General features: G+C 40.7%; 2 protein-coding genes across 5 annotated transcripts; both read right to left on the bottom strand.

Annotated features, from left to right (window-relative positions):
- Nucleotides 1-63,006: 63,006 nt before the first annotated feature.
- On the bottom strand, nt 63,007-102,360 carry vasna (vasorin a). Of its 3 annotated transcripts, XM_080881636.1 has the most exons (3): nt 101,892-102,360; nt 98,703-98,779; nt 63,007-65,838 (listed from the first exon to the last, which is right to left on the bottom strand). In XM_080881636.1, the coding sequence occupies exon 3, from the start codon at nt 65,815-65,817 to the stop codon at nt 63,727-63,729; it is 2,091 nt and encodes a 696-aa protein (XP_080737762.1). In that variant the 5' UTR covers nt 65,818-65,838; nt 98,703-98,779; nt 101,892-102,360; the 3' UTR covers nt 63,007-63,726. The 3 variants fall into 3 exon arrangements, with proteins under 3 accessions (XP_080737762.1, XP_080737761.1, XP_080737760.1); XM_080881635.1 differs by lacking the exon at nt 98,703-98,779 and having other exon boundaries at nt 101,892-102,359; XM_080881634.1 differs by lacking the exons at nt 98,703-98,779; nt 101,892-102,360 and adding an exon at nt 95,796-95,979.
- Nucleotides 102,361-119,999: 17,639 nt separating this feature from the next.
- On the bottom strand, nt 120,000-128,048 carry LOC308396241 (beta-1,3-galactosyltransferase 2-like). 2 transcript variants are annotated; one of them, XM_080881404.1, is made up of 2 exons: nt 127,835-128,048; nt 120,000-121,879 (listed from the first exon to the last, which is right to left on the bottom strand). In XM_080881404.1, the coding sequence occupies exon 2, from the start codon at nt 121,872-121,874 to the stop codon at nt 120,891-120,893; it is 984 nt and encodes a 327-aa protein (XP_080737530.1). In that variant the 5' UTR covers nt 121,875-121,879; nt 127,835-128,048; the 3' UTR covers nt 120,000-120,890. The 2 variants fall into 2 exon arrangements, with proteins under 2 accessions (XP_080737530.1, XP_080737529.1); XM_080881403.1 differs by having other exon boundaries at nt 120,002-121,879; nt 127,607-128,048.
- Nucleotides 128,049-136,454: the final 8,406 nt, after the last annotated feature.

The raw sequence follows: 136,454 nt of genomic DNA, 5'->3' as shown, positions 1-136,454 counted from the left end.
GGATATGTGACAGAGAGACAGTTTCTCATTCAGAGAAGCACTTTCACCTCTTTTTTCAAACAAGACTCATGAAGACAAGATAAAGATTGGAACCTTACAGGAATGACCACAGCCTGAGGAGAAAGAACAAAGACAATGAGAATAAGCAGCAGTGGTACATAAATGGTCCTCAACAATATGACACTGGGCCTCAAGAGGCGATAGGTTTTCACCAGAACTCTGACTTTCTGTTTCTAATTTCACCATCTCACTGTTTCATTTACAAGTGCTGCTATTGCGAAATGAGAATAGCAGACATTACCACACTTTCCTCAAACAAAAGAGACTGGTGAGCACTGACACTGCTTTATGGCATAAAAGTTATGATAGCGATCTCGGTCCAACAGTGCTTCCTCAAGAAGAGAAAAAAAGGGTTATTTTTGTCCTGTTTATGCTGTACATAAACTTTTATGTGTTTTTATTTGTATTGTTAACACATAAAATTATCACAGATGACCCTACACATGCATGCATGAAAGATCTGCTTAGCTGCAGTGTGAGAGTGTGCGTGTGTTCAAGCTATGCAGAGTCTGCTTGAAACACTCCTCATAGCTTTGATGCTTTGCTGGCAGGAGGGATAGAGCCTGTTCTTGGACAACAGAGGACGAGGGGAGGCAGGCGGCCAGAGAAAAAGTTCTGGAAATAGCCTGATGTTTCAAAATTTCCCCACCGCCTCTGCTGCTCTGCTTTAGGGATTGTTAAGTGAAAGAGGAGAACGTGGAGTAGGTGGGTAAGATAAGAAAAATGTGACAGCTCCTGAGTGACTGGCTGAGTAGGAGTGTGAGATTTGTGAAGAAAGAAAGAAAGAAAGAAAGAAAGAAAGAAAGAAAGAAAGAAAGAAAGAAAGAAAGAAAGAAAGAAAGAAAGAAAGAAAGAAAGAAAGAAAGAAAGGATAGTACTGTGTGGACAAAGGAAAGTGTGTTTCAACAGTCTTCATCGCCTTTATAGAACTTAAGAGTTCATACATGTTTACAGATTCTAGTATACCTGTTCTTTAGGCAAACTCGTGTAATTTGCAAAACCACTCAACTTACTTATAAATAATCAGACACGTAGGTTTGCGCTTGATTCTGAGATTGCACTAGGTTCCCAGATCACAGTCCACAAACAGAATCAATATGCTGTAATTTTAAACCATGATACAATGATACAACAATGATAATTTCAAATGTAAACATAATTGGACATTACCCAATAAGCAGCACCCAATAAACTCTTGCATCTGATTTTTGTACAGTCCATTTCCTTTTCTCTTTCTCTGTGGATTTGTGCTTGTTGTTACCAGAGTGTTCACTTCAAGTATCTGAGTATCAACCTAATTTAATTCCGCTTACTCCTCTTCTCTAAGGGCACAGGGGTAGTATGTTCTTTACATCTCTTCTGCTTTTCCATGCTGTCAAACATAATTCTGTTATCATCACTCTTCCACAGTAATTTTCTTTCCTGAGCAAATCATCCTGTACTTCTGTACTTCTGTACTTCATACTGTATTCCATGCGCTTTCAATCTTAGGGTTACTCTATCATTCTGCTTTTCATCCCACCTCCATCCTATCTCCACCTTATCTTTATCAGTTAGAGGGGGAGTCCCCTCCTACTTTATGAAACTCTGCTTTGTTATGCACTTTCATAAATAATTAATTTTTTATTGTCTGCATTTATTGTCTGTATGGATTTATACTGTACTGACTTAGAAGTCACTTAGCTTAATTAGCACAAATAAAGAAATGGAGAAGAAAAAACAAACTAGCTTTGTACAAAGGTAGCAACGCCTTTTTGGATAAGTTTGTAGAGCTCAGTAATTGTTACATTGTGTTCCATTTAGTCAATCAATTCAAAATCAGAACCATGAAAGATACACATTGTGCAGAATTATGTGCCAAACTATTTCTTGGCTGACTAAGCTAAACAAATTAGTTATACAGACCCAGAATGTTCTCTGTGCACTTTAATTGCTCAGTTCACTAATTAAAATTGAATTACTTGCATTTTAGATTTGACAGCAGTGGTAGGAGAATCATGGACAAGAAAAGTAATGATGATTGCGAATGTTGGAAAATGCATCATCCTCTGTACAAGCTTTTATCTGTGCAAATTTGAAAATATACAATATATATATATATACACCTCACACACATATACATATATGTGTGTGAGGTACACAAAAAGAAAACAGCTATTCTAAATGTGCATAGAGATGTGGAAAAGACAGACAAATAGCAAATGAGAGAGGAGAAAAAATGTGCTGCATAGTAGAAACAGAGGGAGGTTTATTTCCCTTGTGTTGTTACAGCTGTGGTCAAGCAGAAAGCGAGTCATCACCACATATTAACATCTTGCTGCACCGGGCCTCTATATGCTAGAGGTTCTGATGAGCATGACAGCTCATGAGGAAAGAAACACACTGTTTACAGTTTGTTTATGCAGTGCACATTCCACTGTCCCTGCAGTGGAAGGCTTTGGCTTTGTAAATTGAGTGTGCAGAGGATACATGTTAATTACTCACTGTGATGACAGAAAGCAAGACGGAAAGCAAGCGATAATAACAGTAATAAGGGAAAGACAGAAGGAAGGAAAGTTTTAAGTCGGTATGAACCCCACCACCCCCACGACCTGTAAACCTGATGAAAAGCTGTTCTGTCCATTTACACTCAAATCAGTCTCAGCTCACACTGCAAGGACTGTTGCCAAATGCTGCTTTGGACTTGGATAAAGGTTTTGTGGTAATCAAGAGATGTGAATGTGAGATTTGTTTGGACGTTTGTCTCAGGTCAACTCTTTGGACATGTAGTACCTTTCCACTTTTGGAAAGCAACTGGAGATTTGGCACATGTTGCTATTTTTCTCAGATTTTTTTCCTTAGCATGCACAATGCTGACTCTTGTGTATTTTGTTTCTCGAAAAGGCCTGCTGCTTCACGCATCATTATACTTACAAGACTCAGTTGATCTTGTTTAAGAAACAGTTGTGCGTGATAAAGATTTCCAGATGAAATAGTAATCTTTTTTTTTCTTAAAGTGGAACTGCTAGACAGATTTCCACCGTATTTTCATTCTTGACTCTACATGAGTCCTTTTTTGAGGCTCAACATATTAGTATACTGAGCCTTGATGAAACCCCTCGGTTTATTCACTACCTAATAAAGACTATTTTAGTACTGTTTCTTTAAGGCCCCTTCTCTTAACTTTCATTCTGATTGGCCCTTGGCTTTGCAAACGTAACAATGGTTATGCTGGTGGCAACAATGGTTCAAATTCATTCATATATGTTTAAGTCCGCAGCATAGTGGCATGGTGGTTGGCGCTGTTGCCTCAAAGCAGGAAAGACCTGAGTTCAGTTCCACCATCAGGCTGGGGACTTTCCGTGTGGAGTTTGCATGTTCTCCCCGTGTTTGCGTGGGCTCGCTTTGGGTACTCTGACTTTCTCCCACAGTCCAAAGACATGCAGTTAATTAGGTTAGTTAATTGGAAACTCTAAATTGCCCGTAGGTGTGATTGGTTGTCTCTGCCTGTGACAGACTGATGACCTGTCCAGTGTGTGCCCTTCCTCTCACCCTAAGACAGCTGGGATAGGCTCAAGCCCCTCTGCAACCCTCAAAGAGGATAAGTGGAAGCGAATGAATGATGACAGTAAGTAAAGGAAAAGCTTAAGGGATTCATTTTAACTATAGAAGATCATATAGAAAGATAGATAGGGTGAAACCTGTTTTTTCACAATTAATGAATATACAGTCTTCACAGAGATAGCTTAGCACACTGCCTGTTTCTGTAGTGACCAAACCAAACAGATTTACTGCCCACCTTTTTCTCCTGTTTGTGGGATAAATATTCCTCCTTCCTCTTTCCAGTAATCTGTAAACAGTGAGTGAAAACAGTTCTCACAGCTTTAAACCAGAGCCCAGTACGCTGAAGAGTTTATGACACCTCTCTTCTGTTTACCAAGCTATCCTCCTGTTTGCTGAAACCACTTAATCCAGGTTTCATTTGATGCCAGACCACACACAGGTGGGATTCATTTTATGATTCACTTCTTAGGATTTGCAGGTGTTTGCTCTGTGCACAATTTGGCATGCAGGTAAACAGGAGGAAGCTGGCTGGTTCATCAACATGTGGGACTGTCAAAGTTGGAAAGAGGAACTACTAAAAAGTGCTTTGTGTTTGAAATGAGCCTACAATAATACATTGTCCAACAATCACACAACCCCTTATGAACAACTACTTGGCAACATTGGGAAAAAAAATCCCAATTTTTTTAGGAACAAGCCTCTCCACTTGGCAGGGAGCACTGACAGAGCCGTACAAAACGACCTCCAGTGATGGTGGCGTGAAGGCCCGTCCTCCTTTAGTGGGAAGTGTGCTCACAGTTGACTGATATTTGCCAGAGAACACCTGACAACTGGCAGCACCAAAACTGGTGCTCTGTTCTCTTCACAGTTGAAAGGAGGCTCTCACAAAGCACATGTGACAGACATGAAACAGTCTGGAGGGGCAAACGTTATGCTTCCTGCAGCATCGTGCAGCATGACCCCTTTGGCACTGGGTCACTGATGGTCTGCGGAGGAGTATATTTGGAGGGTCACACAGACCTCCACGTGTTAGCCTAGGGAAGATAAAAAATTGACCCACTCTCAGATTTTATGGCCTTGTAGACAAAGGCATTGATTCTAGTGACTTGCCTTTACGTTCCCCACATCTGAATCCAACTGAAACCCTCTGGGCCATAAACATTACTCAGCCTCATTGTGACACAAGTTGGATCAGACTTTTAACTCGATTTTTAACTTCACTGGATTTTAACAAAGTCATTAACCATCAAAGGGATGGTGATTTTGTGATTCATGGATCATCTCAGCAAATTTCACAATGTATAATTTAACTAGAAAACCAGAAGGGATCAGAATGTGTCCTATGCCCTAAAACTATAAATACATTTCTTTAATATATGGCTTTTATTTCATTTTTTGTTCATGTGCATGTGTGTGAGTGTGTGCCTTCATGCCTTCCCACTCCAAAATGTGTGTAGACCTTAAAAAAGACCAAGCATTTCTCATAAGTTTCAACTAATTTAGAGGTTGGTTTCAGTATTTCCTGGAATATATATAAAAAGACATGACCTCGCTCTGCCTGTGAACTCCTGGTGAACTGCGATATCCTCTGGGACTGGCTATGAGCATACTGGACCACGTGGTGAATGACTTGTAATGACAACATTTCATTATTCATTATAATGGAGTGCAGATTAAACATTGAATATACGTTTTTTTCCCCTCAGTTAGTTAAATTTCCTGAAAATTAGAGGGAACAGAGACATTTGTTGTAATAAACGCACTTATGTGCATGTATGTGAAAGACCTTCTGTCGGCCCATTGGTTTTACTCTTAGAAACTAACTCCTGCCAGATGTGACCGTTGGCCTTCAGCACTGTTCATTTCGCTCTTTCTTTCGTTCTACCCATCTGTCTTCCCTTCTTTGACAAACCCTCTTTGACTTTCACTCTCTCATCACTTTCCCCCCCATATTAACCTTTCTTGCCAAGTTCAATCATCCTCAAAAGTTTCATGACAGACAGAAAGTGTGACATACAATATAGGGGCCAATACATACATTTACCCCATATAATAGTCTGTATGTCATAGCTCAGTCATAGATAGTGACAGAAATGTGTGTGTAAATCAGCTGTGTGTGTTTGTTTTTGTGTGCGGTGTTGGGGTGTTTACACTTGGCATTCTCATGGTAACATACATGTTGACTCACTCTCTATCAACTGGCAGGAACAGACACGCTGCTACTCACTTACAAGCAGTGTATTTGTACAAATCTATGTGTAAATCATGTATATGCACACTTGCCATAGGAACTAACTTGCCAGTTAGTTAAAAATAAGCATTAAATTTATATATTTTGGTTTTTTTCAACAATTTCAGAGCAAAATAAAAAGAGGATTCTTCTATTGTTAGGCATTGCTGGAATGCCAAAACACTATTGAAGCAACAGGCTGCACCCATGTGTGCATCAAGGCTTCATTTAGTATATGAACTGTAAAAATTACCACTCAATTAATGTTCAGTTTCTGTGACTGAGTTGCCAGATTCTCAACTTTGTGGCCAGGAAGTACCCACCACTTTTGGCCTCGAGATGCACAACCAAATGGGGAACTTCACGGGATGACTCCAATTCAGGCCAGCCAAGACTTACTTTAGTGCCTCTAACGATGAGTAGTTGAATATCAAATGACAAACTCAAATATTTATTAGGAAAAAAAGTCTTTCATTTTGTTCATTTAAGTTCTTTAAATCTTTAAAGCCTCTAATATATATAATAATATATATTTTTTTCTAAAGTAAATAACACACTTTAAAATGTACATTGTGCTTGTTGCTTCTGGAAAATCCAGATGAGAAGCTGGTTTTGGATAACTGATCAGACAGGATGCAGGCATGCAGATCAGTTTCCTGCTGCTTTGAGAAGCGGACTGCACGGCTTAAAATTCTTATGTTTTCATTTTCTTGCCAAGTTGTCTAGCTTCACCACTTTTTTGACTTCACCTGGAGGAACATGTGTTTCCAGAATGTTCTCGGGCAAATATTAGTAAATGAGGGCCTTTATATGTCTGTTTACACATTTGTTCTGTTTGTGTGTAAGGTTTATCAGAACACAGAATCTAAACACATCCATGTCATGAGAACTGCGTGGAGCTGCTGATGCAAAATGTTCAGTATTTGGTGAAGTGATGGTTTGTTTTGATTTTATTTGAAATGGGATTTTCAATGGATTACATTATTCTTTCAGGGCAAATAACAAAATAAAAGTGTTTCTAAACAATAGGAAATGCTCATTCAAATATGACAAAAGCCAGTCAAAGAAGGAAACCTCAGTTTATATACATCCAATATTCACTTTGTATATACAAAGTTTTGCAGCTGTTTGTGAGATTAAGAAGTTTCTGCATGAGTCAGGTTTTCTTTTGAAATACTAATCAGCTTCCAGCTACTCCATCCTTTGTGGAAGTTTTGCAGACTAACATTTTGCATATGATCCATCTTTCTTTGTTACGTGTGTGTGTGTGTGTGTGTGTGTGTGTGTGTGTGTGTGTGTGTGTGTGTGTGTGTGTGTGTGTGTGTGCATAATGGTTGACTGTGAATTTATTTTCTGAGAAACACCTTATGTTACTGTATGTGGGGAAAAAAAGCTTTCCAACAATTATTAAACCAAATGCTCCTCTACCTTCAATTATGTGCCTTTAACTGAACATATTGAGAGTGAAAGCAAAGTTATGTCCATTCACTTTGATCATAATTTGCGGGTGAAAATAAGAAAACTTGTTAACATACAGTGGGGTAAAAAAGTATTTAGTCAGCTACAAGTTGTGTAAGTTCTCCCACTTAAAAAGATGAGAGACTCTTCCATAGAGAGAGGTGTTTGGAGTGTTGGAGTGTGACTGTTTGAGTTTGTGAACAGGTATCTTTTATACTAATAACAAGTTCAAACAGGTGCCATTAACACAGGTAACGAGTGGAGGAGAGAGGAGCCACACAGGTTTGTGTGAGCCAGAAATATAGCTTTTCCATAATTTAGAAATAAATTCTTTAAAATCAGACAGTGTGATTTTCTGGATTTTTTTTTCTCATTTTGTATCTTATAGTTGAGGTATAACTATGAGAAACACTACAGGCCTCTCTCATCTTTTTAAGGAGAACTTGCACACTTGGTGGCTGACTAAATACTTTTTTGCCCCACTGTAGAAACAAAACCTTGCTGTTACAGCAGCCATGAAATAGACAAACTGGTGCTTAGCTTTGATTAGCTTCCTTCTCGCTATGTTAGCTCTGTTGCTAGATACTGCTACTATCAAGTGGCAAAGCAAACACCGAAAAATCTAGGAGTGAAGAAAATGAATTGGTTGGTGTACTGGTTGATTGTCATCAATATCTGATCTAGTTGGATCAGCCGTGGACCAATGTCCGATCCAAACATTGGATCAGTGCATCCTGATTTGCAATAACAATAGCACCAAATCACAACAACAGATGTTTTTAAGGACTGGGCAAATAGTCCTGTAAAACAGGAATAGGGTTTCGGATGAGTCACATCAAAGTCTAGCTCATGCCTGTACAGTTGAAGCAGTGACTCTGTGTAACCTTATTTGACAGAAATTCCTGCATTGTGGTGTTATTTCTGACCTTGTTTGATGAACAAAAAAGTGTATTATACACTTATTATACAAAGCCCAAGGTTTGTTTGGGGAAAGATATGTTATATAGGTTATTGTGTAGCTGTGGTTTCTGTGCTGTAGAGTTCCCGAGAATGTAATTGTATAACTAAACAGATGAAGAAATGCACTGGCTATTTTCCTGGGAAAGTCTGTATCTCCTCTAAAAATACACACCATCTGCTTCAAGAATTAAGACAAAATCAGCCGAGCTAGCATGACATCACACCAATACCAACAGATCAGCAAGTTTTTTGGTACCATAGTTATGTAATATACTGTAGGCCAAAGTCCCCAGTGTCAGTCAGTAGTCTCCTTTGCAAAGAGCTGAAAGACCTCTAATGACTTTAATTCATTTAATTTCCATTTGGATCTTGTTGAGGTTTTGTTTGCTGGAATCAAACGTGAGAACGCCCTTTCTTTCTCTTCAACTTCTATTATTTGACTCTCTTCTTTGCTTTTCCTCCTCCCTGCCTTTAGTGGGTTTCCTCTTAATTTTAAATAGTTTGCTTGGCTATTGTTTTTCTCATGGTGCTTGGGAAGTAGAAAATGTAATGAAGTGTAACATTTTTAATTACCAAGGAGCTCAAAATTATAAATTTGTATGTCTGGCATAATCACTGCCCTACTTCTTAATTTACACTGAAAGTCAAGTTCATAAGCTTGAAAAAATAAGCACAGTATGTTTGTGTTATTCGAGTTGTCATTTTGTTTCTTTTTTTTTTTTTTTGGTTGTGGCTTTTGTGCATGAGTCCTGGATCAACCTCTGCCTGGGGCTTTCATTGCCCTCATTTGAAAACCTCCAACTGTTGAAAGCTCTGAATTGCAGAAACCAGTTGTTGCCCTACGAGACAGGGTTTGAACTTAACACAGACCCCCAAGTCTTGGCCTTCTTCACATTTGGATAACCTTGTGTTCCCTACCACCTCTGTGTAGTGATGCATTTAAACTGAAATGTGCACTGGAACCTGTGTAATTCAGTTCAGTTGATTTTATTTATATAGCAAAAACAGAAAAATCCAAAACAATCAGATGCCCCCCCCACCACCACCACCACCACCACCCCTATGAGCAAGCACTTTGGCAACAGTGGGAAGGAAAAACTCATTTAACAGGAAGAGCTCCTTGTATGTGACAAGAAGGATTTTAAAACAATGAAGAGAAGCCAGTAGAAACATGCTCTCTCTTTTAACTCTCCTTTAAGTATTTTTCCTGAAGCATTTTGGATTAGCTGTAGGCTATCCATCTTACTACGCTTATCCATGGTAACCACTTAGAACCTTAGCAGGGTTCAAGAACTTCTTTCCAACTACGCAGCTCTCACCCCAACTGCAAAAGGGTGAGGATTTTATTCATAGTCATTATAGGTACTGTATGGGTGGAAGTGGAAATTCTTGGCCTAACATTCTCTGCCATTTATGGTTTTAGCAAGTTTTTGTCCAGCCTTTTGGAACTCTCTGATCGTGTATAATACATGGGCAGAAGGTTTGAGGTCACCCCAGTCACACAACCTAGAGACCAGTCAGCGACCCCCTGGCAACCACAAGTCACTAGGAAAAAAATGTATTTCCCAACTGGTTTGCGAGTGGTTGCTTGAGGTTGATGGCTGTTGCTAGGTGAAACTGGCTGCAAAGAAGATACTGCTCAGAGAGTAATTGGCAAGTGTTTGCAGTTATTCATTGTATTGTGACCAAAGCAATTACAGAGAGGTTTTGTTACAACACCGTATACTTCTTTGAAGCCAATTTCCCAGCAACTGCCATCAGGTTGAGGAATAGACCTGAATTCGTCTGGTCAGTGGTTGCCATGGGGTTGCCAGTGAGTATAAGTAAGGCTTTAAGGGTATCTTCAAACTGCTGTAAGTAGATAAAATTGCTTGTGAATTTTATTTTAATGATTGCCACTGGGGATTTTAAGAGCTATAAAACAAAATGCTTCTTAAAAAATTGGCATCCTTAGCTCTAAGATGTAAAATGAATGAATCTCTTCCAAGGTCTTCATCATTAATAACTTGCATTTATTCTATATTTGTAAAACATTCCTGATGTTCAGATGTTCTTGTTGATATTGCTGCTCACTTCCATGCCACAATACAGGTAATCTATAACTTACTCATCTTTGTGATGACCAGATAGCTTATCTTCTACTTTAAGACCAGCTTTGTTTCTCCCACCACTTTCTCCGTAAACATCAGCAATTAAATTTAAGACATCTAGCAGTACTACAGTGATTTAGCAGTTTGAGACCAGTGGTCTATTTGGGGCTCTGTGCCAACAGCTGAAAGACAACACTGGTGAGAAAGCAGCTCTGGCACAGCCACTGTATCAGCAGAGGAGACCACCGGGCTCAGCCAGACCGCCCACTCTCATACGAACAGGTATTTTTAGCAGCTTAGGGAGAAGTACAGCTTACCTCAGCATGCTTGATTGCTCAGTGTTGTTCCCTGGCCGTCCCCGATCTCTTTATGCACACACTGAATCCAAGCACTAACTTTGAACCTGTGTAACTTGCCTATCTTGATTTATTAATCAAAAACACATTTGTAAGATTCCAGCAACATTAAACTGAAGCGTCTTGCTGGTGGTAAAATTCATGATCGATATTTGTATTGGCTACTAGTATATCAGAGATTCATTGGAGACATAGATTTTGAATTCTTCCAAAACCACATTTTTCTTCTTCTGACACAACAGATTACGCTTAATTAGATAAAGGAAAGGCCAGATGTTACTAGGGATACATGTCCTGTTTTTGCTAGGTGCAAATACAGTTCAAATATACCACAAAAATCTCCCTGAATGTTTTTATAGCTTTACATCTACTGTAAAGTCCCAAGACTGGTATCAATCTTCTCGTCAAAAGGTGGTTTCTATTTAATGAAATGCCAAACACTCTGTGATGCCACATTGCCAGTATTTAGTTTTCAGTTGTACTTGTACCAACAGATGTCTGGGGAAAGTAGATCCATGAGACATAATGTTATTCATATGCATCACCACACACATATAAACTCTGCAACTCATTTTCCTCCCAATCTTTTCCAATGAAAACAAGGCCAGGCTTTGGCTCACTCCTTCCTGCCTGCTCCTCTCTCACTTCATCTCCACCTTATGGGACTTTCCCTCATCCTCTTCTTTACTCCTGAATGTTGTCCAGGTTTATGATAAATCTCCTCTCTGGATTTGGGAGCCCCTTCCACCCACCCACGCAATCCTCAATCCACGCAATCCACCCAGTTTTCCCATACTTTCCGCTGTTTTTCCCTCACTGATCTATGAACAATGCCAACAGATGAATTACTCAGTGTGACACAAGTTTATTTAAAAGTGATGCGAGTGTTACCAAGTTTTGGTTGTAGTATATCACACAGATTTTATTTTTTAATGGCGAGAGTTTGTGTATTTAACTCTGGCTAACATTCAGCTCACTAATGGTAACAAGTCTTTGCATGTGGCCCAGCCCAATATGTGTTTGAAAGGTTTTAATTCGCATTTTGAAAAAAGAATGAAGGCACAAATAAATAAAATGCCACTGACTGACTTCTTAAGAGATCAACAGCTTGATTCTGATTTGAACTGCACAACAGTCAGCTCACTTCTTTTCCTGCTGCTCAGCTGGCAACATGGGTTTCATGTTCCAAAAGCAATAAAGGTTTTGGAGAAATTTAGGCACTTTCCAGTGGTTTGCGTCTTGGCCCTTTAGACGATCCCACTTTTAGCTACTGGACTGAGAGAAGCACTTAACCTGTCTGGCTCAGTAAATATCCAAGTGTTTCCTCCATGGACCGTGTCATATCAATAGGAAGCCGAAGGTCACCCTGAGGTCTCCTGCAAGACAAATAAACTGTGTTTAGACTTTATTATTCAGAAAAATTGCTTGGTACCTCAAAGATGCCTAACATGTTACTGTATTAGTCATTTGAACTACTGTACTCCATGTTGGCATGAAATTAGGCAGTGTATGTAAACACAATGAGAAGATCTTTTTTAAAAAAATATGTATATAATTTTTAGGGGGTTGGGCAATAAGGAAAGAAATCTGATCAAGCTTGCACACAACAATCACCTAATGGGTCTTAACCTGAAGTGTCTTTAATTGTCATTTGTATCATCACTGATGCTGTGGCTAACGAATGAAAATACTAGATAAAGACTAATGTCCTCTTGGCCTGACCTTTTTTTTTTTTTTGAGGGATCATTACTCTTTCTTACTAGTGTCACACAGCTGAAGTCTTATCAGTCATAATGTGAATGGGGTGATGAGTTGGAGCCAGTTGAAACTTGGCTCAGAGATGAATGTGGCTTACTGTCAGTATCATGGGGATTTACAAGTGTGCAAAGTGTGCGGTTGTATTAGCCATGGGGACCTAAATCTGTTTATACAGTCAAATTGTAAGAACACTGAAAGTCCTGATTATGTAGATAACTAAAGTTTAGAGTGGATATGTGGTTTAAGGTTAGAGTAGGGTTGGGCTTAGGATAAATATCCAGGAAGTGTTAAGTGACTAAGTCGATTTCATGTCCTAGTAACTGATGGGAATGTTGCTATCTGTCTGTGTGTGGTATTAGGGTTAAAGGGAGACAACGATTAGCGACACTTGTCCTCCTCTTGCCTCCCCTCTGGCTGCCGAGGATCTCCCTATTTCTGGCTCCATCCCAGCCAGATCGTGGGAAGATACCCCTGACTGAAAAGAAAGATAAACAGATAAATAAAACAAGATAAGATAGTAGAGTAAACCAATTCAAACACAGCAAAATGCAGCAAACCATCCAATCACAACCAACTCCACATTTAGATCCAGATAAAGAAGGGTCAGATGGAGGGGCCTTATAGTAGGAATACGAGGAAAAAGTCAATAGTGAGATTTATATCAACTGTCAAAGACTTTTTTGAAGGCCTTGCTTGTTTTCTTTTAAATGAATAGCAGTATGGATTCTTTAACAAGCATCCCGCTTCCCTTGCCCACACACACACGCACTATAGGGAATAATGCATTCAGCTGAGAGTCAAGAGGAAATGCAGGAAGAAGTTTCTCTAGTACTTGGTTTCCCAGCTTCCTCCAGGATGGTCATCAAAAGATCATCATCCAGCTCAGCGTGCAGCACTGTTCTCTGTAGTATTTTGGAGGTCAAGTACTGACTCCACAGAGGTTTAATGACTAAGTTCATTCCAAATGAGGCTTCTCTGGCGTCCATGACAGCAACACATCATCCTGCTGCAATGTCCTCAAGTAAGATGCTCGGCATTGCATTGCATCAGCCCAGAGGTTAAAGCTCCAGTGTGAGAAATGTGAGAGAGAAAGATTAATTTCTCTTTGTGAAGGACTTGTCAAAAAGTAAGTCACGATTCTTTGCTTCAAGGCTTTTTCAGCAGGAAACTTTTGTGGGGGTGTAGTTAAAAGTGAGAGAAAGAAAGATATGGAAATAATGAGGACAGAAATGAGGGGGCGGGGGGATGCGAGGAAGTGTGGAGTGCTGTTTCCAATTAAAAGGCCCTGAGAAGGAAATGAATGAGTGACGTCCACGTTGCGCATATAGATTTCTATCTGTATACAGTGCAGTTTCCAAGTAGCTGAACGGAATCCAAAACATGCTTCACTTTTCACTGGCAGAAAAATGCTGTTGGCCCTCTCCTGAATAATAAAATACCAGGTGTTTATTCATTTTGGATTGAAAATGTTTTAACTATTTAAAGCCATTGGTAAGAAAGTGGAAGGATATGCTACAGCTGTAAATTATTTTTCCAATAATGGAAGTATCTCTGACTGCCAGTGGGAAAAAATCGATAAAACTGTCCTGCAATTATTCAAAAAAAGCACTTCTTCTAATATTAGCTCTTGCTTTATCATCAGATTGCACTGCAAGCACACTTATTGGCTTGGAACAGTTTGCAAAATGCTGATGTAAATGGTTTTTTCAGAGGTTTTTTATCCAGTTAAAAAATGAGTTTTTCTTCACTACTGTCAGCAAGTACTTATTCGTGTTGAAATTATTCGAAGTGAAGACTTTATAAGAGTGGGAAACCCATGGCCTAATCAAAATGCAAGACTAATCCAAACCATGATCTTTCTCTAACTTTGATCAAGTAATTTTTGTGTCAAAACCTACCCTACCAGCCCGTTGAAAAGCCTCTCACACAAACTTTATGTTTGCTGATGTATTCTCAATGATGTCACAGTTACATTATAGTTTGTCTAGCCTTTAAATATGAAACTAGCGCTGAATATGAAATTGAAGAAAATCATAAAAATGAGGCAGTTGGAAGTAGATGTGCTGGGAGGTGCTGCAGCCATCCCTGTCACAAAAGCTGAATATCATAAAAATCCCTGCCAAATGCAAAATAAAAGAATTACACCAAATAACAACATTTTAATTATTATAGTATAAACATTTTTAATATTTTTAATCAGTTGAATACTGCCAGTGTATAAAAAGAGGACAGGAGGAGACCCGCACAATAAGGAGATTCATCCCACTTCATGACATGTTCCCCATGTTGGCCTCATCCAAGCAATCATTCTCCAACTTGTGATTAAAATTGTGGTTGAGCACAAAAAAGACTCACAGACATGTCCCTGATAAATGCTCTCAGAGACATTTTGAACTCTTTGCACAATACCCGTCATGAAAGTCCACCCTGATTCGTAAATCAGGGTGGAAAATAAGTATTTGGTCAATAACAAAAATACAACTCAATACTTTGTAACATAACCTTTGTTGGCAATAACAGAGGTCAAACGTTTACTATAGGTCTTTACCAGGTTTGCACACACAGTAGCTGGTATTTTGGCCCATTCCTCCATGCAGATCTTCTCGAGAGCAGTGATGTTTTGGGGCTGTCGCTGAGCAACACGGACTTTCAACTCCCGCCACAGATTTTCTATGGGGTTGAGGTCTGGAGACTGGCTAGGCCACTCCAGGACTTTCAAATGCTTCTTACGGAGCCACTCCTTTGTTGCCCGGGCGGTGTGTTTTGGATCATTGTCATGTTGGAAGACCCAGCCTCGTTTCATCTTCAAAGTTCTCACTGATGGAAGGAGGTTTTGGCTCAAAATCTCACGATACATGGCCCCATTCATTCTGTCCTTAACACGGATCAGTCGTCCTGTCCCCTTGGCAGAAAAACAGCCCCATAGCATGATGTTTCCACCCCCATGCTTCACAGTAGGTATGGTGTTCTTGGGATGCAACTCAGTATTCTTCTTCCTCCAAACACGACGAGTTGAGTTTATACCAAAAAGTTCTACTTTGGTTTCATCTGACCACATGACATTCTCCCAATCCTCTGCTGTATCATCCATGTGCTCTCTGGCAAACTTCAGACGGGCCTGGACATGCACTGGCTTCAGCAGCGGAACACGTCTGGCACTGCGGGATTTGATTCCCTGCCGTTGTAGTGTGTTATTGATGGTGACCTTTGTTACTTTGGTCCCAGCTCTCTGCAGGTCATTCACCAGGTCCCCCCGTGTGGTTCTGGGATCTTTGCTCACCGTTCTCATGATCATTTTGACCCCACGGGATGAGATCTTGCGTGGAGCCCCAGATCGAGGGAGATTATCAGTGGTCTTGTATGTCTTCCATTTTCTGATGATTGCTCCCACAGTTGATTTTTTCACACCAAGCTGCTTGCCTATTGTAGATTCACTCTTCCCAGTCTGGTGCAGGTCTACAATACTTTTCCTGGTGTCCTTCGAAAGCTCTTTGGTCTTGGCCATGGCGGAGTTTGGAGTCTGACTGTTTGAGGCTGTGGACAGGTGTCTTTTATACAGATGATGAGTTCAGACAGGTGCCATTCATACAGGTAACGAGTGGGGGACAGAAAAGCTTCTTACAGAAGACGTTACAGGTCTGTGAGAGCCAGAGAATTTCCTTGTTTGAGGTGACCAAATACTTATTTTCCACCCTAATTTACGAATAAATTCTTTACAAATCCTACCATGTGGATTCATGGATTTTTTTTCACATTCTGTCTCTCACAGTTGAAGTGTACCTCTGGTGCAAATTACTGACCTCTGTCATCATTTTAAGTGGGGGAACTTGCACAATCGGTGGCTGACTAAAAACTTTTTTGCCCCACTGTATATATTTGACTGTGCAATAATCACTGTGCAATATACTCACTCAAATGAGCAATCCTATTTATCCATATTGTATATTCTGTATCTATATATGTGTATATATGGTGTATTTATGCTTATATCCTTACTCTCATTCCCCTTAATGCATCTGTAACATGCAACTTCTTTCAGTGCTTTGCTACTGGAAACTGAATTTCCCGGAGGAACCCACCCGAGTGATTAATAAAGTTTCATACATCTATCTATCTATCTATCTATCTATCTATCTATCTATCTATATATATATATATATATATATATATATATATATATATATATATATATATATATATATATATATATATATATATATATATATATATATATATATATATATATATGACTGGGCGGAATGGACCCACACACACTAGCACCCCCAAACTTCATGGCCCTTTCCACAGCTTTGCTTAAAAAGAACTCTAACCTTAAAGTCTGTGACAGCATTTTGGACGGTTCGAGGAAGACGGAGTGCCCGCATAGAACCGATGCAGATATGGGGAGAACATGCAAACTCCACACAGAAAGGCCTTTTGAACCCAAGACATTCTTGTTGTGAGGCAACAGTGCTAACTACCATGGCACTGCGCTGAATAACAAAGGAGCAATAAGCAAGGGTTCACTGTAGCAGCTTGTAAATTTTCCCACTTTATTTAAGAATTTCACATTTTTCACACTGATGGCTTTTCAGACAAGGCTCGCCTCACAAAAGAACAACATTTTCCATTACCACCCACAGTGTTTGATTGACAAGCATTTGACTAATTAGAGAGATTGGCAAGAAAAATTGGGCATTAAATGGCAAAACTAGCCTATTGTGTATTACCACTTTAAAAGCTAATTTGAATTTGAAAGGCCACATCCTGTAGAACCTCTTAGTTTAGTTGTACTTTGTCACTGTTAACCACTTATCTGAGGCTCCGAATCACACAGAGAGAGGTGTTTGACTAAAAGCTGCAGAAAAGCCAAAAACGCAACACTAACTAGAAGCAAATGGTACTTGTTATGAGTATGTGTGAGAGCGTGTGTGGAGTTTCTTATGTGAACAAGCAGTGGGGAAAGTGTGGGCGTTGGAGCTCGAGGGGAGCAGGAAGGCTTTCCAGGGGAGTGCAGCAAAGTTTAGAAAACGAGGGCAAAAGTGTGAGAGAGAGATGGAGAGGGGGCATTAAAGCAGGAGGTAATAACAAAAAAGGAGGGGGAAAACTGGCTCTGTAGATCCAAGTGTAAATATTGAGCCAGTGCACGAACGTGTGCGGGGGCACCAGGGTGAATTCGACAATGATAAGAATTTAAGGGAAGGAAGGAAAAGGAAAGTTAGCAGTGTTTCTTTTATAAACAGGCCTTGTCCTTAGTTTCTCTGCCCACTCCCCTCTCTCGCTCTAGCTCACACACACACACACACACACACACAGACACACTGGTTTTCATATCTTAGTGAGGACAAAAACTGACATAATGCATTGCCTAGCTTATTACCTTAATCCTAGCCATCAGAAAAGAATGCCTAGCTCCAACCCTTACCCTGAACCTAACCATAACCTAACTGTAACCCTAATCTTTAAACCACATTTTGAGCCTAAAAAATGACTTCATTTTTGTGACGACATCATTTGGTCCCCACAGGTATAGTGGCATGCCAACTTTTGATCCTCACAAAGATGTATAAACAAGTACACACAGACACAGGAAGGCTAAAGAAGATAACAGTTTTGAAAGTTACCACAAACTGGCTTTCTGTTCTTTAGGTCCCTCTTTCTCTCCACTTAACACATGCCACACGCCTCCTCCAAGCAGGCCACACACAACCACATGCTGGGCCCACATGTGCTGCAAGAATCCAGGATTCAAACCATCCACCTACACACAAACATAACAGCACACGGACACACAAAACAGCACCTAAATACACACACCAGCAGCCAAACTCCACAGGCACAACCAGCCATTCTATCTCCGTCCCTTACACACACACACACACACACACACACACACACACACACACACACACACACACACACCACCCCACATAGTGAATGCTTATGTATGCACACTCTTCAAGGCTCTGGACTGAGGATGCGGGGATTTCCAGCCTGATGCTGCACAGCTGTGGGACAGCACCCAACTCACCGCCAACCTGACGCAGAGTGATGATCTCACCAAAGGGGAGTAACTGAAAAAACAAACTGCACATATTCAGATAAAGGACTTTTCCTCTATGCTATGAGGACCAAACACAAGATACATATTAAGGTTTTTCTTTCTGAAGTGCTGTGATGAAGAACAGAGAGTTTTTTAAATGTCTAGCCGTGACACTTAGAAGTTTTCATCTTTGCACATCTTAAGTTCCTAAATTCCTAAATTTTGTGGCATAAATGTCATGGTCTGTGTGGAGGGAGGCATGAAAGGACCCGAAAGACTCAAACGCAAAGGCCAAGCTGAAACTCAAAATGGTAGCTTTATTGCTGAATACTGGAGAAAATAAACTAAATTTGGCGATACAAAATAAACTTGGCAGGCTTGGCAAACAAAACACACAGACATATATGAGGGATGACACGACACTGAACACAGCAAGACTGAGGACTTAAATACACACGAGGTGATCAGGAGAAGTGGCAACACATGGGGGAAGTGTAAAACTAAAGTGTAAAACTAAACACAATGAAAACAGGAACACTGGACATCTTTCAAAATAAAACAGGAAACACAATGAATTGCAGACATGACAACATGAACTTAAAAGACATGCAGACATGAAACACATAAGGACAAGGGAGTCTTAACACAGGAAACACAAGAGGAAAGTAATAAACAAATGAACTTAGAAAACCCAATGAGCTAAAACATAAAACATGAACATCCATAAACTAAAACTCAAAACGCTGGGTCAAAAGACCCAGGATCGTGACAATAAATTTACTATGAAAAGATGGTAAAGCAGAAAGTATTTAGCTGATGAAACATTTATTACCTCAGGAGGTGCCAGGTGCTTATCATCTGCCTAAGTGATGCTGTGAGGATACTATACACACTTCTTTAAGCTTGGTGTTTTTGACATGAACCAGTTTAAAAAATGGGGGCAATCAGCTAATGCTAGTGCTTAATAGTGAGCTCAGTTAGCTTATTTCACTGTGACATTGTAAGGATGCTAACTGTGGCTATCAAAAAATATTGGTGTAAATCAAAATGTGCCTACCATTAAACCAATGGTACATTCATGCCACATTCATAGACACCAATGTTGTCTTTGAATGTGACCAAACACTGAAGAAGGATGATGACTCATGATGAAAAAAAAAAGTTATTTTGCCAAATCTGTGGCACATTAACATTGAGGTAAATTCATGTGTAGTTTCTCTGATAGTTTAATATACCCTGAAACCACTGCTGATTACATTACAATTAGTATCTTTTTCTGCTCAGTGGGTAAAAAGAGAAATACTGCAGTTACACAAGGGAAAACAGTGGTTAGAGACCGTGGCACAACTGAAAGAAACATAACCAGAACACAACCATCTGACTCAAGTCCCCAACTTAGACTGTCCCAAGTCAGCCCACTATTGTTTGAAGCAGTGAGGCCCACTACACGTTGCCTTGCGTCATGCAACATGTGCAGTTAAGCGTATTGATGGTGTTACAAGCTTAATGTGTGGGCATCTGATTGGTTGCTCCAAATTAGGTAAAATAACTGAGCAACCACCAGTCTGTCGGAGACACAAGGAGGTTGTTGTCCTGTTTACTCTAGTGTGACTGAGCCATGAAGTGCACAGTAGATGGATATTCATTGGACATATTTATGAGCCTGTGTCCAAGACTTTAGATCTCTCCCTCCTTTTGGACAGAACTGGATTCCAGCATACCTACCCTGAAAGCTTTCCCAGGTCAACAAAAAAATATATTGTGTTGTGAAATGGGAAGAACTATAAGTGAAATGGGATAGTGGGAATAACATTTTGCCTCCCCTGTTCACTTCAAGTATTGACTGCTGAGTTTTCTCATGGAGGTTGTGTTGATGATTTTTAGCATCCATGTCAACAGTAGAGTCCTCAACAGCCAGATAAACCACTAGCTGCATAATATTTCACCCTTATTCATGTGCAAGTCCTGTAACTAAATTTTAAATGGGACTTTCTTTGCAATTAATGGTGAATGGTGAACAAATGGCAGAAAATGCAGCGATTAATGAGTTTGAAGTCTATGGAGACAGATGCAGAGGTGGCGATGACTTACTTACTAAATATTAAAAATCAGAGAGTAGATAAGACAGCCTCTTTGAACTGGACTCAAGAGATGAACAAAAGGGAAAGGGTTTACCAGGAAAAGAACGATCACCCTGACCTCCCTGCTTTGCTGATCCCTGAAAACCTAGTTCAGATTTCAGCCAACTCAAGTGTAAATGCATTCAAAAGAGAACAAAGCTCATTGTTTGGTATGCACTTTGACCAATGAGTCATCTTTTGATTTCTCAACTTTTACAACACAGTGCTTCTTGGGCTTATTCAGCATGTTTTCATTTCTTCCATTCGCTCCACTGCTGTTATGTTTTCAGACGCCAAACTCAAAGAGCTGCCAGAAACAATTTAAGTACTCACACATGTCCAGTGCAGGCTCAATATATCCACCTCGTTAAGGTTTGCTTAACAGTTTCACAATGTGTGCAGTTCAAACTTGATCACCATCTGTCTATGTTACTTTTCTTTGACTAATTCAACAAGTAAATGCTCAAGGTTTCAGTTCAGATTAACTGCTAGAGATTGCCACTCACTAATACACTATAATTCAGGCAGGTCACTCAGTATTTGATTTCCTTGTCACCAAAACATTCTAGAAGTTAGAAATTATAAACATGGAAAACAAACTTAATTATATCTCATGTCATGTTATATATGAGTTAATTGTTGCAGTTACAGACCCATATATCAGAATTGCACACTTTTCCAGGCCTGATATTGCAGTAGTTAAAAGTTTTTCAACTTTTTAGACATGAAGCATAAAGCACTTTCACTTCACAGCATTGACTGGAGGAATCAACCATTTTTTGTTCTCTTTCTAGAAAACCAATCTGACAAAAGCACTCAGTAGTGAAGGTGAATTCTTCTCAGGTTTACCTCAGAATGAGATGCAAAAACAAGACATCTGGTCTGAATGCAACTCTTATTTCCTCTCCATAGGTAATCAACATCTAATTTCAATGAGTTTACATGTGTTCCAAAGTTTAATGGAAGAGAGAGAAAGCGGGGGACTGGAAAGTGGGTGCACCAAAAAAGGTCCTCTCTAAAATTTCCACAAGTAGCTGTTAAAATCAATGATATATGAGAATCCCCAGCAGTCAAATATTCCCTTTAACCTTCATTTTTTTCCCCCAATAAAGCCCATTCAGTGGACAAGACTGCGGATGCACAGGGGAGTTTTCAAGCGCAAAACATTCTAACCATCTGAGGCAGTATGGTCTGAATATTGCCAACAAAAATTCTACCACAAACGCTTTGGTCGTGTCCAAATTCATGGGCTGCATCCTCCTGAGGACCCGGCCCACGTAGACCGCGAAGGCCGGGTCCTCAGAAGGTCGGGTAGGCCAGAAGTAAATGGCTGGGGAAATTGGACGGTCTAGCCTTGTGATTAGCGTCACCGCTGTCTCGGTGGAGTTTAATAAACTCAGCCGTCTGCTCCTTGCTATCTAAAATATAACAGGACACTGGTGTAAATTCTCGACCGTCTCATACTTCTGTTTAATCAGTTTTCTGTTTGACGTTTATTCAGGTGTGTGAAAATCCCGGAGGAACCCACCAGGGGGATTAATAAAGTTTTATTTTATCTAATCTAATCTAATAACTTTAATCTCAGCCAAACCGATTGACTCACGAACAATTAAAACACTGAAAAAAGCCCAACAATAACATTTTTAGAGTGTATATATTATATTATATTACGTTTAACCTGAGTAGCGAAAGTCTGCAGAGATCTGAAAATCCTTCAAATTCGGGGAAAATGAGGACGCATTTGTCGGCTGCATTCGGAGGAGTCTACGAATTTGGACAGCCTTCGGCACGTCGCTGTAATGTAATCGGTCTACAAATGCGGCCTCAGGAGGATGCAGCCCATGAATTTGGACACGACCTTTGTGTTTCAAATGAACTCAAAATGTCGGCTTGATCCCAAACTTTCTCCACATCACACCATTTAGCAGTTATTAGCAACGGCCATGGTATTGATTAAAGTGGTTTTTGGGGAAACTTGAAGAACCCATTGTTGTCTTTGGCCAGCAGCTTCACAGAACATTGGAAATGATGCTCAGTCTGGAGAGGCCATTGCTACTCAACATCAATAACCTCAGGAGACAGAGTGCAAAAGAGCTGGGTAGAATAGCTGAGTCAGAAGAACATATCACGACTGTTCACAGTAGCTGCTTAAATAGACTGAGGAAATTAAATGGTAAATGGCCTGTATTTGTATAGCACTTTACTAGTCCCTAAGGACCTCAAAGCACTTTACACATTCAGTCATCCACCCATTCACACACACATTGGTGATGGCAAGCTACATTGTAGCCACAGCCACCCTGGGGTGCACTGACAGAGGCGAGGCTGCCGGAAACTGGAAGAAGTGAAAGAACAATCTGTAAAATACTTTTGCTTTTAACTAAAAGAACAGCTAAAGTTTTTGACAATATTTATTTCTAAATTTAGAACAATACCAGTTTCTAGATAAAATGAACAGAATTTTCCTTTGCTCTTAAAAAACACAAAGATTATGGTTAGCATGACTTAGCATAAAGGCTAAAAATAAGAAATGACTAGCAAGTCATGTTCAAATGTTATGAGCATAATTTGTTCTTTCTTCACTGTACCTTATACCCTGCAAGTTTCCTATTGCCAGTACTACAAAGCAGGATTCAAGCTTATCAAGGCAACTTAAGGTTAAACCTGGGTTTTAGTTTTAAGAATTTTTATATCAGAGTGGTAACCTATGTTGCAGATCTAATTTGTTGGGTACAAAATTGCCACCTACCGTCAAATCATTTCTCATGAAAATGTACTTTATCCCAATAGCTTGTGTTAGTGAAGCCAGATAATGAAAGATATCCTGGGTACATACAGTCATTTCTTTTTTTTTGGCACTTCATGTTTTATCCAGATGAAGAAAAATTTCTAAGCTTATATGCAGATTTTGTTACATGTTTGGGGACACAGTCTTACTCTTATTCAGTGCTTTGAGCCTTAAAATTTAATTTCGCTAATGGGCTTTTGTACAAGAAAGCTATTTCCCAACTGTTTTATGCACTTAGTCTTGGCTCCTATAGTACCTTTTGTTTGCACCTCTGGTTTTACAGTTATGACAGACCTTTCTGACGTGCAAGTATAGTTTATAATGTCTGTCATGTGTCTGCCTCATGTTGCTTAGTATGTGATAATATAAATAGTTGAGGCTGGCTTTACTGGGTGAATAGGCAGATTGTTTTTGGTTCTATATTCACAATTACTTTTCCCATGTTCGAGAAGACCCGTGTTGACTGAACAAAAAAAAAAAAAACAGGAAATGGGATTACCTGATTATTTTTAATTAGCATTGCTCTATATATGAATGCATGTATGCTTACGTGTTGCAGGAAACATTTTGTGAACCCTTTGGAATTTCTGCACAAGAATTTCTGTATTCACTACTCCATTCACTATTCACTACTTCCATCTAAATCAAAGTGAAAGACAGATGTCAGTCCATCAGTTTGTACAGCCATGTATTTCCTCATCTGCTTATCCAGTTCAGGCTTGCAGACTGTCTGGAGCTTCCACCAGCTAAAAATGGGAAAGAGGTAGGAAACAGCGCAGACAGACTGCCAGAGTATCACAGTGGTAACACACAGAAAGACAATTATTCATGTTCATATTCAATTTGAAATCACTAATTAATCTAAGGCATTTTTTTCTGGGACTTTGAAAGAAAATTAAAGCGCCCAAAGTGAGAGCTATGATAGCACAGGGAGAATAACAAAAACTGAACTAAACTTTTTTCTGAATAAAGTTAGTGAATAAAGAATCCTGATCTTAAACCCAACTTAGATGCCATTGGAAGACCTGAAAACAACGGTTCATTTAAGACATCCCAGAAACATTGATGAATTAAAACAGTTTTATAGCACATCTGGGTATAGAAATATATTATGGAGGCTACTGCTGCTAAAGGCAATTATACACAATTCTATAATCAAGAGTGTATTTACTTTCCAGAGTTATAATATACTGAATTCAATAAAGTTTTCGAAATTTGAACTGTTTGTGGGTAACAGTGTAACACCTACAAGGAGGCAACATGCAGAATAATAATTTAACCAGTATTCCAATGTTATTTTAGTCATTATTTAGTGAGAGCCAAACAGTCACAGTTTGATGTGTATTTATGATAACTGATGTGACTTTTCAGAGTCAATTTGTGGACTGTACAAATCACTGTTATTAAAAACAAAAACAAAACAAAATCTGCATGTCACCCGAACCATAGTTTTCTCTCAAAGACAGATGTAACAGAGAAAACATCTTTTCAATAAATTGGAATCTGTGGGATTTGCTTGTATTGTTCTGCTGAAGCTGTGCACTTTTGCAGCTTGTGAAACAAAACTGCGCAGAAATCCGCAGGATTTTTACTGGAAAAACAAACACGGATGGATCCATGTGCATGTTGTGGCCTATTTCACTGACAGGAATTCAAGTCAAACAACATTGGTGGTCTCTATGTGGTGTCGTATGTGGGGTAAAAGCATGCTTGTTTCATTCCAGTGATGAGATAAAAGAAACTTGACCTACTGTCATGCCCCAAGGCTGCAATTTATTTACATGTCTCTGTTTGTTAAGGAAAAAAAACTGCAGGAGATGGTGAAGCACGTTTCACCTGCGCTTCACAAAGGAAACTACTGCAGTACCAAGAGGGAAGCTGTTGTTAGATACTCTTACTCAGAAATCACCCTGTGATGGTAAAATTATTTATACAATCTTACTATTTTCTACCTGCTTTCAACCTTCCTCTCCCCTTCAGTAAGCCATGTCATTGTTATGAATGAGTCATGCCTCACTCATAACACTGTTAAATGTGACCTTACAGAGTAGCTTAATAATAGTCGTGGAGGAGACATGCAGAGGCCCACCAGCTTTTAGGTTTTGTTTCATGTTTGCTAGTTACTTCAGTTCTCCTAATGCATTTTGACAGTTCCCAAGGAATGGGAGAGAACTGAAGTCAGCTGTGGTTAATATCAATAATCTACTGTGGAAATAAGTTAGCACAGTGCCTTCTGTTAAGGTCAAGAATGAAGATATGAGAGAAAAAAACAAAGACAGTTATCTTTGTCTCTTTTCTGATCATTCCACACTGGATAATGTCTTAATTTTTAATTTAATGGCTTCATACCAGTTTCTTCTTGATCTCGTAGATGTAGAATTTGAAAAATTTTCATTTTTCCATTTGCTTCACATTTAGTATACATCACCTACACTTCAATTTATGGTCTCCAAAATCTGTTTCTATGGCAGACTTCGGGTCACCACTAAATAGCACAGCAGACCTGTGTCGTCAATACGAGGGCCAGGTGGCGCCAGTGTCCGGCAGCCTCGCCACTGTCAGTGCGCTCCAGGGTGGCTGTGGCTTCAATGTAGCTTGCCATCACCAGTGTGTGAATGTGTGTGTGAATGGGTGGATGACTGGTTGTGTAAAGCGCTTTGGGGTTCTTAGGGACTAGTAAAGCGCTATACAAATACAGGCCATATACCATTTACCAATACATCCAGATAGCTCATTTTAGTTCAACTTATCTTAACAGTGTATGATAAACAATATAAAACAATTAAAATCACATTTAGAGCTCTGAAGGACAGTATTTCTACAGAAATAATGGCCATGTTGGATGGCACAATGGTCAGCACTGTCTCCTCACAGACAGAATGACAGTTTCCATTAAACAAAAACCTGCACTGTATTATTTTGGTTAGCATACTACTCACAGCATCATCAGGTCCTCTTGTGCCTCGTCTGCTAATGTGCACTTCTTTTTAGTAATTATGTTTGACAATTATCAGTTGCAGCTAAATGCTAATTTGGCCAATGGGGTAAATCTAGAGTTCAGAAGCGAACCAGAGTGCCAGTATACTGGCACTCTGGTTCGCTTCTGCAGACCAAAGATGAGCATGTTAGGTTTGTCGACGATTCCTCATTGGACAAGAATGTGAGGTACACTTGCATTATTTTTTTTGCATCTATGGTAAAAATCTTACTTGTAGTCTGAAGTGTTTTGAGTGACACCTATTTCACCTATTTCCACTGTTTTTTATCACCAGAAAGTGCACACAGCACCAGTGACGTTAGCATGATGTTCATTCCAAATCTTATGTTTCTCCTAGTCAAGACTTATAAAGTCTTGCTCTTTGCTCTTAAAAACATGACTCTTTAAAATCCAAGCCATGTTTTTATCTCCAGTTTCCTGTGTGACATAAATAATCAGTCCAGTTGTTTCTACGTAATTACAGCCTCAACTATTTCTTCAGAGTTTTAGAGGCTTTGTTGTACCATAATGTTGCCAAGTTATGCCCCTCATTTTTTTCATATTGTTTTTAGCAACAGTGCAGCAGATGAGATCAGATGGAGGTTAGAGAGTATGACATGTTTGTCAGATTGATGAATGTATTCCCAGGAAAACCGCTCTGCCATCCGGAGTGTAATGCCTCTACTGTTTATTTTCCAAGATAAAAATAGAGGAATGTTGTTTCTTCCTGCTCATTCCAAGTGCTCAACTCGGTTTTTTTTTTTAGAACACACCATAAAAACTAGACAGTTCACCCAGCAGGTGGCATGGCCATGACCTCTTAGCTGTCAGCATCACTAGAAAATGTTTTTGGAGCTATGGTTTATTGGTTGATGTTCTACAAGATTTAGATCTTTAGTTGTACTGTAATACAGAGACCGAATACCTGGAAGCAGGCCATCAAACTGATGGCACCATCATAATTAACAACGAAGAGTTGAAGTAGACAGAAGAGTTCCACTACTTGGGCTCAGTCATCAGCTACGATGGAAATATCACCTCCGATGTCCGAGCATGAATAAATGCAGCCTGGTTAAAATGGCGACAGGTCACTGGTGTCCTTTGCGATACAAGAATGCCAGATCGACTCAAGGGAAAAATCTACAAAACAGTGGTCCGCCCAGTAGCCCTGTATGGCTCCGCATGTGAACACACATGAACAGGCCCTAAACACCATGGAGATGTGCATGCTCTGATGGAGCTTGGGAATTACAAGACGGGACCATGTTACGAACAAAGACATACGGAAGCGACTAGGCGTAGCTGCAATTAAGGAAAAGATGCTCGAGTCCCACCTGAGGTGGTACGGACATGTGATTCGAAGCGATGAGAACTCTGTAGCAAAAACGGCTATGATGATCGACCCAGAAGGATGCCGGCCTCGAGGCAGACCGAAGAAACTGTGGATGGACAAAATTAAGGAGGACATTAAGACCGTCAACGCATCACCTGAGGACGCCTTGGACAGAACCAAATGGAGAAACCTTTGCCGAAGAGCGGACCCTGCACCAGCGGGAACACCGCCAGGATGAAGAAGTTGTACTGTAATACAGACCCTGTTTACTTTGCAGTTTACAAATGAAACATAAACACATGTTTTTTTTAAATAAGAGGTTCTGCAATTTTATCATAGAATCTGGAACAAGTGATTTACATTTTTTTGGTTTGGAAGGCATGATAAAAAGAAATTTGCTTCTTTTAATTAACTTATGAAAATGATTTTAACATGTGGCTTCATGAACAGAAAAAGTATTTTGTTCAATATTCAAAGGTTATTTGAATGACATATATATTTACATAAAATCTTCGAGCTTCGAGCAGACGGCTCCCTGTTATAGTGTTTCCTCACTTGGCTCATGTGGACCCAGCCCAATTTTTACTCTTTAAGTGTGCGTGTGTGTGTGTGTGTGGGGGGGGGGGGGGGGGGGGGGGGGGGATGGATATGTGTGTATTCACATCATTTATGTTAATGAGAGTGTGGGGAGTGAGTTGGAGGGTGGGGTGGGCTGCTTTTAACTATGTGAAGCACTTTGTGCTACATTTTTTGTATGAAAAGTTCTTTATAAATAAAGACTGATTGGTTGATTGATTGATTGATTGATTGATTTTGGCTAAATTAGCATGTTGTTTAACCATATAAAGTATGAACTGTGAAATAATTCTAACATTTGTTTTTAATCAATTAAATATCAGTGTGCATATATGTATTTTCATTTTTATCATTTTGCAAAACCTGTCATCTCACATTTTGTTTTTTCTTAACAGAAACATGTAATAGGGTTTGAATTAAAAATAAAACCACACATTTAGCGTTGCACTGTTAGGAATCTTGGAGTTGTTTTTGACCAGGATATGTCCTTCAGTATGCATAATAAACAAATATGTCGGACTGCTTACCTGCATTTCTCAATATCTCTAAAAAAATATCTCTAAAATTAGAAACATCCTGTCTCAGACCCATATAGCAAAATTGGTATGGCCTGGATCTGGCCCACACAATGTGCTTACACATGGTTCACATACCGCAAAGCATGACGGCCCTTTGGTGGCCCAGATCTGGTTTGCCAGAGGTGGCCCACACATGGGCCAGCACAAGGCCAGTTGCAGACACACTGCTTGCCCAGAACAGTTTCAGCTCTGGCCCCAGATATCAGCCTAATGTGTGCCTTAATCAAACCATGTAATAACAACATGCGCTGGAACATAATAGTGCAAAAGTAACATGATGAAACTCTGTTCAGACAGTGAATGGACTGATTCTTAGGTGACCTTCTCTACCTCCTGAGCTACAGCCACCCAGTGATAAACATGAGTAGGTGACTAGGTTTAGGATAAAGTGTACACTCACAAACCTGCCAAACCTACATTTGAAACGTTGGCTACCATAGCAGTATAGTATTGCAACACGGCATTTGGGTCTACTAACTAAAATAGGAAAATAGGAACATAAGTAGTGCCATCATTGCCAGACCTGGCCCACATACAGGGAGTGCAGAATTATTAGGCAAGTTGTATTTTTAAAGGAATAATGTTATTATTGAACAACAACCATGTTCTCAATGAACCCAAAAAACTCATTAATGTCAGTGTTTTGATCTGTTCACCATCAACATTGCAGCAGCAACCACAGCCTCCCACACACTGTTCAGAGAGGTGTACTGTTTTCCCTCCTTGTAAATCTCACATTTGATGATGGACCACAGGTTCTCAATGGGGTTCAGATCAGGTGAACAAGGTGGCCATGTCATTAGTTTTTCTTCTTTTATACCCTTTCTTGCCAGCCACGCTGTGGAGTACTTGGACGCGTGTGATGGAGCATTGTCCTGCATGAAAATCATGTTTTCCTTGAAGGATGCAGACTTCTTCCTGTACCACTGCTTGAAGAAGGTGTCTTCCAGAAACTGGCAGTAGGACTGGGAGTTGAGCTTGACTCCATCCTCAACCCGAAAAGGCCCCACAAGCTCATCTTTGATGATACCAGCCCAAACCAGTACTCCACCTCCACCTTGCTGGCGTCTGAGTCGGACTGGAGCTCTCTGCCCTTTACCAATCCAGCCACGGGCCCATCCATCTGGCCCATCAAGACTCACTCTCATTTCATCAGTCCATAAAACCTTAGAAAAACCAGTCTTGAGATATTTCTTGGCCCAGTCTTGACGTTTCAGCTTGTGTGTCTTGTTCAGTGGTGGTCGTCTTTCAGCCTTTCTTACCTTGGCCATGTCTCTGAGTATTGCACACCTTGTGCTTTTGGGCACTCCAGTGATGTTGCAGCTCTGAAATATGGCCAAACTGGTGGCAAGTGGCATCTTGGCAGCTGCACGCTTGACTTTTCTCAGTTCATGGGCAGTTATTTTGTGCCTTGGTTTTTCCACACGCTTCTTGCGACCCTGTTGACTATTTTGAATGAAACGCTTGATTGTTCGATGATCACGCTTCAGAAGCTTTGCAATTTTGAGACTGCTGCATCCCTCTGCAAGATATCTCACTATTTTTTACTTTTCTGAGCCTGTCAAGTCCTTCTTTTGACCCATTTTGCCAAAGCAAAGGACATTGCCTAATAATTATGCACACCTGATATAGGGTGTTGATGTCATTAGACCACACCCCTTCTCATTACAGAGATGCACATCACCTAATATTGTTAATTGGTAGTAGGCTTTCGAGCCTATACAGCTTGGAGTAAGACAACATGCATGGAGAGGATGATGTGGACAAAATACTCATTTGCCTAATAATTCTGCACTCCCTGTATGGTTGACATACACTCTGCCATGACACCAGTCATTCAGAAGTGCCAGCTTGATGGCAGATCTGGGCCAGATCTGTTTTCTATGACCCTGGGCCACATAACCCAAACCACAATCGAGCCATATATGGCATGCCATTACATAGACAGTGCCATCTATGCCAGGCCTGGCCCATATCTGAATGACATATGCCTTATCATGCCAGAAGTCAACCAGCAGTGCCGGCTTGATACCAGATCCAGGCCAGACCTGCTTGCTATGTGGGGAGTGATGCTGAAAAACTAGTTTGTGCATTTATTGCATGGAATAATGTAATGAGTTATTATTAGGCTATCTTAAAGACTCTGAAAAGCCTTGAGCTGATCCAAAATGCTGCAGCAATAGTACTGACAGGGACTAGAAGGAGAGGATATTTCTTCCATACTTGCTTCTCTCAGTTGCTCCCTGTGAAAATCTGAATCCAATTTAAAATCTTGTTCCTCACATCCAAAGTCTTGAATAATCAGGCTCCATCTCATCTGAAAGCTGTCCTACTTACTGTATCACACCAGTAGAGCACTTTACTTTCAAAATGGGAAACAGAGCCTTCAGCTTTTGAGCCTGTTCCTGCAGAACCAGCTCCCAGTTTGGATTTGGGAGACAGACACCCTCTGTACTTTTAAGATTAGGATTTTTGACAAAACATGTAGTTATTGCTGGATCAGGTGACTATCCCTTAGTAATGCTGCAATAGGCTTGGACTGATGGGGGATTCCCATGATGCACTCAGTGTTATTCATCATATACCTCTTTTCACTCATTATGTGATTATATACTCTGCATTTAATCATGAGTTATTATTAATAGCTGGTTCTTTCCGCAGCATGCCTTTGGCCTGTGTCCCTCACACTCATCCCCAACCGGTCAAACGAGACAGCTTCCCCTCCCTGGACCCGTTAAAAGGAAGTTTTCACCTTCCCACTATCAGCATAGGATATCATCTGCAGTTACCTTTGCACCAATATCAATAACTTTGGTTGGCAAATTTCATACTGCCATTTTTTCAACAGAAGAAAAACAATTTTTTTAAGTCCCTTTTCAGGATAGCATATTAACTTTGCAAGCAATAAATACTGTTACCTTGCAAAAAGCATAACATTTTGTTAAAGGAGAGCCTGAGTTTTATTTTGAACACTAACAGTTTAATAAAAGCGTGCACGACCAAAGTGCATTAAAAAAAAAAAGAAGAAAAATGTTTGTTTTTCCATTGCTGCAGCACACAGTGTAGGAGACTGCACTACTTACTGTAGAAGTGATCTTGTTTTAGTTAAGATAAAAGAAAAATGAATAAGAGATGCCTGAAGAGATCTACAAAAAAAAAAAAGAAAGAATAATTTATTAGTTTTCATGGAACACATGAACTCACAAGAATTTCCTCTCCTCTATCAATCTCGTCCAATGAGTTTGCACAAACACACAAATGCACAGCAGTGTCAGACGTGAGTCAATACAAGAGAACTCTCAACATGGAGTTTCAGTTACAGCCGGGTGGAGCTGAACACTGGATGAAGTCAAACAAATATAATTACCTCATAAGATCACACAGTCGACTTGGTGATTGGCCAAATAGTGAACGGCATTTCACTCCTCATATGTCATTTACTCCTTAGATTTGCAATAATTTTAGTTCATACAGTTATTTTGTGCTCTGGCAGGTACAACTACATGCTAACAGGAAGTCTTGTTTTTTTGGTGGGGGGGGGGTCATGCCAAAACAGCTGTTACTCAGCACCACCGCATGTGACTCTCTGCCACTTTATGCTCTTTACCAAACTGAGAATTCAGTTAAAGGGTCACTGAAACACACTGGAGGATATCCAACACACATCTCAGACCCAGTGCAAGTGGTCAGGCTTCCAGGAAGCTATCTAAAAATAGCAGCTGCAGGGGAAATATCGTGTTAACCCAAGAAGCATGAGCTGATAATGTTGTGATAATGAAGTGGTGGATGTGATTTAGGCATATCTGGCATATCTGGATTTCACATGAGAAGAAATCAGATTCACAATAAACCAAATTTCTAGCCTCTTCTCGTGGACTCCTCCAACCTTAACACTATTCTTAGTCACATCAGTAACATCACTGTTTTTGACTATAAATGTTCAGTGTACATTTTCCAGTGCTAGCTATTCAGTATTTCTCAGGCATATGCAAACAGTAGGAAAGTGAAGTCAGTGAAGCGGCTACATTTTCATTTTCAGGAAACCCCATCCCTAATGACATGGGTTAGATCCATGCCATGTGATCTAAACATAAGTGAACTTGATCTTGTGACACCCATGAAAATTCAAATTCATGCTGTTAATTTGTTATTTAAGAAAGTATTGCAGACAACTTGAGGCTGAAATGCTGTGGTGAAATATCCTGCTGCCCATTAACTTGCATGATGTTGATAAGATAGATAGATAGATAGATAGATAGATAGATAGATAGATAGATAGATAGATAGATAGATAGATAGATAGATAGATAGATAGATAGATAGATAGATAGATAGATAGATAGATAGATAGATAGATAGATAGATAGATAGATAGATAGATAGATAGATAGATAGATAGATAGATAGATAGATAGATAGATAGATAGATAGATAGATCTAGACTTTGCTTTGTTTCTACCCCTTATTTCAAATTCCAAATCAATATGCAGAATTCAAAATTATATAATCCCACAGTATACATGTTCAACTATACACAAATCTACACTCATATACAATACACACTTAGAACAAAGCTCCCAGACCAAAACAACAAGCTACATTTTTTACATTAGCTAAATACCCAAGTCTCAGGGCCTCTCTAGCTTGAGGAGGAATTAATTTTACAAAAAAATGTGAGATAACTTGTTCAGTTTTCACTAGAATAACCGCTCTTATGTCTCATCTTTGAAAGCTGTTAATCAAATCACAGTGTGGTTTAGTTGTGTCTTCTTAGTCCTGCAAGTATGATTTCATTTCAACCAGCAGCACAGTTGAAAAGTGTCCGTTTTGAACTCTTGAACTTGTTGCAGAAGATGTTTTGTTGAAAGGTGTGGCTCTTTCTGCGTCAGTGTAACAAGATCGTTTGGCAGGACGCTGATATTTAAATAGTAAGTGCAATTAACCATGCAAGACACAAAAAAACATGAGTGATGAAACTGGTGATGTAAGTGGCTTTGGGTTGTGTTTAAGAGAGAGAAAGATCTATAACTTTCAGTGTGTGGGAAGGGGAGCGTGCGAGAGTCTCAGTGCAGTAAAAATAACATTCGGGGTTGCAGATGATGCGTGACAGGACTGACAGCAGTGGGAGTCTTTGTTATTAACAGCAACTAATAAAATATTAACTTATTTTCAACCCTACCCCTGCAGGCTTTGCACTCACATGTTCACATACCTATATATCATATACTCAATGACTGAGACCATTAGTCCATCAGTTGCTGTGCTGTGAGTGGATAAATATACCAAACACAGAAGCAGATGGGGTGACCGAAGGTCCTGACATGAGGAGGGATAGGTACTCCCTAGGTGCTATAGAAAGCTTTGCAGACCTACATCTATGTTTTATAGCGGTCTATGCTCACATAGGGGTATTGTCATGAATATATGGAATTACTGGTAATGTGGGCTGTTTATGCTCATGTGTGTGCTGTTGTTGGTCAAGACTTTTTTTCCCACTTTCTTCTCTGTAGGTGAAATTTTTACTTGTCAGCTAATAAATATTCAGCCTATGAGAAGCAAAAGCTGTTGGCTGTGTTTGTTGAATTTTCACAGCTCTTTGCAAATAGCACCATAAATCTCTAACAGTTTGATTAGTGTTAAAGTGAGGGCTTGGGTTGAGTCACCTAAGGTTTTTGGAGCCAAGTGTTGCTTTAAGCCCGGTGGCCCTGTGTGGAGGTCCTGGCAGAAACAGAATAGAGGTGAGAGCCGGCCCGTCTGTCAGGCTGCTTGTCTGATTAAAGTTGTCAGGGTCATGAATTGCCTTGACCTGACTGTTTACCTTGACAGGGTCTACTGGGGCTTGGTCCTTTCTCTCAGATTGAAATTGACCCATACTTTTGTAATGACTGTCTAGTAAACAAGCACAAATATCTCTACACACACACAGATAGACACAGTTAAATGTGTTATGGCCTTTTTGGCTTTCCATTTTAGAATTCAATTTAAAATCTTATTGTTTGCTTTTAAAATTTTACACAGCCTGGCAAATGGGAAACTTTATGGGATGTACACAAATTATCCCACAAAGATCTCTCAGATCAGGTGAACACCACTCCTCGTGGTGCCCATGTGGAGACTGAAACACCGAGGGAAGTGAATTTTGGCTTTTGTGGTCCACAAATTATGGAGTGAGTTGCCCCTTCATGTTAGGCTCTCCATCAGGTTTTTAAATCACATTTAAAAACACACATTTTCTCCATGGCATTTTAGGAGTAGTGAGTTAGCTGTCTCTAATCAGTTTTTGTCCATTTTTATCACTTTTAATAAAAAAAAATTATTATTAGTTTTATTTACTGTACATTTTATTGTCTATTTAATTTGTGGTTTTCTAGTTTTAAGCTTTGCTGTTATTTTATTTTTATTTTTACAGTTTTATTAATGTTAAGTTTAATAAATATTTCTTATATTTTATTGCAATATTATAACTAGAATGTATTTTGGTAAACTATGCTGTTATTTAAGGTATTCTTTATATAAAGTTTTCATTTTTCCATTCACAAAGTGATAATTTACAGAGAAAGTTAAATGAATGAGAAAGAGCACATGTGATAAGTCAGGCCTCAGTGCACTGATAGGGCACTCTAAAGTTTTTGTTTTCCAGTGGAGAGCATCACTAAAAAATATGCATTCTTAAAGTGCAAGGTCTTTCCCAACTTTTCCTTAATATCAGTCTATCTCCTGCCAATCCCTGTTTGTGACTGATCAGAGTCTATTGACACCACCCTTTTCATGTGAACACAACCAGCTTTGTGTGACTACTTAGCCTGATTGCCACTGTTAGGCTAACTAAAGTCAGACAGCAAAAAGCTGTCCTTAGTATTTCAAACTCCCTCCATAATACAAGCCCCGGGGTCACCAAGGCCAAACAACAAACAAAAAAGGTGCTATTTCTAAAAAGACGAAAGATGAAGTCCTTCCTCACACGGGGTTTGAGGTCTGATTGTTGGGGTTGAATCTCTATTATTGTTGACTGTTGCTGTGATTTGGTGCTACTGAAATAAAATTGAAGTGAACTGAACTGAATTACCTAAGCAACAGTTAAAGACTCTGTACTCCCTGGCTATCCAAAACACAGTGGGAAGGGTAATTCAAAATGACATATCAGAAACTCCCTAATGAGCATCCTTTATGTTGCAGGCAGATTTAAACAAATACAAAAGAAAAACAGGAGCACATGGATCGCAAGCAGCATTCATTTTGATTGATGTAAAAATTGTCAAATAAGTTTTTGAAAAGGTTTTTTTTTAAAAGTTTTGGTTTTTTTGCGCAATTATTGACAGTTTGTAAAGCTTTTACTTTACAGATATTGGAATACAATTAGTCATATACATCATATTTTCAGACTTTATGACCTTTCTCCAACTGTGAGACCTGAATGGACTCTTAATGTAGAATGCATTAAGATCCACTTGTTTTACCAAACTAAAGAGAAAAGAAAAGTGATGTTTTTGAATTAATTTAAATACTATACTAGTACTAATACTATACTAATTTAAAGACTATATAGTCACTGAATATAATTATAACTTAATTATAACTTCTTTGTACATGTGCTGAGATTTGACAAAGCATATTAACATGTAATTCTGACTCACCACCCCATAATCAGGCAACAGATTACATCATTTAATGCAAGAAATGAGAGTTTACGTATCAGTCTTAACTTGTACTAGTATATGTTTAGTTTTTCAGGAAACCAGAAATACATGTTTCACCGAGTGTTTGCGTGCAGAAAATATACTCATATACTACGATAAAACAACGGAAAGAAAAATGTTACAAGCCTTGAAAAGCTAAAAACTGTACAGCTGTACATTGTAGAAACTGTATATCATTTCAAACGATCCACACCAAAGAATCCAGTGTGTGTCCACGTGAGAATGATTGAATGGTAAACAAGACTGCAGCGAGGCAGATACTGTAGCTTTTACTGCTACTGTTGAGCAGTAAAAGTTATGTGATCACATGCAATAAATAATGAGCAATAATTCCATATTCCAAGTAACTTTGCCCACAGGATTGTGGAATTTTTGCAGCTGACCCATAAATAACCATGAAAAGGGGACAACTGTGTATTCAGTAATTTAGCCTTCTTGTTTTCTCTGCAGCTTTTTTTCTCCTCAGTTTTGTTCTTGTGACTTCCCTCCCTTCTCGCCCACTTTAAATTACAGACAGATGATGTCTCTCCCCTCGGGCTCTAACAGTGGTGAGCCTTGAAGAGAGCTGTTTATGTTTATTTATACAGCAAAACTGCAGAGACGCACATGCACACTCATATTCAGAGCTCATTTTAACCTCTTTCTTTAAGCTCTTTTAATATGCTTAACATGATTTACTGGAAGCTCTCTAGTCTTGAACGGCTGCAGAGGTTTAGGAGGGAAAAATTCAGAGGAAATTTCTACAGGGGGAAAACGCCCAACCCAGAGAAGGCATAAAAGACTTTTGGACTTGAAGAACATAGAAATGTGAGTTTTGGGTTATGGACTAAGAGGAACATGTGTCAGATCCAGGAATTGTTTCGTCATCTCTGTGCAAAATCTTCCTTGAGATGAAATAAATTTTGCCAAGAGCTGTGGATCACCGTGCTGGGCTACTGTAAATTACACCTTAGATTTACAGCAGGAACACTCAGTGGAAAACCATTTCATCGACAGCAATTTTCAGTGCACTCCTTCTTTCCAGATTATTAAGCCAAGTAAGGTTTTCCTTCATGCTTAAACAGCCTTTGTGCTTTCACTCTTGAGTCACCGTGGTGTTGCGCAGCAGCAGTTCTTTAAACACAGCTTATTTAAGAAAAAAATTGAATACACTAAATGCACAGATAAAACTCAACTATAATTTCCATATCTATCATTTCAAGTGGTTTAGTGTCAGTTGAAAGAAACATCGTTGTAATGGGAAAAAATTCGCGGCTGGTCAGTGATTGAATTTTTAGTTCACAGTTGCAGTGACCAGCTGGTCTTCCCGAGGTTGAACTTGCGACACCCTCAACATCTGGGTCAACTGGTGGGAGGCAAACTGTCTCCCAACTGTCATAGTCCAACTCACTAGGGTCACTCTCAGACATACAGAGCCATCTAATGTTTAAATGCATCAGTGAGTGGATCTCTAAACCAACTAGTTGCCAACTGTTACATTCTGGTTATACTCTTACATAAAAGCAAGGTTACTAAGCAGTCATACCTGCTTTAGTTAGCCCTCCTATCAACTGAGATCTGTGCAGGCCACAGAGGTATATGTTTTTGTCATATCTCAGAGTTTAACGCAGCTGTGAGACATGACAACATTCATCATAATCAATTATTTAGTTTACGGCTATGTCGGCCAGTTTGTTCCTAATGCTACAACATCATTGTGTCACGGTCTGCGGAGACAGGCCGTGCGGTGGTGTGTGTGATGGACCCAGGTGCGTACACAAGTGAGTAGACGGGAGTGAACTTAACAGAAAGCGAGCCTTTATTATGGCCGAAGACAAAGTGTACAAACAAAGCAGGGATAGCGTGACTAAACTAGACTATAACTAAGGTGGGAAGACTAATACTGTGACAAACTAAGAAGACTCAGAGACTATGATGATCACTGCAAAGACTGACCGTGAAAACATGGAGGTGAGAACACAGACGACGCGACACTGAACACAGCAAGACTGAGGACTAAATACACACATGAGGTGATCAGGGGAAGTGGAGACACATGAGGACACAGCTGACTAGAATGAAACATAATTACAGCCAGTGTTGGTCAAGTTACTTGAAAAAAGTAATCAGTAACTAATTACTGATTACTTCCCCATAAAAGTAATCCCGTTACTTTACTGATTACTTATTTTCAAAAGTAATTAATTACTTAGTTACTAAGTTACTTAGTTACTTTTTAAAAACACGATTTACAACCTGAAGAGGTGATAAAGCGATAGATCTTTCAGCCCAGTTCTACTTTTTCTGCATAATCCATCCTACAAAATGTAATCAAATGGAAAAGTCTCTTTTTTTTAAACTTGTTTTATCAGTTTTAATCTTTTAACTTTATGCATCAAGCAAAAATTTAATTATATGCAACATTCTCTGACTTGAATAAATTAGTTTAACATTTAAACCTATTTTCTACACATTCCAGCACATAAGATAAAATATTTTTTGTGTTTACACTCACTCTTTCAAATAGATGCAAGTAAAACACAGCAGAAAATAAATAAAGTCAAAGACTTAGCGGTCCTGTTGCTCTATTTTCACCTGTAAAGCAGGACTAGGGTAGGCGGAGGTTTACTCTGGTGCAGGTGTGCCGCGGTCAGTTGAAGAATCCGCGAGTTTCTCTGTGAGTTTCCCATTACGTCGTTGCGCACTCGGTGCTTGCTTGGAAGTTTAAGGGTTTTTTTCGCTGTAAAAAGAAGTTTTCTTCCCACGCACGATGGACGCTAATGTTTTTGTCACTTTTTATGGAATCAAACTCAAAGTAAGGTCAGTACTTCCACGCTTTAAACGCTGCATGCTCATACTCTCTCCCGCACTCGATATATGATCCATTGTTGATCTGCACACAGCTGTTGTCACTAACGGCGCACTCGCTTACGTCACTGTTGTGAGACATTTTCGCAAAAAATCACGGTTTTAGTAACGCAGTAACGCAGCGTTCCTAGTAACGGTAATCTAATTACCGTTTTTGCAATAGTAATCCCTTACTTTACTCGTTACTTGAAAAAAGTAATCAGATTACAGTAACGCGTTACTGCCCATCTCTGATTACAGCACAGGGGAGAGTAAACCTAAATGCAGTGAACAAAGAACACCAGACTCTTTCAAAATAAAACAGGAAACCCAGAGACATGAAGATAAATCATGACATGAACTTAACATAACCACACAGACATGAAACATGACAGGTAGACGCACGAATCAGGGAGACTGAGTACAGGGGGAGATGACAGAAACGACTAAGAAATAAAGGACTAAATAGCCACCTAGAAATTAACTAAAAAATGGATACAAAAATACACAAAACTCAAACACTGGGTCACACGACCCAGCCCATGACACATTGTTTTCTATTGCTGCTTTGATTAGTGCTTTATAAAAATACAAATGTTTTGGAGTCAAAAGCACCCGTCTGCCTCTGCAGTTTTAAAAAAGAATTGGTATTTCTACATTTAATGTTTGCCATAATGCACTAAGTTAAAGTAACACAAGGGGGGAAAGGGATATTCTGTCAGTCATCATAAAGAAGAAAGACTCAGATGCTATCACTGCCTTCATCATTTGGATGGGGAACTTCCCATTTTGGCAGTTATCGGAACATTAGAGACGCCTACCTGAGGCAGGTGGGGCATTCCCTGTATGCCACACATGAAGAGGAGAGCTGATACAGCTATATCTGAGCAATGAACCTCCTGGGAGTGAAAACTCCATCTGCTGACGTGACCGTCCGATACCCAACTGGAAGATCTACTTGAGAAAGTGCTACCTTTGCTTCTGAAACACAGACACACAGAAAAAAGCATCTGTTTGTTCCTCCTGTCACATACCAGAGTGCTCTGAGAATAACATTGGCTAGTTGTGTGCAATAACTGCATGCAGTATATTTCATTTTAGTTGATTTTAGTTGTTTTGTGTGTCTCTACAACCATAGACAGAGCTAGCTCTACATTACGTCAGAATGCTGGGTGCTGCTCAGTACCAGGGCTGCACTTTTTCACCTATTCTCTTTATATTGTTCACAGACAGAGGCCACAGCAGGGGGTTGGAGAGTGTCTGGTTTGTTGGTTTCAGAATCTCATCTCTGCTTTTTGTAAATGATGTGGTTTTCTTGACTTCATTAATTCCTGACCTCCAGCTCACACTGAAGCAGCTGGGAGAGAGGAGAGGAAATTGACATATGAATTTGTGCAGCATTTGCATTAAGAAGGACACTGTGGCAGTCTGGTGTGATGACGAGACTTGAGTGTGGAAGTGAAGCTGAAGGTTTACAGGTCCTACCCTTAGCCATGGTCACAAGCTGTGGGTAGTGAGAGAAAGAATAAGATTGCAGATACAAGCAGTGGGAATGAGCTTCTTCTTAAGAGTGTCTGAGTGATAAAGATCTCTGTCATTTGGGAGGAACTCAAAGTAGAGCTGCTTCTCCTTTGCATCAAATAGAGCCACTTAAGGTCATTCAGGATGGAGGTATTTTGGTCATGACCTACTGCGGCCCCGGGGCAGACAGGATGGGCTGGAGAGATTACATTTCTGGGCTGACTGGTTACATGTTTCTTTCAGTGGTTTTATATTAGGATTAAAATGACACAACCATTCTCTTAATGAAGCAACCATTTCAAAGGTTTATTGTATGTTTATTGTAGATGGTGACAAACATTTTGCTCATGCCAACAACTGTTTTCCCAAGCATGTCTGTAGCATAACGCTATATAAGAAATACTTGAGTCTCTGAGTCCGGTGTCTCTACGTATTCCTGCCTCCCTTATGTTCCCTTGTCTGGTCAGGTGAAATGGTTGGTTCTTTGTTTTGTCTTGTATGCCTTCGTGTTGCATTCGTTGTAATTCTTCGGTGTTTAATCCCCTTGTTATCCCTTTCTCTCTGTGTTCAGTGCTTTCAGTTTTTGGCCTTCTTAGTTTTACTTTTACTGAGGTTCTGTTGTCAGTTAAAGTTTGCTCTATTCTATCCACCATATTGTGCTTCCTCTGTGTTTGTCACGTTTTTGTCTGTGATGCCATGTTTAGTTACGTCCAGTTTTAATTTGTTAGCCCTTTGTCTTGCATGCTGTGTGTTTAGTTTTTTTCCCCCCTAATTAGTGTCCACCGTGTTCCCAACTGTTTCCATTCTCCTGGTTGACTTCTGAGTATTTATTGTCTGTGACACCCTCTGTTCATTGTCAAGTCCTCTGTCATTGCTGTGTGTTTCCTTGCTCCATGTGCTCCCTTGCTCTGTGGTTTTCCCTAGATTCCCCCAGATCCCTAGTGTTTGTATTCCTGGCTCCTACGCTTTCTTTATTTTGTATCTTGTGATTTTGAAAAGTCTTATACATCAAAGCAGTTTTTGTTTTCACGTCTTGGCTCTCGAGTCCCACATACTGGGTCTTCAAAACATGCCTGCTGCACAGTGTTACATGATAGATGCGTTACAATAGCCTAGCTTTCCTATCTTCTCAGAGAAATATTTAAAGCAATAAAACATCCAGTTCATAATCACTGACTTGCTGACTGCTGCTTGCTGTCTTCGGTCAGAGGTTTAGGCCATTAGTACCGTTTCTTAATCACAGGGTGGTTATAAACGATGGGCCACCGTGATGTCATCCATTGGTTTTTAGCAATGTTCTCTAAATCGTCAGCTAGTCTGGCAAGTCACATCTATAAACTGTGATTTTCTAACACAGAGACACACACATCTAATGAACAAAATACACAAGTTTCGCCCACCAGCTTTGGTGAGTGAAATTCACCAATTTTTGGTGGGTGGAAAGCCAAATCATTTGCAAGGCAAATCAGAGTAAAACCCAAAAATTAAGCCTAAAAAAACAGACAGGTGACATATTTAAAATATTCACCCTCATGTTTTGACTTTATTTCCTAACTGCCATGGAGACGAAAGAAGGAACTTCACGGGTCAGAGTTGAGTGTCTTTTTGGGTCTCACCATTCTGAACCATGTTTCGGTTACAGGGTGCTTTCTTACCTTTAGACTATTATTAGGTCACACAGAGTTTAAACTTAGGTTTGTTTTGTCCAGAATTCTTTTTTTTTTTTCATTTTCAGTTACATATATACTGTACTTTCATATGACCTGGAAACAATTAGGAACAGATAATCATGTGTCACCTAATAAGAATGCATCATCCATCTGGCTGAACAGTACCTGTTCCAACTTCCTTTGTTTTTTCTGGCAAAAAGCTGCATAGCTCCAGCTTTCTCCCGTGAAAGCCTGCATGCATTAATTAAGACCTGCAAAGGCTTCTGATGCCCACACAATGATTGCTGATCCCCTCCTGGATAGTGGGAACGCTGGACTGATTTGACAAGCTTAGAAGGAATACAGAGAAAGTGAAGGTAAGAGAGAAGGGGAACTATAATGTAATTTTCAAAAGGGAGTTTGATTTCATCCTGCAGGTATTTGGAAGGGACCAAGAGGCAGTCTCCAGGGATAAAGGCTCTCCTTTGTGCATACTTTCCGCTGTATGAAAAAAAGATTGACAAAGGGGGGGGAGAACTACTTTAATTTGTGTTTGAGAAGGAGTCGGGGCAAAGTCGGGGGCAAAAGCTGGGCATGGTTTTCATTAAATGTTATGAGGTATTGTAGGGAGAGCTGCCAGAGTGTTTGCACATTGGTAATTCTGGATGTCAGTCAGCACTCAGTCGAGTCGTACCTCAGAGAGGGAAAGACATTAAATGAGAAAAGCAGATTGGAGCTTTAGCTAAGGAAACATGATGCATGCAATGAATTCATTGGTGAATTTTAAGCAACACTGGTGGAACTGTTGAGCAACTGTTGAGCTTATATGTAACTTTTTAGATTATCCAATGCTAAAAAAAAACAAACAAAAAGAAAAACAAAGAAACACTCCAAAATGTGCTGGATACCTATACTGATATAGATTGGGTAACTGGAATGACAGGATGTTGCATTATTTGACTGAAGAGAGAGTTATCAACCCACAGAGGGCTGATAGATAGATGCTAAGTTATTATACTTCAAATGGACAAGATACAGAAATAATTCACACTGTATACATTAACTATATATAAAAGAAGAGGAATAAGCTATAAAGGCCTATTTTTTGTTTCTGTTATGAAGTTGGATGTTTTATAAAGGGTGTCTGCAGGGATTTATTCACTTTTGCAATCGGCCTCATTAAAGGAGCCACAGTTTTGCTGCTTCTGCATTGGCTGCATTTAAAAAAAAAAACCCTCATCATCATTAGATTTTTGTTTTCTTTCCTTAAAGTGGAGGACTAGTTTCCAAAGGATTTGATAAGATTTGTTGACATAGACCAGCAGTCTCTTCAGCTGTTTCCATCCAAAACACCACTTTGGTGACAGTCAGTGTGTTGACAATGAAAAATGGCAAGTTGAGGAACAATGGCCACTTTTTAATGTTTTTGGATAAAGAATAGTGATTCAACATTGCATGGAGGTGGACGAGAATGAGTCACCAAATTAAATCCGCTCCTGTTGAAGGGATTAGTTTAGAGATTATGGTTTGGAGCTTCACTCCTCTGAAGAAAGTAACAGTCAGTATACAGTATCCAAAATCTAAATTGACCCAGTGAGAGGCCGAGGAAGAAAGAAAGGAACTTTATTCAAGACTGAAAGCAGTGGTTTCTGTGGTTTATCATTTAAGTTTGAAATCTGTGATCACAAGTCTGAACGGGTTTCTGGATTCACAAAAAAGAAAATCATTCACAGAGTTTTAAAATCAGATTACAAAAAGCAGCAATTGCGTTACAACAAATCAAATAAGCCCCATGAGTCATTCCAATAACATCTCCCTGCACCAGTATTTTGAACACTGAATTCAACCAGAGACCCATTTGCAAAGAAAACACCAAAACGTAATTTTCATTTATATATTTTTGACAGTATCAAACCCAGATTTAAACATTTAAAGGAAAATAAACAGATCACACTGTGAAAAAAATGTTTTAGTATTTAATTTAGAGACTCTGTGGCACCAGGACGAGTAAGGAACTGCTTTACAGGAGCTGTCTTGGACTCAAAAAATCACAAACTCATGCATGCGCGTTGCATGCAGCTTCATGATTGTGCAGAAGTGGTCGGACAGGCTGACTTTCAAAGAAGAAGCGGGAGCTTTGTCAAAAGCCTGAAGATTAAGTTGTCATCGCAGGTCTAGTTTTAGCCTCTGCTGGAACTTACTTGTGTTTTTCCTGTTTGACTGCTGCAGCTTCTTCCACTGTCTGTCACAGCTAATGCACACATGTCTGACATTTTGAATGACAGGCTTATGAACAGTGGAAATTTTTCCTCAGAGACACTTAACTGTGTTTATATGAGTCTCAGCAAGTTGGGGCTTTAAAAGGGGTGCTCAAGATTAAACAAATACAAACCCCTGTATGAGGTTAAACTATAATTAGTAAATAGATTATTGAAAATGCAGACATTTAATCTACTGTCAGTTTTTAAGGAATGATGACAGCTAAATTATAAAGGAAGGATAATTACTCACATATTAAAAAAGACTTATAGACGTGTTTGTTTTGAACAAACATGTTCAGTAAATTCTGTCTGTGATGCACTCATAATGCAGTGTCTACTCTCTCAAACACCTCTGCTCCATGTCCTGTTTTTGTTGCTGGTCACCTCCAGGGATCCTATCAACACGCTGCGGTAATTTCTCAGTGTTTCCTTCTCTCATATCTCCTCTCAACGGGCTCCATATGACCTGCAGCTGAGTTTTAATATTCGATCTCCCGCCAGCAAGCTTTTCAGTGATCACACAGCTCACTGCTGGTCTCACACAATCATAATCTCCCTGTAAGATAGAACAAGGAGGACAACAGTGTGTGTGTCTGTGTGCGTGTGTGTTTGTATTATGTTTGGCACAGCAGTTGCAGTGCGGGGAGTTCCAACTGTTTTTATGAAGTTAAAATTAAAATAACAGAAGCGCTTTTAAGCGTGTGTGTGTGTGTGTGTGTGTGTGTGTGTGTGTGTGTGTGTGTGTGTGTGTGTGTGTGTGTGTGTGTGTGTGTGTCCTTTCTATGTGGAGCTTGCATGCTCTCTCTGTGTCTGCTTGGGTTTTCTCCAGGTATTCTGGTTTCCTCACACTGTGGTTCAGATAACTGGTGGTGGAAAGGTGTGAATGGACGCTCTCTGTGTTAGCCTGGTGACCCGTCCAAGGTATACCCTGCCTCTCACCTTATGGCAGCTGAGATAGCTGTTCTAAAGTGTTTGATGAAAAGTTTCTAAAACATTTTTGGCATGAGATTAATTATGTAAGGGTAGCACTATCAGTTCAACAGATTGCTGAAGTTCTAACACTGGATTTTAGCTAAACTCCCAAAAATGATTCGATAATTTGTAAATTCTATATAAGTGTGCTGCTCTTACAGAGAAACAACTTGTTACCCTGTGCGAGTAGACATTTGAATATGTGCAGCAAAATTCAGGAGACATGAAAAAATATTGTGATTCTTTGTCTCTAACATAAAAATAACATAACTTTCCAGTGAATGTGTTTCAGGCATTTACTGGTGTGTGAAATGTATGAAATGATGTATGATGAAATCACAAGGATAGCCCCTCAGATTTGAACCACAACTTGTAAAGCATAACCTACATTGATATACATAACCAAGGAGAAAAAGCAATTGTTATGGTTGGCACCTTATATTTTGTCGTAAAAATATTTCTATTTGCATTTAATTTCTAACATTTACCAGATGACCTCCTCTACCTCTAGAGCAATAGCCACACTGCTGTCTTCCAGGTTGCCTCTAAATGCCAACTTGAAGGCACGTAAACATACTATAGTCAGAAGATTTACTTTCCAAGTTTTAAAACAGATCCATCCATGAGGCATGAGTGCACAGAGGCTTACACAGTGTACTTGTTGGTTTTCATAAAGAAAATAATATAAGTTATTAATTTACCCTCCATGTTTTGTTTTTGCTTTTGTTTTTTACTTTTTGTCATTATTTCTGTCTGATTGATTACATTTTTCTTTTCTTTTTTTCTGTGACAAATTGAGCCTTGCTCTAAAATTGAGTTAATCCTCACAAACCAAATGAAAATCAATGAATATGCGTACAGCCTGGTACAAACAACAGTTAGGCATTTACAGCTAGTTTTACTCTGATTTTTCATCCAGCCCAACAGATGAAATAGTTTTAATGCTTAATTTTGTGTATTATTAGTGGTGTCCATCTTTTATCTACAGTTTATCACTTTTAACATTGCAACTGTATTTTCAGATGGAAGTTAGTAATTACTTTCCAGAATCACAATAAGCCTCATCCAGCCACTCGTCAGCTTGACCAACTTTGGATGTGTGGCATTAATCCTAACAAAGATCGCTTATTAACATCTGAATGGTTTGACGTGTTACATGATTTTATGAGCGTTGCTTGACAGCCTTTGGGAACATGCAGTCTAGCCTGTGTCCATGGGTTTCTCTCAGAATGGGCGCATAGCTGACCTTGTCTGTCTGGTCTCCGAGGTGAAGACATTGTGTCTTCTCTCTGCTGCACCTGCTGATCAAGTCCGTTCTACACGCAGAGTGTAACAAGATTAAAGATTTCATCACACTCACAGTTATTTGAGTCGAAGGAGACACAATAATGTCTTTTGTTGGTGGAGCAAAACCTCATATCTGAGAGTGGAGGTCAGTCTTTTGTTTAGAGACTCTTGGGGACTTATCTGTGTGAAAGGAAATGAACTGGTGTTTGTCAGTCAACAAGCTCCAGGCAGCCAAATATGAAATACAAAAGCTACAAAAAATGTATATAAAACTCAAAGAGTCTGTTATATCAACACTGTGGATAGCTTAGACACGCAGCATTTGGCTGCAGTTCATCTAACATGGAAGGATTCCTTATAGGAGAGAACAGATTTATCTCTGCTGACAACTGAAAAACTATTTCAAATCTAATGAAGAGAAGTAAAAGGGCTTAATATGCTTATAAAAGTGCAGAAACAATATGGGTTTTATGAAATATTGGAGACTTGAGACAGACTACACCCTATATGAAGCCTAATGTTTCCTGCTCTTGCTAACTGTAAAGTTGCAAACAGTCTGCTCACAGTTCATATTGCTGACCTATGATTCATACTCCACAGAATTTAGAAAAATGTCACTCATTTGGTTTCCTTTTTCTTCCTCACCTTCATAAACCGTCACTCACCAGAGTCACAAAAACAGGCTTAACCACTTTTGGTAGGAAACAGTGAATGTGAATGCAGAGAGGGCATGCTCAGAGGCGGGCTGCCAAAACCGCAATGGAAAAAAACCAACATAATTCTCCTTGAGTTAAAAACATATAAAGGTTATGATGACTGCCCATCTCAACAAGCGTTCATAAGCTCCTTTTTTCATTTATCTGCTGCTGTTGAAAGAACTTGAAAAAAAGGTCTACATATGTTTGCACTGAAATCCAAAAAGTGCCTCCAAATCGTACCAACACATTCATTATATCTTGATTATAATTTCTCGTATTTAACTGGTAAAATATGGAAAGCTGTGGTTTCACAGAGAACTTTGTGCTTGACTATTTGGCTGAGAGCAGAGACTTCCAGGAGTCTCTGTTGATTACCTGTAACTGTATCCGTCCAAGAAATAATCCACCTTAATAAATGTACCACATATTGTCATATTTCATGCTTCTGTTTTTGTGCAGATTAAATCAGAGCTACAACATGTACTTACCGGCCGCTTTTTTAGGTATTATATCTTGAACGGATTGTTAACACAGAGTTGTTCTGCTAGGATGTTCTCATACAACTATCTCTAAGGTTTATGGAGAATTGCTAGAAAAGGTGAAAATATCCATTCAGCAGCAGTTCTCTGGTTAAAATGCATTGTTGATGCCAGATGGCCAGCCTTCTTCCAAAAGAAACTTCAATAACCACTTATTACAATCGAGGTATGCAGAAGAGCACCTTTGCATGCACAACAGCTTGAACCTTGAAGCAGCAGAAGACCACACCAGGTGCCACTCCTGTCAGCTAAGACCAGGAAACCGAGGCTACACTTCACGCAGGCTCATGAAGATTAGACAATAGAAGATGAGAAAAACATTGAGTGGTGTGATGAGTCTCAGTTTCTGCTGCAAAATTTAAGATGATAATGTTGTTGCTAACCATGTCCATCCCTTTACAGCCATCTTCTGATGGCTCTTTCTACCATCATAGCGCTCCAGGTTACAAATCTACAAATACAAAATTAGGGAAAACGTGACTACTTTGTGTTCTTGTATCAATTAATGGCATTTTTAGTTTCAGTGTTAATGACTGGAAACAGTAAAAGAAGAAAAATGTTTCATATCTGGTCTTAACTGGCAGAGGGAGAAATGAGGGACCTACTGTATGAGCCTCTAACAGGGAAATATAAAAAATGCAAAGTTTCCGTGAATACTTAACTGGCTTGTATGTTTCTTTTTTTTCTTTCTCTTCTCTCCCATTTGTCCTCCAGAAAGTCTGATGGGAGTTGGAATTTGAGAGTTAAGGCCACTAACATGTAAAAAATGGCTTTATATGTATTTTCAACTACAAGGTTACAATTTTGTTAGAGCAGAGCTACAATTATCTGATTCTTGCTGCTGCATCCCACTTTCCAAAAACATCTAATCACCATGGTTCCATTGTGGAACTCTTACAAATGTACTGTATTTATTAAAACGAATAAATGCCATGTCACGAGGCATTAACATGTCCAAATTTGTCGGCATATATTCTCTTCTCCTACCTCCAGTTCACTGCTCTCTTTTCCCTCCAATTTCTCCCACCCCCTTCCTGTTCTCCTTCCTGCCAGGTCATGTTAAAACCTGCTTCACATCTGTCCTGACAAACACCAACCAAACAAGGCTCTTTGTTACCCGGGTGGCAGTTCAATAACTCAATTGGTATCAATTTGAGGAGAGGAGGAGAAAAGCCCAGAGGCTTGCAAGTAAATTCTTTAAAATGGGAAGGAACAAACAGAGGCAGGAAGAAGGATAAGATAATGACAGCTGACAGGTTAAAGCAAAGAGTTGCTAGAAAAGAGCTTGGATGTAACTTATGGGTCATGCTGTAGTTGAGAGCCTGGATGGCAAGAAGACAGAAAGGGAGGCAAAGAGGAAGGAGAACGATAATAAGCAAGTAATTAAAGTTGACAAGTAGATGAGACGTGTTACTGAAAATAGCCAAATACTCTAAACACACCCTTTCATATATGAGTGGCTTTAAAGAGCTTGGTTATGCCCTATTTTTGCCCAGGGTGAAAGGTCACCTGTTAAGAGGTGAAAGGTCAAGGGGAACAAGCCCTGCAGCAGTAAAGTGTTTATATAGGTGCTTTCTGCGGGAAAGCTGAGTGGCAGCAATGGTAGAGTAGATCTGAGTGTAGCAGCTGGAAACCAAATTATTAAGAATTGCACAAATAAACTCTTGGTTCAGTATCTTGCCTAAAAATACTTCCGCATGCAGACTGGATCAGCCAGGGATCAAACCACCAACCTTGTGGATTAGTAAATGACCTGCTCTACCTCCTGAACCACAGCCGCCCCAAAAAGAACGTTGCTTGCTTTCTCTACATACTTCAAGTTTCCCCCAAAGTCTAAAGACATGTTAGATTAACTTCCCTTAGGACTGAATAGCTGTTGGTCTCTCTGTGTTAGCCCTGCGACAAACTGGTGACCTTTCCAAGGTCTACCCTTTCTCTGACATCTGGGATAGACTCCAGTCCAACTTCAAACCCTTAATTAGATACATGGATGCATGGATGCATTGATAGATGGATGAATGGATGGATTTCAGTCAAGCTTTGTCAGCGCTGCATCTGCTCTCTGCATGAGCACATGTGAATAGGCCGTTCTCAGAGAGAAAACTAAAATTCAGTACAAGATCTCTCAGTAAGATTTCTTCTTTGTCCACTCTTTTTCTTCAAGACATCAAGCAATATATGAAAAAGTGATACTTCTTAAAAGTTCCTCTTAAAGCCATTCAGTCATGTCTGAATTATAAACAGATTTTCCTTGCAAACAACAAGGGTGCATGACAAAACTTTCTTTGGAGTTCCCATCCTCCTGTCTGATTTATGCCTCTTTCACAATGTATGCATGTTTGCAGCATGTATTTTACAGCCAGTTAGTGCACTATGGTGTGGAATATTAGCGTGCTATTAGTCTTGCTTGTTATGCTTCACCGTGAAGGCCTAAAAAGTGCAAGCCTCTTCTAATCTCTCCTCTGTGCAGTCATGTCATCTCCTATCACAACATGACCCTGCCTGGCCCAGAGGGCCTATTGTTGTGCCGAGAAGTAGCTGCACTGGAGCCCAATAAAACCTCAGCTGCTGCCCCAAGGCTCTGAAGTCCTCCCCTCATACTGTCTACCTGGAAGCTGCCTATGCTGAGTGCACGTTCTTCCCTTTTGCTTCTCTCTGTCCATGGTGGTTAACTTTTCTCTTTAATCTTCTATGGATCCAGCAACTGATGTACCAAATGAAAGAAAGAATTTCTGATTTCATTTGACAAGACAATAATTTATTGGCACACAAATTCAAATTCCTTTCCCTTTCTGCTCTCTTTTCTGCTTTCTTTGTCATCATCACTTCATTGCATTTATTAGTTACAGCAGAGATGGCAAGATCTCCAGTTTGCATACTTTTACAAAAATGTTTTTAGCTAGCAGATCCAGCTCTCTGTGCCATGTCGGGTGGTCCTGTGATATGCAGTGTTAAAGACTTAAATTTTAACTTCTGCCTCAAAGAACATGGAAATCATTAGGGGCCCTGGGTAAGAGGAGACCTTTGGGTTCTATGAGCAGATGAATGGCAATTAAAGCTAATTCAATTAAATGTTGCATTGCATTTCAGAGAGGGTAAGAGCTATTCACAGCTTTATCCACTTTGTTTTTCTCATGAGAAAAGGAACTTGAGCTCTTAACCAAGGCAGTGTGGGAAGCCATTTTGAAGGCAACTACAAAGTGAACCAGCATTGCATCTCTTTAAGTGATGCATTTTATCGAATAGCAGTGCTGTAAACACTGTTACCATCAGTCTGTTCCCCATGAAAAAGGTAAGTTTCCTTAGAAATAAGAAGAGACTGTTTTTAGTATAAGCAGTCAATTTTTATTTTTGCTGCTTCAAAAAAGTTTGTTACAAGTTCATTACAGATATTATGTTCCTCTGAGGAAGATATCTGTTACCTTCAGTGAACAGATTTGCATTCATGTATGCCAGCATGGATACTGTGTGCCTACATGCATGTCCGAGTGCCAAGAGTTAAATGTCAGGTATATGCAGGTATGCTGACATCTGAAACTATGGCAGGACAAATGGAAATCATTGTCAATTTAATGCTCAATTTAATGTAATATTAAATAAAATACATCCTTGATTAGCAAGTGATTAAACAACTTCAGGTGTGAAACAACTTCAGGTGTGAAACACAAATATTAGCTTGCTAATATTTGTTTTCTTAGAGCAAACACACCCAGGGCAGAGCACTGCATGGGTTTCACTAATTCTGAAAAGCTGGCCAATGCAAATTCATCAAGTTTCACCTGATCAAATGTATTTATTCAGTTCAGACCTGAAGCACAGTGGATTTTAGTTTGGAATTTATTTTTCTTGTTTTGTTTGATTTAGTTTTTTACATTTGCTTTACATTAAAGCCTACAAAATTCAGAGATTGTAATAATTATTTTTAATTTTTGGAGTGCATTGTATCAGTGGGACTAGGCATTTTAGCAACTTAGTCCCTAATGATGTGAAAAAACAATTAAAGCAAAACTAGGGTGTTCCTGAGAGGTTAAACACACTGAAACCTAGAAATAAAAAATAAAAGCTTTTTTAAAAAAAAAAACCCAAAAAACCCCAAAAAAACAAACAGTGGAAGTGACTTGGGGGACACAATGTGACAAAACAGTTTCTGAAGTGACCGATAGCAATTCCATTCTGAGTACTTTTGCAGCATTTTCGCAGTGCAGGTTACAGTGCATTTGCCCTGTCAGAGCCACTGTACATTTGCTTAACCAAAAGGATTGTTTGAGTCTATCCCCCAGAGCCAACCTGCCATTTCTAACATGATCACCTCCTACACTACAGTACATTCTCTTCTCCTCTTTCATCATGGCCATTTCTTTGTGAGTTATTTGTTCACATAGGACTGGCATCCTCCAAGTCCCCACACTATTCCCACTGGCACACCTGTATCTCCTTGGCAGTTACACCAGCTGTGATAAAACACCAGTCCTTCGTCACACTCATCACCACATTGTTTCACTAATTAAATGCTAGGCTTGCTTGGGCTTTTTAGCTGCTTGACTTCAATGTGCTTATACTTCATGTATTGGACTTAATCTTTCACTCTCCTCTGCAGAAACTCTGACTGTTGGATCACATTTTTACTTTTACCCCCATTGCACGGTTAAAGAAATAAACTTTTGAATTTACTGTATAAACCCAACAGAAAAAGGGAAAAGTAAGTAACAACTAAATACAACAAACATCATGAGGTCATGTAATGCCAACAAAGGTCAATAGAAGAAAAATGACCAAAAAAGTTTGCTTGAAGTGGTTTGCTTGTAAATATATTTAGCTGTAAGAGAATGGATTTGGGGTTGCAGAGCAGTCTGGTACATGTCTTGTTTCACATGTTGAAACTGGTGAGCTAATTTAAGTCCAAATTTCCAGTCTTAAACTCTACATCTCGTGCTTGAGGGCATCAAAGATTAGTTCCAGAATATTTTCCAATTTAAATGCCACAGCATTAATGTGGCTGCCTTAAATAACAGAATGGCAATTTAACAGTAATGTTATGAGTAATGACAGACAACAGCTGGGTCTTTTTATTTTTTTTGTTATCTGTCAAACTAGTCAATAACCAACCAATCACACAGTGGAGTTGGTAAGGCAGGTGAATTGGTAACCAAGACATTTGTTTAATAAACTGCAGCTCTGCCTAAGGGAACTCCAGTGTGGATAATCAGCAGTCTCTGGCCTGGCTACAAACCCTAAGACATAAAGTTGAAGTTGCAAATTTCCCTTCAAAGATTAGAAATGCATTCCAGAAAAAGACCACAGATCTCTGATAAGAATTCTTGCCAAAGTGTTTAGCGCATTCAAAACAGATTTTAAAACCTATGAAGCGTGTGAATCTTTTTGAACTGAGATATGTAAGCTTGTTTGTGCCAGAATTTTCTTTGTCCTAAACATATAAAGCAGTGTCCAAGCAGCAGTAGTAAACATCTCTCTATCTCTGTGTGGTACTTACTTATATATTACACAGGTATGTGAGTACTGATAGGAAGATATATTGCAGCACAAATGAGCTGCGTGTGGTATTCATGGTTGGAAGTTATGTGCAGTATCTACACATAAGTATGCATGCACATTGAAGCAGTGAGTTGAGGGATTTCTGGGGTCTGTTCAAAACATTATCAAGACCAGCGATCTGTCTGCAGTTGGATTTCACTTCATTCACTCTTCCCTCACCTCTCTTTTCACCGCTCACTCCATCTATCCACCCCCAGCAAGTCATGACTGCTTTCATTACAACCAGACTGTTCAAATAAATCAAGCCTCTCCCCCATTCCCCGCCTTCTTCGTTCTCTCTGAACACCAAGCACATTAAAAAACTAATGAGGGTGACAGACTCTGAGGTTAAGGTTTGTTTTAATCTAAGGACTTTTAGTAACCTTAGTTAATATTTTGTATGGACTGGCTGTTAACATTAACTGGTTTTACTGGTTCATTTTAGTAAAAAACATAGATACCAGATAGGGCTGGGTGATATGACCCAAAATTCATATCTCAATATTCTTTAGCTGGATAGTAATATACGATATATATCTTGATTTTTTTTTAAAAGCCATAAAGTAAGAACAAAAAGAGAGTTCTTAGTCAAAGCTGTGTCCCAGATCTCACACGGGCACTTTTATTAACAAACAGTGTAGATGTACAAAAATTACTCAGAAACGAATTATCGGCATTTATTAAATAATAATGCTCCATAAATAAAATAAAAAAATTTATTTTTGTGCATAACAAAAAGCTCACAATTGTGCGCTCAAAATGTAAACTAAAAGACGCTGAGCATAATAACAAAGACAGACTGATTTTGCAGCTGCTCTGTTCCCAAGTTCTACTGCGTGACTGACAGCCTGGAGTTTGAAATCCACTTCGTAAACATGTCTCTTAACAGGTGCCATTTGTGGTCCTTATATACACACAATACGGTAAATTACATTGAAGCAAAGTATGTATTACTCCACGAGGCTCCCGACTTTGGTAGCCGTCATGCTCCAACAATGCATCAAGTGGTGCACTTCAGAATCAGTGAGCTGTCGGCTTTCAGCCCCGACCGTGTCCGTGTCGTCGGGTGAGAAAGTCACATCTCACTGATTCTGATGCGTCGGCGGGTCCGTGCTTTGTGTTCACGTCTTTGTGCAGAATCCGTGTTCAGTTTTTTACTGTTTTAGCTGTTTGGTGGTTGTTGAAATTTTGTGAGGTTTAACCTGAGATTCTGGCATTTCGGTCAAAATAAATTTATATTGAAAAATCGATTCAGGATTTTAATGAATTGATATCGCGTTATCCAAATGAGAATCGATTTTAATCGATGTCTGTGAAGGTTCTCAGTCATCCAGGTCATCGTAGTCAAAGGAGCTTGCAAAGAAAAGCGTCTGGACTTCTTTAAGTAGCTTGAAGATTTTAATCGATAATCAAAACCCACCCCTAGTGTCAATGCTGTTGTAGTAAGGAAACCTCTGGCAGTTACTTGAAGGTTCTGTAACTGGCTCGTAGCCGGCAACCAGCTTACTATACAGGTCAACTCCGCTAGCAAAAAGATCGAAGGAGGCGTAGGAAACTGCTTTACCGAACTTTATTTCTTCTCCAAGGCACGAACACCGCGTACAGTGGGCTGAAACAGTTTATTCACAGCGAGCATCGCCGACACAACTCTGGCTGTCGAGGGAGTTATTATATTCCTTTTATTTATTCTGTTTCCGTCTCTTCTGTAGCTAACCGTTACTTTTCCCCTTCCCCGCTCTCTCTCTACACACACACACCAGGGCAGTCCCACTACACACATCCCGAATACATTTCCCATCAGGCTTCACCCTTAAAGGGCCATGCCTGTAACAATGCGTTAGCCCGGTTAGCTCGTTAACACGTTGACACCGTCCTGCCCCGTGGGGCAGGACGGCCCGTGCGTGGGGCAGTTTCAGAAAACTGAAGGCTCTCTCTCCCATCCTACTTTTAAATACTCTAGGAACAACAAGTAGGCCTGCAGAGCGAGAGCGAAGATTTAACAGGGAGCCAATGAAGGGAAGCCAATACAGGAGAAGTCTGCTCTCTCTTTCTAGTCCCTGTCAGGACTCTTGCTGCAGCATTTTGGATTAATTGAAGGCTTTTCAGGGAGTTTTTAGGACTTCCTGATAATAATGAATTACAGTAGTCCAGCCTGGAAGTAATAAGTGCATGAAGTAGTTTTTCAGCATCACTTATTTAAAACAACATATAAAAGCACAATCATAAATATCAATGTACAAATATGCTAAAAAAAAAAAAAAGGGTATTCAGAGCCGAGGCTTAGCAAAAAAAAACTCAAAAAAAGAGAAAAGAAAACACACTAATACACAAGTGCAGCACACTATCACACACTCACACTAATAAACAAAAAGAAGACAGGTGTGTAACACTCAAAAGTTCCCACCACCAAGGCGCCCCCAGTCTCCTCCACGTCAGCTCTCCGCATCTGAATAAAAGAAAAAAGAAAATTATAATATATTACAACAAAACTTACATGCAGTGCTGGGGGGGGTAACCCAACTGCAGGACCACACTGGTGATCTGCAGCTAGAAAAAGGGCCTCCCACCAGTGGTAACAAAAATCAAAACTACAAATCAAAACAACAGAAAACAACATACAATCTAAATAAAACTTTAAAATCTGGAGCAGACGGAATCGCCGTATTATTCCAACTTTCCGTCTGCCCGACTATAAGTTAATCATCCAGTCAATCAATGTGCACGCCAGCCGACTTCCGTAGCCAGCATGCATATGGCTGCTGTCCACGCCGATGTCCACTTTAAAAGGCTGGCAGCAGCAGGAAAAGAAACCTTGCAACAGGAACAGACGGTAAAAGCAAAGGCCCACACTTCCTGCAAAGTATAATAAGCATTTACTATAAAAGAACAATAAAAGGCAGAGATCGTAACAAACTGAATTACGTACCGAGTAAACAGCGTCACGAATCATGAGGACAGTGGCTCATTGGAGGCTTCCACAGCTACAACTTAAAAATAATATCTGTTTACCACCAAGTAAGGTAATGTACGCACTACACTGAGTAAACACCTACCAGCTGCGATGGAGGCTTCAGAAGAGTGACCCGCAGATGATCTCTGCAATACCAAGGGAAGTCAGGTGACCAAAAAGGAGATCACAGGTAAGCAATCATATCTCGTATAACAATATATCAATATATATTTAAAGACTCGATATATCGCCCAGTCCTAACACCAGACATAAAAAAGTAAGACTAGGTGTTTTCATGGTCCCTGTGCCTCGCTGGCAACATGTTTGTTTTGGTTTTCGCTCTCTCCCTCCTCCCTCTCCCCCTCTCGCTCTCTCTCTGTCGCTGCGGCGATGCTCATTGCGGGCTCCCGCTGCTGGCCCACACACCTGCTCTCATCACCACACCGGCCGCTGATCCCAACTGATTGCAGTACTACTGAAGATGGCGAATCTACGTTAGTCTTCGCTGGATCGTTGAGCTATCAGCGTCAGTCAACCTGTGCATCTGCAAATCTGAATCTGTAAGCTTTTGTAACTATCCCGCTAACCTGACCTTTTTGTGTGTAGATTGTTTCTGGAACCCGATTACGAGAGGAGTGGCAGAGGAGGAGGAGGACTTGGAGCTTTTGTACAGAGAGTGTACCTTTTCCCTGATCCCTGTTTCCCCACGGACCCTGGCTACCTGGACCCCCTTTCCCCTGCACATTGTATATAGCCACTTGGTGTTGTGTTCACTGTAAATAAACGCACTGTCTTTCGCATATAGGAAACAACTGGCCTGCGCCTGAGTCCCTGCTCGCTGCTGAAGTCAAAGTAAACTTTATTGTCATCTCCGCTACATACAGTCCAGTACATAGAGAGACGAGACGATGAGGCTCCAGTTACAGCAGTGCAAGTAAACAAACAATAAATATAAGAAGAGTAAGAAAATAAATATGCACTTTAGGACTCGGGGTAAAGGGATCAATAACAATTTAAAATTTATATTTTATATTTTGATGATTTAAAGTCTCACACACAACCCGTGGAAAGGGGAGGGAGAGGGGGGCACCAGAGGGAGTCTTCGCCCAGGGTGCCAAACAGGCTAGGACCGCCACTGCATCAAGACATCACATATTTGCAAAAGTGCTCTAACGTTTTCGGAGATGCCTGTTGCCCACAAGATGACCGCACAACATTTTTATTCTTGTTTGTTTTAACGGTATAAACAGTGAAAGGTGGTGGATTAGCCACTTGGTCATGATCAACTCTGGGCTGGACCAATTACAATACAGCCATATTGAGGTGAAAAGGAACACGATTCGTCTCGTACTTCAGCTAGAATGAAAAAAAGACACAAAGCTGACGTTATTCTGTGTTTTTGCTGCACAACTGGCTGTTCTTCTCTCATTCTCTCTCCCTCCCTCTCCTGTTGCTACTTCAATCATGAAACTGATCAATGATCAGCTGATCGGCTTTCCTCTCTTGTTTGTTTATCGCCCACTTTGCGCCAGATATATAACAGTGTACACAAAGAGTTGAACGCACGGGCAGAAATGTTGAGAGCGCAAGCAACACATTGCGAGCAAGCACAAGTGCAAAAACTGAGCGAGAGGGGCTGCTATTGTGTGTGTTTATGGATAATAGCAAACACTGAAATACATTTTTTGCACACAGCAATGAATTTTGTTCACTCAAATTTAGCTTTTCTTCACTCAAAATAAATTTCTTCTCAAAATGCAACACTTGCACCTGCAAATGTTTTTTTTTACGTGCGCTCAGAATAGTGGCACAAAAATAACACCATATTTGTCAGGCTAAAACAAACTGAGAATAAAGGTGTTTGTTGTTTCTTAGCTTCCACTGACTCTCCTCTGTCAGAGTCTGTTAGAAAATGCCCTCGAAAATTTGCCTTCTTTGTAAGTTCATCGCTGAATTTTACAGGTTTTACTGTTGATCAGACATACTTCTGACCCAACCCAGATCTCGACTGAAGTCCTGGGGTGACCGTGCGTTTGCTCTGGCTGCCCCGGTACTGTGGAATACCCTTCCTCTCGACCTCCGCGCATCTGATTCCATTGCACTGTTCAAATCACGATTAAAAACCCACTTATTCAATCTTGCCTTTCCCTCTAGTTAATATTTCTTTTATGATTTTATATCATGCACTTTTATGCTCATTTAAATTCTTGTTTGCTCTGTACCTGTTGCTTTCCTATGTATTAGTGACAGTTATCTGCTTGCATATTTAGTACTTGCTTTGGTCCTATTTCTATTATCCTCCTCCTATACTCTATTTTACTTGTTAAGCACCTTGGCATACCCTTGGTTTTAAGTGTGCTTTATAAATAAAGTTTATTATTATTATTATTATTCCCAAACTCCCTTCCCACAGCTTATTTTGGTCTTCCAGCTCATGTTGCTCTTTTTATTAGGTTAATTGAGTGACTTCTAAAAAAGCAACCCATCTTTTCTTACCACAGCTATAGAATGCCATAGAAGGGTTCACCCATCAAAAGTAGTTGCAGCAAACACACTAAACACCCAAACAAAAAAGTTTACCCTCCTAGTAATTTTCTGTGGAATTTAGAATGATAATCTATAAAAGCCTGCTCCCCAAGCCACAGTGGCTTCTGTCAGTTCTCCAGCTCTTTCAAAGAAATCTCCTTAATGTTAATCTCTTCCATGTTTTAGATTCCAAAAGGCTATAATCTTTTCCATGAATATATAATTAGGTATTTGCATTTTTATAGAGACTCCCTGCCTTTATGTTCAGCGGGTCAACCCTTCATGCAAAACTTTCACGCAGTGAAAGTGTATTTAGTTTCAGTCTTGCTTTTAGTTCTTCTCTTTTAAACTGTATCCAAACAGAGCAGTTTGTAAATGTGTAACTTATCCCACAAAAATTGGATAAGCAGAGTAGGAAAGATCCAGTCAGTGATATCACAAAGCTAAAAATAGCAGAATAAGTCTAATTAATAGCATTTCGGCATTTTGTTCCAAGACCATGGCATTTTTGCATGAGACATCTGAAAGATAACTCATGTTTCATGAAGAACATACCTGAAGAGTGAGGTCAAGATTGTTGCTGTTTGCTTGGATCAGCAGGCTTTTTGTTTACCTGACCTAATAATCTAAACTTCCACATGGTTATTATTAATACCTTGGCTACCTGGATTTTCGTCAATTGCTTGGACAACCGGGATACTAAATTGTCCATGAATAGCAAGTCCTCAAAGGTGCAGTTTTTTTTAATTGTACATATAAACATACATTGTTTCGTTTTTAACTGTCTTCCAACAAATTACTGCATTTTTGTAAATGTAATTAATCCATTAAAAATACATAGGAATGGGACGCCGGATTGCACACGCTGCCATGTTGCCTCTCCATCAATACTTTGGCCGAGATGAACAATGCCCTCTTGCCCAATTGCAGTTTATGTATATGGATAGAAACAGTCCACAGTACATAGTACAACAAAGTGGAAAAAAAATGTGAAGAAAAGCAATAATGTGACCCTCATCTGGATAAAATCTCTTCCTCCTCTTCTCCTGAACTGAAGTCGGGGCTCTTACACATGAAAATGGGCATTAACATGCCTCCTACAGAGTTAAGAGCCATGGACGTTCCTTGAGCTGCCATACACTCCTATTTTAAAATATTCAACTCTGCAGCTGAAAGAAAACACATTTCCAGCTGTCTGAGAGAAGTGAACAGGGGTGATATTTTCATAACTTAAAGCCAGTGTGAGTGTTTGAGAGATGCTGACAAGACAAGGTCAGTCAATGGCACTTTGTCGTCATGTTTGTCATTTTGTGCTTTCTGTAGCATGTTCGAATGCTCGAGATTTGGTGAACAAAATGGTCATTTACTTGTGTGGGACCGCAAATTAGCCTCTGTGGAGTCTGTGTGAGACACCCATACATAGTATAGCTGAGGTTTGCTAACAAAGCCTGCTAGTGTTAGCTGATAAACTTGAATGTCTGCTCCAATATCTATGAAGTAGCAGAGTCACTTAACATCTGATTCTAAACCTGTTTGTTAGTGTGTAAAATTTTCCACTGGCATCTGTTCTTCGCTATTAGGGGAAAAATACTTAAAAAGACCTCCATCCACAAACCAACACAACGTCACAAAGTAATCATGTTGTGGTTTAGGTTAGCTTAAGCGTGTGCATGTGTGTAATGAGGTAATAAGGAGTTACAGGCTGCGTGTAATCAGCTCCTGTTGTTAATGGAAACCCTTTTCCCAGTTGTTTACCATATTTCTATGACGACACTCGCGTTCATTTAAAACTAACATAAAGCCTCAAAATGAGCTCGAATTCTTCTAAACCACACTGGCAGGATACACTGCAGTGAAAGATCTTATAAAAGTATCTTCAGGCCTCAGCCAACACCTCTTGATCAAACACAAAACCACAGTCGTGTTATCATCAGAGCATTTTAATACTGTTCGTTTTCTCAGCATTGCTTTTATGGCAAAAAAAAAATGTACACAGAAATGCTATTGACAGACAGAAGAAAAACATACAACAATGACAAAAATACAAGTTTCCCTAAATAAACAGGGAAAGTAGTGTAACAAGCATGTTGAAAATATTTCAAACATTTCCTTCTCCTACGACTGTCCAAAGCAACACAGCGAGTGTTTCAGCTGATATGTTGGGATAAGGGGAAAACATGAACATCTGTGGCTTTGTTTGGACTGGAGAATTGACAAAATAAAACAGTGAAAACTGAAAATGGGTGCTTGATTTTGGACACTTTGGGAGTATTATATAAGGACAATATGGGGTTGGAAGCATAAAAAAGGGGACACAAAAACAGCCGTGAAAACACACACACATACACATCTGAACAATCAAACTCATGTAAGTTACTGCTGTTAGATAACTAAGAATCAAATAAGGCCTTTTTTTTGTCAAAATCCTCACAAAAATTGATTGCATGGTGCTTCATTTTTAGTTTGTAATTTGATGCAATGCCATATGTTGTGAGACAAAATAAAGGCTCTATTGTTCTCGAAATCCACATCAGCATGTAATATGACACTAAAAGATGTCGGTAAGGCTCGGGAGCAATGTTGCTTAGGCATTTCTCTGTAAACCTATTATACTCAGTGATAGAGTATGAATCCTTTTTTTTAAGGAAGAAGATATAAAAAACTGCAAAAAATTATTTAATCTCTACCCCAGACAGGAGAAAAAAAATAAAACACATACATTTCATTGCTTTTAGCATTTACATTTCACAGTCTGGTTGGCAGTAAACAAGCAAAACTACACAAACCAATAATAGTCACTGACCAAAAACACACAATGATGATGATTAAAGTCAAGTGGCAGACAAGTAAGAGGGTAATAGCAAACAAAAAGCTAAAGGGGCCACTGTCTAGACGATATCACTGGAACGATACAGTCAGCAGCCCCAGGAGAAAACTAGTGCCTAAAACTCTAAATCTTTGAACTTCCTTTCTTGGCACGTGTGTGCTGCTTTATAGGAGTGAGCTCTGAGGCTGAAGGCCTTTGAACAGTTTAGGGATCTTTACTGTTCAAAAACAGTCTGAGCCTTGTTTAACTATGTCTTTGTGGAGTGGAGGCAGACCTGGCAGAGAGACTAAAGTATCTGACACTGAACTTTTACATTCAGTTTAAATTTTGGAAAAAACAAAAAGCAGTCTGTATTTTATGTAAGAATGGCTGAGTTTTAATTAAAGTAGTTTTATGAATCAGCTTTTAGTAGATATTTAATTACTCCTCGCTGCTTTTGGATCTCATCTTTGGAGAACTTTAGCTTTGATTTACTTCTCCATTTACTTCTCCACTCAGGACAGTCAAAAATCCACCATTTATGCATGGGTTTATAGGCAGGGACAATTACTGTTTAAACTCATGTTAGCAATACTGCAAAAAAAAACAAAAAAAACAAAAGACATGCTAAAAATACAAAAATACATGACAAAAATGGAATACCATAATATCAACTAAACACTAATAATCTGCCTCTGATGGCACAGAACAATGCAGGCAAAGTCCGTTCCCATTTACCTTTCACAGCAAATATATTTCCCACAAAAAACAAATGATGTGGCAGAATTATGGTTGATGGGTCAGAAGAATCCAAATCTGCACAAGACACTTGCATGTTTTTGTTTCAGATACTGTCCACAACATAATATAGAGTTCACACAGCTCATATGGTCTTCAGCTTAATGCTGATTTTCAAAATATTTTTATTAATTCCACTTCCTTTTGAGCATTAACCTTGTGACAGTCTATAAGTGGAACATTTGAAAGGAAAATCCAAATGTTTTTTTCAGTGCAAGATCTTTTTATAATCCTTATGGTGCGGTCAGAGTTGGTTGAAACTCCAGTTTGTATTGGGACGTGTGGTCCAGGTGTTTTCATATACACCAGTGACGTGATCCAGTTCTGTAGCTCAAACACTCAGGCACTTTCCCCATACCATATCTACTAAATCCAGCAACAGGATTACAACTCAGTCACATTGTTTCTGTTTTATAAACAAAAACATTTTAAAAAAGAACTGTCAGTTACAGCTGCGTCAATGCAAAAGGCACTTCCGTTTTCAGTTCGCTAAGACCTTTCTAGTAAATTGCACTCAGTTAGGTTTCACCACCATCTAATCCTGCTTGATGACTTTTAAACCACTTCCCATTCATTTTGCAAATTTCCAATATGATGTCATCGTAATTTTACCATTCACTGACTCTGAAATAAATCATCCACTTTGTTGTGCCACCTTTTGACCTTGAAAGGATAGTAAGTGCCACTTTTTGAATTTTGGATGTTTGGACTGAAAATTCGATTTCAATCACTAAGTGAGCGATATCAGGATCAGAAACTATGGAAGGGGAGTCTTTACAAAATCTTCCCAACAGTTAGAAATAAGATGGTTTTAGTGACGTAACATTGTTATTTGAAGGGCAGTGGCCTTGCACTAAGAGTGCTACATAGTCCAACCCCCCGTTTTGTTGCATGTATGGAAGTGGCTGAGGAGTAAAACAATGATCGATCTCCGGCTGTTTGAGGGGTGTTGTACCGTTTCCTCCATTCTCCAGACAAGGTTTCCCCTCCAGTTCCATGGGATCAGGATCAGTGGGGCCCAGTTCAGGCTCCAATCCAGAATTGGCCTGCTTCCTTTTCCTTAGACAGATGATTGTCCCAGCCACCACAGCAAATCCCAGCACCAGTGCAAGAGCAGCTAAAGCAGGTATGAGAGTATATGTCATAGATGGCTGTGTCTCCACCCAGGGCTCTGAGGATGTCACTGGAATCCCTTCGGTACGAGCCTCTGTACATGACCCCATTTCAGCAGAGTTGTTGGCCCGAGAGCTGATTTTCTCTCCCAAAGGACTAGCACAGACTGAATAGGTACAGTTTGGTCTCAGACCACGTAAAGTGTATTCAGGATAGTTGGGTGGAACATTCAGTGTAATGGATCGGCGATCAGGCCCTGAGAGGTTACGGTAGGTCAACTTGATGCCACGAATATGCGGCTGTGACTTGATAAACCGATGCAAGTCAAGAAGGATTGATGTGGAGGTCACCTGACGTGAACTGATGGCATCAAGTTTATCAGGTATCTCGGTGGTAACTATAGAATCTTCAGTTGCTGGTGGTTGAGGAACATCATCCATATTTTCACAGTAGAGGCCAAATGTCCCTGACAGACACAAACAGCCGAGTTCTCCCACTGGGTCAAAATAACAAGTGCCACCATTAAGGCAGATGTTTGGTGGACAAAAGTGCTCATATTGCCCACTGGTGGAGCTTGGGAAGACTGGAGGTTCTGTTTTTGGAGAGATAGTTTCTTCACTAGGTGGTGGAGGAGGAGGAATAGCATTGGTATGGGTTGTTCTTGGAGATGTGTATGGCAACTGTGGAACAGAAGTACTTCCAATGGGAGAGCCCATTTGCAATGTTGTGGTTGATGGACATCCAAAATCTTTGTGATCCAGTTCTGAAAGCATCTTCCCAGCATTAACTAGAGGAAAGTGGCATCTGGTCTCTTCATGTCTCTCAAGAATCACTTTCTTCTCTTTTAGCCAGACAGGGAACCAGGCTAATGGGCACAAACAGTCAAATGGATTCTTAGCTGCTGTCAGGGTTCTCAACTTGGGGAAAGTGTGAAAAAAATGTGGTGGGAATCCCTGGAGATTTAGACTACTGAGATCCAGTTCTTGAAGCCCAGATAATTTATCAAAGTCCTCCACCCTCAGATCCCCCAATGGGTTGCCAGCCAAGCTCAGCTTGGTCAGCCCTTTTAGGAAATCATGTTTTAGGGCCCTGGGCACCTCAGCTAACTGGTTTGATGAAATGTCTAGCTCATGAAGATTCTTCAGGGAGGCTACGAGATCCTCATGTAAAGTAGTAAGCTTTAGAGAGGCCACCTTAAGTGTCTCCAGGTGGGGAGTCTGTAGGTCTGAGGGACTCAAAGTTGGAATATTGTTGTTGCTGAGGTCTAAAAGGAGAAGACTGGGGAACTGAAGTGATGGGAGCGAGGTTAGCTGATTCCCTTGCAGTTTTAGTTCTAGCAACTTTTCTAAACCTTCAAAAGCTTCCAAATGAATGCTCTGTATGCGATTTGAATGAAGATACAGCCTCTCCAGCTGTACCAAGCCAGAAAAACTGCCTTTGGATATATGGGTAATCTGGTTAGTGGACAAGTCTAAGTTCTTCAGTTTTGACAACATCTCAAATACACCATCTGGAATCTCTGTAAGCTCATTCTGGCTCAGATCTAAAAGCTCCAACTCCATTAGACCTTTGAAGTCTTCTTGAGCCAAAGTAATGATGGCATTTTGGAAGATGTAGAGATTTTGTGTCGTTGTTGGGACACGAGGCACAATGGGGGCAGGAAGATTAATGCAGAATATAGACCCCTGCATTGGGCAGTCACAGCTTGCTGGGCAGTCAGATGATAACACCAGCCCAGAAGACAGGACAAAGAGCAGGAAGTATTGTATCATGGCGATGAAAGGCTTGCAAATCTGAAAGACATAAGTGGAATAGAAAATGGTTAGTGTCAACCATTAGTTGCTTGCTAAGGTGCCCATATTTACAAGACAAATTGAAACATAAACCCTGGTAATTTATAAATAGCTCTACAGGTAATATAATTAACTACTCTATGAAATAAATGAATATTATTTAAGAATTTTGTCAGCCTCGTACTCAAACTTAGATTCGTTTTGTCTAATAACAAATGCAACAGTTCCATAAAACATGTCCAAAGGAAGAAATTCAAGTATCAAAGAACACAGAAATATAGAAAAGTACAATGAGGTGGATACACACATACTTATGCTAGGGCTGCTCAATTAATCGAATTTAAATCTAAATTACGATCTGGGCTTTCAAGGATTAGTAAAAATGACTGAGCCGATTATTAGCCCCTCCCTCGTGCTTTACTCTCGCGCTGTGTGGCAAATCGAGCGCACCTCTCTGCATTTCGAACACGCGTCACAACAATTAAGAGGACCCGAGGGAAGCTCGGAAAGCTAAGCAGAAGTTATTTGGAGAGGAGAGTGACTGCTGTTGGTTGAAAAGAGAGGTAAAAAACTTCAGTGGTGCAGAAACATTATGGGTTCGCGGAGTCAGACGTGGATCAAGTAGACATAGTGTGTAAACTTTGCTACGGTGTCGTAGCTGCACCACAGAGCAACACTGCAAAGATCATTAAACATAGATGTTTACATTTTTTTTATTTTTTATATTGCAAACATTTGCACTGTTATCAGTATTTGCACACTATTTTATATTATTTTTTGACAATCTTTTTAAAGTCATTATTCAATACATTGTTATTGTTAAATAAATATCGTCAAATAATCAAGATCTCAATTTCAGTGAAAATAATCGTGAGTATCATTTTTGCCATAATTGAGCTTGTGCTAAAAAAAACAAAACTTTATTTCCATAAACACAAATATGTATGCAAAATATAATGCCTAGAGCCTCATTATAGTGCCTTTGCTTTTCATATCTGTAATGATCATCCTCCCCAGGGATAAAGGCCCATAGGTTAAGTGAGAGGTTAGCACAGGCCACCCAGGGTGACTATTTCTGAGTAGATAAGAAGTCAGTTCAGCCACTTCTTTGTGTTTATGGCATCGTTTTTAGCCCGTGAAACCCAGTCTGCTGCAGTGAAGCATGACATGCACAGCCGCAAGTCTCCCATATACAAACATATCTGAGGCGAATATGGTTTGCTGACAGACACATTACACTATTGTTTTATAGTGCCAAAAAACACAGGACAGTAGAAAACTGTGGAAAATTCAAGCACTGCATTGAAAATTTCCAACTAATTTTCCAGTGGATGTGTGAATGTTTTTTAAATCTCATCCCGCTTCCCTCTTAATCAGCACAAGATTTTACAAGGTAGTGTACAAACAGTGCTCTACAAAGAGATAATTGTGTCATCAAGCGTCTTTACTTTGCCCACTTTTATTGTTTATAGTCACATGTCTTATAGGAAGAATAAAAATAAGCCCCATGTATGCAGCTCACCCAAAAAGAAAGAAAAAACACAAAAAATGCACTTAAATGTATAACTGCTGTGTAGTGAGTAAAGAAGTTTTAATAATGTGTCTGGATTGAGCATAAAAACAGTAACAAACTGTTCTGCTGTGGAATAATGAAAAATGTAAAAAACAATTAACTTACAAATATGTTGCTGTTTTTTTATAATCACATGTTTAAATGTTCCTATTATGGTACACCATTTATCAATGTGCATTTCAGTCACCATCCTTAACATTACATCAGCTCTTTGTCTTTCATCTTCCTCTCTCTCCCCTCCACTCCCTTGGCCTGGTTTCTATTTGAAACCTAAGATGTTTTATTAAAGTCAGGCGTGCACACATAGGGCCATACCTCTATTCCCTCCCTGCCCTATTTCTCCGCCATTCATTCCCTTCACCTCATAACATGAAAGTAGGAATTTGCAATATTCTGGGAAATTCTTTATGTAATGACAGGAATGGAAAAAAGTGGTGCTGACAAGTGTTTTGAACACAACACAAGATTTTTTTTAGATGAATTAATATGGACGGTGCTCTGACCTGCTGCTCTCTTGATTCTCTGTTAACCTAAAGACACACTTTTATTTAACTGATCTTCCAGGACCAGTTAGAATGTTTCTAATGCTGTTTTATACAGATCACAGCACACTGTCTGGGAATTAGAATCTTATCTCTGATTTTTGTCTCTTGATGCCATACTGTATCTATGTGGGAAACTGGTCACTTTGCTAGTTTTTGCCAAAGAGAACAACACTGTTACACTTCATGTCCAATAAGAAATAAACACGGACACTAAATTGAACAGCTTTACAAACCTGCAAGTCTGCATATACTAGTAATTTTAACTGGTGTTTGAACTTTTAGGTAAAAAAACAAAACAGCAATGCAAAGACATGTTTTCAGACCCAAAGTTACTGGTGTGAGTAACATTTTGTGGCCATTTATCAAAGCAATATATCCATCCATCATTCAGTTTTTTTCTGCTTGTCCAGAAAGGTCACCAGTCTGCTGCAGGGCTAACTTTGCCTGGCATTACTTTGCTTTAGTCACCAAACCAGTACTAGTGGGAAAAAAACAAACAAAACAAACAAAAGCTACAGACACAAACTACAATGCACACCCTAATGCATACAATTAAAAGATCTAAGATGACAGCGTGCTCCACTGAACTATTCCTGCTATGACGGGCTTTTGTTCAGGAGAATGTCTTTATTTAAAGCCACTGCACTCCAGAGTCTGGAGCTTTCTTCGTGTGAAGTCAGTTGTTGTTTACAGAACATTATAGCTGCCTTTCAGTTCTTTAGGGTGCTACCTCTGACACACTTGCTAAGTGAATAGTGTGATGAAAGGAGAGGAACGACTGGAATATGAATGGTTGGAGTATTACACTCTTAAAGCTAGCCTTTATAGGCTTTTATAGAATATGTTTGCAAATCCAAGTGTGTAGGTAATCTTGAGGCCTTGCGCTTGCCAACTAACCACTGTCAGGACATGCACGTTTACAGCCTCTGTGAATGTTATAGAATAGAATAGAATAGCTCTTTATCCGATTGTTCAGTCTGACGTCACTAGCCGTGTCTGGACCTAAACTCCGCTGCAGGTCCATATATCAAATGATCACTATGGCATTACTGAGAGTTGAAAAACTGTCTAAAGTCTTTCATCTTTAATAAAATGATCAGCGTTCTGCTCTACTAGGTGTAACAATTGAGTTTAACATCCAGGCATCCATGAAAACGGAATTTATGACATTTAACGGAGTTAGAAGTTAGCAGGGAGTTAGCTCGCTAGCTTCTATCTAAATACAATATAGCATGTCCTGACTGCGGGGTTTTGGAAACAAATTAAAACGTACAGCTCTGTTATCACTTCCAACATAAATGAAGACAGAAAACTAAACAGCAGTGATGTTTGTAGGGTTACTGAAGTTTGGCTAGCTGATATAATGATGTGCTACGTGACCACTAGCGACACAGCTATGTTAGCATAATATAAACAAGCTAACTTTTTTTTCCCACTCGATAAACGTTAACGTGAGTGTTCTCGGTGGTCAGGAACAAATGTAATCGCATGGCAGGATGCTGTAAAAGGACCAAACTTCAGCCAGGAGAACAACTGAGATAATCCATCCACAATACGAGGTTAGTCATTCATATACTGCTGCATGGGCTGGGCTGTAGCTACATCCTAAGGTTTTAAAAACTGAGCTTAAATAAATGATTAGCGGTAATAAAAGCCGAGGGAGGTCAACAGTGATCACTGACTGTTTTAGGAGCTTTTTGAGATCAAATAGAAGAAAATACAAAACATTAAACATGTTAACAACACAAAAGCCATATTAAACGCAGACTACTTTAGGCCCGGAAGTAGGATTCATCGCGTCATCACTGAACAACCGGATTGTGACTGTTACAAGAACAATGAAAGGCAGTTTGGTATCTCTCCGTGTGAAATACACAATAGCGTAAGCAAGTATTTACATAATAACACAGACAGATTTACATTTACACAAGACAGATATGTACAACTTATTCTTACACCTGCATACATACAGATACACCCATAAAGACAGATATGTACAACTTATTCATACACCTGCATACATACAGATATACACATATATATATATACACACGATATACACATATATATATACACGATATACACACATATATATATACACGATATACACATATATATATATAAAAACACCCAGCACGCCCCTGCGGGCGGTTTATCCTTCAAGCTCGGGTCCTCTACCAGAGGCCTGGGAGCTTGAGGGTCCTGCGCAGTATCTTAGCTGTTCCCAGGACTGCGCTCTTCTGGACAGAGATCTCCGATGTTATTCCCGGGATCTGCTGGAGCCACTCGCCTAGCTTGGGAGTCACCGCACCTAGTGCTCCGATTACCACGGGGACCACCGTTACCTTCACCCTCCACATCCTCTCGAGCTCTTCTCTGAGCCCTTGGTATTTCTCCAGCTTCTCGTGTTCCTTCTTCCTGATATTGCTGTCATTCGGAACTGCTACATCGATCACTACGGCCGTCTTCTTCTCTTTGTCTACCACCACTATGTCCGGTTGGTTAGCCACCACCATTTTGTCCGTCTGTATCTGGAAGTCCCACAGGATCTTAGCTCGGTCATTCTCCACCACCCTTGGGGGCATCTCCCATTTTGACCTCGGGACTTCCAGGTTATACTCGGCACAGATGTTCCTGTACACTATGCCGGCCACTTGGTTATGGCGTTCCATGTATGCCTTGCCTGCTAGCATCTTGCACCCTGCTGTTATGTGCTGGATTGTCTCTGGGGCATCTTTACACAGCCTGCACCTGGGGTCTTGCCTGGTGTGATAGACCCCAGCCTATATGGATCTTGTACTCAGATCTTGTTCTTGTGCTGCCATGATTAGTGCCTCTGTGCTGTCTCTCAGTCCAGCTTTGTCCAGCCACTGGTAGGATTTCTGGATATCAGCCACCTCCTCTATCTGCCGGTGGTACATACCGTGCAGGGCCCTGTCCTTCCATGATGGTTCCTCGTCTACCTCCTCTTTCTTGGGTTTCTGCTGCCTGAGGTATTCACTGAGCACTCGGTCAGTTGGGGCCATCTTCCCAATGTATTCTTGGATGTTCGTTGTCTCATCCTGGACTGTGGTGCTGACACTCACCAGTCCCCGGCCCCCTTCCTTCCGCTTAGTGTATAGCCTCAGGGTGCTGGACTTGGGGTGAAACCCTCCATGCATGGTAAGGAGCTTTCTTGTCTTTATGTCAGTGGCTTCTATCTCCTCCTTTGGCCAGCCTATTACCCCAGCAGGGTACCTGATCACGGGCAGGGCGTACGTGTTGATGGCCCGGATCTTGTTCTTACCATTCAGCTGACTCCTCAGGACTTGCCTGACCCTCTGCAGGTACTTGGTGGTTGCAGCTTTTCTAGCGGCCTCTTCATGGTTCCCATTCGCCTGCGGGATCCCCAGGTACTTGTAACTGTCCTCTATGTCTGCAATGTTGCCTTCTGGTAGTTCAATCCCCTCAGTTCTGACTACCTTCCCTCTCTTTGTTACCATCCGACTACACTTCTCCAGTCCGAACGACATTCCAATGTCATTGCTGTATAGCCTGGTAGTGTGGATCAGTGAATCGATGTCTCGTTCACTCTTGGCATACAGCTTGATGTCATCCATGTACAGGAGGTGGCTGACAACTGCTCCGTTCCGTAGTCAGTATCCGTAGCCAGTCTTGTTAATGATCTCACTGAGGGGGTTCAGGCCTATGCAGAACAGCAGTGGGGATATATATATATATATATATATATATATATATATATATATATATATATATATATATATATATATATATATATATATATATATATTAGGGGTGCAACGATATTCGTATCGATATTGAACCATTCGATACAGTGCTTTCGGTTCGGTACGCATATGTATCGAACAATACAAAATTTGTAATTTATTTTATTAACTTTCCTTCTGACGATGCTGTCTGTGATGAGCGCTCAGTGAATCTGCGTTCGACTACTCCGCCTAGGCTGCACTGTCGAGCGCAGATCCACTGAGCGCTCAACACAGACAGCGTCGTCAGAAGGAAGAGCGCAGGGCAAGCTAGCGAGACAGAAGTTAAGCTCTCCTTGCAACATGGCAAATTGAACCTCCCCCACCCTCATTCAGATCTGGCGTTTGGAATTATTTTGGTTTTCATGTGACGTATGACCCTGAAGGTAAGCGCGTCATGGACTAAAGTAAAACAGTATGTTGGATGTGCCACGCAATGCTCAATTACATGGGTGGGAACTAGTGTGTTAGCGCAGTTAGCTCGTTAACGTGTTGGCCGTCTAGCCCCATGCACGGGGCGATCAGGGGTAGGTCGTTAACGGAGATTTGCCGTGTTGTGGAGTTAAGGTCATTTCAACGAGATTAACCTGAAAGCACTAGTGGTAACACAACGAATATGACTGCACATTTACTCCGACATCATCCTAGTGCAAAGACAAGTGGAAGCAGACAAAAACAACAAGCAAGCATGCTACAAACTTTAGCTGAGTCATTTAGACAGCCGTTAGCACATGATTCTCCTTATATGTTTAATATGCTGCTGAGAATATAGCCCAGAAGAAGCGGATAGTATAGCTTTTATTTTGGAAAGAGACATTTCTCTGTAATAAACTCTCTTTTCCAAAGATGAGTGATTCCTCAATCAGATACAGGGCTCGCAATATCGCTAGCCCGACATCCCGGGGCTAGCGATTTTTCCAGTCGGACTACCAAAATCTATCTCTGCCCTGCCCGTCGGGCTATCGTAGGAAGGAAAAATATATGTCAATGCTTTTGCATTCTTTCGGAAATGTAGCTGGGTAATTATGTCATTGGCATCGGTGAGCCACTGTCAATATGTGACATATTGAAATCGCGTTTGAAATTGCGCTTGTTTTTTGCTTTCACTTTGCAATCGCGCGAACTGTGTATAGAGAGCGACAGCACTGATTGGTGAGTGATGATAATTTGCGCACAAATTCCTCTGACATCGTCTTATCAATCGTTAGCTTACTATGCAAACATGACAAGTGAAATCTCCCGCAGCTTAAACATGTGAGAGGTTGATCGCGCAGAGAATCGCTGAGCGTTATGTGAGTGCGTGTGTAAAAGCAGCAGGATATATATTTCAGTTCTGCTGAGCCAAATAAGACAGGTCAGGGTGAAGAAGTGACAGCCAAAGAAAAGCTTACCACAAAACGGAGTAGTTATGACAAATCAGACTATAAGGCAAAAAGAAAGTGCAGCTTTATGGTTTCATGGACAAAAGAATTTCCGTGGCTGCAATATGACGAGCTAATTAACCAGGGCTGCACATAAGTGGTCCGCAGGTGCGCATTCGCTGTCAAAATAAAAAACACGCACAAGGGTTAGGGTTAGGGTTAAATTTAAAAACTGTACTTTTGAGTTAAAATATATATTTATAATTTTAATAAATGACAAATTAAAAAGGCATGAACATCTTTTTTTGTATCGAAAAAATATCGAACCGTGACACCAAAGTATCGAACCGAACCGTGAATTTTGTGTATCGTTGCACCCCTAATAAATATATATATATATATATATATATATATATATATATATATATATATATATATATATATATATATATATATATATATATATATATAGGAGCTGAACCTAACAAGCTGCTTTAAGTTACTCACGCCCTTATTCAGACATCCCAACAGTAATGGAAAGAACCATGTCACATGTGATATTTATCTTAGATGGTGCACAGAACTGTCCATGTGCTGATTCCAACATGTAATCCAAAGGCATACATGACTTATCAGCAGTAACAGTAACATGCGTACATGTATAATTAAATGTGACTTTTAGTTGCCCATATAAGTATTTCATGAGCTGTTTTTATTCTTCATGTTTCACAAAAAGAAAAAGTACAATATAAAATAAACTGCCTCTTTGTCCCTGTTTACTAAATAACTTTCAAAATATCTTTTAATAATGTTGTCACAAGCTGTAGCTACAATACTGTAGCTGTGTGTTTGATATCAACACACAGGAGGTTGGGAAGCGTATTTGTAACCGGAAGGTCGCCGGTTCGATCCCTGGGCTCTCTGTCCTGGTCTTTGTGTCCTTGGGCAAGACACTTCACCTACCGCCTACTAGTGTTGGCCAGAGAGGCCGATGGCGCGATATGGCACCCTCGCTTCTGTCAGTCTGCCCCAGGGCAGCTGTGGCTACAACCGTAGCTTGCCTCCACCAGTGTGTGAATGTGAGAGTGAATGAATAGTGGCATTGTAAAGCGCTTTGGGTGCCTTGAAAAGCGCTATATAAATCCAATCCATTATCAATATCAGTTGGTGTAAATAATTTTCAGTCATCTATCAAAACCTTGTCTCATTATGTCTTTTGACCTTTTTGACCAGAAATATTTTTCCAAGACTTATAAAACTTACCTGATGTCAGACAGCAGCAATGTAAATTATTAAAACTTGTGTATGCTTTACTTTCTACATCTTTGTTTAATCTTGACCATTGTTAATTTCAGTCAAGTAAAAGGAAAATAAGTTGGCAAGGCTTTTAGATAAGTGTTAAACACCACTGTGGCAGGCCAAATGAAATGCCTTAAACATAATATTTTCAAAGAGCTTACAGGAAAGCACATTTATTCTTAACTTTCTGCTTCACAAACACCTCATCTATTTTGAAATTTCAAAGGAATGACAGGATAAGTAGGAGGGGAAATAAGGAAAGCTTAAAGCTCAATCTCAACATAAGCACTTTAAGTTCCTCTGTTTCTTCTGTTGTCTGATATTAACCGGGTGCCAACATCATAAAGCCAAGAATCTGCCAAGCACAGCACTCCAAAAAAATGGACATACACAGTGCACGCAAGTAATCCTGCATTACGCTGCAGTCACAGAACTTGTTGCAAAACCAGTTCTCTTTATTCTTTTGTACGTGTATAATTAAATGTCACTGCTTTTTGTTGTCACAGTAGGACTTAATGGCACACAGCATATCCTTAGCCATGGAGGCTGTGTGTTGAAAGGGGAACGTGCTCATCAGAAGATGAAAATTAAACAGTTCGGCACACACCCGACCTGCAGAACAGCAACTCACAGGCCTCTGAATGTATTCACACAGGCACGCACACATTCTTGCACATGTTCACGCCAGGAGACACACACAAACACAGAGTCTACAACACAGCTGGATTTTGTTACCCACAATACACTGCAGCCATCTCTCACTGTGAGACAGAATGAAAGGCCCACATAAACTTTACTCCTCCCCTGTGATAAGAAGTGGGCAGCAAGAATAAATGGAGATGGGGAATTGCAGAGAACGAGTGTGAGAGGCAAGATGTTTAAATAGCTGGTTCGTTGACGCCTGCCACAGTTCATCCACAATTTGCTGTATACAAAGACTCACTCATCTAAACTTAAAGTGCATGGCAAAACCCAAACATGATTGTGTTGTGTATTCTCTCAAAGCAAGGTGCAAGGAGTCTTGGTCCTGTAGAAGCACAACTATGGTGACTTGACGACATAAGAAAGAAATTCCGCAGCATTATTATAAGTTGAACCTTATTTTGAAAATCCGCAGAACAGTTACATGGCTTAAAAAAGTCATAACAACAACCTCAAGAAACCTGAGCAGGCTTGTACAAAACATTCTGCTCTGCTTTTGGTTTGTTGCTATGACTTCTGGTCCATCAAACTTTATTGGACTGATGTCACTATTTTCCCAAATGTCAGCAATGAAATTAATGAAAAATAAACCTCAAATTGGTACTTGCTATGAATTATAATTTACCTCAAAAAGAACATATGCTCTCTCTCTCTCTCTTGCCCTCTTTCTCCCCCTTGCTATGGCTGGCTGTACTGTATTGTACAAAAGAGAAGTATACCACTGTTAGTTGTCAAGAATAGGATCATAAGAAGATCAACAATGGAAACAACACTCTTTGCAGAAAGCTTGTTATCTGACGCATGACCTTAGGGGGTTTGCACTGCCATTTCTCCCACTGAAAACTATCATTCGGTCACTAGATTGTAGAGGTAGATGCTGCTCTTATCAATGATTATCATGATGACCCTTGAGATGATAGTCATATCAGAAACTTTACAAATAGCAACTGCACTAGAAATATTCCAGAGACGCACAAGGAAACAACCATGAAGGGGAGATCATCCAAATGTCAAACAACTTTTGTATTTGATCTTATTATTTGTGGAGTTGTGAAACTTTATAATGGCAAATTTTATAGTATGTTGAAGGTTAAAGATTGCTCGTGTTGAAAGCTAATATGCAAATTACGGAAATTTGCATTGTTCTTACTGCTACCAAAGGCTGTGCTGCGTTTCCCTCTTGGCTAGAATATCCAGATAAATGACCAATGCAAAAGGGCAGAATAAATTTAGAACATTGTTGTTTAATTATTGAATAATTATTGTCTTTACTCTTTATTCCTATCCAGTTTAAGTACTTACATGTCAAAGAAAGTAGGACAGCTAGGTGGTGAAGGCTACCTAAAACACTGGTATTAATTACACTTCATACACAGCAAAATCTCCAGTGTTAATTTAACACTGGAGATTTTGCTGTGTACCAGCATTATGAGGATTGGTAAACAGAAACTGCTAAAAAAAAAAAAAAGAACCAACTACAACGGCTGTGTAAAAGTGCAAATAATTGAGCAGTCATTTAGATAAATTATGTAGAACACAAATGCTTTTGGTAGCAAATTATTCACATTTGTTTTTCTCCTGACACTAAATTGGATGATGGAGAGACTGGCAGATGTGAAAGAAAAAACATCAGTGGTGAGGGCACAAAGAAGTAAAGTGGCGATCATAAATTTGTGTTAAAAAGTTGTTCTGCAGGGAGGTTACTTCATTTTCTTTTAGAAAATAAAGGAGTCTTGATTTAGTGGTGCCAAATCTTCCAAAGAGGAATATCGTGTTACCTCATGCTTGAAAAGCTTACCAGTAAAATCAGTTTAACAAGGTCTTTCTTTCTAAAACTCTTACCCCACAACTGTTTTGTAAGAAGATCAATTATAGCCATGCACTGTATCTGTACTGTACTGGGGTTGCACAGGAATGTGAAAGCACATGGACAAACATGTGTAAGGATATTATAAATAAAACAGATTAAGGCTTAACACACACAAAGTAAATAGAAATGTTATTCTGATGGGCGTGCTGCATGAAAGTTCAGTTGTGTAAAGGATTTTGTGGTTGAGCAAGTCTCTTTATTTTACCATGACCTCAAAAGTTATGATGACTTCTAGGATTAGTTTGTTAATCTGAGCCTGACGTGACGTCTTTTCTTTCTTGCCTTAGGAACATATAACGGAGAGTTGCATCAGTCTTATCTGGATAGAGTGTCAACAAGCTGGATTTATGTTGCATCACCTATTCTCATAACCCAAGTATCAGTATAGTAAAAAAAATTAACAGAAGATTAGATTAATATATACCATTGGGTGAGATTAAATGAATATATAATCAGGGCTTTATGGTCTGAGATTACCAATGCAATGACTGTAAATACAAATCATCCAAAAACTATAAATGACAATCCAAAAATTACAAAACGCAAAGGAAATGTTTATATATTGTATTGTTTTCCCATTGATTTGATTTTTACTCATGGGAGTAGTACTTTAGTAGTAGTTTTCCTCTACAAATATAATTAATTAAAAAGTCTTCTGTGTGAAAAAATAACAGAGAAAGATAATCAGCTGTCTCCGATGAGCCTCTCATTCTCCATATGGAGTAGTCTTGTACTGTAGCTAGGATTTTTTACTTTGCACAGCAGCTGTGAGCTGGCACAGTGCAGCAATCTGTTGAAGTATTGAGTCTCGTGCAGTCCTTTAATGTGAAATAATACATTTTAATGATCGAAACTATAAAAGAAACATTCCCACAAAGTTAGTCATTGCCTGTGAGGTTTTTGGCATCACATGTGCTGACAATCTATATTAGGATGAAGAAGAATCGCATGCACAATGAGCCACATGAAAGCCACGATAAATAAATTACATTAAAAGCTTAGGTACAAATACAATTTATATTTCTTTGTCATTCTCTTCAACTGCATTTACTCCTTGACTTGTTCTTCTGTGTACTCTTAATAGAACCATTGTTTTTGGCAAAGTAGCAGCTCCACACTTAGAGACGTATCTGTGACTCCTCTTACTATGTTCCCCTCTGTCTCTCATTAACCGTACCTGCTTTTGTACTGTTAATAGAAGCAGTTACATACCAGCTAAATTGTATGATAGGACAACCTTTCTGACACTGGTAAGGGTAGCTTCAGATATATTATGAGGTTTGAAATATCAGATAAATGGCAATTTGAGCTGAAAAGCCAGAGTAGGGATCCAGTATCTGCCCTCTAGTAACTTACAATGGGTGAGTTGCAGTATCCTGTAAACAAAAATCTATCAGTGAAAGTATTATGACTTTAAGTCTGCCAGCACATAATGACAATTAACCTGGTTATTGCCTTGTAGATGTCAAGGTCTGCGGAGGCAGACCGTGCGGAAAGGTGTGTGGTGGACCCAGGTGCGAACACAAACGAGGATGCAGGAGTGGATTCCAACAAAAACGAGCCTTTTATTACGGCTGAAAAACTCATAGAAAGGAACAACAAAGTAACTGAGGGAAAACCTGAACATAGACTGGGGAACTATGACTCTAATGAGATTTAGACAGCAAAATGCAAACTATGGCTGGGATACTACGACAAGGGGTAGGGGAGATAACACAGACGACGCGACACAGACTACATGAAACACAGAGGCTAAATACACATGAGGGATGATCAGGGGAAGTGGATGCACACGGGGAACACAGGTGACACTGATAATCATAACAAGACACGGCAGGAGTGAACGTAACACTGATGGGAGATGGGCAAAGTAAAGCAGGAAGTACAGAGGTTCAAACAGGAGGAGAGAGAGCACGGGGAGAACGCAGACATAACGGGCTGGGGAAAACATAGAATAAAGCACAAAGAGAGACGAGGGCTCATAAATACACCGAGGGGCACACAGGGGGTAAGAGTCACGAAGGGAAAACACATAAGGAACAACGTAACAGATCAACCCAGGAAGCATGGCCTAAATAAGGAACAAAATACAAAAATACATGAAAAACTAAGAATACTGGGCCCACATGGCCCAGGACCATGACACCACCCCCCCCTAAAGGGCTGGCTCCCGACAGCCCAAACCCGAGAAACAAAAACAAAAACAGAAAACAACCCACCCAGGGCGGGAGGCGGGGGACCAGGACGGAGGGACCAGAACGGGAAACAAAATAAACAACAGAAAACACGGGAGCACACGACCATAGTCAAAACAAAGTTCAGGGGGCCGACCCAGAGCCCACAGGCACCAGAGTTCACGGGTCACACGGTCGGGGGGGCCGACCAGGCGGGTGGCAGAGCTGGTCCGGAGGCCGGCCGCGCGGAAGGCAGCGGCGGCGGCGAAGGAGACGACGGAGCAGTTCAGGGGGCCGGCCGCGCGGAAGGCAGCGGCGGCGGCGAAGGAGACGACGGAGCAGTTCAGGGGGCCGGCCGCGCGGAAGGCAGCGGCGGCGGCGAAGGAGACGACGGAGCAGTTCAGGGGGCCGGCCGCGCGGAAGGCAGCGGCGGCGGCGAAGGAGACGACGGAGCAGTTCAGGGGGCCGGCCGCGCGGAAGGCAGCGGCGGCGGCGAAGGAGACGACGGAGCAGTTCAGGGGGCCGGCCGCGCGGAAGGCAGCGGCGGCGGCTCTCCAGTGTCAGGCGTACTGGCCGAGGCCCGGTGGGCACAGGACCAGTCGAGGCGGGACCAGGCGACGCACAGGCTGAGGCTGCAGCGGACGAAGGCTCTGAGGCTGCAGCGGACGAAGGCTCTGAGGCTGCAGCGGACGAAGGCTCTGAGGCTGCAGCGGACGAAGGCTCTGAGGCTGCAGCGGACGAAGGCTCTGAGGCTGCAGCGGACGAAGGCTCTGAGGCTGCAGCGGACGAAGGCTCTGAGGCTGCAGCGGACGAAGGCTCTGAGGCTGCAGCGGACGAAGGCTCTGAGGCTGCAGCGGACGAAGGCTCTGAGGCTGCAGCGGACGAAGGCTCTGAGGCTGCAGCGGACGAAGGCTCTGAGGCTGCAGCGGACGAAGGCTCTGAGGCTGCAGCGGACGAAGGCTCTGAGGCTGCAGCGGACGAAGGCTCTGAGGCTGCAGCGGACGAAGGCTCTGAGGCTGCAGCGGACGAAGGCTCTGAGGCTGCAGCGGACGAGGCGTGAGGCCGGACGGACTCCTCGGGCCCTCCAGCGGAGACAGGAGGCTGAACGGGCCCCTCGGACCCTCCAGCTGACGAGGCTTGAGGCTGAACGGGCCCCTCGGACCCTCCAGCGGAGACAGGTGGCTGAACGGGCTCCTCGGGCCCTCCAGCAGACGAGGCGTGAGGCTGAACGGGCCCCTCGGACCCTCCAGCGGAGACAGGTGGCTGAACGGGCTCCTCGGGCCCTCCAGCAGACGAGGCGTGAGGCTGAACGGGCCCCTCGGACCCTCCAGCGGAGACAGGTGGCTGAACGGGCTCCTCGGGCCCTCCAGCAGACGAGGCGTGAGGCTGAACGGGCTCCTCGGGCCCTCCAGCAGACGAGGCGTGAGGCTGAACGGGCCCCTCGGACCCTCCAGCGGAGACAGGTGGCTGAACGGGCTCCTCGGGCCCTCCAGCAGACGAGGCGTGAGGCTGGATGGGCTCCCCGGACCCTCCAGCTGACGAGGTAGATGGCGGCGTGGGAGCCGCGGAGTCCTGGATGAGCTCATCCGAGCTCCCAGCAGGAGCTGATGCAGAGCCAGAGAGATTTGAGACCCCTGGCTGAATGTGAAGCTGACCAGCGGACCGTACTGCTATCGGGGCCTGCGCTACAGGCGGCACTGGAGCTACTGGGGCCTGCGCTACAGGCGGCACTGGAGCTACTGGGGCCTGCGCTACAGGCGGCACTGGAGCTACTGGGGCCTGCGCTACAGGCGGCACTGGAGCTACTGGGGCCTGCGCTACAGGCGGCACTGGAGCTACTGGGGCCTGCGCTACAGGCGGCACTGGAGCTACTGGGGCCTGCGCTACAGGCGGCACTGGAGCTACTGGGGCCTGCGCTACAGGCGGCACTGGAGCTACTGGGGCCTGCGCTACAGGCGGCACTGGAGCTACTGGGGCCTGCGCTACAGGCGGCGAGGGAGCTAACTGAACTGAGGGTGGCGGCGAGGGAGCTGACTGAACTGAGGGTGGCGGCGAGGGAGCTGACTGAACTGAGGGTGGCGGCGAGGGAGCTGACTGAACTGAGGGTGGCGGCGAGGGAGCTGACTGAACTGAGGGTGGCGGCGAGGGAGCTGACTGAACTGAGGGTGGCGGCGAGGGAGCTGACTGAACTGAGGGTGGCGGCGAGGGAGCTGACTGAACTGAGGGTGGCGGCGAGGGAGCTGACTGAACTGAGGGTGGCGGCGAGGGAGCTGACTGAACTGAGGGTGGCGGCGAGGGAGCTGACTGAACTGAGGGTGGCGGCGAGGGAGCTGACTGAACTGAGGGTGGCGGCGAGGGAGCTGACTGAACTGAGGGTGGCGGCGAGGGAGCTGACTGAACTGTGAGGGGCTCAGAGCGCCGGCGGCGAGAGTGCCGCTTCTTTCTATCCGTGGAAGCGGGCGGGGTGAGCGGTGGAAGTCCCTGGCAACTCCGGGGACCCCCGAGAGCGAGGCGCGTTCCCCGAAAGACTTGCTCACAGTCGGGGGTCAGCCACGGCTTCCACCGGAGCTTCTCCTCCAGCTCCGCGAGAACCACCTGCTCCCGTTCAGCGATGTCCCGGGCAGTGATTTGTGGGGACATCTCCTCAGAGCCGAAAATCACTGCTGACACGGACTCGGAGGCGGCTTCGGCCAGCGGTTCCGGCCCAGGCGACTGCTCTGACGACACCCCGGACTCTGGCTGCGCTGACGTGCGGCGGCGACGAAGGCGCCGCTTCCTCCTAGCAGCGGCTGTTGACACATTGATAGCTGTGACGGCTGGCTCCTCATCCTCCGACCACATCCGTGCCAGAAAGGAGGCTGGAGAAGCGAAGTCCGAACGAAACGGCGAGGGTGAGCGGCTCGTGTACGAAGGCATGGATGGTAGCGACCCCAGGTTGCGTCCGAGTCTCAGTGAGCCAACTTTAATCACCCCGGAGCCGCAAGATGGTGGAGGCGGTGATGGGGAAGTTGCGTGACAGCGGAACGGTGGTGACGCGGCCCGTGCGCTGGGCGCCTGCTCCTGAGGACGGGGTTGGAGGATGGTGCGGAGGTAATCAGAAATCAGGGGGGGTAGCGCCTCCCACAGCCAGGGGAACACGGTTACGCTCACCCGCAATGGGTGAAGCAACTCCTCCGTATCCTCCTCCCCGGAACGCTGCATCCACTGACAGCATAGCGCTTCCACTGTCTGAACGACCTCCCTTCTCTGTGTCGCTGGGTCCATACTGGTCGCGTCGTACTGTCAAGGTCTGCGGAGGCAGACCGTGCGGAAAGGTGTGTGGTGGACCCAGGTGCGAACACAAACGAGGATGCAGGAGTGGATTCCAACAAAAACGAGCCTTTTATTACGGCTGAAAAACTCATAGAAAGGAACAACAAAGTAACTGAGGGAAAACCTGAACATAGACTGGGGAACTATGACTCTAATGAGATTTAGACAGCAAAATGCAAACTATGGCTGGGATACTACGACAAGGGGTAGGGGAGATAACACAGACGACGCGACACAGACTACATGAAACACAGAGGCTAAATACACATGAGGGATGATCAGGGGAAGTGGATGCACACGGGGAACACAGGTGACACTGATAATCATAACAAGACACGGCAGGAGTGAACGTAACACTGATGGGAGATGGGCAAAGTAAAGCAGGAAGTACAGAGGTTCAAACAGGAGGAGAGAGAGCACGGGGAGAACGCAGACATAACGGGCTGGGGAAAACATAGAATAAAGCACAAAGAGAGACGAGGGCTCATAAATACACCGAGGGGCACACAGGGGGTAAGAGTCACGAAGGGAAAACACATAAGGAACAACGTAACAGATCAACCCAGGAAGCATGGCCTAAATAAGGAACAAAATACAAAAATACATGAAAAACTAAGAATACTGGGCCCACATGGCCCAGGACCATGACAGTAGATATGAGATTCGTGCAGAGGATGTGTAATTACCAGGAGAAGCCATTATAGAAGCACTGAACAAAGTAACCTCAGTCAGCTTTGTGGATGGTTTTGGCCTCTGGCGGTTTCACCAATGCCTTGGTGTGGTGTTTTAAGGTGTGGAAGTGTTCCAGTTATGCTCCTGCTATGCTGAAAATGCAGAGCAGTGTGCTGCGGCTGCCTGTTAGACCTTGAGTCCTATCTGTGGGTTTAAGGAACATTTCCGTAAGGAAATCCAGTCCCCTTCCCAGTAGAATACTAGAAGGTAAGCTTAGCTTGAGGTATTCATGGGCAAATGTATACAGAAGAATATCTGAACAGATTTAGATTTCCTCCTGAAGTAAATCCAAACAGAGCTGTACTGACAAGTACTTGACAGTAGAACAGTGTTAGTGTTGTTGTCGTTTTGTATTTGATTGGACTTTGTTTTTAAATAGGTGCAGATACTTTGGCTAATCTTACAGGGACTGAATGATTCTTAAGAATTGGTTGGCTTTATTACTCTTCATTGCTATCTACTTTTTAAAATCAGAATCTTAGCCATTACCAGGACTTACTAGGACACAATTTCTAACAAGCACATCTGTTATGCCCCAGATGTACCTTTCAACAATGATAATTGCTGAACTGCATTTTGGTCTCTCTGTGCCAGGGTTTCTGGCAAACCTTAAAGAGTCGTTTTTTTCATCACGTTATAAGGTAACGTGATGAAAGGTGTTTACCAAGGTGATAAGGTGTTTACCAAGTGAAGTTAAAAGCAATTATGTTGTTTTTGTGTCTGATCCACCAGCATAACAAGAAGGTGCTATGGAGCTATTTGCTGCTCCCTTTAGGGTTCACCAAAGCAGATAATCTGCCTTCATTCCACCCGATCCCTAGCATGTCCTCCCCTCCTCCATGAACCTCTTTTGTGGTCTTCTTCTTTTCTTCTTCTTTTCTGCCAGCTAAATCCTCAAGATCCTTGGTCCAGTAAATCCACTATCCCTCTGCAAATGTCCAAACCATTTCAGCCTTGCTTCACTAAGTGTATCTCCAACCTGATCAACCTGAGCTGTACTAATTTCTAATCCTATCCACTCTGGTCACTTCCAGTGAAAAATTTAACATTTTCAATTTTGTCACCTCCATCTCCTCCTGTCTTTTTATCTGTGTCACTGCCTCCAGCAGATCTCACTATCAACTTATAAACCTTCCGTTTCACTACTCCTGTCACAAATCACCCTTAACATTCACGGTTCACCCCAGGGATGTAAACTCTTCAAACTTGGGGTCAGCTGTGGCTCAGAGTGATTCACATCCCAGCTCCTCCAGACTGCATGTTTGAAGTAAAGCAAGACACTGAACCCCAAGTTGTCAGAGTACAACTGAGTTCACTTCTGTGAATGTGTGTGTAACTGTGTGAATGAGGCTTATAGTAAAAAATACCTTGATTGCTCAGTTGAAGTAGAAAAGCGCTATATAAGAAAATCTAGGGCAGAAAACACATTTATTGTGCCTTGCTGCTATTAACTCATCAAACAGCTCTACACCACACTAACAGAACACAAACTGAACTTTCATTCATTTTGCTAACTAGAAGAATATGTCTGTGTAAATAAATAAATAAATAAATTTTTATTTATATAGCACCTTTCAAGACGGAATCACAAAGTGCTGAAAGATTTTTCAGCCTTTCAATGAGGATGTGGTGGTCAACTGTGTCGAAAGCTGATGTTAGGTCCAACATGAGTAGAACAGAGCATTTTCCTGCATCATTATTCACCAGGCTTTCACTAGAGACCCTAAGAAGAGCTGTCTCCGTGGAGTGAAATCGACGAAAACCTGACTGAAACTTATTGTAAATGCCATGTTTATCTAGAGCTGCCATAAGTTGCTTAGCCACAACCTTTTCTAGAAGCTTAGCAAAGGTTGTGTATCTTGATATGCTTTTGTTTCTTCTTGATGTGTTTACTTGTGGTACACTGGCCACATGCCTGCATTCAGGGTGAATGTTGGTGACACCGGGTTTTCCACAGAGTTGAAGCCTCAACATCAGCAATGAGGCACCACAAGCACAGTTGGGTATTCTGATGTAACAATTGGAGCAGCAAACAAGTCACAAAATCGAAGGTTGTGTGCATGTCTTCACGCTCAAGTGCTTCCAAATCTGTTTTGTCAATCAACAGTTGTAAATAAGCCTGTCACCTGGAGTCAGCTTCACACAGGTGTGCCAGGAGGCAAAGGGCAACAGGCACAACCCATACAAGCATGCCTATTCTTTCACCCACCTTCTCTTCTTACTATTTGTAAAAAAATTTCTAAACCGTCCCAGTGAGGTATGTAATCCTCCAGATGCTCCTTTTGTGGGTATTTTCCTTATAGCAAGAGTAAGTGCATAAAAACAAGTCTGATATAAGTAACGCACACGTAACTTGCTATTGTCTTTTTGAAATGTTTGTAGAGTCACCCCGAAGCAGTGAGCCTCCTCATTCACCTTCCTTGGATCTATCACTTCTTGGCCTGCAGTCACTTGTCGCTCACTTTAAAGCACTGTTCACTGTAAACAGAATCTCTGCAGCAAAGACAGTGATAGAAGTCACAACAGCAATGAAGACTTTTGAAAAAGAGCCAAGGTTCTCTGAGATTTTTACTGTCATTTTTCTCAATTAAGTAAGCCCGCCCCATCTTCATTTCTATTGCATCCTACAATCATTATTTTATATGACAAATTACGTCTTTAATGTTAAACACACGTGTGATGTAACTGTTCCTCCTTCATCTTTCTCCCTTACCTCCACCCCAGTTACTGACTGATGTTTGCCTGTTTGCCAACAGGGCGCCCTCATGTGTGTTCAGCCCTCTGGCAGGGTCCCTGTTAGGCATGACTGTGAGGGAAAAGTCGGATGGTAGAGGCCTGTTCTCCGGTTTGTGCAAGTTTAAGACAGATAGCATCTTCACAGCTTATCTGCACTTTGAGACATCAAGCTCAGGTTTGGTTCAGACTAATTTCATTTGTTTGGTTCATCACCGCAAACATACACAGAGACAGAATGTTAAGAAAGCAGAAACTCGAACTGAAGCTTATCTTAATTGGCCGTTTACTGGTCCACATGAACCATCTGTAACCATGTGTACAGAGTATCCCATTCATATGCACTCAACTAACTTTGAGTTACCAGAACCCAACAATAAAATTATCTTGGATAATTATTGATTTTAGGGGTTATAATCACTTTTGTGTTTGATTGTATTGAACTAGTGACCTGTCCAGGGTGTACAGCTGCCTTTTAGCCTATTTCAGCTGGGGTACGCACAAGTCCATAACTTTAAATCTTCCCCCCCATGAAAACTACATTTAACCTCACCTGTACCCTGATGAATTTTGACAACTCAATATACATCAATAAATGACAACTTGATTTTCGTTTTTTCTAAGGCTAGGTCTAGTAAGCCAATCGCCCTCACTAACTTCTGATGCAAACCCAGTTATTTTGTCCTGGAATCAGGCCTAATATAAGACAAAAACTGCTCAATTCAGAAAAAAGAAACAATAGTTACTCCTAGTATGCTTAGAAAGAGTTTAGTTGGATAAGCAGTTATAAAATTAATTCATCCAACGATTTCCTCAACCACTTATCTAATTTAGGGTTGTGTTGACCTCTTTTTTGTTGTAGCCTCACATTTCATAAATTTGAGGATGTGAAGTTAGTTTGAGGATGTTAACGTAATACTTATTCAGTCTAATTTAGAAGAAACTGGAGGTCTCATTTCCACAACATTTTTAGCTTACTGGAGAAAGTATATTAAAAACGTGTATTCAGGTTTTTTCACCTGACTTTAAGTCAGACCCCGGTTTCTGCAAACGTGCAAACGCTGGGAATTTATTTATTTTTGGCTCACGCTGATTATGTTAGCTTATCCAACTAATATTCTAGTTAATAATCTTTTATACATATACAAAAGGGCTGAAATAATTACAGAAAAGCAAAGAAATGTTCTTACTATATACTTTCGTTTACCTGCATATAGGTGATATGCAACCAGCTTCTCTTTTTCCAGCATGTTACACTATATTTATTCAGACATTTCTTTATATTATGTTATATTTCTTTATGTTTTAGTGTTCAAAATATTACATAGAACCAAATTTGTTCTGTGAACATGCCGGAACTTATTTTCACCACAAGCTTCGGATGCTAGAGCACCGCTTGCGCAACTGTCATGGGAGTTCTCGCTTGACCAAAATGTACTCTGTAATTTGTGCGGAAATTTCACTGGGGTGGTGAAAAATCAGAAGCAGTGTTGTTGTTTACAGTCACACATCTAAAGATCAAATTTCACCTTCTGAAAAACCCATTAATATGAGGCACAAGCGGTTCATGTTTGTATGTAGACGTGCATCACTAAAGAACGATTTTGGCATCGATGTGGGATGAGTGTTTACTTTGTCACTTATCTATTTACTTTACCTCCTGACAGATGCTTTAAAATAAACACACGCACACATACACACACACACACAAGCCCATTCTTGTCCCTGCTGGAAGGGGAATCAATTAGTGCAAACTGAACTGCGTGTGTGTATGTTTGTTTGGCTCAGTTAAAGCCACTGACCTTGACTGGTTCATGACCCAGAAACAAAGGCTGCATTTTACACAGGAACAGATTTTTAACTCTTTGCAGTGCTGTTCAGAGCTAAACCAGGCCGTCTGTTCTATCAGCTTTACAAGACCAGACCTGTTCCCTGCCAGCATTTCCACAGTGTGAACGCAGCTACAGACACATAAAATGTGTCCTGGGAGGGCGACTTTGCTGAGAAGCCTTTGTGTCGGTGAGAGACGGGAAATATATGCGTATGAAACATACACACAAACAAACACACTCTCTAAATTACTCATCTTCCCAGCACACCATTTATAATGGCAGGAACCAGGTTTTCTATCTGTTTGTGCTTGCCTCACTATCAGCGCTCACAGATAATCAAACTCATCATCACATACCTCGAATAACCGGTAACTGCCTTCCAGTCAGTCTGCAGTAAAGTGACTATAACTTACTGTGGTGCACCGCAGAGTGTAAGATTGCGAGTCGAACCACTTAAGTCGTCCAACGAATGATGTAGTGTCACGAGGTCAAAGGTCATGTTAACAGTCTGTCTTACTTCTTAGGTTTGTTTTCATTCAAGAAGGAATGTGATGGATGTTAAACAGCAAACTATACAGAAAAAGGAATAGGTTAAATCAGAAATTTGCCTCTGTGTGCAACCGATTCATTTCTGTTATCGCTGCTAGCATGCTTTTTTTTGATGGCCCCACATTGCAAAACTATGACTTTAGTATTATAGCTAACCAAAAATATGTTGATTTCAGTGATGAGTAAAGCTGTATCGTCTCTTTAACCGATCAACTGCTTGAAGTAGAGGAGGATGTACTGTAAGTGTTTAAATCAAGATTACCTTAATTTGCTACAGCATATATAGTGCGCTCAGTGTTGGTGTTGTTTCTTCATCATCATAATAATGTTTGTCCAGGATCAATATTACAACAGACCAATCACGTTGTGATGTCATATCTTTGGAATGTGGAGGAAAAAGGAAAAGAAATGCCTTTGTTTACATATAACACCCTTCTAAAATAAATGGTAATCATTCCAAGTGTTTTCTTTATTCCTTTATGCTTTAGAATATATAATAGTGCTTTCAGCGTTAGCACGGTTAGCTCGTTAACGCTTTAGCACCGTGCAGCCCCACGCACGGGGTGATCCGCATTAACTCGCTAACGGAGATTTGCCGCGTTAATGCAGTTATGGCGTTAACGTCATTTTAATATGCAAATGTTTGCAAAGTTTAACCTCACATTTGGCCCATTCGTTTTTAACAAGGTGTTACTTAGATTGGTGACAATCAGCAAAAGTTCAGTAAACACAAACATAAAGTTTGCAGGTGCTAACAGGTTTTGGCACTTCCACAGAACTCAAAGTAAAGGGTGGTTTCAAAGGTTGTTTGTTCCTCCCGCTGCCAAAAATTATTAATCTGACAGGCTTTTTATGTTCTCCCTTATAAAGTAATGCTCATGGTTGTCTGTCCAGTGAAAATAGATCGGATGAGAGCAGACTGACCTAACCATCGACCAGCTGATCCTGACACTATGTCACTTGATGTCAAACAGAGTCCAAGAAAATTGATTTCCAAACAATAAGAGAGTCAATAAAGAATTTAGCTTGGAGGAACGACTTCTAATACCCATGCCACTGAGCAGCTGTAGCTGTGAAGCAGTCAGACAAAACTACATAGTTTTAGCACTTCACTCAGCGTATCAACAGGTAATTGCTACAGCCACTGGTGTGTGGAAAAGGAAGCTTATTAGACATTACAAAAATTGTGACTGGCTGATTATCATCACCTCTTTTGGCTGTACTGTACTGTTAATAGCAGTAGCCGTATGTTTTTGTAACAAACTGTTTTTGTAACAAACTGTTTTTAAGGAGTGTGCTACAGAATCAAATCAAACTGGTTTAATTTAACTTGTGGTGCAGAATGACAGCATGTTGATTTAACAGCAGTTACACAAAAAGATCCATGAAAGCAAAAAAGTGGAAAATGCTACAAAGTCATTAGTTGAAGCTAAAAATATGAATGCTGGAGAGTCACATGTCACACTGCTGTGCAATAGCAAAGAACACTGTAGCTGCTGGAGAATGGTGAACAAGACATGAAAACTTTTATTACATTTAAATTCCACATATGCTGCCCTATCTGCGACAAATCCAGTGCTTCTTTTTTGTTTTAAATAACAGACATGCCATTCTGCATGTCTGCAGTAAAATGCACAGCGTGCTGGAATCAGACTCCTGGGAAGACAAATGTGAAGGAGCAGTGCTGACACGCTTCACTGCAGGCCAGGCGTTGACACACGACTCAGAAAAGCCTCGAGGCTCGGAGGGATGTTTGGAAAAGGAACAGGAAGAAAAAATGGTGTCGTGTTTATGTAGATGGATGGAGTGTGAATGCACAATTGCAACACATACACACAGACTCCCACTGAAGCCACAAGTAACCTCCTTTGATTTTGCACTGATGGGATAAATAAGGCTGGCTTTTTATGTATGCCAGCTCCATTTAATAGCTAGACTTGATATATATTGTAGGTACCTATAACAGTTAATTTGCAGAGTGTTAACTTTTGCAAAGCAGCTGATGGTATCTGCTTCACATCTCTGTTTCACAGAAGCTGAAAGAGGCCAGTGACAGCAATCAAGCGTAGTACTCTAATGCTCAGGTTATTTAAAATAACACTATTTTAGTTAGGAAAGCATCAGTTTGTAGAAAGTACGACAACAAGACAAGACAAAAGTTCCTAAAATACAACATGTAAAGCTTCCATTTATAAAAAAAAATTGTTTGTTTCAACTAGAGGAACAAGGCTGAGTCAATGTGCACTTTTTACTTTAATGTGCTCTGGTGTCTGCTTATTCAGCTGTCCTGTGTTGCTATCTCCAGCTGACAGACTACACGGAGTTTAAAGTCCTTTGGATCCTGTATGAACTCTTAGATTTCTATCTACAAGTCATTTTACATGCAAGGCATGCAAAGAAAATCTGTAGTAAGTTTATTTGGTTTGTCTCTGATCTTCTTACTGGTTAGAGGGGGTAAAAGCTCAGTTTGAAAAACATGAAATCACTCCATGCTACAATCAGTTTAATCTCAGTTTAACAACTTCTAAATTAGAACTGGCAGCTCTTTATAGTGTTGCAAACATAGTGACGTTCCCTCTAGATCTGGCAACTTCTGAGGCCTCTTTAAAGATCCCTGCATTAAAAAAAAATGGCGAAAGTCGACTGTTTTAATGAGAACAATTTATGTTACAACATCAAGAATGTGCAAATTATTTTGAAAAATCTAGCAACGTTTAGCAACCCTTATAGATTAAGCTTTAGTTTCTTAGTGTTTTCTCACAACTAAACTCACTGAAGCAGAATAATGAAGGAACAAAGAACACCTAAAGATCTTTTGCTCTTTCTTATTCCTCATTTTTTAATATTTTGCTTGGAAAATGGGTGCAGGGATTTAGTCTTTGGCCTTAAAAACGTTTTTTTGTAGAGTTGTAAAAAACACAGTTTGTACAATTCCAGTAAGCTTGGAAGTTTTTCAGGAAATGTTCTACAGAAAAAGGCGACAGTCTTTTCAGTGGTGGCTCCTAATCTTTGGAACAATTTATATTTGTCAAACTGTGTTATGTTCACAATTTGACAAATAAATGGGGACAAACTGTGTTTGTGCAACAGGGTACAAGTAACAAGGTGCCTAAAAATCTAATTTATGACAAAATACTAGCTTATTCCTTGAGACAGGCGCCTTTTTTAAGTTTGAATGATTCATAGGTCAGTGTTGAGTGCCTTAACAAACAAAAAAAACATTCCTCTGAAAATATTCGTTTTCAAGGACTCGACTGAAAATGAGTGAAAAGAAAGGCCTTCAGAAAACCTGGAGAACTATTGCTCAAGACCATGATTAAAAAGCAATTACGTCTGGCTCCTTGGACACAAAATATAAAGAAATAAAGGGGTGGACCAAGACTTTTGCAGAGTACCATATATGAAGACTAAAGAACAACAGCTAACGTTAATGGTGCGTGAGGTTATCTATCACCTTCATTTACTGGCAAACTCTGGGTTTAGCAGGACACATCCCATCCTGAACCCCACCATATGCACACTTTTTCTATCCCTTTGAATAATGGCAGCCATCAAATTTAACTAAGGAGGGGGTTTAGTGAACGCCAGAAGTCTGTGAACTGAACAGCAACCCAATCAAGACTCAGCACAGATATATTAAGACCAAACTGCTGCAATTGAGCCTGTGAAACTGCTCCATCAATCCTTGCAATCTCAGTCTGTCTAATATATCCCATCTGTTCTGGGGAAGGGAGTCTGGTGTGTCTTGGCCTCATCCGTGGTATGGAATAAGGTTTCTGCAGTTGCCTGACCTGCTGACTGCTTGTTTTGGACTTTGCATTGGTCTGTCTATGTTTATGGAGTGTCTTATCCAGCAGTCACAGCTAATGTAGAGCACATTTGACGGACACTAGTAAATCAACACTGGCTCCTATCTACAAACTTAAAACAGAGTCTGCCACGTATCTGAGAGCAAATTTTAGTTAGTGCATCCTAAAGATTAATAAAACGTGTCGTTATTTGCTGTCTCAAAATCAAGCACAGCATTAGTTGCAGCAGTCCCAACAGATCAGCTCACCTTTACTCATGGCTCAGCTGATACTTAATGCAATCCATTTGGATGCAAAGACGTAAGGCACGGCTAATCCTGCCTACAGTTGCGGCACATCTGCAGGCTGCTTTGCAACCCATCTCCAATTCCACGGAATAATTGATGGAACAGCTGCTAATTTGCTGCTAACAATTCACTAACAGACCCCAAAGCAGCAAAAAGTGTGGATAATTTTAATTTTAGGGGATAAAATTATCAAAAGAGTCCCATCTTAAGCATACACTCTAAACTTCAAAGTTGAATTTTCATATCTTATACCATCCGTGTTTGGCATCGATATGAATACACTTGAATACACAGGCTACATTTCCACTATGAACCCCTCTGCTTGCCATTGTTGTTTAAGCTGCTAAAAGCTAACTCTTGATCCACCTCTGCGCTCTTTGAAGTGGAATTCATCTGTGAACAAGATGTCCAAATTAAAAATACCACAGGCTCGCCCACAGCCACATTCTGCTATGCAGGATTTAGCGAGACGGCAATGTGTGTAAAGTGCCAAGTCAGATGCATGTTAGACTACAGTAACTCAGACACACAGCTGCTGTCAGACACCGGGGGAGTTTAAATAAAATGTGATTGCCACTTTTTACCCAAAATGTTGTTGTACCCAGGTAAACATTGTTTGTCTTGAAAATAAAAGCAAAGCTGAGTCATTCTTGACCAGGAAATAATCCTCCTCATGATCTTATCCATGTTACAGATAAAAAGAACAGCTTTAAAGTGGTGACGTGCACAGACGTTTCTCATGAACAATAATTACTTGGCGTAATTCTTCTCAGCTTTCTGCTCAATTTAAAATCCGAATTTCCGTTTTACAGCAAACACAGTGCTGAGTCGATAAAACACGCTTTGGCCTTTGATTTTTTTTGTCACTGCAGTGTGAGACATAAACATTTACATATGTAAATACTTTGATCTTTTTTTCGTTCAAAACCCCAAGATGCATTGGGCATTGTAAAGCAGTGAAGCCAGAAAAATCTGAAAGATATATTATCATCTTGTGAAAAGCTTACTTATCTTTTCCTTTATATAATAATTTCTAGGTTTTATATTCCAGACTTAACTGCAGTCAGTTTCACCTTTCAGAATGCCGCACACCTTGGAACATCGTGACCCTAACCTGCTCTCATACTAATAAGCAAGCAAGTAACAGTTGCACAAGCCTCTTCAAACTCTTTTGTCTTGCTTTGGTGTTCCAAGTATCACCACAGGCTCCTGGCGAAACGGAAACCAGTCGAGTGAGTTTCTTCCTATTTGGATCACCTCTATTGCAATTTTGACTCAGACTCAACACTTTTTTTTTCTTTCTTTTTTTTGCCTGTCCTTCTTCTGCTTGGTCAGTTTCTTGTCCCAGTCTTCTGGTTGACTGAGTCCCCCTTTAACTCCTGACCCCTTAATCCCCTGCCAGCTGCAGCGAGGCCCCCAAGGAAGACCTGTGACTGTGCGTGCCTGTGTGTTTCTATCAGTATGTATGTGAGAGAGGCAACAAAAGTTCTATGCAAGATATGAATGAGCACTAGCATGCACTTCTGTACTGATTAGCACTGTCTAAAAGCTTTTTTCTTTACACATCATCATTGTGGATTGACATGTGCATGACATTTATCCTCTTACATGAAAGAATTTCTGTTAATTGATAACAGTAGTCTTGCCAGTTATGGTAACTTGCCAGTTACAACATAACTGGCAAGACTCAACATTCATACAAAGAGCCCATAAAGTTGCTACTAATCCACCCGAGGCTGTTATTGAACAGCGAAGCAGTGATTTATGTTATTCACAGACACTAAGTGTCTGACTGTTGAATTTCTTGGGAAACAAGTGTAGCATCACACCTGCAGTCATGGATGTGATTCAGCCGACTTTACAGTAACTTTTGTTGATATCTTTTCACTGTTGCACAACTCCTTTTACCCCCAAAGGGATCAATTATGCCTCTTCATTCATTAGTCACTGTTACACTCCGTCTATCTATTGGAGGCCATCCCAGCTGACATATGACTAGAGGCAGGGTACAACCTGGACTATCCAGCCCACCCCAGTCCATCAGCAACCATTTTTACTCACATTCACACCAACGTCCAGTTAACCAAAGACTATGTTTTTCTTCCGTTTGTGGGAGGAAGCTGGAATACCCAGTTTAGTTTCACCTAGCATTTTAAAAAGAGGAATCCTGAAACTAACAACCATTAATTAGTTGGTTTGTGGGTTTTTTGTTGGTACTCCCTTAACTTACACCAAAGCCTGATCAACCGCCTAGAGATTATCCTTCCAGTACTCTCATGTACCAACTGACTGTTCTGTTGCTATCACAGGGAAACTCTAAGGTCTTATTTAGAGTTAAGATATCAGTCTCCAAGTTAGTAATTTAAAAATACAAAATTTAAAACCAGATTCCTACCGAAAAACAATGGCCTGAGCCCAGCTCTAGAAATTAGGTACTAAACTTGCTAGCAATCGGTCCTAAGAATACTCTTGACTTCATTCTGCCATAGCAAGCTTTCAGTAACTCTTCACTGAGTTAAATGTGCAATCCTGACAACACAACACCAAAGAAGACTGCAGAATGCTACCAAGATAATGCATGCTTTGAGAGCCATTGGTGCACTCCATTTGAAGTCGAAATGTCTAAGGTCCAAGATAGAATTTTCAACTGGAACGTCCCCTCAGGTCAGACTTCCAGCCTTACACCAACACCCGCACGACCAACGCACGTAATGCATGTTAACATTAGTAAAACTGTACAACTTGCAATCTTTAAAGTCACTGTTGTGTATTTGTGATTGGCTAAATAAGTGATATCAGGGCATTGACCAGGATCTGCCTTTCAATGTGCTGCAGCTGTGCTTTTAAGCCAAAATAATAACCATTACATTGCATTGCTAGTGATGCATGGATGCCTGTACCTTCCTAAGGGGCTAAACAGGTCCTGTTTTTCCTTGCTTTTCCAAGTTGACTACTAAAATGCGCTCAACACAGGAGTGATGTCACTCCCAGCACCGATATCTGACTTCTAAGGCAAGCATTGAGCAGCGTAATATTGTGACAGACCAGCATTAACATTTTAGGAAACATATAATAGAAGATTTAACTCACATCCTCTCATTATTTCTCACTATACGTCTAAAAGCAAAAGTTTCTGTAGTTTGCAGAATTCTGTTGTTTTATAAGACAATGTAGAGCAGGAAAGGCAACAGCAAGTCGAGGTATTGCTGCTAAAGGTGCTTCTACAAGCTACTTAATCATCTGTAGTCAGCTCTGTGCAGTCTCACAGAGCTGAAATTTAGAGGGTGTTTAATGTAACCGAATAACTGTTTATGTTAATGTGCATTATATTCTCTATTTAAAAAAAAACCTCACTCATGAATTGTGCAAATAGGCAAACGGAGATTTGAAAACAGACAAAATCAGGTCTTACCTGTCTGAGAGTAAACACGATACTACACATGCACCTCTATGCAGACTTATAGAGGTCCCCTAAAGTAACACCTCACCTAACAATGGCTCAGCGATCTTTCAAAAGTCCTGATGCGTACAACTAGTTAGGCACACACGTCAACTTTAGTGCACGCGGCTGTATTGAGCAACAATGCCGGTTTGTCAAACGGCCTCTGTCCTCACCTGTTGTCTGTCTGACTTGTTGAAAATATCACAGGTCCAGACCTCTGATCTTTGAAATGCTTTGTGAGGCCCTGCAGTCCCCAGGCCATGTGTGTTTGTGTGTGTGTTGACTTGTGCTGTGAATGGGAATGAAAGGGTGTGTATGCGTGCAAAGCAAGACTATGTGCCCCCAGGAGGAAAAAAAAAGATGGAAAGGGGCTCAGAAAGAGGGGGCTGGAAGCTGGGCTTTCTCTAATCTACTACACTACCCCCATCCAAAGACACACACACACACATATACATAGATACACACTTGCCCTCAGGTATATCTCCCACTGAAGGACAGGGTGGTGAAGTGTTATCTTAAAGGCAGATTAAGGAGCAAGTCTGAATTTGAAAGCTTTCTTTATATGGAACAGAGACTGATTCTCTCAGCTCTCAATTGGCAAGGAAAATGCTTACTTGCTTAATGGTCATTGTCATTTTTAGAAGCTGATTTTGCAGTTTTATTAAGGTCTCAACCCCAAGGGGAACTTTTGTTGAATACTAAGATTTTGTTCTTAAACTCGTCACACATTAAGTGCTATGACCGAGTGGAAAAATAGGTATTTTCAAGTCATCAGAAGGTTGACTGTCCTGCATTCTGCATAAAGCAACACAGTTGTTCTACTGGAGGCATCTTACATCTCCTGGTGTCTCCTGGTACCACGCAGGAATGTTACAAGGAGCATGCATGTGTCACGCTCTTTACCTTCCTATTGACTATTGAGCCGCCAGTGTTTATTGTTTATACAACACACTGTGAGGGTGGGTGTTCGGGGGGGGGGGGGGGGGGGGGGGGGGCATGCTTCACGGGTTAGTAAAAGGAGTAACAACTCCTAAACCATCCTTGGTGGTGGAAGGGGAGTAGGCAGGGTTTAAACTCAAGGAGGTTCCCCTCTGGTGAGCGTGTTAAGCCTCACGTTGTTATGTGTTGTTTGAGTCTTGAATTCCTCGGCTGTCAAGGAGGCTTGTAAAGATGTAACGTGAGCCTTTTTTTTAATGTTGCTGAAAACAGAGACCAAATTTAGCAATATAGCCCAAATCCTGTCATTCAAATGAATGTTTTAGTGGATTTAGGCAAAAATTAGATGCATAACAGGCTGCAAGAAAAAAAGAGGCATCCACTTCCAGTAACTGAAACAATCTTTGCCTCGATTTTTTGGGGGTTTTTTTAAAGTAAATTGAGTATAAGCGTATTTTTTAAGCGGTTGTGTGTTTCATGACGTTGCAAATTTGCTGTCTTAAAGGTTTTGCACAAAACAATTCAAAGATGTTTTTTGTGACTGTGGAAATTAGGATACTTCAGTCATTGAGATAATAACATGATACAAGTTCCTCTTTCTGACACTTAAATTGTTTAAATTTATCACACTAGTTAAGTTAGAAAGAAATGCATTCATCAACTGCTAAAATAACAAAAGGGAGCAAATCCAGAGCAGCGTAATGACCCAACTCGGCAGAATGATTTATTAGCAGTCGGAGGCTTGATGTTGGACGTCTGCTCCATCAGCGTAGCCCTCACTTCCTTAAATGTTCTCAATTGAGCTGACAAGCAGCTCAACCCACCGCACATCTGCAACAACAGCAAGAGCGAATTCTTCCCTCTATCTTTACACTTTGTGCTCAAATACCAATGTGATGGAAATGACAGTTGCAACTGAATAACAGCAGAATAACAGCTGATGATACTGATAAAGCGTTTGGTTTAAAGATACAATGTGAAGACATATCTATGTAAATATTCAACTGTTCAACTGATATGTTTTTTTGTAGAAAATGTAACGATTCCAGGAATGGATTTTTCCGAGAGAGGAGATATGCTTTAAAATTTCTTACAACTATGAACAACAAATTAAACACACATAAACTCAGTATTGGACTTTATTTGAGATTCAGACACGTATTTCTATGTTATTAGTGTATACTGAAACAAATTTAAGGCTAAACACCAGAACAGCACTAAATAAACAAGGTAGCAGATGAAAGTCAGTTTCAAATGAGGTCTCTTACATTAATTTTTTCCATTGCAAGGCTTCTGTTGAAAGCTTTTTGGAGTTCTAAACAGACTGAGGGTGTTTTCGCACATTCGCTGTTGAGTCAGTTAAACTCGAACTCTGTTTCATTTCCACCCTTGGTGCGGTTCACTTGTGCAGATGTGAACATGGTAATGGCACTTGGGTGTGGACCAAAATGACCACCCCTGATAGGAGGTGGTCTCAGTCCAGTATCAGGCGAACTCCAGAGTGGTTCGTTTATGTTGAGAATATGATCTGAATGTGAGCTCGCGCCAAGCCAAACACCATGTGCACGCTGCAAATTTGAGCTAAACGCTGTGCATTCTGGGATGCAGCAGTACCGCAGATATGCAAAGTACACAAACTGTAACAACCAGAAGTAAAATGATTAAAGTCACCCAGATAAATACAAATGTCAAGAGTAAAAATTATCCACTAGTTCAGGCTACAGCACTTTCTTCCTATACTGACTTTGATGCTCCCACCTCAGACACAATCTGACCTTCAGGCCTGAATTTGGTCAATAGCTGACTAAAGTTTTTATAGGCAATATAGTATAATTAATATAATTGAGAGTATGTACTGTCTGGTGCCTGTAATAAGGTAAAGTTTCCTCCAACACTGTGCTATTAATATTTCCATTATTTTTTCAGCTTCGATGCACTGACCTCACACTACTTCCTGGTTTCTCAAACCTCCTCACATGGTTTTGTAGTGACGCATTTCAGTTCACTTGGAGTTTTCTCTGTTGGAAAAACATACAAGTTTACAAACTCGTCAATTGATTTAGAACAGAGTGTAAAAAAAGGTGTGAAAACGCTCCAAAACTTTAAAAAGTGTCACTGAATGTAAACAAATTCTGTTACTGATTATGATACAGGGAGGGTGGTTATCACAATTTACCTTGGATTAATTGGGACTTTCTGTTCCACATAAAAGAGAAAGCCACAAAAAAGCATTAGTCTTACAGAAAAAAACAAAGCTGGTTAACAGAGAAGAAGAAACCAGAACAAGGGAGCAGGAGGGTGAGGCTTGACGGGAGTCTCTCTGCAATGTAAAAATGTCACATCTGCACATGTAAAACGCAGCGGACGCAGAGAAAACAAGAAAGGAATGACAGGATGGTAAAAGTGTCAGGATGAAGTAGGGAGGGAGAAACTTTTCATTCAGGAAAGCCAAGAAAAACAGTGCCGCCAGCTCATCGAGGCTTACAAATCTACGGAAATATAAATAGCACGATGTTGGAGGGAAGTTCACTTCATTACAAGGGCTAGAAAATAAGTACCGCTTTTTGTGTCACTAATGTTGTTTACCAATAAAAAGCCTACTCAAGTTTGGTACAGTGACCAAATTCTAACCTCAAAGGAGGGGTGTGTGTGTGTTTGTGTGTAAGAGCTAGGTGTTATTCAACTTATGTGGATGTGAATGCATTTGCAAAGTCACATTATGGAAAGTCTACCTAGTGTTATATACCTAGAATATATAAAAATGAATGTACCGACTATGACTTCACCCATCATTTTGTGGGCCTGGCGTTTTGGGTGTTGTCATCTTGGATTTTTGAAAGCAGACGATCAGGAGTGGGACAGTAACGAACTGCCAGTCAAAATCACAAGACAGCCACACCCTAAGGCATAACCCTGCTCTATCGCTCAAAATCATAATTTACAAAATGAACATCAGACTGCATTGACTAAGATTTTTAAACTAGCACCTGAAACCATGAACTCGTTAAGAACGGGTTTACTGAGGTCAGAAATAAAGGGAGAAGTGGGCTCACTACTGTAGAACGTGGCTGGTGGGTCGCCACCTGTTGGCCATTAGTAAGAAAGGATCAGGCTATGTTCACTCCTTTAGTAAAGAGTCAAGATGTTAAGGCTAGGAAAGAAGTCAATAATGTTGAGCTTAGAGGAAGACTCGTGGAAATGCAAATAAATGTAATGTCTTCTGTATAAATGGTTACTTTTAGCTGTGAAACATCTGAGGACCACAGGGCTCATTTAAACTCCACTAAGAGGGGGGGGGGGGTGTTAGCTGGTGTGGCTGATAACAAGTGAAATCTCACACACACATCCATCCAACCGACCCTCTTCACCTTGTACCTCTTTACTTCATTCATGAGCTTATTAACTCCCTGATGGAGGAACTTTCCTTCATGTTCCCCCCTATTTAGTTGTCATGGTGGCTCGACCTGAACACTTATTAGCTGACCCCTGGGATTAGTCCAAGCTTGAGATGAGGAGAGTTGAGGTTAAGCCTTCACCTCGAGGTGCTCGCTGCAGCATCTCACCAGAAACCTTAATTAAATTGCTGAGACACCGCGTCAGGAATGTTTGCTTTACTCTCCTGTATTCACTTCTGTCCATCCCATCTGTCTCCACCTTTCTTTGCTTTTCCCATAGTCATACTCCACGCTGGGTTTGTTATACTACCCCAAACTCATCACGGAGCAGACAGTGAAGGCAGCGAATTGCAATATAAGGAGAAGACGGGAGGTCAGATTCAGCATATTGCTGTCTAGATTTATTAGATCAACAAGTCAGCCATGCATTGCAGGCATTCCTTCTACATATTACCACTGCAGTATCAGAGAGTTTAGACATGAATATTGATGACTAAAAGTGCTCTTTTGGATGGATGAATCGAAAAGATAGAAGGATAAGGATGGATAAGATATAAATATTGTTTAGAATAACTGTTTATTTTTCAAAAGTTAGAAAAAACCTTTGTACCCTGCCTCTTGTCCTATGACAGGCTACCCTGAAGTGGATGACTGGAAAACAGTAAAATGCCCAGCACAGCTTTCCAAAACCCCTAGAGGAATCTTTGACTCCTTGCCTTCTATTATCAAGTTCAGAGGTTTATGCATTTGTGTTCTGTTGCTTATTCTATAAAATGTCAGGGGGGAAAGTGAGAAATCCACACCACATGATCCCAAAAATGACAGCACCTTGTTCAACTTACAAAGTTTTTCATTGATATCAAAAGTTTTTTTTAAGTGTTCAGTTTACAGAAACATCAACCAAAGACAAGCGCAAAAAAATAAAATAGTCCTTAAACTTGAGTTGGAATCTGTGTTTTTGATCATCATCATACTTTTATATTTAAAATATAAGTGAAGGCAAACTCTTTAAAACAGCCACTAAATAAAATGTGCATATATATATATATATATATATATATATATATATATATCCAGGCTTGACAGGATAACATCACAAAGAAAACAAAATGAAATCATCACTCTGAACTGACTGGCGGTATGTTCCAGAGGTGATACCTTGATTTGTCTCTGGGGAATCAACAGCTAATTGCGGAGATTAAAGTCTCAAGCAGCCAGAGGTGGGAGAGACAGAAACGGTGAAGGGGCAGATAACGAGTTCTAATCCGATACATGCGACTCCAACACGGTCTGAAGCAACGACCAAGATAAGAGCTAATCCTGTTTTCCATGTATCTCTGTAGGAAACGGTCCTCTCAGCGTCTCTTCTGTTAAGTGCGTCTCCTCTGAGCGCGTCTGTCCAACAGATCCTGACCCGAGATACTGACCCGTATATGCGGAGAGGAATGCGAGGATATGCTGACAAAATCACAACCACAAAGGAAGCTTTCACGTCCGGAGCTGGCTGAGTAAAAGGTACTAGAAGGAGCCGATGCTGGATTAATTACGAGTGTGCTTCGGAGCGTCCAAGTTTGCAGAAGAACGGATTAACTCTGCACATCTAATCGATATCACAGCACCCAAACGCATGAGCAGATTTTCTTTAATACAAATCGCTTCAATCCAAAGAATTAAAGGAACCACAACACAGTTCACTGTGCACACAACTTTCAGTGTGGCTATCAAAAAGGCTTACCTTGGCAAAGAAACCCAAAGTCCGCAGGAATACGCTGGAGCAGCTTCTACCCGGACGTTTTATCCACTTTGTTCCTATCAAATGCAAAACCCTCCAAGAAAAGTTCAGAAACCTCCTCTTGCAGCGCAGCGTGGTCGGCGTGTGCACGGAGTTCAGACCAGAAGGTGTCTCATGGCACTGCAGCGCGCAGGCTGTGCTTGAAGACTGTGGTCCGCTGGCGTTCAGCGGCGCACTGACTTTTCAACAATATTGCTCATTGAAGTAAAGGAGGCGAGCACTTAAACAAGCTGGGGAAGTGGGAGGTACGGTGCAGAGCCGGAGCGCGCTGCCGTGCGCGACCTCGAGGCAGGCTGCACCTGCGAGCGCCATCCATTACTCTCCACCTCACTTTATAATACGGCCTATTTTATTTTGAAAATAAATTATATTTACATACAAATATAATAAACACCAGGAAACAAAGAAATTATTTTACCCTATAGGTCATTTTCAGTGCTGCGTCATTTCTGGTCATTTTAAAGAAAAACAATATTTTGGTGTGACTTGACTTTTTCACAGCGTCATTTTTTTTACATTGTTACTTAATATTCGTTATATAGATCAATGTGATTATGTCAGTGATGGATTTTCTATTATTCAGTTGTCCTTGTTTACTTGCGTGTCTCCTTTTCGGTAAGTTAAGCAAAGCAACCCGCACCCTGAGTACGGCGTCGTACTAAGTCAGATGGGAAAATGGTGTTTGTTTTTCTGCTAAATTACCAGGAAAAGGCAGTACTTAAAATTACTCACGCACTACTTCAATGTATTAAAAGTTGTTTTTGGGGATTGTCTGTGTGTGTGTGTGTGTGTGTGGGGGGGGGGGGGGGGGGGACTTTTTACCCCCTATATGTACCTACGTTTAAGTGTTTAAATATTTGCATCTGAATATGGTTATATTGTCATTTCAAATAAAGTTAATTAAAATTCCATTTAATTACAGGGTAATGACACCTTTAGTCATGGGTCATACTATTTTATATTTATTTATTTATTTTTAAAGTTGTGTCTTTGAATTTTTTATTCATCCCTCTTTTTCCATAGGAAAATTTGTAGCTTTTAGATTCCAAATCCTGCATCCTCAAGAAAAAGCAATGAAGCTGAAACGCAGACTCAAGTGAGATACCATGTCTTCTCTTCACCCCTCCAAGCTAACTGCAGGGAGATTTGACAGAAGTGAGAATTTAATCTCTAATCAGCTACAGGAAATGATCTTATAACAGGAGAGCTTACAGGCTTACAAGAATCGGGTTGTTGACATCTGAAATCAACCAGTGTAATCTGTCCTTAGATTTCTCTGTTGTTTCCTTTAGTTTCACCCAGATAGAAGACAAATGAAGGGCATTTACAACACATAACAAATATGTCTGTCATGTTTAGAATGAGTTACAGGTCACTTTTGATGGTTCTCCCAGCTTTCTCTCAGTGTTTTTCCACAAGCCCCCGTTTGCCACAGTTACAGCTAATGAACACATACATAATGTAAACCTCTTTTTTATTGGCTAGGCATTTTGCCTTAATTTTTAGTTAGTTAACACAAATGCTGTAAGGTCAGCGATACCTTTATAAATGCTTATTTCTGTCCCTTCTACGGTGATGAAAAGCTTGAATCCTCGTGCAGAGTCCACATTTCCTGTTGAAGTGATCTCATAAACATTATGTAGGTAACCTGCTAAGTCATAATTAGCTGCTCTGAAATCATTCAAACATATATGCGCCATTCATGATAAAAGTTTGGTCTCCCCAATAAGTCTCTCCATAAACTTCAACTTCTTCAGAATTCTGCCGCTCGGGTCATAACTTGGACTCCCTTAAGAGACCATATTACCCCAATTCTTCAACAGCTTCACTGGTTGCCCAGAAGCCAGGATAAATTTTAAAATCTTAGTTCTCACGTTTAAGTGTATTCATAACATTGCGCCTCCTTATCTCTGTGAACTGCTTCATATCACCATTGCTTCCCGCTCTCTCAGAGCTTCATCTGCCACTCATCTTGTTGTTCCTTCTGCTCGTCTTATCACTATGGGGCACAGAGCTCTCAGTCGCTCTGCTCCTCGGCTCTTGAACTCACTTCCTTCAGCCTTAAGAACTATAGATTCCCTTCCCTTATTTAAGTCACAACTCAAAACCTATTTGTTTAAACTAGCTTACTAGCTTTAATGCAGATTTTACTTGCTGTCACACCTGGTTTATTTGGGGGGTTTGGGTTTTTATTTGTTGTTTTTTGTATTTTGTTGTTTTTGGTATTTTAATTTATTAAAATCTAATAATTTAATCTACTGTTTTATTGATATCTTTTTCTCTTTGTAAGGTGATCTTGGATTTTAGAAAGGCGCCCTCAAAATGTATTATTATTATTATTATTATTGTTATTATTATTATTATTATTATTATTATTATTATTATTATTATTATCATTAAAAGAGGGAAGTACAATAAATCTGCTTTACTCTTGTAGACATTTCCATGACAACTGCATTGCAGAACCTCAGCCACCTATCGCATTCCTCTGTCTTTCCAAGTTTGCATTTCCATATTAGGCCTGTATATTTATACACGGTCTTGGGAAAGCTGCTGCAGGTGCACCGCTAACCAAATACTTCCGCCCGTCACTTAAGCTGTAAATGAGCTGTTGGATGGAGAAACTATATTCAAGTGCAGAGCTGCACTGTGTGGACGGGAACCCACTGAAACCTGAAACTGTCGTCATGGTCACCAACTCTCAACCTGGTAAAATGTGTTTAACAACATCGTTGATAGTGAACCATGCTCACTGGTGTCACTAGGGTATGCAGCAAGGAAAAAATTAATAATCCACCAAAGAGAAGACAGAGGAAAAAGAAATGTTTTTAATACAAAACTTCGGTACATGTACAGCTGCTCCCCACACACACATGCCTCTCGCACATTAACACATTCTTGGAGATCTGACAGTCAGTCAGACAAGCCGGGGCATGTGTGAGCAATGTCCAGATGAAATCCATCTATGTGACACACGCACAATAAAAATATAAAGTTAGCCAGAGACACGGCTGATTGTGTAGAAGATCATTTTAAATTCTCTGTACAATCAGTTTGTCGAGCTTTACGCCTTCCCCAAGGTAACCCATGACCACCTGTTAGCAGTCCACAGCATGGGGCGCATTTCACTGAGTGGATCATGCCATACCATGGGATGGCATCAGGTACAGTACACTTAGTTGGTTTTATAATTGCTTTTTACTTCTCTTTGGCAGCTATAGATAATTACTCATCATGTACATCTTATATTATCTGCACTGCAGCCTTGAAGGGTAAAATTGAAGGTCCTATTGTGCGAAACCTACTCCAGACTAGCAATAAAGGCACACCTTTGCCATCCTTTTTTTTTTATTTCATATTTTACTTCTTATGATGATATTTTCTTTTTGGGCATTTTTACCTCCACCAAGGAGGTTGTGTTTTATGTAGCGTTACTGTGAGTGCTTTTTAAATGAATATCTGAGGTTTGTAGAGTGGCTCATGTTAATAATCCATTGCAATTTGGCTTACATCAAGGTTCAAGGTCAACTCAGTGATTTCTTGGTAAAACCTGACAAAATGCCTTGTAACTTAGAAAATATGATTCTTACAAGTGTGCTGTGTATTGTCAACATATAGGAAGAATTGTATAAAGATATAAAATATCATGTCACATTTGACCTCTGACCTTTTTATTCAAGGCCAACAGAAGGCCAAGGTCATAACAATGCTACGTAGAGCATTTTAAAATTATGTTGCATACTGCCATTGTTTGTACTGACAACGTATAGATATATAGGTAATGATATGTGGGTATTGTAAATTCTTATTCTAAATTTACTTTATTATGATATTGTAAAGTACATTATAGTAACAGGTCATAACATTTAAATGAGTAATATTTTAAATACATGTACAATGTTCCTGAAAAAGAATTTTTTTTTTTTGGTAAACAAAATAAAATTGTGATCAAAAACTTGTTTCACTTGATATTTATCACAAAAAAATGAAATGTATTTTACTAAACACTGCAATGATGTTTCAGTGTTTAGTAAAATGTTTAAACAGTGTGGAAAACAAACAATGCCTGCACTTGGCACGTGGTTTTACTGCACTACAAACCTTTTAAAGTAGGTTTAAAAAGAACAAAGAAAAAATTAGTTTACAAAAAATGCAATAATATTCCACTTAGATTAAATACTGCTCAGATAGTGAGCTGCCTCGGTTGAAGTTTAAACGGTCTGAGTGCTTCTTGTTTTCTTGTCGTTGTAAATCATAACTTCGCCTTTGTGTTTTTCTACTTTGACTCCCATGTGATACAACATCATCTAGTGGTACTCTAACAAAATCAGATGCGATTAATCATTTAACCTCCATTCTTCATCTGCTGTACATGGAATCAATCCGTAGCCCCGAATCTCTCACGAACATCAGCTGGCTTTTGTTTGATGGGTCCCATCACAGAGCTGCTTTGCCTCGTGTGAGCCTGTGCTTGGGTGTTTGTGTGAGCGCACATGCGAGGCTGAGAAAGAGGAACAGATTTTGACAGGAGCGCGAGAAAACAAACACAGCAAGCCAGATCCTTTGCAGCTATGTTTGATCTGCTGCTTTACAGCACAACACTAATCTGGGTTGTTCTCAGGGGAAGAAATCAATACAGCAAAATGACTAACCTAAAGGTAGGAAACCTAGTAATGGCTAGTATGGATGAGCAGGGTAATTAGGGCATAAGAATAAATGTCACATAATAATGTGTTAGTTTTTCCACGTATAGATTACCAGATTAAATCTGGTAACATTACTGAGCCTGTGAAAATCATTCTATCATGTCTTTTGTTGTTTTGGTAGAGCGTCTATCTATCTATCTATCTATCTATCTATCTATCTATCTATCGATCGATCGATCGATCGATCGATCGATAGATAGATATATGCATGTATGTATGTATGTATGTATGTATAAGAAGTAAATTTTTGAACACCGTCAGACCATGAATGGACACTGAAGACATGCAACAGCACTCCCTTCCAGAAACACTCTTAATACCACAGCACAAAGTGGTGTGTGCTGTAACAGGCTAAGTGTGGCTCTTGCTGTGTGAGCAGAGTAGGAGGACTGCAGTCGGGTACAAAGCGGGAGTGTTTCACTCAGTGTTTATGTGATTCACACAGCCGAGGCTGTGGAAGGCTTGACCCTCCAAAGACCTCCCCAGCACAGCGGAAATGACTTCTGTCTAAGTAAGACTTCAGCTTCTCTGTTTCAGTCTCTCCCAAAGTCCTAATTTGAAGCTTTAGGAAATGTAAATAAGACAGGAAAGTAGCTAAAGCAGAGGGAGTGTTACGTTGCTTGTGCTTGCATTCTGTGTATCAGCCACTGTGCTTTTGTGTTTTTATATGTATACGTGCCAGCCAGGGTGCATGTGCTTCTATTGTGCACATAGCTGCCTGTGCAGTGTGTTTTACAAGTTCTTCGGGCAGAGATTGTTGTGGCAGAGAGGAAAACATGAAATAACACAATGGAATTCAGGCCTGGAGTTACTCTCCCCACGGGAGGCAGGCAGACTGCGTTTGGTCTGGAGCCAGGAACACTGAAGGAAAATGAGAACAGTGTCCATGCTACTTTTCTTATTCTCTCTTTCTCTTAAGTTGTGACAACGTCTTTTTGATTTTTTTGTGTGTGCTTGTTTGGGGGTTTTTTGTTCTCTTAATGCAGAACAAGCGCTTCCATATGATTCTTCTTCTTTCCTTGCCTTTCTGTATATCTGTGTTTCATATTTCCTGTGTCAGTGTGTGCTCCTCTCACTCTGGTATATTAATAGCACTTTGCAGTGATGATTAGGTTGCCACCTGCGCCCTATCACAGTCCCACCCCACACACACACACACACACACACTCATTGGCTGTGCGTGTGTGTGTGTATCACTGCAAGGAAATTAACAGCAAATAAAAAATATGCATATGAGAGAAGGTAGTGAATATGCAGTAGTTTATTTGATTAAAAAAAAAAAGGGAAGGGGTCTATGCAAATGAAAATATATTTGTCTGATATCCAGTTCAAGAATATCTTCTCCAGCTTCTCTTAGATGTCTCAGTGAAAGTCCCACTCTGTCCCCTTGCACTTGTGTCTCAGACAATGTGTGCAGTGTTCAACATGTCAAACTTTCAGTTTGACTTTTGGAACGTGGGCAGGAAAGCAGGGAGACATACCTGGTAAGGAAGGGAGCCAGTTGGTAAGACTGGTGTGGCCAAAAAGCTCCTGGCTTTTCAATTTGTCGGTGTTTGCTCAGTGTTCTCTCCATGAGCCTCAGGATTTTCTAATAGAAATCAGCATGGAAGGTTTTGCCTTTGGGTGCCAAGTCATGGTGCACAACCAAATGAATTTAGGGAGAGAAAAAAAGACAAGCATGGTTTTGGTCTCTCCCCTTGCCCTGATCATTGAGCTGTGATAACCTTTAGCACAAACATGGGGTTGCTCTCTGTCCAGGATTGAGGTCCATGATGAAACTGCCAAGTGCACAGCACAAGTGGTCAGAATGGGACGTCTAGTGAGTGATCTAAAAATAGTAGCTGCACTAGAAGCTGTCTGGATATGGCCAAGAAGATGCCCTCGAATGGAGATATAGCCAAATTCAAATCAGGTAATTGTTTTTCACTATTATTGGACTATCCCCAAAACTTGTCAGTCATATCTGTCTGTATGTCACAGACTAACAGAAAGATCACCCACGCACAGAGCACTGAAAAAGCTAACCAGGTTTATTTTTTCTGGTTCTACCAGAGGTTCCTTCCTGTTAAAAGTAAGTTTTTCGTTCCCACTGTCGCCAAGTGCTTGCTCAATGGGGTTTGTCTGACTGTTGGAGTTTTCTTCTTAATACTGTATGGTCTTACAATATAAAGCACCTTGGTTGCTACATATAAATAAAATTAAACTGAATAAAATCAAATTAATATCAATGCTTAAAATATAGTTGTGAGTGTTTGCGTTTTAGTTTAGCAATTCCATCATTTATTGAATAACTTTATCTTGATATTCATATTGCAGAAAAACATCCTGACATTTTCTTTAAAAACATGATGGCACAATAAAGAATCCATGCTATGTGTTCAATCACAGATCAGTTAAATTGAAACTGTAGAAAATAGTTATTTTACCTTTTTCAGCTTCATGAGCATCAATTATTCTGATTCTGTGGGATTCTGAGAAATCTCTTTCTTTCTTTTTTTTCAAATTTGCACAGAAACAGAGAAAATTGAAAAGCATTCACATTCTGAACAGAACAGTTTTAATATGAAAGAGTAATGTAGTTATGTTTAGATTGTTCAATTTCACTTACATATTATGTGCAAATCAGTGGAAGTCACCAGTACCACTAGAGAACCCACACAGACATGCAGAGAACATGTACACTGCACAAAGAACGGCTCCGAGCAGATGATGGATTCAAACTCAGGACCTTCTTGCTTGCTTTTCCCCCCACTTTATTACTTAAAAATTTATGTGTTTAATGCAATTTATTTTAGGTTTTTTGGAGGGGGGTGTTCACACCAATGAAGTAGAAGTCTGAAAAACTCACAAAAACTATGTATCAAATATGATGCACGCGTTAAGAGCAGCTCTGCAAGAGACTAAAATTTGCAATTCAATGAGGAGATTTGGCAGATCTTGTTCTTAGCATGATAGATTCTTTGAAAATGTGTAATATGTTGAGCCACAAAAAGGAAAAGATTGAAATAATTGGAAGAAAATGTGAAGCCTTGGAATCAGTAGGCCCAATTATAGAATTGACTCAGTTTAGTTTCAGTGTGGTTATAAATATAATCCAATGTGATGAATGTCTCAATATCTTAATGAAATGAGTGCTGGAGCTGGTGGAGGGGAGAACAGGGAGGACAAGAAGGAAAGAAGAGGCAGAGGAGGTGACAGTGAGATGTCAGCACAACAGGAAAGAAAAATGATCTGACAGGAACTGGGAGGGTATAGTAAAAGAGAAGAGAGAAGAGCGTAGAGAGGAAGACTAGGCGAGATTTAATGGCGGAGAGTGAGTGGGAAGAAGAGAGCAAGAAAAACAACAAGGCCGAGGGAGGGTGGACAGGGGAGGGAAGCTGGGATGACACAGTCATGGGAAACCACATTCGGTCCCTGCCCCAGACTCTGCAGTTGTTGGCCTCGTCAGTGTTGTTGTTTTGTTTTCACATGGCCTTAAACCTCTCTGTGTGGACCACAAACAGATGTTAATGACGTTTCTCACTGCAGTTTGTGCTCGAAGTCATCAGTGCTGCAAATGGGCTGTGGTGAGACGTCCTGTGAGGATGGACGCCAGCAAACAAGAAAGAGGTTAAAAAAAAGAAAAAAGAATCTCAGAAACACTCATGAAACAAAAACGTGAAAAAAATTTGTTTGGCGATGTTGGCCAAAAACCCAATTTGCTTACTTTACAGTTATACCATTACAACGATGATGAGTGGAGGCCTGACAAATGTCAATATTAAAGGGTTTACAGCAGTTCCAGTCAACACACAGCAAACAGAAGCCGGTGGTGCAAGTCTTTGTGGCTACAGCTGGGGGTGAATTCCATTCAGGCTTTCTGTGGTAACAGGTTTCTTACAAAACATATAATTAGCAACAGTAGAACAATGCACCACATTATGATTAAAGATCAATGACAAATTACACAAAACTCCCACAGCTTGGTTTATCAGAAGTGCTCATTAGCATTGATTCTCTTTGATTTCCCGTCAGTGCAGCTGAACATTTATTTTAAAAGGTATTATCTTAATGTGAATCAATTTAAATGTTTGTTTTCAAGCGTGGCTGAAAGTAAAATACAAAAGGAGCCCACCGAGCCAGCCTAACCGCAATGCAAGCCTGGATTATCCTGTAAATCAATGGCAGTTCAGGGAGAGAGCAAAAATACGTTTTGTTTTTTCCAAAAGTAGTCTGTTATGCTTCTTCACTTATACAGTTAGGTTCATATATATCGACACTGACACAGGTTTTGTTTTTTACCTGTTTACTGAAACATATTCCAATTATATTGGAATAGTTATATAATTTACATGGACACCATGTGTAGACTCTCAGCTTTCATTTGAGAGTATCCACATTCAAATTGGATGAAGGGTTTAGGAAATTCAACTCCTTAACATGTGCCAGCCTCTTTGTAAAGTGACCAAAAGCAATGGACAGTTGACTCAAATGCTATTTTATGGGCAATTTTGTTATGTCATTATCAGTTAAGCAGATAAAAGGCCTAGAGCTGATTTGAGGTGTGATGCTTGCATTTGGAGGATTTTGCTGTGACGATATGTGGCCAAAGGTGCTCCTATGCAGGTGAAACAAGCCATCCTTAAGCTGTGAAAACATCAGAGAAATTGCTACAATATTAGAAGTGACAAAATCTACAGTTTGGTACATCCTGAGAAAGAAGGAAAGCATTGGTAAACTCAGCAACACAAAAAGATCTGAATGTCCATGGAAGACAACAGTGGGGAATGATTGCACAATCATTTACATGGTTATGAGAAACCCCTTTGCAACAGCCAAGTTAACAACACTCTCCAGGAAGTAGACATAATGATATCCAAGTATAAAATAAAGAGAAATAAAGAGAGCCTCAAGGCTCAATTGTACTTTTCTAAACAACATCTAGAAATCCAGCAAAGCTCTGGAAAAACCAAGACAACTTCTAACAGAATGACGGTATGAAGAAAGTATGGAGAAGGGGTGGAACAGCTCATGATCCAAAGTATACCCCATCATCTGTAAAACACTGCGGAGGCAGTCTAATGGCGTGGGCCTGCATGGCTGCTAGTAGAACTGGGATACTAGTTTTTATTGATAATGTGACACAGGACAGAAGCAGCAGAATTAATTCTGAGGTGTTCAGAGACATACTGTCTGCTTAAATCCAGCTAAATACAGTCAAATTGATTGGGTGGCGTTTCATAATACAAATGGACAATGACCCAAAACATCTGTCTGTCAATCTCCCGCTCCTTTCTCCCATCACTCGTAACCAAGACCCTGAGATACTTATACTCCTCCACCTGGGGCAGGAACTCGTCTTTGACCAGGAGTGCACACTGCACCCTTTTCTGGCTGGGGACCATGGCCAGATTTGGAGGTGCTGAATCTCATTCCCACCGCTTCACACTCGGCTGCAAACCATTCCAGTGCGAGCTGGGGGTCATCACCCGATAAAGCCAACAGAACCACATCATCTGCAAAGAGCAGAGATGAGATTCTGAGACCACCGAAGTGAAAGCCTTCTGCCACTTGGCTACACCTAGAAATTTTGTCTATAAAAATTACGAACAGAATCTGTGACAAAGGGCAGCCCTGGCGGAGCCCATCACCCACTAGTCCAACTTATTGCCAGCTATGCAGACCAAGTTCATGCAATGGTTGTATAAGGATTGTATGGCTCGTAGCAATGGGCCAAATACCCCATAGTCCCTAAGCACCTTCCACAGGACACTCTGACGGACATGGTTGAATGCCTTCTCCAATACCACAAAGCACATATAGACTGGTTGGGCAAACTCCCATGCACCCTCAAGAATCCTTGAGAGGATAAAGAGCTGGTCCAGTGTCCCACAACCAGGATGAAAACTGCTCTGTTGCTCCTGCATCTGAGATTTGACTAATGGACAGACTCTCCTTTCCAGCACCCTTGCATAGACTTTCACAGGGAGGCTGAGCAGTGTGATCCCCCTATAGTTGGAACACATGCTCTAGTCCCCTTGCTTAAAAGTGGGAACTACCACCGCAGTCTGCCAATCCAGAGGTACCATCCCGGATCTCCACGCAACATTGTAGAAACGTGTCAACTAATACAGCCCTACAACATCCAGAGACTTCAGGAACTCAGGGTGAACCTCATCTACCCCAGGGGCTCTGCCACCAAGGAGTTCTTTAGCTGCCTCAGTGACCTCATGCCCAGAGATAGAAGATTCAGTCATTAAATTTGTCCAATTAAATAACTGAAATGAGTTGTCTTATTTAGAATGCATTGTGGTAATGCAAAGAACCAAAATTTGAAAAAAAAATGTTCTCTCTGTCCAGATATTTATGGACCTATTTTTATTTTCCAGATTTGTCCTTTGTAAATCATAATCCAGGAATGTCAAAGATTAGGCCCGGTCCAGCCTGCTGGAGTGCTTTCCAAAGTGTGTCAATTTCAGCAAAATCATCACCAGTACTGCTACTGTACTGTATGTGATAGTGTACAGGGCCAGTATTGACAATATTCTCAATACTGATACTTTTGACTTAAATGCAGCTTATGTAGGGGAGAGCAGCGTGTCATGGTTTGTGAGATGAATCATCATTTTGCAAATTCCCAAACCCATTTTAGTGACTAACTAAAATGGGTTAGTCACTAGTTAAACCACTAAATGATTGTGATTTTTACTTTTCACGATAACTGGTGAACGGAACAAAACATCTATTTTGACATTGAGGTTTTTTTTATAGAGGACTTGTAAATGTTTCTGTCTCTAAAGCACTTTGGATCAGCTCCTGCTGTTTAAATATTATATAGGCTATAAAAATCATAGACATGAAAGTGAACACAGAAAGGCTTTTTTTTTATATATATATATTTGAGGTACCCAAAACATTGATTTGGTTGATCGAGACGTGACATTTTCAGATGAACAGAACAGAATCAACTTTTTGGGATTTCGTTAGCTGGATGATTGAGCATGCATCAAGACATATTTAACCTCTTAGGACCTGGTGTCCACATATGTGGACATCACATTTTCTGATGTCTAGACCAAAATACTACATTTTGCTCTTCAAGGACCTGATATGCACTTACGAAGACATCATACTGCCACTGTTCTATCGAAATTTAAAGCGAATGTCCTCAAATGTGGATCTCATTTTTCTCAGAAACTGAAATCAGGTAAAAAAAAAAAATGCATCCCACGATTCTTTGTTTTTACATTCATCAGGTCCCAATCAGCCCAAATAGCAAAGAGAAATTAAAAATTCATGCCATGAAAGAGTTCAGGTCTTATGAGGTTAAAGTATATTTATAATAATAATAATAATAATAATAATAATAATAATAATAATAATAATAATAATAATAATTTAACAAAATTCAGAGATCTACATACTGATCTTAGAGGACCAAAACAAAGTATCGGTCCTATCATATCATATACAAACAAAATTTGGATCAATCTGCCCATCTTTAGCCAGGAGTACTGGCATGACCAGGAAATAGCAAGTTAAAGGTATGTTTAGATCTTGATAAGTTGTTTGGTTAAAAATACACTGTTATCTGTGAATTTCATATGTAATGTATGCATAAATGCATTATATATAGTGACTGCATATGGAAAGAGTGAGACATAGTGACTAAAATGTACACGTTCATTGTGAGTGCATGGTACTTGAAAGAACTTGACATATAACATATATGTCAACTGAAGTAATTCATTTAGTATTGCTCACTCGGAAAAAACAAGTTATTCTAAGTACTCATTTTGAACAAGTTGCCCTAACTTAAATATCTTAAATAAACTGTAAGTTTTCTAATGCAGTGAGTCTGCATAATCTTTTTAAGTACTGGCAACTTGTCAGATTTTACAGTGTCAAAGCACAAGTGGTATGGAAAGCATTTCCCATGACACACAGGCGTTAATCTACCTTCATTATAACCAAAACAAAACCAAACACTTTCCCTGATAGGGACAGTCTCACTTTATCATTACTGTGGCTACAAGAACTACGGTATCACCATTATTTTTACAATTATGTTTACAAGAAGTATGTGTGTTAAGAACAAATTATTCCAATTTTCAGGTCTTTCAACCATCAATAAAATAGCACAAATTGTGATTATATAAGAGATATGTAATAAATCAAGAACATGCATAGATCTTATGCTGGCTGAAGCTTCTTTTTTCCTGTAGCAGGGCAGTCTGAACAGCTGTGTTTGTTATGAGAGAAAGAGGAGAGAGGATGCTGGAGAAGAATCGGGAGTAAGAGACTGTATACTATTATGTACGCTTGTTTAATTCTGTGTATATACAACATACATGGGCCTGTGACATGTTTGTGTGTGTTTTTGTCTGTGTCTGCATGTGTGTTTTTAGGGAACTGACCACAGCGGGAGGCCTCCAGCAGCAGGGGCTACCAGTGCTTCTCACAGCCTGCAGAGTGACTCCTTGACAGGGATCGTGAGAACCTGAGTGGCAGGGGTCCTTGTGGTCAAGAGGAACTTGACTAAATGTAAAGAAATGAGAAAAGGCAGTGTACACAGAGCATCTGGCAATTCTGCTCAGGGAAACAAGGACGCTCTTTGATTTTGTCCTATTGTACTCCTTGCCACTGAAACATCCTCTTTTTTTAAAAGAAATAATAATTATGAAAAATTATTACTCATTGTTTTTAAACATGCAGAAGTGGTCGACATGACCTGCCAAAGCTCAAAAGATGAAAGAAAATTGATTCAAGTGACTCTGAACCCGGCATGGTTGTTGGTGCCAGGTGGGGTATTTCAGGGACTGCTGATTTACTGGGATTTTCCCCATTCATTACAACTGAGGTATGGAGAAGAGCATCTCTGAATTGCCATGGAACATTGAAGCAGATGGGCTAAGGAAGCAGAGGAGCACACGTTGTGCCATGTCGAAACTGAGGCCAAATTTGGACCATAAAAGATTGGAAAACCAATCTTGTCTGAAAGTGTCAATTCAAGCTAAAATTTTCAATGGTAGGCTCATAATTTGGCATAAACAACATGAAATCAGGGATCCATTCTTCATTGTATCAGTGTTTCAGGCTGCTGGTGGGGTAATGATATCAGGGATGATTTTTTCGGCACGCTTTGGGTACTAATTGTACATCATTTAAGCACCACGGGCTACCTAAGCTCTGTTGCTGACTGTATCCATCCCTTTATGACCACAGTGTAACGACAAACAACAAAATCTCTGAGGAATGTTGTTGAATCTGTGTCATGAAACATTAAGGTAATTCTGAAGATGAAAAAGGGACCAACCCCGTACTACCAAGGTGTACCTAATGAATTGGTTAGTGAGTGTATATTTTAATTCAAATGGTTTGCTCAAGCCCTGAATTTGATTTTTTAATTGATTGTCATTATCGTTATTATTATTGTGAAATAAACAATGTGAAAAATGCGATAGTGTAAATTGACTGTTTGTAAATTAAAATGCTTTACAGTGCTCCAACATTTAATATGTCTATGATGAAAGTAATTTGTAATTTGTAAATTTAAATGTTTTTTTGTTTGTTGTTTTACTTTTGATTTTTTTTTTTTTCCATTTTAGAAGTTTCTTTTTTGTTGTTGTTTTTTAAATAACAATAAATTTATAATCAGTCAGAGGCTCATAATCACAGCTGCAAAGTCTTTGGTGGAGGTAACTACATTCTTCTGTGATTTTTCCAAACAACTTTGTTCTGTATGACTGCTTCAAGTCCCTCATCGCTCTTTGACACTGAGCTGGAAGCAGCAGGACATCTGATTTTCTTTCTGTTCCCACACCTGTCTTCTTGCTCTTTGCTGCTGTTCTTCTTTCTCTTAGTCATCAAAAGACACCACGTCCTCTCTGTTTTTTTCCCCCTATGTCCTTCATCTCAAACTCTTACTTGTGTCAGTTTGTGCCTGTGTTATTATTTATGGGCTGGTGAATGGAGAGAGATTGAATGAGACCCAGAGCTTGGCCTTTACCCTCACACTGTCTGCTACTCCTAAATCACCACAGAGTCTGGCTTACTTTCACATTAATGGTTTGTCCATGGTGTTTGTGTGAGTGAGAGAAAGAGCCAGGCACAGAAAGAACAAAAGAGCCGCCTTTTGTCCTTAAACTACTTGGTTGTTTGTCCAAAAGCCTCATATAGCCTTTGTTTTCTGTTTTCTTGTTGTAAAAACAAGTATTTTATTTTAAAAAATTCAGTTTCTTCAGTTATGAACAACCACTTAGTGACAGTGAAAAGGAAAAACTCTCTTTTAACAGGAAGAACCCTCTGGCAGAACCAGGCTGGGGGAGGGCCAGGAGGCTGCCAGGTCACTGTGGAAGAGATCCAACGATTATTAATAACTAATGATTAAATGCATTTAATGACTGGTGTTTTAAGTTTATTTAGTTTAAAGCCTAATATCAAAAGTATAGAAACTATCCAATCAAAACTGGGAGCTGGTTCCACAGAAGAGAGGTTTGAAAGCTGAAGGTTCTGCCTCCCAAAATTGCAAACTAGCAGTCTGAGAGCCAAATGCTCTGCTGGGGTGATATTGCTCTATGAGGTCTTTAAGATAAGATGGGGCCTGATTATTCAAGACATTGTTTGTGAGTATTCACTCTACTGTCAGCTTGTCTCCAGATTTTTTTCAAATGAGTGTGTCAATATTTGAGGGCTGTACAGGTAAAAAAAATGAGCTCTTTTCGTATTGTCATTGGATTCATTATACTACTAGCTTGGCTTAACTCTGTCACTGTGGTTTTCATGTAGAGGAGCATGTTCATGTAGCACAGAGCTGTTTTAACATATGCAATTAAAACTCTTCAATATAGTTATCTGTTCAGTGGTTTACTTCCCATAAAAAAACCATAATATTCTGCACATCAGTGCAACTTAAACCACTGTACCTGCTTTAAAGATACATGCACTGATGGATGTTTTTGGTGTGTGTGTGTGTGTGTGTGTGTGTGTGTGTGTGTGTGTGTGTGTGTGTGTGTGTGTGTGTGTGTGTGTGTGTGTGTGTGTGTGTGTGTGTGTGTGTGTGTGTGTGTGTGTGTGTCTCTACGGCCAAAACAGGACCAGCTCAAGTTTATGACCCTGCAGTGCAGTCTTTCTTCTCAGGGTGACAGAGCAGACAGCCGATCTGCAGGGGGAATAGGAGGCTAGTCTGAAGGACACCTGGTCTGCGAGGAGCTCAGTTGGACAGTATTTTATGTATTTTGTACTTTCAAAGTCATTGAAGCAATTGTAAAAATATATTTTCAGAGTGTCCAATTTTGCCTTGTCATTGTGATTTAAATGGACATGAAGTTTAAATTGGGTTTGCACGTTAGCCTGGAGCAAAATCATCCTAATCCCTCTGTTTCCCTTTATCTGTGAAGCAAGTCACCTTTTTATGCTTTGAAAAAAACAGCAATTGTGTCATTCATTGGTATTTGGTATGTCTATTTTTATCTGTGTATGCTTAACTTCTTCTCAGCTTCAGTAAATTCAAAACACACTTTCTATTACCCCGCACCAAACTACTGAGAAAGGCTTTGGTTTCTTAGGAACATAAATGATATCCAATTCTCCTCAAAGCTACAGAGAGAGAAGGAGAAAGACTGCACACAATAAATCATTCTGAGCTCCATCAACTCAATCCTTTTTGATAGCATCAAAGGAAGGAAGAAGATGAGCAATTTCCTGTGTTGTGAGTGTACAAATTGAAAAGTCTGTATAGTCTCTGTGAGGGTTTGTGTTTATACCTGAAACAGGAACACAATATATGGCCTAGTAATGCACACACCGCAGACACATGCTCAAACAATCTGTCTAGTGGGCAGAGACAGGAAGTAGTCTGAAAAGGAGGAAGAAAAAAATGGTTGCAACATTTAACATTTAAAGTGACAAAAAGCACAGCAGTGCTAAACCAACAAACGTATGGTACACTCACACTAGCACACCCATGTGTGTGTGACCTTCAAATTTAAAGTTTGTTTGACTAGTGGGATTACTGGTCCTGGTCTTACAGGACTCACAGGTGGCCCCCTGTGTGGATCAGTTGGAGCCAGACATCACTAACACATGTAGTGCGATCAACTCCAACAGCTCCCACAGCCTGGTACTTCAAAACCTCAACGAGAGTTTAAGGTACTGGGAGTCAAAATTGGTGGGTAATTGTGCTAAGTAATCAATAAATCTGTGAGGAACAGTGTGTGCCCACTTCATTGTGTCACCAAAGGCATAAAATACTGAAGGGAGAGAGAGTATGACAAACAAATTGTCGCTATTTAAATTTTTAGCTGTTTTCTTGGTTAAGGCTGCAGTCAGCGGGAGCTAGAACAGGGCCTTGACAGAAAGTTAATGGATCAGAGAGCTGGAGATAAATGAAAACACAAACCTATCACATTACCCTCGTGGAACAGAGACAAACCATTGTATGACCATTAGTTCTGAGCATGTTACTCGCCGGTTTCCCCCCCCCTTTTTATCAATATGAAAATTGCTTTTAAAATTGCCAACAATGACTGTAATTCTTTCATGCATGCTTTTCATATTCTTTAAGCATCTTTAAATTTTAAGAAAATCCATGATGTCAAACCATCATTCCCCAAATAGCATTAACGCTCCTGCTGTAGGCACAATACAGCACTCAGTTGTGCAGACTGTGTGAAAGAAATACTTCTTTATTCTAAGCATGAAACTGCACATAAGTGATATTTAAAAGTGTCAGACAATCAAATGCACGTCTCTCCTTTTAGGTTTGGAACCTACCAAAGTTTTCAGTACTCACTGTTGATTTCTACTGGAGCCAAAAAAGATTCAGTTCTTAATACACAGTACCCATGAGTGCTTGCCTAAAACTCTGACCTTGATGGGTCAGAGGTTTTGGTGCTTCGTTATGTTCATCAACATGTTCTGGAAGTTTTTTTGGAAGTTTATGAGCGAACTCACTGGCTGACAGGATAAATGGCAGACTTGCCTTTCACCTCAGCATCGTTGCTCCTCTTGACACAATGATGAGGAAGAGGTTCCTGGCATTCCTCCCGAGCTTCCTGATGCGTTCAAGTCAGCATTCCTAAATCCTTCTGTGTGAGCTAAACCTTTCTTTAGATGTCTGTTAAATGCTAAAAGTTGTATTTTAAAATTGTCTCGTTTTAGACGAATGTCACTGTTCTCAAATATATGGCCAGATAATGTTAGGTAAATGTAATTAAAAGTAGTTTAACAATTATATATTTTACCTTAAAAATTCAAAATTTCCATTCATTTGGAAAACAAACACCACATAGTACATTTCTTTGATGCTGGATTTTTGGTTAAAAATGAAAAACTTCAATTGGACTTAAACAGACATAAAATTATTTTTATTTAATGTAAATATTTTAATTGTGTTTTGAAGAAATTTACATCAAACTTTTAAATGAGTGGGGTTGATAAATATGCAGCAGATTAATAAAAATTGTTGTTGTTGTTGTTTAAAGTGGTTAGGAGTGTTGTGGCTTAAATTTTATCGAATCAAAGTCTGCCATCTTGTGGAAGTATGAGAAACTACAACTGTATTCCCAGTACTGGCCAGTTTGTTTAAACTCGTGGTACTTTTCCTATATCGCATTGCATCAAGATCATACATGCAACATAGTTTAGATAACATCAGTTTAACTTGACATAGAAACAAGTATGTTACATGAACTAGGAAAAACACCACAGCATTTATATCCTAAATCCTATATATCCTTTATTTATATGTATATCCTTTGGTGTTATCCATACCATAACACCAAATATAAAAGACAAACACAGAGAGTAAAAAGTACAGAAAGACAAAAGAGCTAAAGTTAAATACAAGAGGATATAAAAGTAACTTAAACATCTCACACTTGAGCTGAGGATAAAGGAGGCCTGGCTGACTTCAATAAAAAGTGATTACAATATCATTTTATCATTTGAAAATCCAATATCACCACAAAGATCTAACATGTAAATATATAAATGTACTCTTAATACTAACCCCTGACAAAAAGCCTCTCACAACCTCTGTGCTTCAGTTAAATATATTGACCTTTTTCAAAGGAAAGAAAATTATATTAACTTGGCCTAATGATCAGATTTTGCAAGATGTACCGTAACAAAGGTGTCTCCATTTTGCCACATAATAAATATGCAATATTTTATTTTTGTTTTAACCATTGGCCAGATTCAGGTTCCCACTCCATTGATCCAAAATCCTATAAACAATACCTTTTTTGGAAAACCTTCAGCACTGAACTCCCCGTTTGATCCTCTCCCAGTAGCCATTCATTTGCAAGATGCTTGTTGTTGTCGAAGTGATCACCTTTGAAAGACTGCAGCTGCTCAGAGAATGGCTGGGATTGACAAGAAACATTGTTTCTTCTGGAGGGTCAGTAGGAGATACGCCCAGGCGTTTCAGACACATGCCGAGGTAAGCATCTTCAATGTAGATCGGTTTGATCTCAGGTGACACTCCCAAGATCTTCCCAGGAAGGTCTAGTGACATGACGTAGGCAAAGCCGAGCGGATACGGGGGGTACTCTGATTCAGCAATCACAGATCGAGGCATGTAGAACTTTATAAATGGGTTCCTTAAAACAGGACTATGCCACCAAACCAGCCCAGTCATATAGTTTTGCTTAGCTGTGCTAGGATCCACCAACAGTTTCACCAGATTCGGGACATTGAGTATAACATCGGAGTCGATCTTCATGACAAAGGAAGCCTTAGTACAGTGTGCAGCCAGCCACTCCAGCATGACCATAGTCTTGATAGTCAGATTATAGTAGCTGTCCTGAAAGTTGCTCTGAATCAGGTCATGGTACAGCTGATTCTCCTGCTGAAGCTTCTCTTGCTGATGTTTAGCATCACTTCCACCAGGGAGGCCCACTATGAAGACAGTCTCTACCTGCTGACCCAGAACCAGCTTCTCATTTGCCCACGTCTGCCGGATGGCATCCCGAGTTGCCACATTACCGGGTGCAACAGGAACCATCAGAATAAGGAAAGGAGTTGTGGTCCTACATGTAGGCGTGTCATCCATGATGAATTTGTAGTTTCGTGGGTAGGCCACATGATATGGTCCTGGATCCTCCCAACGTGGCTCTGCTGATGCTGGTTGATAAGGAATGTTCCTAACCACTTTGTTGGAATTGAGATAGAAAAAGATGAAAATCACTGCTGCTGCAATGCAAATGAAGATGCCTTTTAGGTGCCTCTTCTTGTCCATGAAAACTACAGAGAAAGGAAACATATTTTATCGCGAGAACTTGTACAGCACGTATTCTGATAACACAGCAATACACAAATTAATAAATAACAGAATTAAAGTCATAAGGTCTGTGAAGGTTCTCAGTCATCCAGGTCATCGTAGTCAAAGGAGCTTGCAAAGAAAAGCGTCTGGACTTCTTTAAGTTACTTAACGCCCACTCACATCCTGGGCCATCTGATCTCAGGAATTCGCATGATAAGGTGGGGCCAGGTTGCACAATGAACACACCCGAAACTCTGGCTGATTGGGACCCACACCCAGTTTCACACCTTGTCTCAGGCGATTAGAGGATCATCAGGGGGTCCTTTGTCCCTCTGTGGGGGGATACTCACACTAGGTTTATATCTGGGACTCTCCACCATTTGACCTTAGAACTGAAGAAGCTTCTCGGATGAGAGGTGAAACGTCTTCAAGTAACTTAAAGAAGTCCAGACGCTTTTCTTTGCAAGCTCCTTTGACTAAAGTCATAAGGCTTCCAGCTTTGTAGCCCTCAATTTCTCATATCTGCTTTTTGCAGAGAATGTGGTTCTGCAGGCTTCATGAGGGGTTCACAGCTAAGTGTGAATGACAATCAGCACCTCCACATCTGAGAACATGGTCCTCAGTAGGAAAAGGCCAGACTGCCCACTCCGGGTCAGGGACGAGTCACTGCCCGGGAGTGGAGGAGTTCAAGTATCTCTGGGTCTTGTTCACAAGTGAAGAAAGTGGGAGCCTGACAAACAGTTTTGGTGCCACAGCAACAGCAATGCAGACGTTGCACCCGTTTGGCACGAGACGGCCGCTCATAGAAGCAAAGCTGTTGATTTACTGATCGATGCATGCCCCTACTCTCAATGTGATAAAGGAGCGCCGCATGATTCACAGTTCAAATAATTGTTTCGTACTGGGCCTTAGTGTGGTCACCCAATTAATCTAATGTCTGAAAGAAGTTGTTTCCATTGCTCTCAAGGACACGCTTACCTTTCTGAGTGGCTGGCCCTTGAAAAGCTCAAAACAGCAGTCAGGTGGGACTGCTGTGCAGATCTATCCTCAGTTACCTATCCAAATTCGCTATCAAAAGGCCTTTACACACCAGATGTGTAATATTTGTGTGAATATTTCTTGTTAAAAATTTATTTGGGCCTCACCTATTTTCTTTCTTGCAGCCATTCACACAGAACAATGTTTTGACATTTATCTTTTTTTTTTTGGACACGAATAAACAGCTTTAACCTAATCAGACCACTGCACTTGGCAACAAATGCGCTCATCGTGTTGAATATACAATTCGGAAATAATTCTATTTTAACTCAGACACACAGCTAGACACGATTCGGGGTCAATCGGCTCACTGAACCTATTTGTTTGCCTCCTCAGATGAAAATCTCATGGTTTGATGGTTGCTTCTGGTGAGAACTAGACATAGCCAGAATCTCTTTCTTCCTTTTCTGGTTCAGAAACATCAGGACCAGCTCATCGTCACTTGATGTCAACTTCATGTATTTCACAGTTTCTTTTTTGAAAACTAATTTTTCACAAAACCAAAACACATTCAGTACATCTCTATGTTACAGGGCAGGGTCACATTCGGAAAATTTTTTTTGCAACATACGCGGTAGATAATGACTCAGAAAGCTTTGGCAATTTCTAAAAACCCTCTACCCTTGCCATTCATTTATGAAGTCAAATATCTTAACAGTCAATACAGAAGCAACATCCAGAGTCAGGGGCGATTCTAGGATCAGGGCTTTGGGGGTGCTGAGCACCAGGAGAGCTGCCCAGCCAAGCAAGATAAACTTTACTTGTCACAATGAGACTTCTTCCCTGTCTCTGTCAGTCCCTGTATCCCTAAATGTCTCCAGTTGTCCCGAGTTCTCTCTGATTGTCTCCTTGGTGCATTTAAACCCCTGTTCCTCCCTGTCCTCATCGACTGTTGTCTTCGTCTTCGTTATCAGTCATCATAATTTTACCATCTCTGTGCAAGTCTGCAAATTTCTTTATTAAATAATAAGATTCTTAAATTCATCAAGTCTCAAAACATGAGATCACTGTTTTGTACATTTTAACACAATTTAATAAGCATATGCTTCAGCCAATACCTTTTCATTAGCCTTGTCTTGGTTTCTTGCTTTGTGGTAGATCTTTATTCTGTTTTCACTGAGATATTTGAATGCTAATCAATAAATCAATATTCAATTCTAAAAAAAAATCTAATCCCCACATTTGTGAAAGAAAACCAAAACAGCTTTTTGAAAAGTCTGTATCAAAACCATCAAATCTGACAAAGGTTATTTAAATGCTGCAAAAGAAAAATGGATTGGAATAAAAAAAAAAATACATATCCTAACCTTAATTACTGGGGGAGAATAATGAATGATGCTCACAGTGAGTAAAAAGTAAACTGAATGCATTTTTTGGACAGAGATTCACTTTTAAAGTGTATGTATAATATAATACAGATACATAAAAAATACACTCCAAAAATAGAAGGGTCCTTGAAATGTACAAAATATTAATTAAAAAAATTATAAAAATGGAGACAACTGTGCCTATGGTACAATGTATGAAAAGCTCTTTACTGCAGATACTACTAATATGGCTCTGCAGATTTTTTATATCATTTTAACCTATGTCGCCTCACCTTGAGGTTGGAAAATCTATCACTGTTTCGTGGTCAACTCTCTCAAGCAGTTTAACAGTTTCTGTTTTGCCTGTCACTGTTCCCTGTCTGTTTTCTTACCTGGTTCTTCCTGACCTTGTACTTTCTCCTCACGTTCCCCTCTTTCCTCTCTCCCTCTTTGGACTGACAATCATACACAAATAGATTGTATTGAATGAAAAAAGTTAAATTAATATGAAAAAAATACTATTGAAATCACTATTAAAGTCCCTTCTCAATGTACTTTCAACCAAAAGGCAAATAACCAAACACATGAACATCTAATAAAAGATATAAATACTGAAACACTGATCCAACATTATCCTTTATTGACGGATAATTTGATCTTACACTTTTAACTAAATGTGGCTACTTTTTTGAAAAAACTTCCTTATATCCATTATGAACGTGACTGTCTCTCTGTACACACACACACAACAGGAGTTAAGGCTAATGGGAATGCAGTCAGTTAGCTGATAAGTACCTTGGGTTTAATATCGGCACATATGACAAAATAACCGGCTTCTCTCATTCCTTTTCAAACAGGACAGTGGTAACAACAGCAGGCTACAGACACTTTTAAGTTTTAGATTTTAAATAGGCTTTATACATTTCAATGGGAGCAACAGGACCGTCAACTGTCGCTTATTTTACTACAGAGCAGGACGGATTGTAGGGTAGCAAACATCATCGGAAAACACGTTTTCAACACTGCAGGTTACCCGGGTGTAATGTTTTTCCGCTAAAAAGAAACATGGTCTGACTCCTACCTAACTATATAAAGAGTAACTGAAGGTTAAATGCAGCTAATATGTCCTGTTTTAAGGCAGGCACTTACACCTCCGCTCCTCTGCATCTCAGCGACTATCGGTCTGGCAGTGAGGGCTAGTGGTGGGCGGATTGATCCAAATATCGATAGTATCAATCCCAAGTCGGGATCGGTATCGGATCGATACTAGCCTGGTTAGATCGATTCTTTTATGTTATGTTTTGTTTGACAGTTCTGCTTGTTTGCTATGCTATGCTGTGCTTTCGGCAAAAACGAAACAGCCAGGTCGCTGGACTCGCCGCTCCTGTGTCAGCAGTAAACACTTTGCTTCCCCCCCCCTTATATTTCGGTGTTGCGCTCAATAATCACACGGTTGCTGTAACAGTTCATTCAACCGCTGCAGCTCTCCCGCTGGCAGCCGTACACATCACCACCACCAAACCTGCAGCGGCATCACAGAACACGCCCTGCCACATACCCCCATCGCCCGCTTCACCCCACCCCGCGAGCAGGCGAGGGAATCGGCCCGGACCATCGGCGCCCCATGCCCCGGCCCAGCGACAGGGAAGTGTTCACTCTGGTGGTCGCCCGCGACTCCAGCGGAAGCCCGGGAGCTGGCCTGATGGCCACCCATGTGGCAAGCAGCGGCGGCGCAGCAGCAGTGGAAGTGAGCCAGGGCTCAGAGGCAGCTGGGCGGACAGCATTCAGGGCCAGGCAGGACCCCCGCGCACCTCGACCTTCATCTCCAGCTTGGCAGGTCCCGCTGGCGCGCCAGCCTCCGGCTCACCCCAAGCCGCGCGCTGTCCACCCTTACAGTGATCACCCGGTTGCTGTAACTGTAGCCTACATTTAATGGCTGCAGCCATCCTGCTGCCAGCTGTACACATCAACACCAAAAACAACAACAGCACAAGCAGCGCACAGGTTTTAAGCCGGTGAGGCATCATTGTAGATGCAGTGAAGGTGAGTCCATCTCCTCTGCAGCAGCATCGCAGACCATGGCCCGCCACAATAATAAAGCATTTTTTTATTTAATTATAAATAAATGATTTCTCCTAATTATGTCCTGGGTTTTAAGTAATTAAAAGGAAAAAAAAAATCACAAAAAACACTTAAGGTCATGAAAATTAATTGTGATTTAGCAATTCAATGAGGCATCCACCTTATTTATTGAAAAGTATCGGTAATGGTATCGGCGATACTGGCCCGTATTTACTTGGTATCGGATCGATACCAAAATATGCAATATCGCACACCACGTAGGGCACAAGAGCCAGAGCAGGGGCAAGGCGAGCTGGAACAAACCATTTTGGGAGGGGGGTATCTATACTTTTGTTGTTAAAATATTACATCTCAACCAAGTACTGCATGCTTTCTATATTTTTTGTAGTGTATCACACACACAAAAAAGACAATATCCTGTACCAAATATTGTCAAAAAAGTAAGAAATCTTTGGGGGTGCTTTAGCCAGAAATGGGCTAAAAACGCTAAAAACGCCCCTGTCCAGAGTACACTGTTAAAGATTCTGTATTTTAGGTTCAGTGAAATGTTTTACATAGGCTACTGAACCTGATAACTTGTTTTATGCTGGAGCGGATGTAGACAGAAAGCAGTCTACAGACACTCATAGAGTGTAATGCAGAGAACACTTCCACTTGTAATATAACACTTGAAAACTGTGGTAATCAGATGTGTACAATAGTTCTGCTTGTTTTCGCTGTTTATAACAAAATATTAAGCCTAGGAGCAACTCTTGGCCTTTTTTCCATTTTAGAGATCACCACACTCCAATGAGGAAGTCAACGTGTAGTGTTAGTCTAGCTGCACAGATGAGTGATGTCCAAACAAACAAAAAACAGAAGCGAAAAAGAGGGTTCAAAAACAATGAAAAAATATGCACTCCACCACTGCCTGTGCATTTCATGCTGTACTTTTAGATCTGTGTTGATCTTCCTTATTCCGGCCCACTTATCAATCAATCAGCATTCGACCTACATATGGGTCATCCGTGTCCAGCCTCGTGCAGCTAACATTTAGAATTGCCCTGTTCTCCAGAACACCGGCAGTGTGTGCCGTTTGTGAATCCCCCTCTACGTTTGCTGATCAAACGGAAACCGCTATGCAGACGGAAAAACTACAGACACCATAAATGTAGGCGTTTAGCCATCATTTCCGCGTTCGGTGAAATTTCTCGAAGCATGCAAGCCGACTTTGTCTTATCAGGAGAACTTTTCTTTATTCCAGAATAATCCTTTCACGTAATAACATCATTCTGTGCTCACCTGTTTTTGTTGGGCATTAAATCGGAGCACGAAGTAAAGCGTGGATGGAAAGTTTATTCAACACGGGAAACCCACGTAGGTTGCGTTGTTCCTTGATTTCCATCCGCTTGTTTGTGAAAAGCGGTCTTCTACGCTTTTGTCTTTATAAACAGATTTTACGCAGATAAACTCCAAAGAGTTCCTAAACGGTGTGGTCGCAGACAGGGGACCTCCCAGTGCAGAGTTTACCTGAAGTCACGCCGAGTCTAGGGTTGCCAACCGTCCCTTAAAATACGGAATCGTCCTGTATTTCGAAACAAAGGTACACATCCCGTATTGAGCTAATAAGGGACGCACTTTGTTCCGTAATACAGTGAGAATCAAAAGTAGTCTATAAATGTTTATGGAATTAACACTTTGTTTGAAAACATAATTCCCAGACCCTCTCCTGCTTTGTGACCAATGAGCTGACAGCACACTTATGACAATTCGAGTATGACAATTCAGATTACCGCTCATCTCATTGGTCGAGGAAAGGTCGCTTGCGGAGAAAATACCGGAAGACAACAGATGACCACAACAAGAAGCATGGTCAACAGGGAAACAAACGCCGACACTGCGGTGCAAGTCTCGGACGACAGTACACACCTAAAGCTGGACAGACACTGTGCGATTTTCAAACTGCACGATTGACTCGCAGGGGTTAGAAGTTGGTAGGTCACGTGCAGGGTCTCACACTATACCGCCCGATGCTCTGATGCGACCTGAGTGCTCACACTGTGCCTCCATAACATGAAGGTTATAACAGAAAATCTGTCGCTCGCTCTCTCTGTCTTTCACTCACACAGACACACCACCACATCAACTTTGCTAAATTGCTAATGAAAAACATTGATCAGGCAGCTGTGATTGAGCAGCAGTGTAAATCCAACTATTTTCACGGTTGTTGTGGTCGTGATAATTTTGTGATGCCACATCGAAAAGGCTCGGATGAGCTTTCCAAAGTTCTACAAGTTGTGCCTCCATTGCTTGTGTCCAGATCACACGCTGCACAGCCGTGCTGCTAAGTCTTTTTCACCGACATTTACGTGTTTGCGAGTGAGCAGTGTGAGCGGCTGCGGTGACACGTCACGAGCGATTGATGATCGGGAGCTGGTCGTGAGGTGTTAATCGCTTCTCGTTACCCCACGTATACTACACGACGCACGATGAAGGCCAAAATCGGGCCGATCACCAAATCACGACTCAAAAATCGTCTCAAAATGGGCCAAAAACCGCACAGTGTGAGCCCAGCATTAGAGCAGCAATGTTTGTTCCCCTCAGAGAAAGGGAAGAATGGGAAAAGGAAAACACCTGGCTGGAAAAAGTTAATATGGGCATGTGCAGTGAATATCAGCGCTATGTGGCCAGAAGTGTGATAATATAACTTATTTTGTGTAATAAACAACTGCAAGGATAAATGATTACAACAAATAGATGACTAATACATAAAAGTAATACATAGATGAATAATGATGATGAGTTAAGATGCTTAATCATGGGAACAAGCGGGTTTACAAACAGGAGCAGCTGATTAGCATTAGAAAAGCTGAAATAATACCTCAACTGAAGCCAATTGTACTAAATGCACTAAATGTGCACTGTTACAAGAATATTTTTCGTTCTATTGCTTTCTATTAATTTATATAATTTTAAGTTAAGCAGGACAGAGTTCTTTTAAAGAAAGATTTACTTATATTCTCAAAAGTTAAGCATGACAGGCTTCTGTTTAAGAAGGAGACCTGTTTTACTGTGTTAATGTTGTCATTGTGAGCTAAAAATAAATGGCTAAATGATCATTTGTTTCACATGTGTTCATATCACAAAGAATAGAATATGCATCTACTTAAATCAACTTCAAGTCAAATAGTTAAAAAAATAATTTCACACACAAAAAAAGAGCTAGAAAATTCACCACACTGGGAAGGGTGAAGACAACTGGGTCGCCCGGCCCTGGCCACGAGGTGTCCCTTATTTATTTTTCAGGGAGTTGGCAACCCTAGCCGAGTCTGAGCACCGCCCGCGTCAGTCCAGTCTCTTCCGCTTATTCGCAATGACCTCAGTCGGCAGGAAATCATCTTGAAATTATATTTAGAACAAATTTCTAACAATTGATATTTTTCACTCCAAACACTTCCAACTGTTCGCTTGTGAGGATTTTCCAAACACTACAATTAGAAACAAAGTATCCTAAATGTATGTATTTAGTGTTTTAATTAACGTTTTAAAAATGAAATATATAAACCCGTACTAAATATTTGTATGGGGAACCTAAACAAAGACTATATGTCAAAAAATATTCTGCTATTTCTCAATTCTTTCCTAGAAGGTTTTGATGAAACTGATCATTCGTGCAGAGGTATCGAAAACGGTTTCTTACTGCCATTGTTTAAATTCACAGTATATACAGTATACCTTTAGGGAATAATATGGGCATCTGATCTCTTCTTCGGGTCAAATAAGGCCAAACTTTTATAAAATGTTTTTATTTTTAAAGTTGTGCTTAAAATGTGGTTGCCTCTGTTTGTACGCTGTACGGGGATTCTAAAGATCACAAACGTGTCACATTTGACTGGTTAGTTATTTTGAAATATACTGTAGTATAATTTTATGTAATAAATATAAATATGTAATGAAGTAAAGTAAAGCTCAAAGTCCGTACCTATCCACGACTTACTTCTATGTAATGTTTGTGTGATCGAAGTAGACGTCAGGCTGCCCTTATCTGATTTTTATTGCATGACTAAAGAGAACAAAGAAATCAAAATGAATATACAAAGTAAATGTTGCCCAGGGCTGACCTACCTGGAAATGCAAACTCACTGCAAAATATGACACTCGTTTCTGAGGTTGGAAAAATTCCCCTGGCCCCAAATGATATCTGCACAGTGCTTTGACACGAAACAGCATTCTGTCAATGTGAGAGTGAAATGCTTTTCTTTACATGCAAAACAATTTCTTTATCTTTAACAAATAATGGTGTCTTTTATCTGCCTGCAAAACTGTATAATGTAAAACGACCATCATGGCCCAGATGAGATGAGACTACACAGTGAGCAGAGCAAAGCTGTACAAGCATCATCAAGCCCAACACTTCAGACCTTGAATGCAGACAGCAGAGGTTCAAACAGCACACCAGTGAAGAATTTCTAAGCCTAATGAAAAAGTGTTTTAAAAGCATTTTAGCAGTTGAGCTGCTGAAATACTGTTATTATTTCATAAAGGAGAAATGATGCATTACATGAAGCATTTCATAAAGGATAAATAAAGTAAAAAGAGAAACGTAGCTGAGACTGAATGCCTGTGTTTGGTGTCAGACGAAGGCGTGTTATTCTTGTATCATATTTCTGCAGCGTTTTCATGTTATTTGCATAACAGGTGCCTTTTGAGGAAGTCATGTGTCATCTAACAACGAAATAACACATTGTCAAAAGCATCCTGACAGATTACTGCCTGCAGGCAGTAATCTGTCAGGATGCTTACAGGGCAGGCATGGCTGCTGTCATAAATTTAATAAAATGCAACTACAATTTATTAACTCAGTAGTTAATTCTTTATAGCACACTTGATAAAATACTCAAAAATTCTAAATTTGAATCCTACCATATTGTTTTTTGTTTTTACTTTTATGATATTTTTATTCACATTTTTCTTTTTTGGGACCTCAAAATGGATGTCAGCATGCCGTCTTGAAGAATGTGTCCATTCCTAAAATGCATCTGAAGTTGAGAGAGGGCTCCTTTATTGAAGACGTTTTCAGCAAATAAACAAATAAAATGACACACAGCTTGTCCCTTTAATGTGAACTGAGATAAAAAGAAACATATAAGTCATCATGAATGCTCCTGCTTAGCAGTCATCACATGAAAAACACAACAATAATACCTCATATTCAACTATCAGCTATGTATGCATCATTCTGATGCTCATACTCCATATATGCACACATGCCTATGTTACAAAGTTACTTGTGAGAGAGAACTTTTTCTACAAGAAAAATAAAAGTAGTTTTCATATCCACGCTGAAAACTGTGCTACTATATTCCTCCTCAGGTACATGGACTGATATCATCAGATTGCACCATAAGGGCAACTGGAACTGATGAGCATAACTGATAGCTAAACAGACAATTCAACAGAATTGAACTACCGGGAAATGGTTATCTATAAGAGCTGTAGAGAAAAAAAATCCACCAAAAGCTGTTGCATAAGTACAAAATATCATCAGCCACAATGACGATGTCAGTGCTAACAAGCTTGCCACCAACAGATGCTTGTTAGCTGCCATTAGGCATTTGTTTAGTCTAAGTTAAAATGTTTCTATTTTTGACATGATATTTACAATTTGCAGGACATGTTGCAAATATCAGTCAACCATTGCAAATATCATTTCCAGTAAGTGTACCACTTGTTACTACAGCATAATAAATGAAATACTACATGGTGGTATCTGAATTCATGCAGTCTGTTTGTGTAGTTAGAGAGTGTGAGTCAATTGCAGTCTTCCAGTGAGTGAAGTTGCCCCCCCCCCCCCCCCACCTTCTTCAAATCCAACAAAAGTGGTATCAAACGTTTGTGCTACGTTTGTGCTGGTTTGTGCTGCAAAAATTTTCGTTTGTGCTGCTATCATTTTAAAGATATTAATAAAAATTACTAGAGGTCATAAGAGGTCAACCAGCCCCCCCCCCCCCCCCCCACATTAATTAAATCAAACAAAATGGGTGTCAATCAGTTGTGCTATGTTTGTGCTGGTTTGTGCTGCTAAAATTGTCGTTTGTGCTGCTTCTGTTTTAAATATATTAATGAAAAGGTAAAGGTCAAAAGGTCAACCAGCCCCCCCACATTACCCAAATCCAACAAAATTGTTGTTAAACGTTTGTGCTACATTTGTGCTGCGTTTCTGCTGGTTTGTGCTGCAAAAATTTTTGTTTGTGCCGCTATCATTTTGAAGAAATTAACAAAAATTTCTAGAGGTCAACAGAGGTCAACCAGCCCCCCCACATTAATGGAATCAAACAAAATTGATGTCAAATGTTTGTGCTGGTTTGTGCTGCAAAAATGTTTGTTTTTTCTGCTAACATTTTAAACTTTTTAATAAAATAACATCTTGATGCGTGCTTAATCATCCAGGTAAGTAAATCCCAAAAGGTTGATTCTGTTTATCTGGACATTTTCAGTTGGAGAAACGTTTCGTCACTCATCCAAGTGACTTCTTCAGTCTCAGCTGACTGCAGGTTTCCCCAACCTTATAAACAGTACATTTGCATAGGGAAGAAACTAGCACCACTGAATGAACAAAGTGCTGGGGGGTTAGTTCCATGATTGTTAGTATGCAAATTCTTATGAGCATTGATCAATGACAACTAATCAAAGCCTACTGAAGAATGGCCATGAGTACCATTCACAGAAAGTGGGGAATGGCTACAATCATAGCATTGTAGGATGGCGAAAGATGTACCCTTGGGCCCCCCTTCTCAATTCAGAGATGATCAGCATCCTGACAGCCCGATGGACAAAGCTGTCTCTCAGTCTGTGTGTTCTGGCCCGGAGGCTCTTCAGTATCCTTCCTGATGGCAGCAAACTGAAGACGCTGCTGAAGGGATGAGTGGGGTCACCTGTAATGGAGACGACCTTCCAAATGAGGCAGGTGCATTGTCATTTTTTCCTGCAGAACCCAGTGCAGGAGTCATACCACACAGTGATGCAGCTGGTGAGGATACTCTCAACTGTGCCTCTGTAAAAGGTGCTCATAATGGGGGTTGAATCTCTTGTGCTTCTCAGTTTGCAGAGGAAGTAGAGTCGCTGTTGGTCTTCTCCACATTCAGGGACAAGTTGTTGTTGCTGTACCACTCTGCCAGATGGTTAACTTCACCCCTGTAGTAGATCTCGTCGTGGGTCAGCAGAGTAAAGAGAAGGGTGCTCAACACACATCCTTGGGGAGCCCCCGTATTCAGTGTTCTTGGGCTGGAGTTGTTGCAGTCGACCCGTACTATCTGCTGTCTTCCTGTCAAGAAATCTAGCAGCCAGTTATACAGCAAGGTGCTGATCCCCAGCAGATCCAGTTTGTGAATGAGTTGCTGGGGAATGATGGTGTTGAATGCTGAACTGAAGTCTATGAACAGCACTCTGACATATGAGTCTCTAGTGTTGAGATGTGTGAGGGCTGAGTGAGGGGCAGTTGAAATTCCATCATCACTTGAGCGTTTTGACGAAAGAGATCATTTGATTTGATGCAGGACTAACCGTTCAAAGCACTTCATAATGATGGAGGTGAGTTTGACAGGACGGTAGTCCTTAAAGCAGGAGGTAGATGACTTCTTGGGTACAGTAATGATGGTGGAGGCTTTGAGGCATGTGGGAACGGCGGTACTGATTTTGGCAAGGGATCTCCACACACTGTCTGGGGATTGTGTCACCACGGTCTGCAGAGTGGGCTTGTAGTCTGTGATGGTTTGTATTCCTTGCCACTGCCTCCAAGTATCTCTGCTGTCGCTGAAGCTTTGCTGTAGCTGATGCCACGTGACAGGTTTGCCCTTGCTGTTCTTTTGCTCACCTAATTCCCGGCTCTGAAGGCTTGCATTTTTCAACTTTAGCAGCATTTAAACCTGACCTGTGAGCCATGGTTTCTGATTGGCCCGGACAGTGATAGTCCTGGTGTCACGACCTGCAGGATCGGCAAGGTGCTGATCAGAATCTCTCCACTCCTAGCCCTCCTTCTCTTCTCTTTTTTCCTCTCTCTCCCCCTCTCTCCTTCTCTGCCCTGTTTTGCAGGGGCAGAACTCATGGCGGCTTCACGCCCTCGGTCCACACCTTCCTGGATTGGGAACACCTGGGCCTCATCAGACCAACTGGTATATTAGAAGGAGGAGATCAGCTGTTCAACGCTGGATTGCTGTGAAGGCTCTAGTCAGTACACGTCTAGCTCAAGTTTCCTGTGCCTCCGTCTCAGAGACTTAACGAGTGTTTCTTTGTTCCTAGATTCCCCGTGTTTCCCCGTGTGGAGTGTGGAAGGAGTGACTGGTCGCTAGCGGAGAAGAGAGAGGTTGAACTGAGCGCGTGTGTGATTTCCCCGTTTTCCCTGGACCCCTGGACCCCTGCCCCTCACGTCTTGTATATAGCACTAACCCCGCACTGTCTGTACATACACTTGGTGAAGATCTGTAATAAACAATCTCTGTTTAAACGCTACTCATGAGTCCTGCAAGTGGTTCCTCTAAGCAACCGGTGACACCTGGTCTCTGTGACATCATCGATGCATTTTGGGATGTAGGCAGTAACAGTTTCTGTATATTCCTGAAAGTCTGCGGTGTTGTCGTGTGTAGCAACCTGTGGTGGAAAAGCAGTCTTGCAGTGCCTCTGAGTACCCTTCTGGCCACACCTGTACCTGCTTACGAACTGGTTTGGTGACTTTGACCAGGGGCCTGTGGGAACCCATGGCACACCTAGGTTTCTGCCTGTACTGACCCTTATGCAAAATAGGTGGAATTAAGACACAGTTCCAAAAGCAAACACAACTGATCAGTGCTGAGAGTGGTCCTGTTGCTGAGGTTGGGGTGATCCTGTAATCTCTTATGAACTACCTCCAACGCTTCTATGACTGGGATGCAAGTGAAGACAGATGTAACATCTCTCTCTCACTGTACATGTACTGTTTATAAAATTAGGGAAACATAACCTGCACAAACAAAATAATTTGCAGGACAAATGTTTGACATCAATTTTGTTCGATTTGAAGAAGGTAGGGGGGCAACTTCACTCACATGTGTTTATAAGGTTGGGGAAACCTGCAGTCAGCTGAGACTGAAGAAGTCACTTGGATGAGTGACGAAACGTTTCTCCAACAGAATCAACCTTTTGGGATTTACTTACCTGGATGATTAAGCACGCATCAAGACCAGCTGATCATTGATCAGTTTCATGATTGAAGTAGTAACAGGAGAGCGAGGGTGAGAGAATTTGAGAAGAAGAGGCAGCTGACAGCGTAAAGACGCAGAATAACTCCAGAGAGAGATAATCCCATACAGCTTATGACAAAATTTGATCCAAAGTGATTGATGGCCCTAATCACGACCTTTTGACCTCCCGCCCCTCCCCCCCCCCGGAAGCGTGTAATGAGCGTGACGAATCGCATCCGGAGAAGGGGGGTGGGAAACCCCCCGCGTGACGAATCGCATCCTGAGAAGGGGGGGGTGAACCCCGGAAGCGCGTCATCTGTTGTTGGGGAAAAAAAAGTTTTTAGAGGGAGGGGGGAAACCTCCGGAAGCGCGTCATCTGTTGTTGGGAAAAAAAGTTTTTAGAGGGAGGGGGAAACCTCCGGAAGCGCGCCATCTGTTGGAGGGGAATAAAAAAGCAGAGAGGTGGAGTCCGTCACAATTTCTAAGGCACAGACACAAGATGGATTTCCTTCTGCAGCGTTCCTGTGTCCGATGAGATCTGCTCTCCCAAAGAAGAAGGCTTTGAATATGACATATTCAATCTCGATCCGGACCTTATGACCCTACCGGAAATACTCCGGAAGTGTCTAGTCATTTTCAGACCTGTTGCGTCATGTTCCCTAAGCACAGCGGTGATGCAGCAGATGATTCTGTGATGTATAGAGAGACAGAGCGGATGTAATTTTACTTTCTTAAGCTGCACCGGCGTTTGTAATGGAAATAAAGAGTGACTTCCTGTAGAGATTTCAATAGTATTTTATTTTCCTATAATACAGACGCTGTAAAAAAACCTTTAAGATACACCATAGCTTGTGATGAAAAGAAGAACTTTCTATCCGCTTGTAACCTACAGGCTGCCTATGTGTAAAAAAACGAATAACTATCCCTTAGTGAAT

Source organism: Rhamphochromis sp. 'chilingali' (assembly GCF_963969265.1).
Source record: "Rhamphochromis sp. 'chilingali' genome assembly, chromosome: 4".
Classification (NCBI taxonomy): domain Eukaryota; kingdom Metazoa; phylum Chordata; class Actinopteri; order Cichliformes; family Cichlidae; genus Rhamphochromis; species Rhamphochromis sp. 'chilingali'.
The sequence above is the reverse complement of the archived record's forward strand: the minus strand, read 5'-3'. Positions and strand labels throughout refer to the sequence as shown.

Coding starts and splice junctions, on each gene's coding strand:
- vasna (XM_080881634.1), bottom strand. CDS start 95,825: ATGTGTAGTATCGTGTTTACTCTCAGACAG. Junction 65,839..95,795: donor TCGTGTTTACTCTCAGACAG/GTAAGACCTGAT, acceptor TATGTCTTTCAG/ATTTGCAAGCCTTTCATCGC.
- LOC308396241 (XM_080881404.1), bottom strand. CDS start 121,874: ATGGACAAGAAGAGGCACCTAAAAGGCATCTTCATTTGCATTGCAGCA.